At 41.4% G+C, this 144,179-nt stretch overlaps 1 protein-coding gene across 1 annotated transcript; it reads left to right on the forward strand.

Moving 5' to 3' along the window:
- The first annotated feature begins 25,704 nt into the window (after window positions 1-25,704).
- On the forward strand, window positions 25,705-92,573 carry ICE1 (interactor of little elongation complex ELL subunit 1). Its single transcript, XM_010376017.2, has 19 exons — window positions 25,705-26,025; window positions 38,347-38,405; window positions 39,013-39,047; window positions 41,826-41,844; window positions 43,048-43,159; window positions 45,076-45,152; window positions 46,198-46,235; window positions 49,341-49,423; window positions 49,635-49,674; window positions 49,755-49,811; window positions 56,408-56,494; window positions 59,053-59,462; window positions 62,164-66,954; window positions 68,391-68,559; window positions 71,171-71,331; window positions 75,930-76,120; window positions 78,339-78,445; window positions 89,074-89,172; window positions 91,507-92,573. Exons 1-19 carry the CDS (start codon window positions 25,942-25,944, stop codon window positions 91,686-91,688), a joined length of 6,801 nt encoding a protein of 2,266 aa, XP_010374319.2. The 5' UTR covers window positions 25,705-25,941; the 3' UTR covers window positions 91,689-92,573.
- The last annotated feature ends 51,606 nt before the right edge of the window (window positions 92,574-144,179 follow it).

Below are 144,179 nucleotides of genomic sequence, written 5' to 3' on the forward strand. Positions count from 1 at the left end.
ATCGTTAGGCACATCTTAAAAATCTGAAAATATAAATTAGGCTGTATTTAAGATGGACTTGCTGACTGTCTATAAGATATGTAACGGAAACTTGTGGTGAATTGTTTTGGAAATTCAATCTGGCCAGGCACGGTTGCTCATGCCTGCAATCCTGACTCTTTGGGAGACCGAGGCAGGAGGATGGCTTGAGGCCAGGAGTTCAAGGCCAGCCTGGGCAACATGGCAAGACCTTGTCTCTACCAAAAAAAAACCCCAAAAAATTATCTGGGTGTGGTGGTGTGCACCTGTAGTCTCAGCTAATCAGGAGGCTGAGGTGGGAGGATCTCCTGAGACCAGGATATCAAGGGTGCAGTGAGCCATGATTGCTCATTTGCACTTCAGCCTGAGCGACAGAGTAAGACTTTGTCTAAAAATAATGATAATAAATAAATAAATAAGAAAAGAAAATTCTCTCTGGCTTCCCCAAGTTTATGTCTTTCATTTTTTTATGGTGGCTTTTCATGGGGCCATCAGAAGAATGATGAATATAAAAACACCTGAGCTCCCTCTCAGGCATTTTGGAGCTTATGATGGTTAACTTTATGTGTCAACTTGGCTCGGCTATGGTGCCCAGTTGTTTAATCAAACCTAGTCTAAATGCTGCTGTGAAGCTATTTTAAAAATGTGATCATAAATTAATGTGGGTGGATCATCCAATCAGTTGAAGGCCTCAAAAGCCGAGACTGACATGTTCCAAAGAGGAAGCAATTCTGCCTCAAGACTGCAGCACAGAAACCCTGCCAAGGTGCCAACCTGCTGCCCTGTGGAACCTGGACTCAAGGCTGCAAGATCAACCCTTACCTGAATTTCCAGACTTCTCACCTGCCCTGCAAATTTAGGGCTCACTAGCCCCTCTGATCATATGAACAAATTTCAATCAATAAATAAGTAAATGAACAAACAAACAAATCTATCTGTCTCTGTATCCACCTATCTGTCTCCATAGGCTCTGTTTTTCTGGAGAACCCTGAATAACACAGGGCCTGCAGGTTGCTTCCTGTCTAAGGGTAGAGTATCTGAGTGCCTACACTGTTCCACTGTCTCTGCTAAGTGTTCATAGATGACTTTCCCTTCCTCACTTCCTTTGGCCCCTTCCACTCAGTACAAACCCAGGCTATTTCTTCCAACTTTGGGTTGCTTATCAAGGGAAAAATGAATTATGTAAGACTAAGACAAAATGAGGAAGATAATTCTACTGCCATTAACTCTACATAGTCTATTTCAAAGCCAAACAGAAATAACTTCGGGGCTTTGTACTGTTTAGAATCACCTCTTCGATTGCTTTCTTTCAATAACAAGGCATTTTAAGGGATGAGTATCTGGCATGGTAGAGAAAGCTGTGCATCATCCATTGACCTGACTGTCAGCAAATACTCATGGAAGCCCTGTGGGGTACTCAGCACTGTGCCAACCACTGCCTCCCAGACTTGGGACAGACAGACACCCTGCCCATATGCAGCCTCATAGACATAATATAATACTCAGTATTATAATATAATATAAGACCTATAATAACTATTATCAGTATTTATTGTCTGCTTATTATATCTTGGATACTGATACAAGTGCTTTGCATAAATTAACTCATTTAGCCTTCATACAAAACCTAGGAGATAGGTCCTGTGTCTATAATGCTCTTTAAAGTTGTAAAAAAAAAAAAAAAAAAAAGATAATTTGTTTCCAATTTCTGCTGTAACAAATCGGCACAAACCTGCTGGCTTGAAACAACACAACTGTATTGGGTGTGACCTGCAGTTCTGGAGGTCAGAAGCCGGAAGTCAGTCTCATTCCTGTGTCTGAAGGTGTGGGCTGGCTCCTTCTAGAGGCTTGAGAGGAGACACATTTCTTTGCCTTTTCAGCCTCTGTTGGCCAACTGCATTCCTTGGCTTGTGGCCCCTTCCTCCGTCTTCAAAGGGCATGAACTCCAGTCTCTGCTTCTATCTGCACATTGCCTTTACTCTCTCTGCCTTCTCTCATAAGGATACTTGTGATTACATTTAGGGTCCTTCTGGATAATCAAGAACAATCTCTCCACCCCAGGATCTCTAAGCCTAATTATATCTGCAAAGTCCCTTTTGCCATACAAGGTAGAAGGAGTTGGCAGTAACTCTGGAGCCATTATTCATTCAGCTCACCACTCACAGACACAGAGACAGGGCTTACCCCAGATGATGCTACTGCTCATTGTTGGCACCTAGATCCATGGCAAACACTTTTAACTACCTTGCACATGGCCTTGCACGGTCCTCAAAGGGACGTGCACTCAACAGTGAGCACAGGACACCAAAGCAACCACAATGACCTGGCCATGATGGCATTTCTGCTACCAAATGCTGCTCCCCAAAAGTCAAGAGTAGGCTGGTGATAAAGCAAAAATGAGCTTGCTGCTTACCACAGTCAGGGGAACACTACCTGGATTGTCTTAGGTTCATCTTGGAAAGGGTGGGACAAAGGAGGGACATTTATGAGGTTTTCATTGTCTAGCTTAAGGCAGGTTTTCAAAAAGGGAGGGTGATTAGGATTAATTAGTGTTCATGATACACTCATTGAGGAGGGGTGTGTACCTCTCCTAAGGTATAATAGAGAATGTCCACTGTTCTTTATTGTAAACTGAGTAGCTCAGTGTCAATTTAAGTTAATTTTGGAGAAGTCATTGAAATTAGCAAAAATGTTGTTTGATAAGTTTAATCTTCCTGGGCAAGAGTTAGCTGCAGTAGCAATGTCAGGTTGGTTAAGACAGTGGAAGAATAAATAGACGTTAGTGTAGACAGTAAACTAATGTGGGTGTACATGTTTTGATTCTCAACACTCAGCCCACCAAAAATGCCTGGGTGAATCGGAGAAAAGAAGATCGTGTCGCAGTGTGAGGCTGTTGCCTCTGGAAGGCCCCCACTTCATAGAAAACCCAGAAGTCACCCCAAGAAATTGAGAGAGCAGTGGTGACGTGGGAGGGGAGACCCTGGGTGACCTACAGAGAAGGCAGCTGTTGGACAGGACATTTTCTTCCCAAGACTTCCAACAGCCACACCCAGAATGACATCCACGGGTGTGTTCAAAAGGAAATAGAGAAGAATTCCTTAAGGGACAACTGTGTGTGCTGCAAGGAATTAGCCCACAGAATTCTGACCTGCACACCCACCAGCCATGCAGGAGTGCATTTCCACACTGGAAGAAACAGCGTGCCAGTTACTGCACGCTGGGGTTAATTTTCAAAGTGGGCATAATGTGAGCCTTTTAAAAAAAAAAAAATTTTTGAAAAAACAAGGAAGCCATTTTGTTAACCACGTGGATCTACTTCCAACGAAAGTTCAGTCTGCAGCAAAAGGGGAGACAGAAATGAACAAGTACTGAGATTTTGACCTCATATTTTAACTTCTGTCACTTACTAGGAACCAATTTGTCAGCCAGATACATTATATAGCCAATTACCTCAACACAGGGGAAAGTCTTACTGCCCTCATTTTACGACGTGTGAATAAAGACCCTCTTCAAAGGTTATTTGGCCACGGCCACACAGTAAGAGGTTGTGTTCTAAGAGTCTCCGTCTTTGCTTCACACCACGCAAATTTCTAGAAGGCAAGTATTTCTAGAAGGCAAGCCCCTTAGCTTCTGCTCCACTTACTGTTGCACAGTGCTGCATTTACACAGTATGTACATAGAAATCCACACACTGGCATAAATCATCCACTGTAGTCTGTGGGTTTTTATTTCTGTCTCATAGAAAAAAAGAAATCCATCCCTAGAAAGGTCTCCTCCTTGGAAGTCCAAATGGTTACACAAATCCCTTCCCTGCCCTTCCCTGACTTCCCACAACACTCAATATTCTTGCTGCCCAAATTCCTTTCCTGCAACTTAAAGACCCCCGAAACCCACTTTTACGTAATACTTCCTTATTACTCCCTAGACAACCTTCCTTGCAGCCATATGCTAATACACACCTCTCTTCACTAAGCCAGTATTTTTATGCCAGGTGCCCTTGCCAAAATTGTTCCCTCTCCCCTGGGAATGCGCTAACTCTAATGGCTCTGTTCTTGGCAAAGTCCTGTCTTAGCCTCCAGCTCGGAATTCAAGGCCCATCTCCTCTGCGAAGTATGCCTGGATGACCCGTGAAAAGTCTTGCCCTGGCCCTGCTACCCCTGGCTGCGCCTCTGTCATTACGCTCAGTGGAGAGCATCGTAATTCGCAAGGGGCTCACCTGGCCAGTATGTGAACACCCTGAGGACAGGGAGTACATCTTCGCCATCTCTGCTTCCCCAGAGCAGTGCCTGGCCTGGAGCAGATGTTTAGCTTGTTCAGTAAATTAGGATTGAATAGGAATGTGTTGATTTCTAACATGAACCCTTACTTTTCTGGGAAGATGTTTAGATGAGGAAATCATGTACTTTATTCCTATAACATATGGGAATTTCATCAACTTAGTGGGATATATGAGTTTCCCCTCAAAAACAATAACAACAAAAAAATAGCAAAACTTTGGATAAGTGAATTGAAAACATAAACTCTGGTAGAAACAAGGATTTTTTTCTTCTGTTCTAAATTAGTACCACTTGGTTCAAGGACAAGAGGTCACCTTCGTCAAGTTTAAAATTTATTGGATTTCTTTTGCTTCTCTCAAATTTTAGATCCGTGACTTAAACATACTTCATGAGGAAAGTGACACTGTTCTCTTCATGTTGCTGTATATCAGAGAATAGAGATGCTTTACAAACAACGCTGTACTTCACAGGACCCCTGATAAATGAGTCAATAGTCTTACCCCCATTTGGGGGGCAGGAAATCTCAGATACAAGTGAAAAAACATTTTATGCACAGAAGACATGCATAACTGAGCTGATATTAGAACACGCAGTATTTACCATCACCCTCCAGGGTTGATTGTGAGAGCTGTTTCCCCATCCATGATTCCCAAATGTCCATTTCAGTTGAATAATTACGGAGTAAGCCCTGCTTTATGAATCAGTTTGTAATATGCATTGTGGATGACACAGTGATAATCTGTGGTTCTCAGGATTTATGACCTACAAATTAAAGAATGTAGAACAGTTTGAGAGATAACAAACCAAAAACAAACAAAAAAACACATAAAAACAAACAAAAACATCCAAGAGATAGCACAAGGCAGTGTGAGATTGAGTGCCTGGCTCAGTTGTTCTCCAAATCCTGTAGGAGTTCATAGGACAGAGTAGTTATTCTGAGCTAGATAAATTAGGGGCAAATCATGGGAAATGTGGGCCTTGAACAGGAAGTCAAAGGTGGCAGGATTTGGGCAGATGAAGGAAGCCAGTCAGCACTCTCTGGGAGGGAGATGTTTGGAATGAGGGCAGAGCTAGGATGATCCACTGCATGACCAGGGGGCTGAGAGTTGGTGTAATGTACCAATCAGTAATAAGGCTTCAAAGATGTGTGGGAAGCAGAGGGGGAGGATGCTAACTCCATATTATGGTGTTGGGGGCTTTGTCTTGTAGGTTGCCTTAGTGACTGGGTTTTTTTAAACAAGAGAATAACATGCTTATTCTTGTTTTGTTGTTTTGCTTTGTCTCCAGGCAGGATCTCACTCTGTTGCCCAAGCAGGAGTAGAGTGGCACGAGCATAGCTCGCTGCAGCCTCAAACTTCTGGCTCAAGTCATCCTCCTGCCGCAGCTTCCCAAATAGCTGGGACTAGAGGTGTGCGCTACCGGGCCCAGTTGATTTTTTTTTTTTTTTTTTGTATTTTTTTGTAGAGATGGGGTCTCACCATGTTCTCCAGGCTGGCATCAAGCAATCTTCCTGCCTCAGCTTCCCAAAGCACTGGGATTACAGACGTGAGCCACTGTGTCCAGTCCTCTTTTTCTATTTTCTTTTTTTTTAAGAAAATGAATGTGACCGGGCGTGGTGGCTCACGCCTGTAATCCCAGCACTTTGGGAGGCCAAGACGGGTCGATCACAAGGTCAGGAGATCGAGACCATCCTGGCTAACACAGTGAAACCCCATCTCTACTAAAAATACAAAAAATTAGCCGGGCGTGGTAGCAGGCACCTGTGGTCCCAGCTACTCGGGAGGCTGAGGCAGGAGAATGGCGTGAACCCAGGAGGCGGAGCTTGCAGTGAGCCGAGATCGCACCACTGTACTCCAGCCTGGGTGACAGAGCGAGACTCTGTGTCAAAAAAAAAAAAAAAAGAAAAAAAAGAAAATGAATGTGTCAAAGCTCTAAAAGATGGTGGAATGAGATGAGTGAAGCCATACCATAGATGAGTAGGTGATGCTGGGTATACCTGTGTGATAATGGAGCCTGCCTGCACTAGGAGTGAGGCAGTGTGGATGAGAAGAAAGAGGAATTCAGAGAAGGCATGAAGAAAACAGTCAGCAGACAGCTGACAGGGAGAATGAGCTATCATTGATACAAAGGAGGAAGATAAACTGAGAAACCAGCTTGGGAAAAATCGAGAGTTCATATGTAGTTTTTGTGTCTTTTTCCAAAGCACTGGAAGAAAGTATCCAAGCCACACTCAGGCTAAGAAGCAAGAAGCAGGAATCACTAGCTATCTTAAACAGAAAGGGATTTAATGCAGAGAATCAGATGCTTCCAGCAGGGTCAAAAAGTTGGAGAAGTATTCTGTGCCCTCGGCTCCAGGCATAACTCTGGAAGGCCTTTCTGATAAGCTGTGCTTATGGGAGAGGTTAGAATGGAGTATCGATCCACCAAAAGTGTCACAGAAATCTGTTTAGGTAACTCAGCATCTACACACCATTCTATACTGAATCTGCTGCCATACTGAATGAAAACAAATGATCCTGCCCAACACAATGGATTTATTCTTCATACAAATGAAAAGCAGCCCCACCTTCTCTGCAAAAGAAGAGCTATCCAGGGTCTTGTCCATCAGCACCTTCATTACTGGAGACGTTCTTGCCGGTCACAATCATAATCTCTGGAAACAAAAGACTATACTAAGGTGTCAATCACTGCCAACACATCTATCAAATTAAAGAGAAAAGGAAAAAAGAAAAAAGGAACTTGGCTGATACATCTTTCACAGAATGAGCAAGAAATTGTAGTTAGTATAGTCCTCATTTCTACCAGTGATCACAAAGCCTCATTTCTATAAGTGATCATAATTATTTGCAATCGACTTATTTTTGTCCACTCAAAAAACACTTTGGCTATTCGCCTGGTAAATGAAATCTTCATTCTTCATGGGCTTGAGCCCTTTGTGTCCTGTTTATATTGGATTGTTGTAGTCTTCTGTTAACTTTTGCCACTGGTTTGGCACTACTGATGTCACTGATGATAACCTAGGATTCAGCATTTCTGATCTGGGAACTGATGCTTTTAATCAAGGAAAGCACAAAGTTAGAGGAACAGGAAGTCAACATTTGTGAGTGGGCTATTCAGTGTAACAACAAAAGGGATTGTGGATTCTCAATTCCAGGAATCTGGGGCCCGTATATTTTAGCCATTGGGAAAATAGCCTCACATCTTGGTCATCCTTTCAAAGTGCATACAACATACTATAGGACATCACCCAATCTCACACGATGCTACTGATGGACGTTATCTGTGTATGCAAGAGGTCACTCTCCCACCTGTTAAGACCAGTTGCACATGCGAGTTGAGATTAAGAGGAAGATTGCAGAATGCCATAGGAATGAGGCCATTTCTTCACTTCTCTTGCTAGAAAATGACTTATTAGGTCAGAAACAAGGTTTATGGGATACTGTAATCGTATTAATGGATTATTTTTGACGGTAGTACTGGCAGAAGCATTTCATACCCAAAATATCTATTCCATAGAGGACAGATAACTGTTTTTTTCACAATGAAAAGGATCTTATGTAAAAACCTTCCCCTGCGTGTCTGTGTGCCCCCAACAGAATGACTTCATATATGATACTTAAAGTTGTCTACTCTTTTTTCTTTTCTTTACTTTACTTTATTTATTTATTTGAGATGGAGTCTTGCTCTGTTGCCCAGGCTGGAGTGCAGTGGTGTGATCTTGGCTCACCACAACCTCTGCCTTCAGGGTTCAAGTGATTCTCCTTTCTCAGCTTTCCAAGTAGTTGGGACTACAGGCATGCACCACCATGCCCAGCTAATTTTTTGTATTTTTAGTAGAGACTGCATTTCACCATGTTAGCCAGGATGGTCTTGATCTCCTGACCTCATGATCCACCTGAGCCTCCCAAAGTGCTGGGATTACAGACTTCAGCCACCGCACCCAGCCCAACGTTGTCTACTCTTAATAGGAGGCGCACACAGCAGGGATGGGCCAACTCAACCATACTGAGGGGAAGTCCATGTTGTGGAACTCATCTTTAATCTTCATCCCTGATACCATGGCTGTCTTATTCCTGAGCTCACTGGGAAAACACAGATGGCATAAGAAAAAGCTGGCTGACCCTCACAGGCTGGTCATCTCCCCACTTAGTTCCTGAAACACTTATCTGAAATTGATGTCCTTTGGTTAAGAATCATAGAGAACACAAGTATCTTATACTCTGTGCTTATGCCTCTTCTACAGAACTCTTTGTCACCGATTCTCCAGGGTTATTTCTTTCAGCTTCTCAAGTATCCAACCTGCCATTGACTTCCTGTGAATCAGTTATGAGCTATACATCTGGACATGTATCCTTCCAAGAAAAAATGAGACATTTCATATTCTGCTCGATTTCCTCCCTTGGGAGAAGTTCCCTTTACTACTCTTCTATCGGAGCAAACCTAAGAAGAGCTGGAGAAACCTCTCATGAGCTGTTACCGGCACACCATGCAGAACTTCTGTAAACTAGTATCAACATTTGTTTTCCTCAGACAATCAAGGGAGGCTATAGTTGAGGGCTGGTTAAAAGAGAGACACGTGTGCGGCATTGGTGGGTGTGCTGAGAGATAAGTCTCTGGATCACACTTATGCTCAGCCTCACATATGCCACATTCATTCCACCCAGTGCTGTTATAAAAGTCAAACTGTGTGACTCACGATTTAGATCTTATGGTCACTTGATGTCCCATAGTTAGGCATCTGGTCTCTACCAGGACCCAGGAGCAACAAAGAGCCATTTTGGGGGGAAAAACATGTTGTAGTTATTTTCCAAAAAGGCATTACTAGGTGATATGGTTTGGATTTGTGTCCCCTGGCCAAATCTCATGTCAAATGGTAATCTCCAACGTTGGAGGAGGGGTCTGGTGCAAGGTGACTGGATCATGGGGCGGATCTCCCCATTGCTGTTCTCCTGATACTGAGTTCTCGCAAGATCTGCTAGTTTAAGAGTGTGCAGTGCCTTCTCCTTCTCTTTTTCCCTCCTGCTGTAGCCCATGTAAGATGAGCCTGCTTGCCTGCTGCCTTCTGTCTTGATTGTAAGTTTCCTGAGGCCTCCCCAGCCATGATTCCTATACAGCCTGTGGAACCATGAGCCAATTACACCTCTTTTCTTCATAAATTACCCAGTCTCAGGTAGTTCTTTATAGCAGTTTGAGAATGGACTAAGACACTAGGCTTGCAATAGTTTCCATGAAGCATCTGGTCCTTCCTATTGCATCAGCTGGGATACCAGATAGCAGATCTTATTGCCCTCTCTAGCTTCAAGCTCTCCTTAAAACCGTATTTTCAAGGTACTCAATAAGTGGGTTGGAGCAGCATACCCAAAGGAGGTATACTCTGGCTCCAAAATAAAAAAAAAAAAAAGCCTGACCAAATGAAAAAGGAGCATTGAGCTTCAGTTCAATATCAGATGGAATGAAAGTTTAATGCTTATTTCTTAGTTATAGGGCGTGAAATAACAATAATTGACACTCACTCCCCATCGCTGGGTTACATCTGGACTAGCAGAAACTCCAAAGTTGTGGTGGCCCTTGCAAATTTTCATTGGGATTATCTTCCCTACTCTATCTTACATGTGATTGACAGGATATTGCTGGCTTACCTAGTTCAATAAGTATGATATCATCAAGAAATTGAACCAATATACTGCCCTGTAGAATGGCAAGGTAGTCGAGTTCCCTAGAGTTAAATTGTGATAGAGAATAAGAATGCTGGTGTCTAGCAAAAGTAAGAGTCCAGAATATCTGATACATTTTGCCCAAACTAATGTTCCTTTTACCCCGGTTTAACAACTTTGTAATATATGACAAGACATATTATCCAGCTTCTTCTGTAATTCAATATGAATAAATGTAAATTAATGTAAATAAGTATAAACAAATTGTAACACATCATAATTACTTTGATGAGTAACTCCTTTCTTCCTGAGTCAGATTCTATACTATGCCTCTAGGGTATGCAGTGATCTGATTATAACTATAGGTGTAGAGGCAATTGGGGAGGTAGAAGTGGGTATGGGAAGAACTGTCCTTTCTTTCAAGGTAACTATATTAAGTGGTGGTAAGATTGGCCTCATCAAAGGAGGAGCCTCTGTTAGCAGGAGAAGCTCCGAAGTCCTCATTCCTTGTCTCCTATTCTTACTCCTAACCAAAAAAATCCTATATTTGCTAAAGAAGACCTCGTGAATGAAGTTCTGAATCAATTTACACTGTAATTCAGTCATGCGCATGACTGGCCTCCATTTGGGACTTTTGGCGACATCAGGCCAGCAGCTACAAGAGATAAGCAATCATTTAGGACTCAGAGGCTTGTCACCGGACATACCTTGAACTGAGAATGTAAACCCCCAAGCTGGCATTTTCTTTCTTTGAACCTTTCAGTTTGGTCATGAGCAGCCGGGCCCCCACCCTCCTTAGAGTCCTCACTCTCACTATGAAGATGCTGCAGTCACTGGGTCCTCCGTCTGCCTTCCACAGGCTTTGTATTCCCAGGGACCACAGGCGATAATTTAAGCAGCTGTTTCCCAGTGTGTCATACGTCCAAGTTCTCATTTACTAGTGGTAATTAGGTTCTTATTGCCTTCAAATCCAACCAAGGCTGAGAAGCTGTTCTACCGTCTTGTTCTTGAGGGACTGTTGCCTACAACTACTTTGTCTAGCAAATTCCGTATTAGTAAGCGTTAAATTGCAAGAAATAAAAACAGGCACAAAAAGACAAATACTGCACGATCTCACTTACATGCGGAATCTTAAGAAGTTGTTCTCGTAGAAACAGAGAGTAGAGAGGTAGTTACCAGAACGGGGGCTGAAGGGGTAGGGTAAGGGGAGATGTTGGGAGCTAAACAATGTGTACCCATGGACATAGAGAGCAGAATAATAGATATGGAGACTAGGAAGGGTGGGAATGTGGGAGAGGTGAGGGATAAGAAATTACTTAATGAGTATAATGTACACTACTCCAGTAATGGTTACACTAAAAGCCCAGCCCCTGTCATCACCACACAATATATCCATGTAACCAAAAATTGCACTTATACCCCTAAATTTGTACAAATGTTTTAAACAAGATACAAAATTTCAATTAGATTAGAGGAATAAGTTTTGGAGATCTACTGCACTGCATGATGACCACAGTTAATCATAATGTATTGCATATTTCAAGGCTGTCTAGACCCTCCAATCCACACACAAAACAGTAAGTTGGTGAGGGGATGGATATATTAATTTGCTTGATTTAATTTTTCTACAATGTATCTATGAATCAAAACAGTACATTGTACCCCATAATATACACACTTGTTAATTTAAAATATATAATTTTTTTACGCTAACCATTTTAAGTAGAGAGGAATTTAAAATGGAGTGTCCACAATATTGCTGTACACTGGGTTGGAAAACTGGTTCCAGCCTGGGCCTTCAGAAAGGACCCCAGAGCACTGCAGGCCAAAGTAGACCAAAGGCTGCTACCTCTGCTGAGTGAGGAAGGCACAAATTCAGGAGAGGAGGCACCTGGTGTCTGCAGGTCCTCCTTTCCTAGCGAAACAAGAAAGCTCCAGCCATCTCTGCTGCAAAGGGTCTTGATGCCTACAAGATGAGTGAGGACATCCTGGAACACTATGAGGATTGCAGGGCAAGCTCTCCTATACAGCCAGAGCAGCAGAAGTGGGTCTTTCCCTTGCTTCTTCCTTCCACAACTTTTGTGAGTGCATCTAATCGGCAGGCTCTAACTTACACCCAAAACTCTACTATGAACGTATAGGGTTGTTAGCTGTCCAGACCCTCCAATCCACAAAAGACCTACAAGAGGGAAGATTAAGAATGCCGGGCGAGGTGGCGGGCGCCTGTAGTCCCAGCTACTCGGGAGGCTGAGGCAGGAGAATGGCGTAAACCCAGGAGGCGGAGCTTGCAGTGAGCTGAGATCTGGCCACTGCACTCCAGTCCGGGCGACAGAGCGAGACTCCGCCTCAAAAAAAAAAAAAAAAAAAAAAAAAAAAGAATGCTGTTGCCGACCACCTCTATCTACCACATTAAGCCACGTTTAAGATGATATCTACCATAACTTAATGCAATCAGTTTCCTTGGCTGTGATTTATCATATGTGTCATTTGTTTGCAACCTCAGTACCACTGGAGAAGTTTGTTGTTTTCTAATTGTTTTTCTATAATTTGATTTCATTTCCACTACTTAAGTTTTAGGGTCCTGTGATAGCTACTTAATCTGAACAACTAATCTTCAGCTGGGGAGTTAACTAAATGAGTGCTGAGCAAGTATTTTTGCTCACTTCTTTAAAACAACTACTCTCATAGGGTCAAACGTTTTGCTTTTTATATGATATTCACAGAAAGGTTTTTTATCTTTTCGAGATGGAGTTTCACTCTTGTTGCCCAGGCTGAAGTGCAATGGCACAATCTTGGCTCACTGCACCCTTCACCTCCCAGGTGTGCTCAGAACCTCCACTTAGCAAGACGGTTTTGTGACTGAAGAAACAATGTTTAATATCAAATGTGTACATAATATTGCATATAATAGCTTTTTTTGAGACGAAATATTGCTGTCACCCAGACTGGAGTGCAGTGGCACGATCTTGTAACCTCCACCTCCTGGGTTCAAGACATTCTCCTGCCTCAGCCTCCCGAATAGCTAGGATTACAGGCATGCACCACCATGCTCAGCTAATTTTGTATTTTTAGTAGAGACAGGGTTTCTCCATGTTGGTCAGGCTGGTCTTGAACTCCTGGCCTCAGGTGATCCACCTGCCCTGGCCTCCCAAAGTGCTGGGATTATAGGCGTGAGCCACCGTGCCCAGTCCACAGAAAGCTCTTTAAATAAATATCCAGATACAAAACTATATATATATAACAGGGTTTTTCTCTGTTACCTAGGCAAGACCCTGTTCAGTGGTGCAATCACGGCTTCCTGCAGCCTCAACTTCCTGGTCCCAAGTGATCCTCTTGCCTCAGCCTCCTGAGTAGCTGGGACTGCAGATGCACATCACCACAGCCAGCTAATTACAGATGAGGTAATGTTGTGTTGTCCAGACTTAAAGCAATAATTTTTCCAGTTATATTTTATCATTAAGTTTCTTAAGGCTTCTTTTTCTTTCTTTTATGGCTTCAATGGCAGGCACACTTTGCTCCTAACTCTCAGTTATTAGACTCAGAAGAGTCTGAACCTTCGTGGCTTAGCTGTGGCTTAGTTGGGGCTCACTGCTACATCTCCACCAGTAGGCAAGTTCCTGGGGATGAGGCCCATTTAGTTTGTTCATCTCCACGTCCCAGCACATAAAACAGAGCCTGTGTGAAGCTAGGCCAGCAGCTCTATAAAACACGTTCAATGAACAGACAAATTAATGGAGTTTGCCTTCATAGTTACCTTCCCAAATCTGGTTTCCTACGATTTAAGTCTATAGTCAGTCATCTTATGAATAAAGGTAGGCAATGACCACCCAAAAGGCTATTTTTCACAAAGTGGGGCTGGAGAGTGGGTGGCAATATCACTGACAGAGTCTTCTGTAGTGGCCACTTGCATGAGGAATGGCCAGTAACCAGCGTCTTTCCATGGTAGTCATGCCTGATACCATGTGTAAGGAACATGGCTGTGCTGCAGCTAATCAGGCATAGGGCAGCAGGCATAGGCTGAGGTAAACACCCTGGATGACTCAGTGGGTTTGTGGCGCAGGTGCACAGTCCCATGACTTATATAATCATAGCCGTGTAGACATAACGTAGAGAAGTTCATCACCTGGCTCTCAGCCACTATTGTGTAATGTGTAAAAGTAACACTGACGCTGTGAGGGAGTTGCTGAATAAAGGCATGCCTCATCTACCTGATGTCTCTTGAGCGTTGAGTGTTCTTCTAGCTCCCTGCCCCACATCCACCTGCTCCCCTCAGCCCTCACCTGGGGCTGGAACCTGACCCTGAGCATGACCCCATGTAGGATCTGCCCTTGCCTGTTTGTGCAGCCCATGTGGGGTGGGGGGAGCTGACTTCACTGCAGTAAAGCAGGGCACAGGACCAAGACCCAGGCTTCTCTCAGCTGCAGAACTGGTGTGAGGTCCAGTATGAGGACCTGACCCAACTGAGCCAAACACAGTGAAACATGGGATTTTGTTTGCTAGTGGCTGGCACAGATGTTCTTTCCTAGTGGATGAGAACCCAGAGGGATGCAGACCAAGGAGTGGCTATAAGGGGGCTTGTCTGATCCTTGAAACAGAATCCAAAGGTCAGATCCACTGAACTCTGGATCTGACAAGTTACATGAGCCAATACATTTCCGTAATATAAAATGAAGTTGAACTTTCTGTTTCTTACAACTGAAGTATTTATAAGTGACAGAACTACCTGACTTTGGCAGAATCTCAAATAAATTTGCCTGATCAAAAGTCTCCATGATTGTTTATACTTCTGGTGGTAGGAAAAAGGAAACATCATCCGCACTTTTCCTTTCCTCTTCCTTTCCAACACCTTTGAGTTTCTTGGCCAGTTCTTGAAAGCAAGGATGAATCTGACAACCTGCAGTGTGCTTTTCAGAGTCTGACTAAGACATGACATGTCTTTGCAAAAGTCCTTCTCATATCTTATTTCTGAACTTTCAAAGGTCTCAACCTGTACTTCAACAGACATTTAAGTTTTCTTCTCAACACTCATAAAGTCCCTTACTAGATAGGAAATCTCTTCTTTTAATAGAAATGTATAATATAAATAAAGAGGATATATGCAAGAGATATTTGGGGTTTATATTATCCTTTTTTTTTTCTTTTGCTGTGAAGACTCTTTCTCACTATGGTATAAGTTGAATAATTGTCTAAAAGTCTTGAAACTTTCAGCACATATCTGGAATGTGTTGTTCAAGTGTAGCACTGTTTTTCTTTATGTCAGGCCTGGAAGATGAGGCCACAGGAAAATTTCTGGCCAAACATGTTGCTATCTATTAAATGTTTATTATCTCTGAAACCAATGTTGAAACTTAATTCCCAATATCACAGTACTAAGAGGTGAAGGGCCAGTGCAGTGGCTCACGTCTATAATCCCAGTACTTTGGGAGGCCGAGGTGGGTGGATCACTTGAGGTCAGGAGTTCAAGACCATCCTGGCCAACATGGTGAAGCCCTGTCTCTACTAAAAACAAAAATACAAAAATTAGCCGGGCACAGTGGTGTGTCTGTAATCCCACCTACTCATGAGGCTGAGGCAGGAGAATCACTTGAACCTGGGAGGCAGAGGTTGTAGTGAGCCCAGATTGCACCAATGCAATCCAGCCTGGGTGACAAGAGTGAAACTCCAACTCAAAAAAAAAAAAAAAGAGAGAAAAAGAGGTGGAGTCTTTAAGAGGTGAGTGGATTAATCTAGTCCTGGACTAATGGGCTATAGAGGGCATGGGTTGGTTATCAGAAGAGCAGGTCTATACTAAGAGCCAGTTTGGGCCATCTCTGATGAGTCCCTACCACATGATGTTCTGCACTGCCTTGGAACTCTACAGAGCGTCCCTACCAGCAAGAAGGCCCTCACCAGATGTAGCCCCTAGACCTTGAACTTCCAAGTCTCCACGTCTGTAAGATCTGTGTGATCTTTCTTTGTTAAATCTAGAAAGAAAGTAAACAATCTCCTTACAGTTACAGGTGTCTTTGAAGTAACACATCTCAATTTCCTGCTCAAAGCTGATTCTTCATTCCCAGTTCAGGAATGACAACCTCCCATCCTTTCTGTACTCTTACTTTCTAGTTGTTCAAGCTGGAATCTCAGGAGTTGCTCCTAATTATTTTCCTTAATTCTACATGTAATCCCCATGACCGCCTTGCCGGCAATAACTGCAGGAATCCTCACTCCTTCTTCTTCTTTTTTTCACTTCTTTTATTTGAAATTCCCTGTCATTAGCCTGCATTTACTTTCTATTTAACATCTTTGATTAAAGTATAATTGACATATAATAAATTGCACATATTTAAAGCGCACAGCTCGATCAGTTTTGATGTACGTATATGCCCATGAAATCAGCACCATAATTAAGATAATGAACATATCATCATCCCCAAAAGTTTCCTTGGGACTTTCTGTAACCCCTCTTTCTTGCTTCTCCCTACTATCCCCAGGCTACCACTCATATGCTTCCTGTCACCACATATTAGTTTGCATTTTTTAGAATTTTACATAAATGAAATCACATGGTATGTACTCTTTTTTATTGTCTTCTTTCACGCAGCATAAGATTCAATAATTTTGTAGCATATACCAATAATTCATTCATTTTTTTTATTGGGGAATTCTTTGCATACTATCAATAGAATGCAATACAATTCCACAATAAACAATGAATGTCACAGTTTGCTTAGCCATTCACCAGTTAACATTTGGCTTGATTTCAAGTTTTGGCTATTACAAATAAGGTTCCCATGAATATTTATATACCTTTTTTGTTTTGTTTTTTTTGTTTTTTTTGAGATGAAGTCTTGCTCTGTCACCCAGGCTGGAGTGCAGTGGTGCGATCTCAGCTCACTGTAGCTTCTGCCTCCTGGGTTCAAGCAGTTCTCCTGCCTCAGTCTCCAGAATAAATGGGACTACAGGTGCGTACCACCAAACCCCTCTAGTTTTTGTATTTTTAGTAGAGATGAGGTTTTCCCATGTTAGCCAGGCTGGCTTAAACTCCTGATCTCTGATGCTCCACCCACCTTGACCTCCCAAAGTGCTGGGATTACAGGCATGAGCCACCATGCCCAGCCAGTACAAGTCTTATATAGTCAAATGCCTTCATTTCTCCTGGGTCAATATGTAGAAGTGGGATGTTTGCATCATTTAATATGTGTATGCTGAACATTTACAAAACTCCCAAGTATTCTTATACACCAACAACAGACAAGCAGAGAGCAAAATCATGGATGAACTCCCATTCACAATTGCTACAAAGAGAACAAAATACCTAGGAATGCAGCTTACAAAGGACATGAAGGACCCCTTCAAAGAGAACTACAAATCGCTGCTCAAGGAAATAAGAGAAGACACACACAAGTGGAAAAACATTCCATCCTCATGAATAGGAAGAATCAATATAGTGAAAATGGCCATAATGCCCAAATTAATGTATAGATTCAATCCTATTCCATCAAGCTACCATTGACATTCTTCACAGAATTATAAAAAAAACTGCTTTAAATTTCATAAGGAACCCAAAAAGAGCCCAGATAGTGAAGACAATCCTAAGCAATTAGAACAAAGCTGGAGGCATCACGCTACCTGACTTCAAACTATACTACAAGACTACAGTAACCAAAACAGTAGCTACTGGTACCAAACAGACGTATAGATCAATAGAACAGAACAGAGACCTCAGAATTAACACCACACATCTACAACCACCTGATTGTCAACAAATCTGACAAAAACAAGCAATGGGGAAAGGATTCCCTATTTAATAAATGGTAAACTGGCTAGCTATATGCAGAAAACTGAAATTGGACCCCTTCCTTACACCTTATACAACTCAAGATAGATTAAAGACTTAAATGTAAAACCCAAAACCATAAAAACCCTAGAAGAAAATCTAGGCAATACTATTCTGGACATAGGCATGGACAAAGACTTTATGATGAAAACACCGAAAGCAATTGCAACAAAAGCCAAAATTGACAAATGGGATCTAATTAAACTAAAGAGCTTCTGCACAGCAAAAGAAATTAGCATCATAGTGAACAGGCAATCTACAGAAAGGAAGAAATTTTTTGCAATCTACCCATCTGACAAAGGTCTAATATCCAGAATCTACAAGGAACTTAAACAAATTTACAAGAAAAAACCCCATCAAAAAGTGGATGAAGGATATGAACAGACACTTCTCAAAAGAAGACATTCATGCGGCCAACAAACATATGGGAAAAAGCTCATCATTAGTGATCACTAGAGAAATGCAAATCAAAACCACTATGACATACCATCTCATGCCACTCGGAATGGTGATTATTAAATAGTCAAGAAACAATAGATGCTGGTGAGGCTGTGGAGAAATAGGAATGCTTTTACACTGTTGGTGGGAATGTAAATTAGTTCAACCATTGTGGACGACAGTGTGGTGATTTCTCGAGGATCTAGAACCACAAATACCATTTGACCCAGCAATCCCATTACTAGGTACATACCCAAAGGAATATAAATCATTCTACTATAAAGACACATGCACTCGTATGTTTATTGCAGCACTATTTACAATAGCAAAGGCATAGAACCAACCCAAATGCCCACCTACTAAATGTTGGCTTCTTTCCCTTAGTAATGTTCATTTAAGGTTTCCCCATGACTTTTCATGGCTTGAGAGTTCATTTATTTTTTTGGAACTGAATAATATTCTGTGGTCTGTGATATGGTTTGGATGTGTCCCCACCCAAACCTCATCTTGAATTGTAGCTCACATAATCCCCATGTGTTGTGGGAAGGACCCAGCGGGAGGTAATTGAATCATGGGGGCGATTACCCCCATGTTGCTGTTCTCATGATAGTGAGTTCACACAAGATCTGATGGTTTTATAAGGAGCTTTTCCCCTATTTGTTCCATACTTCTGTTTCCTACCACCATGTGAAGAAGGGCATGTTTGCTTCCCCCTTCCTCCATTGTTGTAAGTTTCCTGAGGCCTCCCCAGCCCTGTGGAACTGTGAGTCAATTAAACCTCTTTCCTTTATAAATTACCCAGTCTTGGGCAGTTCTTTACAGCAATGTGAGAATAGACTAATACAGTCTGTATGCATCACAGTTGATTTATCTATTCACCTACTAAAGGAATATCTTGCTTTCTTACGTTTTGACAATTCTGAAAAAAGCTGCTTAAATACTCATGTGCAGGATTGTATGTGATGTTAAGTTTCATCTCATCTGGGTAAAGACCAAGGAGCACGATTGCTGCAGCTCTTGGTTTTAACCTCACTGGGTTATACTTTTATCCAGATATCAGCTGTTTAACACATTAATTGATTAATTCACTCAGCTCACTGATTCAGCAATCATTTCTTGGTAACTGATGTGTAGGTGACACGGTCTGGGTGTTGGGGACATGACAGTAAGTAGAGTGGGTTCTGCCCACTGGGAAAGATGTCAGGGCACAAGGACTGGGGAGGATGACACACACAGTGAGAGGTGCTGGGAGTCGCACATGTGCTGACTATGTCTGGCTGACCCCATGACAGGGTGTGGGAGTGAAGAGGAGTCGGGCAGCCTCCCCCGTTTTCAGCCCTAGCAAGTGGGAGAACAGGGGCACATGCAGGCAGTGTGCTACAGGGAGATGCTCCTCACAGGACCCAGGAGAGAACCAACTGCCAGGGATGGCAGTGACCATGATGGCTGTGGTGGGACAGGCAGACAGCCATCTTACCAATGGAACTCATGCTGCTTACATGTAGGGAGGAGACAAAGGAAAAAAAAAGGGAAGGACCAAGAATGATACCAAAAAAACAAAAAAGTTTGATATTCAAAACACTCTCAAGGACATTTCCTAGAGAAACTGGACTTGAATTAACCTTGAAGAACTGGTTGGATTTACTGCCTGGGATGGCAAGGGGGTGCCACCTGCATGCCAAGCCCAATCTCGCAGAGGGGCTGCCTGGAGCTGTGCACTGTGAAGGATGAGAGCTGGGCACACACAACTACTGAGGAATTCACTGGGAGGTGGGTCAGAAGGAGGAGGAGGACAAAGAGGAGGAGGAGGAGGAGGGGGAGAGGGAAGAGGTGGTGAAGGAGGAGGAGTGAGGGGGATGCACATGCCTCAGGAAGGGCAGCACCAAGCAGAAGATGATCATAAAGTCACTTACTCCATGTCCTGCTTTTCAAATCATTGTTGTCTGTGGGATTTGTCCTCTGGGCTCTCTCTTACCCCAGGTGCAGTCTTGGGCATGCACCCTAGCCTTTTCAGTCACTCTGAAACAACACAAAGTCCAGAGTGATGTGCTGTCACTTATTTACTGTTTTCAACTTAGCTCCTCATACATGGAGCTGGTGGCCGTTCTTAGACACTAGCAAGATGGGTGTGGGTGGGTGGGAATGCAGCATGACAGGCTTTTCTTTGTCCAACATTTTCCTTCTTCACCAGCTTGTTTGTGACCCTCCAAGCCTGGGGTAGGAGAAGGGATCAGGAGAAAAAGATGCAGTCTTTGTAACCTGGCTTCCCAAAGTGCTTGAGTCATAGTCCAAGGTCAAAGAACAGGCTGGTGGGGTGAGCTTCTCTCCTGCAGAGAGCTCCTCGGGATGGAACAGCCTCTTCCACACATGGCTGAGGCAGGGTTCAGCCAGGAGACCCACATTACACCCAAATTATTTTAAGAGAGAAAGGGTAAAAACAAAACACTAAAATATCACAGAAGGACCCACTGTAAGAAGCAGGTGATACCTTGGGCTGGAGAGAACAAAGGAAAGAGGAAGGAGTGAGCAAAACTCAGAAATGTGGAGGAGCTGCCGCCCAGAGATCACACTCAGACATCTGAAGAGGGGACCTTCTGGGCTAGCACTGGGGTCTCTGCTCTTGGAGTCAGGGCTATGTGGAGCTGGGAACCCAACTTTGGTGGTATCTCTGAGGGGATGTTATGAGGCTGGCTCTGTGTGTGTCAGAGAAACTGCAGACCAAATTCATATGCTGTTGTGCTCATGAACTGCCACTGCCAGGGTGCAAAAGCAAAGATAGCAAGACACTGGAAGGACCAGGAGTCAGACAGGACAGAATGGGAGGCACAGGTCTCTCTCCCACCTCTTATCGTCTGGTTGCCTTGGGTGCATCTGTTGGCACAGCTGAACAGGACTCTGTCAGGAGAGGTGGCACGTGGCTCCCCAGTCCCCCCATCACAAGGCAGAGTATAAAAGGGAAGGTGTGGGGCTGAGAGACAGTAGCTTAACCACCAGCTCAGGTTCCTGGGATTCATCCCTCTTCCAGTCAGCAGGAAGTGACAAAGAGCATGGGAAGGCCCTAGGGGCCAGGACCCTTTTGCTGATGTTGGCTGGTAGAACTTAATCACACGTCAGGTGCAGGGAGGCTGGGGACCTCTTGGACGCTTAGACTAAATAGAAACAAGTTTTGGTGAGTGATTGTCATCTTCTGCCACTGGTGCTGTGTGGATACAGTTCAAAGGGAGGACTTTCCAGCTGTGGATACCTAGCTACAGTTCTTTGAATGGCGGATAGAACAGCAAAGTTTTATTTCTGGCTGCTCCCTTCACCTCAGCCTTGCTTTCCTCCCAGCTCCCACTGATATGCCCGCTGTACCCAGTATGACAACCCCTGCTCATCCCAGTGCTGGTGAGCATGCAGCTCAGTCACCTCCAACCCATCTCCTGGAGCTGTCCCACGGTTCCCTCGGAACCACTCTAGGGCATGTAGTGTCTGACTCTGAGTGCTCCACTTCGTGGGGGCACTGCTTAAAACAACAGCTCTGGAACACAGCATCATCCAAAGGCAACTGTTGATTTAATTTATTAGCATATATGTCCCCTGAAATGGCTACTAGGTGAGGTCTAGAAACCAAGGAGACTCCTCACCAGCCTCAGGTGAAGGGGAAACAAGCCCCTCCCTTTCCCATTCCTCGCAGAGGTAGGTGGGACATGCCCCTGTCCACTGCTCCATAGAGAATCCCCTCCTCAACACATGTGGTCACCTCTGAGCACCTGCCTCCTTCTTCCTCCAATCCCGGAAGCTACAGGAAGCTTCTCATGTGACCAACTGTTACAGCTGTCAGGTGTTCACAAATCTGAACTGTTACAGCTGCCAGGTGTTCACAAACCTGCAAGGCAGAGCAGGCTTGTTCTCCTTTACAGGGGGCGACTGCAGCGTGAAAGTTGTGAAAGTCCTTTCAAATGTTGCTTTACCTTTTTTTTTTTTTTTCTTTTCTCAATCAACTTTCTCAGGTTGAAGAAAATTTTGCTTTAATAATCGTATCAGTTTTGCATTCTATTTCAAACTAATTGTTTCAAAACTGATTTGTTTTTGTACGGTTTCTAAGTAAAATCAGTGTTTCAGGAAGAAGCAACATGTTTACCCTCTGGCTTCGAATCACTTTGAGGGTAAGCGCTGAAGCTGTGAGCAAATTGCTGATGTCTGGGGACAAGTGGAAACCCCACCACTATAACCTGGAGTATTGAGAAACACTGGAGCAAAGACAGCTTAGGACTACGCCTGGTGGAATGTGTGTGGGTGGATACTAAGGTGGTTCCTACAAGATGCCTTCCACCTCAGGATGCCCCAGACGATGGCCTTTCCCCTTAGCAAGAAGGTTTGGTTATGTCCTAATAGTATTGGAAATTCTATTTATGTGGAAAACACACAGGGAAAGACAGACATCTTGTGGGCATATGGTAGCATTACATCACAGGCCTGGAAACTAATACCTAATCATCAGATCATATCATTGAGTAACACACCGTCAGTCACAAACAATTCCATCAAACATCTCTCCAGCTTTTAAAAGAAAAAATGAACATACAGTTCATTTTTCTTATGGTTAAATGCATCAAATAAAAGCATAGCCTTGAACTTCCAAAGAACAGATAGCTTTCCATTTTGAGTTCTCCCTGGTTTCTAGACCATATCTACTAGCCATTTCAGCAGAGGTATACGTTAATAAACCAAATCAACAGTTACCTCTCAATGATGCTAATTCCAGAGCTTTTGTTTTAAGCAGATACCAAGTATCTGAGAGGTAATGAATGTGCAGGGTAAGAATTGAGACTTTTTGAGTTGGATCCTCTTAACAGCTGGCTGGATTCGACAGGCACAGGGAATCCCAAGACCAGAGTCTGGAATGCAGACATTCCTCTGGGTCTTAGGGTTTCTCTGGCAGAAAAACAACAAGTTTATCTTGGAAGTTGGACAGGAAAAATGCTTTTAAAGAAAAAGCAAATCATCTTTTTCCTATGAGTAAGCTGAAGATGTATTTATCTCTTTTTCAAAATGGATATCATCATCAATAAATTATTGATAACTACTCTTTGGTGAATCCTATAGAGTGGGTCCCATCCTTGTCACTTTCACTTAAATTACAGTTGGTTTTCTGTAAGGAAACACCAGCACAAATAGGTCATTTGCTTAAGAATTTAAAGACAGATGTGTGGTTCCGAAGCCATAGTTCACCACTTGCTGCAGTATAGACATTTGCTTGTTTCCATCATGATGAAAAAACAGGTGTGGCCCATCATGCAGGAAAGAGAAAAAATGTAATTCTGACCATTCCTCAATTAGCGGCCTACTAAATTTTCATTATGACCAATAATCACCCTGTTTTTGTACAACCTGCATGCTAAGAATGACTTTTACATTTTTAAGTTTCTTAAATAAACAGAAGATGACAAATAGGTGGCACAGACCTGGGTGACTTACAAAGCCTAAAATATTTACCATGTGGCTCTTCAGAGTCTGCCTATCCCTGCATTACACAAACAAGACTTGTTTTCATTAGATGTCTTGAGAACTGGCTTTGAGAAAGGCAGGAGAAAATACACTTTTATTAACATTTTTGAAGGGAAATATTTGTTACTTCTTACCTTCAATTATTTGCAGTAAATTTGATTCCTTCTGACATTCATTTGACATCTACTATGCAGCACTTTGCAGCATTTAAAGGGAAGACTCATCTCTTAAGACATAAAAATCACTATCATCCAACTCAAAATGTGGTGTTACTAAAAATTACTCCGTGCTAAAGGGCCAAAAAAGGTTGGAGATCCTTGGGGTTGTGGAGGTAAACCACGGAAACTGGAAGAGCAGGTAGGCTTTCCACACCTAGAGCTGGAAGGAAGTGTGTTCCAGGTGAGGGGAAAATACTCGCAAGGGTGCACAGACAGGGAGGCAGCAGTGAGAATTCCAAGGGCCCCTAATCATAAAAGTGCTTCATGGCTGTGGGTGGATGGTGTAGAGGGAGAGAGAGCTGGTGTCTTCTCCAGTAAGGTACTTTGGAAAAACACTCATTTAAGTAACTGTACATAAAAGCGAAGTAATGGTGAAGATAAATTTGTCTGGGATCAGACGCTAGCACCAGAACGATCATGATCCCTACAGGTCTCTAATACCTGCAGCCCCTTTCCTTCATGGGTCACATGGTCTGTCTTCCATTGTATAGCTGCGTCCCGCTGTGGATCTGCTCACTTCCCTCTTCTTTTTTAACCTTACCATTGTTTTCTGCCTACCTGTCTCTGAGAAAAGCTGAGACTTCTATCACGGGCAGGTCCTCAGTTAGGTACACGCCTTTCTTGCTTGGGTGTCAACGACAGGAAACCTAACTATCGCTGGATGTCTGCTTCCGCCACTCCACAGCAGGTGGTATCCAGAGTGTGTAAGCAAGGTCAGGGGTGCTAAATTTGGAGAGGAGAAAAATGCAAACTGCTTTTTTTGGAAGAGGTGTTTTCAGTTGCAATTTCCATACTGAAGAGATAGAAATTGGCTGGTAAGGTCTAGACATTAACTTAACTAAACATGCACTCCTCCTCTTGAATTTGGACTTTATAAGGAATTTGGATTTTATAACCACACGATGGAGGTTGCGAGAGGCTTCTCAACAAGGTACTGATAGCGACAAGCTGTGAATACTAAAAAGACAATTCTGAAAACCCTCGGTTCAAACGAGATCTGAATTTACCCACTAACTATGGCCACGAGGAGTTTATTCCTTTTTCTTTCCATTTTCCCTCTCTCCCGAGAGGTGTCAAAAACGGGATTTGGAGATGGCAGGATAATGGCCAAATGGGTGGACTGGGGGGCGAAGGATTCAACCTGGCTCTGGGCTTGGCGCATGGTGGGCGGTGGCGCCCACAACTGGGCCTGGGAACCCGCCGCTCGGGCATCGGGTCGCCGCGGCGACCGGCAAGGACACATAACCGAGGAGCGAGAGGTCGGAAGACAAGTGGACTATTACAGGAGGAGAGCCGCCACTGGCTGCCAAGGCCATGCAACTGGCGCCGAAGCGCACTGGGAGCGGCTAAAGAAAGCGCACGATCTTAACCCGCCCCGCGGCAAGTCGGGAACTGTAGTCCCTCACCCTCCTGCTCCCTGGCCCAGGACGGGCTCCGGGACAGCGCCTGTCCCTCTAGCTGTAAATCACGCACTTTCCTGTCCTGGACGCGGGGTCCTTCCACTTCTCAGGCGACTAGAGCTTACGTCACGGGCGGGTCACCGCCCACATAGCGGATGCCTTTAGGTGTCTACGGAAAGCCTGTCGTACAGCAAGCTGGCAATAAAGGGTCGACCCTTAACAGTGGAAGGAATGCACCTTCGATCCCTCCACTCCTCTTGGCTGCTCCTCTGCGGGGGTTTCCCCCGCCGCATCGCACAGCTCCTCTCCCGGTGTTGCTCAGGCAGCGCCTTAGGCAGTCCCGCTCCCTATGGAGGGGCGGGGCGAGCCAGGGCGGGGCGGGGCCCTGACTGGAGTGCGTCGCGCTCGGGGGCCGCGCCGGGTAGCGTTTCTTTTCAGTGCCTGAGGCAGCTCTGGCTCGGAGAGCCTTTCGCTAGCCCCACGGGGACCTCTGTGCACGGATGGACCCGCCCGGACCTGGCGGGAAGCGGCCTGGCAGGCGGCGGCCCCGGCGGCATCAGCAGAGACAGGACGGGGCCGACGCCGCGGGCCCCTGAGGCGTGCGTGCCCACCGGGCCCGGCGGCGGCACCATGATGCCGGGCGAGACCCATTCGGCGGCGCCCGGGACGGCGGCGGACCTGTCGCGATGTCAGGGCTGCGCCTCTCTGCAGCAGGTGCGGCACCCCCCGGGGCCGCGGGCGCGTGGGGCGACTGGGCCCGGCCGGCCGGGAGCGCGGGGATGTGGGGTCCGGCCGCGCGGGCTGTGCCTCAGTGCGCTGCTCTCCCTTCCCGACCGAAGCTCATGCTCGCTGGTCTCCCTGCTCCCTTTTTCCTGCATGAGTTTTGGAGACGGCTTCCATTGCTTTACTTAGGATTGAAACCCAGAGTTCATTGACTGGAATGCGCTGGTGTAACGGTGGGGGTGGAGTGAGCGAGTTCTGGAGGGCCCCCACCTTCCCTACCCGGCCTCAGCGCTCCCTAGGGCTGACTCCCTAGGTCGGTGAGGGACAGGTGAAATGCCGAGGGCAATCATCTCCCTGAGGATAACGCTTTGGTCTGCTGGCGCATCTTGAGTGTTTGTCGTTTGGAGGCAGAATCTTACGTGACATGTGGGTTGTCTGAGTCATTAGACTCGAAGAGTCCAGGGAGGCATTTCAGCTTATATCAGATGTGCCATCCCGAGGCTAGTATTTTAAAAAGCAAGCCAAGTAATTGGCCAAGTAGCTTGTCAGTTGTTTGATAAAAGTAGTTTATTAAAGGCATGCTGTGCCTGGAAGTTTCTAACAGCGGCGTGGGCTCTTCTTTATAGTGACATAAGGGAGAATTGCTGGAGTATGGCTCCAGATCTTATGGGGTGGCACTTGGGAAATAGTCCCCCTCATTTCCCACGACTCTCCTAGCTGCCTGATGTCGGGGGTCTCTTTTAACTTCCTACTATCGCGGTTTCAGTGATAAAACGGAACTCACCAGCACCTCATCACCTACTCTGCCTAGTGTTCTAGGAACTACAGACATTGTGGTGAACAAAATAGGACCTCTCATAAGTAATATGCGTGTGTGTGAATAAGGCCTTAGAAGATTTTAGGTGTTAGAAAATAAAGGAGGATGTTGGAATATTGATCTTGTCTCTTAGCTAGGGTAGTCAGGTAGGGTATTTTTGAGTCGGTAACTTTTAGATATTTGAATAATGAGAAGGATCAGGCTGTCAGAAGAGATGTGGGAAGAGCTTTCTGGATGGAGGGGTTAACAGGTGGAAAGGTTCCTGTGGTTAGAAAGAGCAGGGTGTCTTTGGTGAGCAGAACATGGTATGGTTGGCATGAGCACAGTGCTGACGGAAGATGGTTGATGTGACCAGAAGGGAGTGCAGGCTAGGTAGGCCATGCCGAGAAACTTGGTTTCCATTTTAAGTGCGGTATCTGTGAACTGATTGCAAACATTTTAAGTGTTGAAGGGAGGAAGGAAGGAAATGTGCTGCTTTTGTGAGTAGGAGGAGAACTAATAGTAAGATCATTGCCTTCACTGAGCTGCACTGTGTAGGTATCTTATAACGCGCCCTCCCCCCGACCCAGGAAACGTGATTGCAGTTCTCCCGAATCTTTAATACATTGTATTTATTATTTGAGCCAATTCACTCAACAAATATTTATTGATCACCTGCTGTATTTTAGACATTGCAATTATGGCATTGGGGGAGAAAAAGACAAAAATTCTTGATCTCTTGGAGCTTCCATTTTAGCAGGGTGGCAGGATAAATGAAACAAATGAGTTATGTTAGAGGGTAATGAAAACGTTGTTGATGAATTGAACGGAGATGGGGAGGGAATGAATGGGTGGGGACTAGGCTAGTGGCTGTTGGAATTTAAGTAGGGAGTCCTGGAACGTTTTTATTGGAGCAAAGCTGAGAGAATAAGCTCTGTTGAAATCTTGCAAGTAAAGTCTCCCATACAGTGGAAACATCAGATGTGAAGAACTGTAGCAGGAGCTGGCGTGGTGTGCTTGGGAAGAGCCAGAAAGCCAGTGAAGCTGGAGCGGAGTGAATGCTGGGAGTCAGGAAGGTAGGAGGAGGGCCTGATTGTTTGGGCTCCTGTAGACCATTGTTGGGGTTTGGGCTTCTCTGATGGAAATGGTGAGTCATTGGAGGCTTTTGTGCAGAAGAACTACTGATGTGAATTGTGCTTTTCGGTCGTGGATCTGTTCTGGTTAAATTTAGCAACTGTATCCTTCTGGTTGCTTAGGCCAGAAACTAGATGACATCCTTGGTGCAGCCCTTTTTTCTCACAACCTGTATCCAGTTTATCAGATTCTGTCTGCTCTACCTTCATAATTCACCCGCTTTTTGACATCTCCACTGCTTCCACCGTGGTGTGAACTACTCAAATGTATGGCCTCGAGATTGAATCTCCTTTCTTCCACCCTTGCCACATTCCCGCTGTGGGTTCTCAAAACATCAATAAGGATAATCCTAGATCCAGGGGTCTGCAGACTCTTTCTGTAAGGGGCAAGATCACAAGTGTTTGGGCTTTGGGGGCTTGTTCAGAGCTGCTCAGCTCTGCCATTTTCATGTGAAAGCAGCTGTCGACAATTCATAAAGAAATGAGTATGCCTGTGTTCCATGGAAACGTTGTGAACACCGGCGTAGGGCCTCAGTTTACAGAGCTCTTCTCTAGGTCAGAACACTATTGCATTTGGATTTCCTGTGGCCTGGAATTGGATCACCTTTTTAGGGGGAAGTTATGAGTAGAGTCTCTGGAGGAATTCTGTAGTTGTGCAAAGTGAGTCTCGAAAAATAGGTTCCTGGCAGTTTATAGAGAACCTTGAATGGTAACTATCATAAATTATCGTACTCATTTCTGTCAGTGTTACGGGATGGTGAAGGTTTTTGCATAGTTACATTAGGACAGTGCTTGTAGTAGAAGTAACAGTTAGTGGTATGCAGGATGGATTGGGGGGTTGCAACTAGGTATGGTTTTGGTGTTGTGACTTTGTTTTGAACTGTAATGTTAGGCTAACTTGCCTCTGTCTTGAATAGTGGTTTGCTTGCACTCAAAATCTTCCTTTCATTTCTTAATCCTCCCTGTCCTTTTTTCTTTAGTTGTTGAAGAAGTAACAGTACCTTTGCAGAGATCATTATTTGATTCAGAAGTGTACAGATAGACTGCGTTTTCTTTGTCTTTTGTTCGTACTCTCACAAATTACTTCATATCTGTTTTGTTACTCTCGTTAATTACAGTAGTTCATTGCTGATCCATAGCCCAATGCCCATGTGGGTTGCAGAACTTTGGCAGTCAGATATACCAATGTGGGTCCTCACTCTGGTCATATTATGTATTATGTATTATGTATGATTAAGTAAAGTCTTAGGTTGTGTGTTTTTAAGTCAAGCTAGTGAAACTGACATAGGCACTTTATTCTGGTGAAGGAGAGGCCCGTATTTGCTGACTTCACTGCAGTGCAAAACAGTCGGATTCTCCTGGAGATCCAGATGAGAGTTTGAAACATGATTATGTTGTTCATCTCATGTATATAGATTAGATTCAGTGAGTTTGGTGTATGGTTGTCCTTGGTACGGATTTGAACCTATCCATAAACTTGTGCTGGACTCCCATTGATAATTGCTAGTGATTTAAGTGTCGTTTGGAACTTGAAACATTTTATTCCAGACCTATTGATTTATAAATGGCCCTGTTACAAGGAATGCTCACAAAATTGTAATTCATTCATTTACCAAACACATTTATTGAGCGTCGATTTATATATGATGCTATGCTGTGTTTCAGAATATAATCATGAACAGAAGAGGCATGGAGCTCATTCTAGTTGAGGTTACAGTTAAGTAGAAAAGCAACCACAGTTTATGTATAACATAAATATTATGGTAAGGGACATATGAGGTACTCTGGGAGCATGTAGGAGGGATAGCTGTATAGGAATTGTGCCACCTCTCTGAAGGCTTCATAAAAGTGAATCTAAATTGAGGTCCGAAAGATGGTTTGCAGTTAACGAAGAGGGAAAAGATGGAGGGAGAGTGTTGTAGACAGAACAGGTTGTGCCAAGGCTTGGAGGGGAAAAAGTAGTTGATGATAGATGAAGCACAGAGTAGAGGTGGGGATAACTGAGGTGGGGCTAGAGAGACTGGGGTTTGCCTTCCTAGCACCCAGAAGCCACTCTGCTTGGGTTTGGTGGGTGGGTGTGGTTGGGGCACAGTTAGAGAGAGGTGGACATTCCTGCCTTGTCGCCCTGTTCCAGTCCACACTGTGCCAGAGGTGCTAACAGGTGAGAAGACACACTCATCTCTGCTAGAGATCAGTGTAGGCTTTGATTTTAAATAAGAGCAGTTAATAAACAGCAAGCACACAAGGAATAAGTGGTTTATCAGAGAGGAGTCATACTGAGCAGTTAGCCAGATCTCCCCCAGCAAAGCAGTAAGTGTGAGTAGTGTGATTTTTAAAAATAATTTATTTTGAAATAATTTCAGACTTAGAAGAAAGTTGCTAGAATAATACAAATCACCCTGATGTTCTCAAAATCACAAATTGTTAACATGTTACTGCATTTGCTTCATCATTATGTGCACGCATACACTTTGTCTCCCGTACATGCTCCAAGATATACTTCCTCCAAATATGAACATTTTCCGACATAAATACCCTACACCCCTTCAAATCAGGATAGTAACACTGATGCAGCTGTAGACCTATTCAGATTTTGCTTACTGGCCCAGGAGTGGCTTTTTGCTTTCTTATTCAAAGTCGTGTCAGGAATATGTGTTATATTTTATTGTCATGTCTCTTCAGCCTTCTTCATTTAGTCTTTGTCTTTCATATTTGTGAAAGTTTAAGCAGCAGAGCCTTGCGTTCCTCAGCGAACATTTTTACAACTTCTGAAGACATTTTTGGTTGTCAGTCTTGGAGTCCCTAAGACCACACTCAGGTTCAGTACTAATAGGACTTAGCATATAAATATACTCATGGCTGTGGTTTCTTATAGGGAAAGGATACAGAGTGAAATCAGTAAAGGAAAAAGGCATAGGGGGCAAAGTCTGGGGAAATCAGGCACAAGCTTCTGAGAGTGTTTCCCAGTGGAGTCACACAGGACATGCCTAAGTGCTCCAGTATCGTGTTATAACCGGACTTGTGAAGTGCTGTCTGCCAGGGAATCTCATTAGGGACCTAGTGCCCGAGTTTTTTATTGGGGTCTGGTCCTGTAGGCACCCTCTGCCTAGCAAGCACCAAGATTCCAGACTCCCACAAGGAAAGCAGGTGTTGAACATAAACCACATATAGTGAGCCACTTTCATCAGTTGGGGAATGATGGGAAGGAACCCTCCAGAAATCCGAGTCCCCAGGTGACAGCCAGTGGCCCGCCTTGCAAGCAGGTCTTGCTAAGGATCATGTTTTCAGGCCTGCTGTGTTAATTGTTTGCCACACACACACCTTGGGACTTGGGGAGTGCTACAGCCAGCTGGTAGAGGCCAGAGATTCTGCCGGACATGCTGTCTTCCTTTTAGCCCAAGATGTCAGTAGTGCTGAAGTTAAGAAACTGTCCTCTCTTACGTATTTACTGATGTGTTTGAGCAAACTACATATCCCGTTATCATCTGTATTTATTTGTTTGCTGTATTATCTATATATTTACTGCCTTAGCATAACGATTTTCCCGGCTGCATTGGCCATGTCTTCTGTCATGTCCTCGCAGCCAGTAGGCCTGCTAGCTTGCTCCTTGCCCTGAGTGCTCAGCCAGGCGTGACTGTACTTCCCCAAGAAAGGAAGGAAGCATGGGCATCAACATTCACAGTGACAGTTCAGGAGGATATTGTATGGATAAAGTTAAAATTGTCTGCTAGAGGGGAGAAGTAAATGGGGAACAGAAAGTCTTGAGTAAGGGAGTGGGCTGCTATGGGAATTGTGTTAGTGAGTAAGTATAGCTTAAGAAAATCACCCAGAAGGCAAAGAATAACAAAAGATGGTAGTTATGAGAGAAAAGAGGAGAGAATTGAAAATAAGCCTGAACTTTCCAATAGACTATGTAATAGAAGCTCTAGAAGGAGAGAGCAGGGCTGCTAGGAGAAAGCGATAATCAAGGAAACAACCCTTAGTGTCTCCTGGAGAGGAAGAACACCTTGCACCTCATTTCTTCCATAGTAGCTGGACCTGTGCAGGAATGAATGTGGATCAGAAGAGTCTGAGCGCCCTTCACCCAGGCATACCCTGCTCACTCTCACAATTGAGAGGTTCATTATTTAGAGGCCTTGGTTTCAGCCAACATAAATGACATTTGAATCTGACAGGAGGAAAAAAAATGTTTTATTAGAGTATTACAATATCTGACCACAGATAATACAGTATCTGACCAAATTTGAGCTGATATGCAGCAGGGCCTTGGGAAATAATGTTAGTCAGAGACTAGAATGTTATTGGATAACTGAGAAATCTTTTGTTTTCCCATTATAATGGTGTTTCGTGATTTTTTTTATCACAGTTAAATATAAAAAGGCAGCTAGATAGATATACAAGAGTTGTTAAGACAGTCAGCAGCCCCCAGTCCCACTCATCCCTGCTTTCCAAGAGAGAACCATTTTTAATTGCTTCCACTGTGTGTTTTACAATGAACTTGCCTGTCGTTAAATAGTGGACTCTCGTTGCTGACTTTGGGAGATGAGGATTCAGCTGTCTTACTGCCCCATACTCCACCATACCTAAGCATCTCGCTTCTCTCTCCATTTGTTCAGTATAGTTATGATTTCAATGAGATCAGTATTTGAAGTTGACATTTTTATGACTGTGTTGTTTGAAGCTAAGCTGTGGTGTTTTCTGCATGGTTTCTTGTTTTCCCTGGTATTGATTGTATCTTTAATTCAGTTTTTCATCCTGAAGATACTAGTGAGTGCTTACTACTATGCCAGGGACTGGGTTGAACACTTTATATGGTGCATCCTATTTAATCCTGATAGTATGCCAGTTGTTTAAACTCTTTGTGCTTCAGTTTCTCCACCTGAAACTGATGAAATAGTTTCGAGGCAAGGGAGAGGTTAAATAAATGTGCCCAAGGTCACTCAGCAGAAAGTGGTGGTGGAATAGGAATGTGAATCTGATGCTGTGACTCTGGAGCCTGAGGTTTCTTTGGCGTCTCTCCCTAAGTACTTGACAAGTCAAAGTGACATCTGGAAGCATCATGGGAAAGATGAGCTAGGATACCAAAGAACTCAAAAGAGAATGGGAGGAAAAAGAGGAAGAATCACTTTTATTTTAGAAAAAATAATAGTTTAAATGCATGTCCAAAAATAACTCCTTTCCCTTGCAAGTCTCTTCCAGTTTGGTATAAATACTTGGTTTTCAGTCTTTCATTTTCTTCTCCCTTCGAGCTTTGGGCCCTGCTCTCCTCTGGTACACAGCAGCATTCTGAGGGCTCTCTTCACCCTCATCTCCATTCTGAAGGACCATGTTCACATCTTTCAGTACCCCCTGAGAAAGGAAGTAAGTTTGTAGAGACATTGCAGATTTGAAAATATTTATTGTATAGAATTTTATCTTGGAATTACTTGCCCTTTGTCATTTCAAAGGCTTGCTTTCTAGGTCTGTAGTTTTTAGTGTTGCTATTGAAGTCTGAAGCCATTCTGGCTCCAGATTCTTTGTGTATCACCTGATTCATTTTATTTTGCTCTTGGGATTCTTGTAGGGTCTTTGCTTTGTCTCCAGTGGTCTGAATTTTTTTGTTCTTGTTTCATGGTTTGAATCCTGTCGGAGTCCACATTCCAGGCCATTTCAATTAGAAATTTCTAGGTTTGCTTCTGGGAACTTTTCTTGAATACTAGCATTTTTTTTTTTTTTTTTTTTTGATTAGGTCTCCATCTTCGCCTTATTCTTTATGTGGAACTCTTATTGTTGGGTATGTGGGACCTCTTCTGTTGATACCCTGTTTGTTTTTATTTATTTTCCTTCTTTCCTATGTCTGGGTTTTTATTTTATTTTCTGGGTCCTTTTTTTTTTGACTTTATGGTCAAATATTTTGAGTCTTTGTCATTTTTGTTGTCCTGGTTTTCATTTAGCTATAACAGCATTATTGAAATATAATTTACATATAAAATTCAACCTTTTATTGTATGCAATTCAGTGCGATTCACATCACCACTACGTAGTCCTAAAACATTTTCATTCTCCACCTTCCCCAAAGAAACCCTATACTAATTACTAGTAATTTCCTGTCTCTCCACTCTTCTTCCAGTCTCTGGCAACCACTGGATTACTTTTGGTTCTGTTACGGAAAATTCATATGAATAGATTCTAGAATATACATGGACTTTTGTAACTGGCTTTTTTCACTTAACATAATGTTTCAAGGTTGGTCCATGTTGTAGCGTGTATCGTTTGTTTGTTGTCATTGTCAAATAATTCCTGTTGTATGGATATATGACATTTTGTGAATCAATTCATCCTTTAATGGACATTTAGTTTATGTTCACTTTTTGGCTAGTGTGAATAGTGCTGCTATAAATATCAGTGTGTAAGTTTGCCATGGACTCTGTTTTCAGTTCTCTTGGGTGTATACCTAGGAATGGGACTGTTGGATCGTTGGGTAACTATTTAACATTTTGAGGAACCGCAAAACTAGTTTCCACAGCAGCTGCCCCATTTTATGTTCCCACCAGCAATGTATGAGGAATGTATTCAGTTTCTCCACATCATCAGCAACACTTGTTATTGTCTTTTAGTTTTAGTTATTCTAGAGTGTTCATTTTTAATTTTTAAGTTTTTTTTTTTTCAATTTTAAGAGCTCTGAATATTCCTTTCAAAAATAACTTGTTTCACAAATATATTATTTATCTCATCCTATTAATAAACATTTTTTAAGTTTTCTTTCCAGTTTTTGTTTACTTTCGGGTTGCTTTTGCTTGCTTTAACCTCTTTCACGTTGCAGGTCTGTCTCATCATGTTTGGAAATCCTTGCAAAGAGTAGCGGATACACCGAGGATGTGGGGCTTCTGCCTGAGTGTCAAGGCAGGCTAGTCTGGTTGGGCCATTTATTGATTGAAGAATATCCAGTGTCATTACCTTTAGATCTTATCTCTAAGAAGGTATTTCCATTCTTCTTCATGGAAGACAGAAGAACTACACTGTTTGGAAGCTGAATGGAGAGAGATAGGCAGCCAGTGCTTAGGTTTATTTAATCCTTGTTCTTTTGATGTAGTACACCTGCCCCAAGGGGCCGTGGTGTTACAGAGACCTTCAAAAAGCAAACCTCCTTCTGCTGGCTTAGGGAGAGCGATTTCTCTGAGGCATGGTGGATGGTTGGGGATTGGGATTAAATGCTTATGAGAAAGTTTGCAACTAGTGCTTGTTTTAGTTCCATCCCCGTTCACCTTCTTCTCAAAAGAACCCATGTTACTGATTCTCAAGCTTGTTGAAATTTTGCAGTGTAAATGGAGTTGGTTCTCACTTTTCCCCACTGCTGGCTTTCTTGGGTGCTAAATCAGCACTCTTGAGTCTGCTTTCTAGTTTCCGTTTGTCTTTTATCCTCTTGTCATCCTTGTTGGTTTTGCCTTTTGAAAAAAAAATTTTTTTGACTGTAGTTTTAGCTGGTTTTAGGGAGGGAAATAAAAGCAAATGCGTACATCCACTCTCTCTGACCACAAATCTGGATTAGGGCCCAGTCTAGTCCAGTATGACCTCATCTTAACCTGATCATATCTGTAAAGACCCTATTGCTAAATAAGGTCATTCTGAGATACTGCGAGTTAGGACTTCAGCATGTCTTTTGTGGTGCAGGTCATGATTTAACGCTTAACAGATGGTGACCCAACAATTCTGTACCTAGCAAAGTGTTATTCATGTATGAGAGGTGTTCCTAGTTTACTGCCTCCTTACAGTTTTTAGCAAGGGAAAGGCATCCTACTCATTTTAGTGCAAAAATGGTATAGGCATATCGCTTATGAACATAGATGGAAAAAAAAAGAACCTAAGTAGGATATTGGGGAATGGAATCCTCATTGTGTTTAAATAGTGTTAACATAGTATTCGATTACTTTTATCCCCAGGAATGTAAGGCTGCTTTATCATTAGAAAGGCTATTGTAGTTCACTGAAATTAATAAATAAAGGGAGAAAAATACATATTGAAACTAAATAGATGCAGAAATTTATTTGATGAAGTTTGATACCTATACATGAAAATCTTTTAGCAGACTGTGTGTAGAAGTTTCATAACATGCTTAAAGGATATCAACCAATAACCTGGAACAGAGCAAATTTAATTAACTAATTCCAACTTTTAAGACAAAGACACCTGTTATTACCCCTACTATTCAATATTGTGCTGAAGCCTTAGTCAGTTCAGGAAAGAGGGCAAACGAAGTATAAGCATGAGTAAAGGTAGGATAAAATTATCAGTGAATGTTGAAACTAGTCACATAACACATCCAAGAGAATCTGCAGCACTGCTGGATTTACTTTGCATATATCGTATTTAGATCTTTTGTGTATATGTTTATAAGTGACATTGCTATAAAATGAGCAGGTCTTACTGTAATCAACAAACAAAAATTAGTAATTACCCACAAGAACCAATTAGGAAATGTAATATAGCAAAAACAACAATATAAATGTAGTACTCATGCTAGTGGTAAAAACAAATTAACCTTGAGTGTAAAAGCTAACCAGGATGTAGAAAACATCCTTCAGGAATGCATAGAGGAAAAATAGAAAAAATTATCACTGTACGTGTTTTGAATTTTATCATATGCAGCCAAAATGCTCTTCGAATACTACCACCCATAGTGTGAATTTTATTTTCCTTAAATCCTTACCAATATGTTTATTTCAGTCTAGCCTAGTGGACGAAAAGTAAATTTTTGTTGTTTTAGTTAGCATTTCCTGATATGAAAAAGGTGGAATACCTTTTTAAAAAAATGTCTATTGTCTACTTCAGATTCTTAATCTGGGAATTGACAGTTTATATCCTTTACCTTTTTCAGTGTAAACCTCTGAAGTACGTAAGTCTGGTCGAGCAGTACCAACCAGTATTTGGACTTTATTCTCAGGAAAAATAGAACTGTTTGACAAAGGAGTGGGCAAGGAAATTCATGGCATGCTGTCTGTAAAGACTAGAAAATGACCTAAACCTCCCTCAACGGCAGTTTGATAGATGGAGTACATCCAAAAATATATTTTATATATGCGGTGGCAGTTCTGACAGTTGAAAATTAAAAACACACTACGTGATTTTTGACAGATGGTGAGATTACAAGATAAACTATACATTTGACTTTATTTTAATGTGTAGATGTTTTAACAGATACATAACACAACTGAGAAGAAAAGGCAGACATTATCATCAAGGGAAATATTACTGTAAATATAAAAATCATTTGGATTATCTAGAAAACTATTGGGATAATCAGTGAAAATTGAACATAGTTTGGATAATTTCAAATTATTACTTGGTGTAATTATTACTTGTGAAAGGCTGTTGTGGTTATGTTTAAAAGTAAGTCCTTATTTCTGAAGTATTTAGTGATGGAAAAAATAAGTCCTTATTTCTGAAGTATTTAGTGATGGAAAAAGGAGACATTAAAGGAAAGAAGCTAATGAAAAGAAAAAATTAGCTCATTTTAAAATCTTAGGTACATTTATTTCAACAGTGTAATGAGGGATGTTTTTCCTTTTGGGTTGATAGCAATAATTTAGAGCCAAATTTGTGGTTGCTCCCTAAAATGTAATATAGATACATATATATACACACACACATATATGTATTTTTTGAGACGGAATCTCACTCTGTCACTGGTGAGATCTGTAGTGCATGATCTCAGCTCATTGCAACCTCCGCCTCTCAGGATCAAGTGATTCTCCTGGCTCAGCCTCCTGAGTAGCTAGGATTACAGGTGCCCGCCACCACACCTGGCTAATTTTTGTGTTTTTAGTAGAGACTGGGTTTCACCATGTTGGCCAGGCTAGTCTTGAACTACTGACCTCAGATAATCCACCTGCCTCGGCCTCCCAAAGTGCTGGGATTACAGGCGTGAGCCACCGTATCCGGCCTAGATCCTTATATATTTTTTCACTTAATCTTAGTCCATTTTAATATTTCTATTCATCTCCCCTATGTTTTTTTTGTTGTTGTATTTTTTATAATTTATGTATCTTTTGGGGTAGCCTTAAGTCCTCTCAGAAACAATGCAGGGTAAAGATCGATAATTAATAGCAAACTAAAAATAGTTAATATTTATTGAGCTCTGTCACGAATTGTACAGAGTAAAAGCGTATTTACAACTAACTGCCTTGCTGTTAAAGGAGTACTGTCATTCGGATAAAGAAACATGTTTAGAGAGAGGCAGCATGGGCTCAGATAGTGCTCTACACAATATAAGTAATACAGTAATATTTCTGTATTTATGTAATTATTAAAATTATTACATTTGATAATGTTACAGACAATAATTACATTTAAAGTAGTTGCATGTGATAAAAACAAACAACTGACTGTGGCTTTTTTTTCTTTCAGAATTTGAATGAATATGTTGAAGCATTAATTACCTTGAAACAAAAAATTATCAATACAGAGTAAGTATATTTGCATGTTGTTTGACAGAACTTTGTAAACCTGACAAACTGGCTGAAGCAGGCGGTGCTTTTAGGCCCCCAGGGCTGGAATGAACACTAGAGTTTCTCCTTTGGAGACCTAGATGGTGCTGATTATAATAAAATTGCCCGTGAGCTTTGGGACTTGAACCTTTTGTTAGAGGTTCACAGGCCTTTAAAACAAAGCTCATGGGTTAGCAGGAAGTTATTTTTACCAAACTGGACTTTTTAAAAGATCTGTTTTCTATCTTCGAAACCTTCTTAGCTTTACTGCTGGGCCTCAAACCTCCTAACAGTATTTTATAGCCATGGTGTGAGATTTCCTATGTTTTTGTTTTCAGCTTTGTAATAGTCTCATGAATGTATGAGCCAAGATACTACGCAGATCAAAAGGATTTTAAATAAAAGGCTTATATATCAACGTGATGCTTTTGAGAAATTTAAGGTGATATAGTCATTAATTTAGGATACATTTGTTTCAGGAAATCTAGGAAGTCTAGAGGGTGCCTTGCATGGTTTGAAACATAATTTTAACATAGTATATTTTCTAAGTTAAAAAGTAACCTAATTTTTCTTTTCTTTGTTGCAGTAATTTGTTAACAGAATATCAGAAGAAATGTGATGATATCCTTTTACTGCCTTCCTTCGTTGAATTTTGGAACTAACTTATGTATAATTCCTGAAAAAGATGTGAGAATTGTTCATCATAGGCCTTTTGGAAGATAGTACTTAACAGGTTTCAGTAGGGAGCATGTCTCACAAGCACAGTAAACAGATAGTCCTTTTATTCTTAATCCACATTTAATGATGAGTTTTAAAAATGAGGAGATCATTTTTCTTCTTGATTCTGATTTTCTTAACGTCTCATAAGCTTTTTTGTGGGTGGGTTTCTCTTAATTTGTACTGAGGATGTAGCATGTTTTTTAGGTATACGAATAATGTGAAACTGAATGTGATACTTTCTGAATGTTACTTTTGAATCTGGAAGAAGTACAGTATGGGAAATTCAAAATGTTGGGCAATTGACTTGTGTTAATTTTGTGATTTACACGGAAATGTGTGTAAATATATATATCTCTCCAAAATCATTTAGAAATAGTGTTGCTGTATATTCACGAATGCTCTTGCGCAGTCAGAAGACAATTCTTGGCCTTATAGTCAACATTTGTTCAATAGCCATTTAATGAGCTCAGTTGTGGAGTTAGTGTCTGGTCAGCTGTTTGTTTAGCAGTGGGAAAAAGATGTGTGTAATTGATCCTTCCATGTCTTGCAGTGGTGACACCTTGATTTAAATCTTTCCTGTAAAAACATAAAGTTTCTTTCATAAAAGTTAGCATACGTATTCCTTTAGGGAGTCCCTGAAATTTAGCTTCATGTTTGATGTCAGGACAGATTCAGCTGTTCAGCTTTGGCAATAACTTGAGGCCTGCTTCAATATTATTTGTCATACCTGAACTTGCATGTCATCACCAGTTATTTATTTATTTGTGTTGGTACCATCTATACTAGTTGATTCTCATGCTGCTATAAAGGACTGCCCGAGACTGGGTAATGTGTAAAGGAAAGAGATTTAATTGACTCAGAGTTCTGCATGGCTAGGAGGCCTCAGGAAACTTACAATCATGGCAGAAGGGGAAGCAAACACATCCTTCTTCACATGGTGGCAGGAGAGAGAAGTGCAGAGCGAAGTGGGGAAAAGCCCCTTATAAAACCATCAGCTCTCATGAGAACTCACTCATTATCAGGAGAACAGCACGGTGGGGATTGCCCCCATGATCTAATCACCTCCCACAAAGTTCCACCCCAGCACCTGGGGATCACAACTCGGTTTACAATTCAAGATGAGATTTTGGTTGGGGACACAGCGAGACCATGTCATCATCATTTCTAATTTGTGTGAAAATCGTAAAATTAAGAGATATCCTTTAGATTTATTTTTAGTATCTGAATTTTTACATTAAAAAATAAAGGTCATTGGAAATCTCATGTGCCTTATTTGTTAAAACCATCAGTCCATTTAATTATACATGCATATTATGGCAGGAATAATATCTTCAATTGTTAGTGAAAGGTGTATGGAAACAATTATTACAACTTTTAGATAGCTAAATAGGGAAATTGATGGGCAGTTCCAGTATTAGGAGAGTATCTGTTCATTATATCATTCTTAGAAAAAATACGCACACTCTTTGAGGTAACTTATACATGAAACCTAGCAGAAAAATAATTGTTTTACCTTTCTAAAGTTTGGCCAGAAATATTTTTAAACAGAAATTATGAGAATTATTTTTTAATGGATAAAACTTTTAATTATTCCTGGATTTCAGAAGTTCATTCTGTGATATGATATTTGGCTTCATTGTCAGCTACAGATAGATACATAATTTCAAAAAAAGTTTCACATTTGCTCCATATGCATTTGTTGTACCTCACATATGCAGTTGTTTGCTCTGCAACTTGAAGTACCGATGTCACAGATTTAACATGGCTTTTAAAAATGTAATGTGGTTCCTTTTGTTACTAAAGTAGCAGTATATTTTCCCATTTTTTTCAAGGTAGGAAAGTTATTTCTTCAATAACTGCACTATGATAATTCAGTATTTCAGCTCTTTTTTGTGTAATTCTTACTACTTTATTATTACCTCTTTCTAAATGGCAAGAAATTTATTTCATCAGGTATTTTTTAAATTTTCTTGTTTTGAAAAGATTACTGTAATTTAGGATGAATAAAATATAGTTCTTGGCCTTCAGAAACCTTCAGAAGCTTACATTCTAATAGAGTAGGATGCAGACATGTTTTTATGGATATACATGTGCTATATTGTGATATAAATACAGGAATTCCTAGGAGATGAAACAGAAAGGAATTTCGTTTTTTGCTATCTTAGAATATTTTACTGGCTTTATGAGATGGTAAAATAAGGTTATCAAATATATAAATTGTAAAAAATGAGAGTTTATGTAGATTTTATTAAAAAGTATGGTTATGTATGGTTTTTGTAAGCACATAACTTTTTGCTGAAATTATTCTCTGCACTATTTGAAAAATGAAGGACAGGTTTGGGGATTCTGCTATATAGAGAAATCATGGTATTTTCTGTTAGTTGCATATTGGTTTGTCTTTATTCTTTTAATTCTAATCATACATTTATTCACAGAACTCTATTTAGAGAAACGTATTTTTACTTTTGATACATGTTATTATGGTAAATGGAAGTAATTCAGTAAAACGACTTACCACTGTGTTATATAGATTGCATTTTGAATATGGTTTTCTAGTATTTATGATCTTGCCTGTATATATGTTGAACACAAATTATTAAAAATAATTGTAAAATGAGTTTTATCTCCAGACAAGAATCAGAAGATAAAATTCTCAGAGTTTTCTTTAATAAGTTTTACAGCTGCAGTTTGCAAGAAGGTGAGCCAACCTGTTTTCATAGTTTGATACCACCTATTTGAGTAGTTGATCTGAGATAGACATTTATTAGAGCAGATTTTTAAGCACCTTTGAGCAAAATGTACATCGGATTGACTGATAATATAGAATGCTGCTTTGATGCTCACAATAAAAGAAGACTTGAGTTTTCCTACTATTAAATTTTTCAAATGAATTTGTTACTAAGGTCTTAAATTACAACTTGGTACTTCACTTTTCAGTAACTTTTACTGACTGCATTGCCATTGAAGTGAAGCTTATTGCTGTCAAATTAACTGTTGTTTACCTGGTTCGCACTATTTAATGTGGTTGTTTATCTTCTGTTACTTTAAACAATTGAAAATAGGCCTACACAAAATTTTGGTAATGTTTCATTCTCTGGTTGGATTCATCACCCAGTAGAAGACGAAACGTGGTTATAAACTAAGCCATAAAATTGCCTGTCACTTAAGTTGAATATATGGGTATTAACTCAAGACTCAAGATTGGAATAGCCAGACTCTCAGCCAGGTTGTTTGGGTGATTTTACTGTAAAGTATTCTTAAGCAAATTAAGAATCTACTTTACTTGTTTCTCACAGGGCTTTTTGGTAGACTTTTATCAAAAATAGATTACTAGGCTGGACGCAGTAGCTCATGCCCATAATCCCACCACTTTGGGAGGCCAGATTATAATAACAGTAATAGTACTATTTAATAGTAAAATTTTTATACTATTAATTTTTTTAATTAGCCAGATGTGGTGGCCCTCAAATAGTAAATAGTACTAATTTACTTAAGGGTAAAAGTTTTTTACTATTAAAAAAAATTTTTTTTTAATTAGCCAGGTGTGGTGGCACATACCTGTAGTCCCAGCTACTTGAGAGGCTGAGGCAGGAATATCATTTAAGCCTGGGAGGTCGAGGCTGCAGTGAGCCATGGTGGTACCACTATACTCCAGCCATTATTTTCCAGCCCAGGCAACAGAGTGAGACCCTAACAAAAAGAAAAGAAAAGAAAAAAAAAAATACTATGCCTAAGAAATAAAGGCAATGTGAAGATCATGTTGGTGTAGAGAGGAATGCATTTAAAAAGATTTTTTCATCCTTTTTTTTGTTCCAAGTTAGAAATCTGAAATTATAAGCACATATATTTAATAATTCATTATAGATACTTTTCTGTAATAATGTTAATTCATTGTCTTCAGAGAGAATAGTACTCTGCATCACCAAGTGGAAGAGATGCTTCAAAAAATTTCTCCCCTGCAGAAATGTCAGGAAGAGCTGGGATCTTTAAAAGCAGAGCTAGAAGAGAAAAAGGTACCAACAATAATTTTCTGTAAAGATTTATGGTCAATGAATTAGGCTCGGCTTATTCAGTGTAATTGGGACAAGGGGACCTTGATGTGTTCAAGGAGATAAAGGATAGTTACGACTCTCAGTGTATTACCAGCTTTAGGGAACACTGAACTAACTGCTTAGTAGCTTAGCCTTACAGTGATGATTAGCTCTGCAATACTGTGTTAGTTGCTTATGCTTTTTGAGAGGGTCAGCAGAGGACACTTCTAGCTGTGAATTTGTGTGGTTTTATGTGTTCTGCATTAATTGATTTGTATACCTTCATTTTTTGCTTAAATGTAAAATAACATGCAAAAATTCAAACTTGAAATGTAGAGGAATTGTACATAAGAGAGAGGGAGCCCGAGATAATTTTATTTCTTCAGTGGCTCTGGCCTAGCTCTGGAGAGCCCAGTGGTGAATGAAGTGTGTAGGGCTTCTGCTGTGGTATGAGTTAAGGTGTCCTTTAAAGAACCTACTCTCATAATTCATAAACTAGTCAGTATTTTAAGCAATGTCTGTATACTTCTGTAACTTTAACAGCTTTGTTTGGTCCTTTTTAAAAAAATCTCATTTCTTTTTTTGACAATCATGTGTAGTCTCTTGTGGTTTGTCATTGTGAGAGGTACACAAAAATGAGTCTTTCAATAATGCTTTTATAAGTAAGCTTCAGGGTAGGGGTTACTTCTTTGAGGGTGTGTTTGATTTTTTTGGGTGATACTTATTAAGCTGAGATGGAGCGTTGGGAGAAGATGCCCACTTCAGAAACGAAAATCTGATACATATGTCCTTTCATGGACGCTCTTCTTCTTTTCAAAGTCAGGTTGCAGTAAAACAGTTTGTTAAAAATGCTATGAACTCGCTTTTCTATGTAAATTGTTGTTTACTCCCTACACAAATCTTAGAATTCATAGGTTTTACAGATAAAAACATTAAAGTCCATAGATTTGAGTGGTTTGCGTGAGCCAAGTAGCAGCCACCTGGAATGATTGTCACTTCTTAACCTCGTCTCTCTAGGTACTTCTTACGGTGGTGTTTGTACCTCTAGAGAGTGTTCCTCAAATTGTGCTATTTTAGTGGTGACATGTAGCTGTCTGAGGTCTTACGTGCTTTAATAGTACATACTTATTTTTCTCTTTATATAGAAATTGCTGTCAAAGTTAAACAGAAACAGTCACAGTGTTCAATGATCTCTATTCTGGTTTTATAATCTTTTCAGCCTTACTTGAAAAGAAGCATGAACATTGGAGTCAGACCTTAATAATAACCCTCATTAGTCGTTCAGTCACTGTCTTTGGAAGAATAAGTCAGCCTGTCAAACCCTCAGATTCCTCATTTGTAAAAAAGGAATAATGAAGCTGTTGAGATTAAAGAAATCTCTCAGAGCTGTTGAGATTGAAGAAATGTATATGTATCATATCCCACTAGAACTCTCAATAACAGTGTCTTTACCATTTTATAGTAGCTGTCAGGGTGTATATATCAGTATTCACACATTTTCCCCAGTTATCTTTCAGTATAATTATTTGTTTTATATTTTTCTGTAGCAATACCATTAGCTAAATTTATTATGCTCTAATATTTCTTCAGGATAATATTGAATTTTAATTAGTTGAGGCAAAAATATTAGCTGTTTGATATTTAAACCAATTATGAAGATTTAGAATTGCAATAAAATTAGTATATTGTTTTTAAGTGTTATACCTTTTGATTGTATTGTTAGTCATATTTCATCTATTAAGAATCTGGTTACCTCTATTAAAATATTCAGTGAATTGTACTTTGGTTTTCTGCCTGATATCTGTTTATTTGGTTAATAGCTTATCAGAGTCAAAGCAAGTTATGACCAGTGGTCAGTGACTTTCATTTTGACAATATCTGTTTTTTTTTTTTTTAAGAGTTCTTTAAAGTTGTATCAGGATACTCATCAGGAATATGCTCGTGTAAAGGAAGAATGCTTGAAGAGTGATGCTCAGTAAGTAGTTATTAAATTACTGTAGAAATAGGGTTTCATTTTTGAAAATACATAATTCTTAAGTCGATAGTGTTTTTTTTTTCTTTTTTTTACGGTCTTTGGATTTCTTGGCCATAATTAGCTGCATGGTCTTGAACTAGTTAGTCTCTAAACCTTGGTTTCCACATCTGTAAACAGGAAGTTATATCTACTTTGAAGGGTCATAAGGAACATTAAATAAATTGTCATATGTTAAAGGGCTGCACAAAGAAAGAACTCCATAAAGGTGTTTGTCTCTGTATGTGTATGCATTATAGATGCATGCACATGTGTCTGTGTGTGTCTAAAGGTGTTTATGTATATAATGCATCGTATACGCATTCACAACATGTCTGTGTGTCAGAACATAGTGACCCACCCCTTGCTTTGCACCAGTGCCTTAACCGATAGCATGTGGAATGGGTGTCTTTGTTCATAAAAAGGGCTGTGCAAAAGCATCCCATTGATTGTTGAGGTTCATACTGTAGTCAGGTTTATTCACAACAAATGTGAGCTATACATAAGGCAATTGAATGTAGATGTAATGAAGCGGTGACTCAGAGAGTTACCCACCTTCTCAGACTCTCAGAAATCCATCTTAAAAGAAGTACAGCTCTCCAGCCACTGCTTCCCGTACAGTGGTGCTGTGACCACTCTTAACACCCTGCATGCTCCTGAAGAGTAACCTTAACTCATTAGACTCTGGACTGACTCTTAGAGAACACTTAGACACTTCAGCTGGGCTCATGAATGTTTCACTGCAGTTCAGGAAAGGTCCCAGATGTACTCATGGCAGAAACTCGACAGGCCCATGGCATGTGTTTCAGGTGGAAAGGACAGAAGTTTTTAATCCACTGTAAAGATATTTCACACTAAATAGTATATTCTCTCTTAGGATACTAGTTCAGACTGAAAATTTGTTGTACAAATATTAGTGATTTAAAAAATATGTGCCACAAATTATAAGAGCGTATTTTTTCCTATTCCACTGTTTCTTGGCATTTAACTTATACAATTGCATTATTAGGAAGAAGAAACTAGAAGCTAAGGTGAAGAAGCTGCAAGGTAAGTGGCACTATTGTTACCTGAAGTTTTCGATCAGTATAAAAAATCATTGGTAACTGTATGAGAAGGTACTTCTTGATCAAATAGTTGAATTGTTGTGGTTTTGGATGGTACATCCATGGATGACTGCATCAAGGGGTCTGTTAGAGAGAAGTGTGAATACTGCACTCCTCTCAATTACCATATGGTAACATAGAGATGGAATGTGGCAAACCTCTGAAATGTTACTGCACTCAAAATAATAGCAGGCCATACTTTTGCTATAAAAAGCAGTAATTAATGAAAATTTAATTTGGAAAGTTGAATCTCATAGGGCTTTTTCATTTTTTCTTAATGAAATAAGTGGTTGGTAGAAAGGGTGGCTCCTTTTAGTACCAAGAAACTGATGTGTTTAGATAGTTATAACACACATACAGAGATTTCCATGACATTTTGTACATTAGAGATTGTCTGGTTTGTACCTGATCCTCTCCCATGCCCTACCCTCTTGTTGGGGGTTCTAGCCTACAGCGAGTAGGTACGAATGCAGAGGGACTATGTGAGAATCTATGTGCTGACATTTCAGCTAATAACCTTTCAGGAATTGGTAGGAATTGAACTCAAGATCTTTTTATTTGCTTTTTCCTCCCTTTATTGTGTGGTTGGGACACAGACCTAATACCAAGTAGCGACAAAGGGGCTTTGCCAGATCCATCCTGCACAGGATCTTCCTGTCATTCCAGCCTGGACTGCAGGGGGCATCTTAGCTGCTGTGGGTTTCTGACCCATTGTCTTGCTAGTGTTCTACTTCAGAGATGGTTTATTTTCATTTAGAGTGTGAAGTAAGAATTTGAATTTAGTTGCATCAGGGCGCATATAATAATAGTTGCTGAAAGTATTTCTAGTCACTAATTTATCTTGATTGAACCAAATTTTTTGGACTTAAACTCTATGGATATTTTGGTAACAATTTTTCCTCTGATTTGATTATTGCACTAACACTGACAATTTGGCAGTATGAATGATATTTTGTGTTCTAAGTGTTGACATCTCTTGTAAGAATGTAGAGATAAGTGTCTGTTGTATTTAAACAAATTTTGTTTTTAATTTTTAAACTTTTTAAATTTTTATTTATTTTATTTTATTTTTTGAGATAGGGTCTCACTCTGTCGCCCAGGCTGGACAGGTGGTGCGATCGTCCAGGTGGTGCGATCTTGGCTGACTGCAACCCCTGCCTTCCGGGTTTAAGAGTTTCTCCCACCTCAGCCTCCTGAGCATCTGGGATTACAGGCCAAACCTAGCTAATTTTTGTATTTTTTGGTACAGACGGGCTTTCACCATGTTGGCCAGACTGGTCTTGAACTGCTGACTTCAAGGCATCTGCCCGCCTCAGCTTCCCAAAGTGCTGGGATTACATGTGTGAGCCACTGCACCCAGCCACATTTTTTATTTAAAAAGGAAATTTTTTGTTTTTTTTTTTTTTTTTGAGACGAAATCTCGCTCTGTCTCCTAGACTGGAGTGCAGTGGGGTGATTTCGGCTCTCTATAACCTCTGCCTCCTGGGTTCAAGCGATTCTCCTGCCTCAGCCTCCTGAGTAGCTGGGCCTATGGGGCATGTGCCACCACATCCAGCTAATTTTTTTATATTTGTAGCAGAGATGGTATTTCACTATGTTGAGCCAACGCCCCTGGTCCCACTTCTTGTATTTTTTAGAGACAGGTCTCACTGTTGCCTAGACTGGAGTGCAGTGGCAAAATCATAGCTCACTGTAACTCTGCCTTGAAGCGATCCTCCAGCGTCAGCCTCCAGAGTGATGGGACTGTAAGTGTGTGCTACCACACCGGGCTAATTTTTAAATTTTTTGTAGAGATAGGGTTGCCCAGGCTGGTCTTGAACTCTTTGGCTTGAGTGATTCTCCTGCCTCAGCCTCCCAAAGCGCTGATATTACAGGCGTGAGCCACTGTGCCCAGCCAAGGAAATTATTATTATTTTTCTGATACAGGATCTTACTCTGTCACCTAAGCCGGAGTACATTGGCACAGTCATGGCTTACTGCAGTCTCAGCCTCCCAGACTCAGGTGATTATTCCACCTCCTGAGTAGCTGGGAACTGCAGGTGTGCACCACCACACCCGACTAATTTTTTGGAGAGACAGAGTTTCACTGTGTTGCCGAGGCTGGTCTTGAACCTTGGGCTCCAGAGACCTGCTCAGCCTCCCAAAGAGCTGGTATAGTCGTGAGCCACTGCAAGGAAATGTTTTTAAAGAAATCTGAAGTGCCAGTGAGACTATATATGCAGGTTTTAGAACAGACTTTCTGTGAAGCAAAATGTCGCCTTTATTTTTCATGTATAAAAAATATTTTTTCTAGTAAAAATTATCAATGTGACGTAATAAAGATTACTGAGTAAAAAATACCCGTACTTGTTAGAGGAGTCAGGAGAGGATTGTTAGTGAGGTTTTTCATGGGATTTTAGTTAGTAATTGTATATGAGCGTATTTATGTAAAGTCAATACTGGTCAGATTCTTAATAGTATGTCTGGACCATTTGAGGCTTCAGAACCAGAAATCAGAATGAAGGATTACCTAAAATAGATCTCTAATAAAGAGATCTGTTACCTAAAAATGGATATCTAATAAAGGTCCTAGGGATTATCTTTAGCTAACTTGTTGAAGGGAATTCCGGGGAAGAATAAACATATCTGTAATAAGCATTGAGAAGATCACCTCTCCCCTCCCTAATAAAGACACTATATTCTGAGATAAAATCGCATTTCTAAAATTTCGAAGACTTCAAGGTTGCCAGTGATTGAAATGGGAGGGCAACTCCCTTTTATGCTTTGAATTCTTCCCTAACTGGGGGTTGGGATTGCTGTGCCTGGTTTGGAAAGGATTCTTAAGGCCCATGCTAGTTCTCTGCTTTAAATGACAGTTAAAGAAAAAAGTGTATTGCATTCAGCCCTGATGATAAAATATGGAAGGAGCAATGGCTTTTTACAAAATTTATTTCAAAGTTTTAAGAAATGAGAAAAACTTGTAATAGATAAAATTTTGAGTATTTCATTAACCACAGTAGTAAAGTTAGTAATTTGTCTCTCCCTGTTGCTTCACTGGACTTAAATAAAGAGGCTGCTGTCAAGCAAACTCAAGACTTCAAGCAACTGAGAAATGAAAAGAAAATACTTGAAAAGGAATTTAAGAAGACACAGGTACTAGATGAAAGCAGCATACACACACCTTAAATATGTGGCTCCAGGGCCTCTGTAGTGTCTCTGTGTTGTAACACACGTAGGAGTCAGACACGAGGCCCCCTGGCAAAAACAGTCCCAGCTGCTGTTAAGTTGCACCTGTTTTACATTTGGTCTAGAATGGCCGCACTTCTTGTTCAGCATAAACACTATTAATGTTTTGTTTTCACAGGAAAGGCTTGACGAATTTTCTAAACAGAAAAATGAAAAGGGTGAGTATTCAGTTAATGCTTACATAAATTTCTTTTTGATATGTAGTATTTTATTAACCATTTTTTCTCCATGTTTTTAGAGTTGAGACATATCGGAACACAAATTTCAAGTGATTCATATGGAAGCATAGATAAAAGTGAGTATATTGCAACTTTTGTTTTAGTGTTGTGTATTACTCTTAGTGGGTTGTGAGGCTGTGTTTTGCTCCTACATATAATTGTGAAAGTGCCAGGGCTTAGTAGATGTTTCATTTTAGTAGAAGTCCTGTGTTATTGTGTCTTCATTAGATCCAGATATAATCAGCTTATTGTCTTATAAAATAATACAGTGAATAAAAGAGTCAAAAATCAATATTGGTTGGGATAGGAAAACTAGTTGGAGATATAATATCTGCTCTTTTCAATTAATGAATACAGATTTTCTCTGTGATTATAATTTATCAAATTAATTTATTAAATTTCCTAGGTATCAATTATATAAGAAAATGTTAAAGTCAGGCAGGAAAACTGTAGAGTTCAAGCCTTATAGTGTATTATATAGTAAAGCCCTATAGTATAAACAGAAAAGTTTAGGGAAGGCCCACAATTGCAAAGAAAAGTGGTGGTCATGGAACAAGGGAATGTAATACAAATGTGGACACACTGCATTACTTAGCGCCACGTCTCATAGGTGAGAAGCATAACTCTAGAGGTGAGAAATGAGAATTTTCACTTCAGTCCTTCCATTTGTTGTGTGACTCTGCCATTTACTTTCCATTTTTGTATTTTCATTTTCCTTTTAAAAATGGAAATATGAATTTGAATTTCTGCTCTACCTCAGAGGTTTTTTGTGGGGATGCATTTAAAATGTTTAATTAGTAAATAATGGTATTTCATCTCACTAATGTGTAATTTTTTTCTCCAAGTGGAAATGATTAAAAACATTTAAATTGTGTGCAGGTATGTGGTGTCTCTTAGAAGTCACCTTTACCTTTTTTTCTTTAATATTTTAAAAAAATCAGAGTACAAGTTCATGTTTTCCTTGGTGTAAGGCTTTAACAGTTCCCGCCTTTCAGCTGCCTGGGCATTGATTGCTCACCTACCACTATCCCTAGATATGATTCCATGAGCTTTTGACTAGATTCTTGTTCTCTTGTGTATGGAAAATGAGACTTTAAGTAATAGTTATTGCTGAAAGAAATAGAAGACTTGACAACATTCACTTTCCCATTCAGTAGTCAGCGGTTGAATGGAATTATCTTCGTTTTTGGACTGACAGATTTGTTTTACAATTCAGCTATTCCCAAGCCTTCCTATTCAAAGCAGAACCCTTCTGTCCTCTTTCTGTAGTTGCTCTCTATCCCTACATTCTGTTGTATTTGTTTCAAATAACTTATTACTATCTCAAGTAAAATTGTCTTATTTTGTTTCTATCTACCCTCTTAGTCAGGGCAGGGATAGTGTCTGTTGTATATTTTACTTTTCCCAAATATATAAAGTTTTTGGGAATCTGCTGGTTATTTAGCCGTGGACCTTGATGGGTTTATCCTTACTTCTTAAGTGTATTGTTAACACTAATACTTGACTTATGGAAAAGATTTGCAAAGTAAGCACCAGAGTATTAGATTGACTTCACTTTATAAGAAAAGGCTGAGTGCCACTTTGCCTTGCTTTTCTTTCAAATTCCAACAAAAACTTTCGACCAGAAAAAAAAAAAAACAGAAACAGCAGCAGCTCCTGGATAGTTACAAAGATTACCATCAGTAGAAGAAATGAGGAAGATGCACAGCAGATAGTATCAATTGGTGATGAAACCCGCAATTGCAGAGAAAATAGCAGCTCTCACAAAGTAAGTTTTCATTGCAGAAGCTGCGAGTTTTCCCAAATCAGAGGTGGCAGGGAGTGGGAGAAGGAGCAGGACATTAGCATTTTGCCAGGTAATTGATTAAAGGGTGAAAAGAATGCCACCCTTCTGGTTTTCAAAAATTGTTTCTGGCCTTTGCTCATCAACTGTGGCCCCAGTTTAGTTTTCTAAAGTTTTAGCTATGACATTGGAGCTCCTCAGAGAGGGTGTGGATATCAGAAAATAGGGTAATTATGACGGCTTTGAGGGCTAGCTCCTCCTATTCCCAGAAAATAAGATGTTTATATACTCCATGTAAACCCTCACAACTGCATCCACTTTCCACTGCTTCCTCTGCAAGGCAGGGTCCCACAGATTTATGAAATGAGAATCTACACTTACTGCTAAAGGAATAGCACTAAAAATGTAGGCTGAAGAAATATACTTTGTCTGCCAAAGATGTTCTGCCTAAACTCTTATCTAAAACTTAGAGAAAAAGCAGTGAGAAAAAAGAGAAAAGCAACAGATGCGAGAAGACTGAGAGAAACTCTTTAATTATGAATGAGAAGGAAATGCTGAAAACTGATTGCATTTCCTTTAGAGAAAGTGTAAGAACATGTCCATAGGCTGCTGCTATGAAATTGAACCAGCTGTGGATCTTGAAAATTAAAAATCCAATCGCATAAATAAAATAAACCCAGTAGAAAGGTGGAAATACTGGATGGACAAATAAAATATCAATTAAGTTGATCCTAGAGACTGAATCCTAGGCGGTTGAGAACATCGTACAAAGGGACAAACAAATGAAAGATACTAGAAAAAATAACAAGATTTGAAGGACAAAGCCAGATGTCTCAATATGCATCTCCTAGGACTTCTCAGAGGGGAGAACAGTACCATAAGGAGAGAAGGTGATCAAGACATGACAGAAGGAAACTTTCCTGAGCAGAAAACAAGTGGAATATTCATATTCATAGGGGCCACCAAGTATTGAGCATGATTTTTGCGTGCAGTCTCCGTCTCTGACACCTTCATAAGAAATACCTAAAATTAGATGAAACTGACTGAATATTAGAGGGATGGATAAAAATATTCCAAGCAATGCTGACATTAAAGCAGTCATATAAGGCAAAAAAATAATAAAAGCTTAGAAATGAATTTACATGATTGAAATGTTGATTAAAAGTATAGTTTGCCAAGAAGATACCGCTAGTATGTACCTAAGAGTATGCAACGATGTCAAGCAATACTCTTGGAAATCTAGGGGGACTGGCCACATCTATTTTTGTCATGAGAGACTTCAATATGTTTTTTAGAAAGAGAGAGCAAAAGCAGACAAGGGATGGAATTGGAATCACAGTTCCAAATGGATAATTTATATACAACGCTTTGTAAACCACACACCTGGAGTTCGTTAAAATACTTTCCAAACGTATAAAAGTTGACTAGTAAGTAAACAACAAAAAGTACCGACAATTTAATATGAGCTTTTAATAAAAATCCCCCTCCCCCTGCAAAAACAAAACCTGCAAAACTTACCTAGTAACTCAACTCACATAAACACACACAAAAAAACCTCTCTTGGATAACAGAGAAGACAAGAACTGAAATACTAAACTGTTTTGAAAGTAAACAGTAGGGCAGTCCTTCACTGTTCAAAGGAATCTGTTATGGCCTTACGTGATACATTGTCACTTTAGAAAATAAATACAGAGAATGAACTGTTTAAATGAAGGAAAAAAAATGATGAAAATGCAAATGTAATGAAATAGGAAACAAAGCAATTGATTTAGTACAATTACATCTGATAGCTGGTTCTTTGTAATGCTAATGAAACCAACATCTCTTTCGTAAACTTTGATTAAACAAACGAAAAAATAGCAGCACCAAGATCGAGAAAGCATTAAAACTACAGTAGAGAAATTTCTTAATTCACAAGTTCATATTCAGATGTGAAAATGTAAGTAGAATGGTCCATTTTCTAGGAAAACATGCTCAAATTGATTCAGAACAATTGCTGCAAACTTAAAATAACCAGGAAGAAAATTTTAAGAATAGTTAAAGATCTAACAGCATAATAAATCCAGATAGTTTATAGGTGAGCTTTGTAAACATTCAGTGAAAAACTAGTGTCTCTATTATTAATTTTTTTGTTTCAGAACTTAGAAAATAAGGAATGTTTCCATTTTATTCTGTTAGGCTAGCATAATGCTGTACCAAAATCAAATAGCATGCACACATATTCTCAAGACTCAGGACTCTTCTGTTGTTAATATAGCTGCAAAAATACTAAATAAAATTTTAAGAAATTAAATCTACACATAATTTAGAATACAGACAAATTATGCTTGAAGATTTATCTCAGGAATACTACATCTGGGTCAGAGGATGTTAGGATCATCTCAATTCAGCACCTAGTCCCAATTTCAAAAAATTGATGAGGTACTAGAAAAAAAAATTTAACTTGAGAAAGGTGGAACATTCAAAGTATGGTTATTACTGTCAAAAACAAGGCAAGCATGCTTTTTGTTAGTTCCCTTTTTTTTTTTTTTTTTTTTTTGTGTGTGTGCTGGAGGCCTGAACCAGTGCAACAGAATAAATGCAGAAGAGTGAGAGCTGTGAATACTAATAAAGGAAAGTTGAAATTGTCATTATTTCAGATGATATTACTAATGTAGAGAATTCAAAAGACTCAACTGCAGTTGGAATTAGAAGTAATAGAGCTTGGTAAAGTACTGGCATATACAATGAACATATACATTGTTCCATTGTTAACCTGTTAGAAAAGGAATGGAATAATAACAACCCATTCTCAAGTGGTACCTGAACCAGCAGATGTCTAAGAAAAGACCTGAAATCATTATACAGTGTTTCTAAGGAAAACTGAAACATTCCTTAAAAGCATTAGGGAAGACCTGAGTACATAAACATTATGTTCCTGGATGAGAAAGATACAAAGTATAAAGATGTAAAATTTCCCCAAATATATTTATAAATATACAGAAACATTCAAAGTCCCATAGAGGTTTTCTGTGGAAGAGGACAAGCAGATGGTTTATAGGGAAGAGTGTATGTTCAGAAGAATACAGTTTTTCAAAAGGAAAAAACAGAATAAGAACTACGCTGTAACGGATATTCAGTAGCCTACCCTGATTAAAGAAGTGTGGTATGGATACAGAAGATGACAAAGCAACGAAGTAGGAAAGAAATTTCATAAATGAATATGTAAATCCTTAAATATTCATACATGCCTTAGAGTTTGATAAAGGAAGAATTTTAAAGGATTAGGGGAAGTCGTGCAATTCACTAAGTATGAAGTTAACGCTGAAGATTTTTTTCTGCTTTGTTTAGGAGTAGAGTGCTTTTATGTATTTTTTTTGGGTCAGATTAGCAGTTGGAATGCTCAGTTAGAAAAGGCATAGCTCTGGATGATAGCCTCCATAAGAATGGAAAAGTAACTTTTTTTCTTTTTTTTTAAGGTTCCTTGTTTGCTGCTTTGGGTATACGTAATAAGCAGGGATCCTGGTCAGGTCATTTAAGCAAAGGGGATTACAGTGTTTGGAAGCAGGCTTTTGGGTAGGTTATATCACAATGTAGATAAGCTATTCGATCACAGAATTTTGGAACTGAAAAATGGATGTAGCTCACACACAGTGGCAATCAGAAGGTTGTTTTGGCTCAGGAGAGTTGGCCGTGTCCAGCCTTTCACACTTACTTGAGCTGTCCTCCACAGTTATCCTGTCCCCTTTCTGTGGACTTCATTTTTTGGAGCAAGCAGTCTGCCAGCTTAAGTAGAGCTAATCTCTTACAAAATCTGTGATTCCCTGAGACATTTTGGTTTTTGAAGGTTGGTCTTTAAGCTTCTCTTGAACTGGATTAAATATTTCACTAATTTCAGTAAATGCTTAAGGTTAATTAAAAAACTTAAGTTCAAGGAAACTCTAATAGAACTTTTAAGGTGGCCTGAGAGTTACATACACTTAAGCTACTTTTAGATGAATTTTAATTAGTATGGGTTGTCTTTTTTATGCACATTTCACCACAAGCTATTCATAATTATATTTTCATAAACGCTTTTTGCTTTAGAGGGTTTTGAAATTTCTATTAATGTAGAAAAGCTTTAAAACCAGAGTATAATATTCTTAATGTTACATGTATCGCATTAGGGCTGTCTTAGTTACAGCATCCCTTGGCCTTTCAATGTGAATTACTGGTTCTTAACTATTTTAGGAATTTACATCTCTTTGAAAATGTATAAAAATTCCAAAGGTTTTACTTTCCTTATAAAAGTATGTGCTTCTCTGTCTGCTTGTGTGTGTGATGATTGGTTTCTATCCATATGTTCATACACACACATTTCCCATACCGTCTCCCCTCAAGCCCATTGATGGATTATCTGTAATCCTTGAACTCCCCAGGTTAATTACAGCATGGTCAAGTCTAATGACTTTTCTGATAACCTCTTATAACTGAGGGATGCTTCTCTACTCCTTATAGAATACATAGAGCCCAGATCCCTTATCAGTTATTAACTGTGTTTCCATCCCCCATCTCCAAGCAGTCTCTGGTGAAAATATGTGGGCCAAAGATTCATTTGTCCCATGCATACATAAAGAGGTAATAAAACCCTTTAACAACAAGTACACATGGTCTTTTGAATCCCTTGCCTCTGCCACCAAATTTGTTTAAAAATAAGCAAACAAATGTACCTTCAGCCTTCAATTTTTAGCTAAAGTATTGCAGACCTTTTTATCAATAACTGCATTGTGTACAGTAGTTGAGTTTGGGGAAGATGTTTAAGTTACCTAATTTCCTAAGTCCCTAATAAACCCTGTTTTCACAGAAGTATGATTTGGCCTTGTGTACGGTGAGCCAAATGACGTGACTTTAATGCTTTACTGTGTTTCACAGGAAAAGTAAAACTGCTTCTGAAGGAACTCTGGCTCTGTGTAAACACAACACACAGACTACCTGGTGAAGGCGGCAGATGTATCCCAGGTGAGAGAGAAGCTTACAGAAATGGATTTCATATGTGAAAGTAGAGAGGTTTACCATAGGCATTGCAGCTGTTAGTTTTTACTAGCTCCTGATTCTAACATTGAAAGAATGAAATAAACATGAATGAGTACTTGTAATTATACAAAACTCGTTTCCCTTCAGCGTGAATTTTAATCCCAGTGAATACATTTAGCTTTCATCAGAGAACCTTCAAAAACACTAGAAGGTCGAGTAGCAGAGGCGTACTGTCAGGTGGAGAGGGGAGACTTGAAGGATGCAGTTTCTTCAGAATCATTTCGTGAATTTGATCAATCCGTGAGCACTTTAGCTTCGCTTATTTTTAATGTAGTTTATCAGTTCCTTTAGTTGAACATCTTGATTTTCAGAGTATCAAGGAGGCATTCTAGCATATTCACAGTTATAGTGGATTTAGCTATCCTGAGTGGAAGGGGAGAAGATAGCTGTCTTGTATAAGACAAAAGTGCTACTTATTTAGCTTTTTGTCGTTTTACTAATTTCTTATGATTAGCTGCTGTAAATTCATGGGTCATTGAGGTTCTTAGTCTATGGAAACCTGCACCGTATTTTCCTCTCAGGCTTCTAAAGACAGTTTCCTTGGAAAAAAACTTTAAGGGACAAGTTACTGATTCTTACTTATGGTGGGCTTAGAACTTGTCGAGTGTACAGAGGCATATTTGATGGGATTTCGTTAAGTAGATGTTTCCCTCAGTTCACCTACTAGGTACCCACTGGTATTAACCACATGGTGCCCACAACTCCTAAATTAGTTCCCTCAGTTTATAATTTATCAGTTCATCTGTTTAGGCAGAAGCAACCGGGGGATGCTTTTTGGCCTTCTGTATCAATTAGCGTTCTATTTTAAGCATTTGATTTTATGTTGTCAAGCTGTTATTAAAAGAGCTGTTCTTCATTTCATAATCTAATGTTTGTATTTAAAAATATGCTTTTGAGGGATAAATATATTACGTTAATTTTTCCAAAGTAGAAGGGAAAACATGGCATCTTTGGAATCTTCTTATACCATAAGACATATTCTTTTGTTTTAGCTTTTCATTTTCATATGAGGGTGGTTACAAAAATAGTTTAGAGAATCCCCATGGATCCCTTAGCAGATTGCAGGATTTTTAACATTTTCAGTTACCAGTGATCAAAACCAGGACATTTGGTACAACCCTATTAACTAAACTGTGAATTTCACAGTTTTCCCCAGGGATCCTCCTTTCCTTCCAGGATGCCGTACAGGAAGCCTTTAGTAGTCATCTTGCTTTCACCTCCTCCAGTCCAAAAGTTCCTGTTTTTTGTTTTTTGTTTTTTAATTTCTTTTGTTTTTTACACTTTGGGAGAATATTATTTTGTAGAAAGCCCATTGCTTTGGCTTATCTGATGTTTTCTCATGTTATATTGAGGTTGTGTAAATAATTTAAGGCAAGAGCGTCACAGTGGTGATGTTTCTCTTTGCTCAGGGAGTTGTTCTAGGGATAGGTGATGTGGATATGTATTATCACTGGGCTCTAACCTTGATCACTTGGTTAAGGTGGTATCTGCAGGTTTTTATGTTGTAAAGTTACTCTTTTTTTCCTAATGAATCAACTTGAGAAAGATTCTTTAACATTGTGCAAATATTCTGTTTCTTTCTAATTGTCACCTGCTGATTTTAGCCTCCAGCAGTGGATCTTGCCTGCTATAATTGCTGCTTTATTCAGTGCTATCCTTTTAGCTTTGGTGGGAGCTTCTTTAGATTGGCTCCTGGGCCCTTCATAAATACTCCATTTTTTTTTTTTTTAAGTTGTTTACTTCTGGTACCGCAAGGTATTTCAATCTCTACTTGGATTTTCCCTCCCCAGCCCTATAATCAGCCGCTTATCCAAGGAGCCCTGGATCCTCTAGAAAACTTATTTTTAAAGCTTGCAAATATAATAAATGGTTATGGAATCAAATGTTTTTGTTAATAATTAGTACCACTGAAGTTTACCAAAATCAAGACCCTGAAAGGATTAGGTTTTTATAGGAACTTTGCTGTTGCATTATCATACTGAGTATTCATAGACCTCATCAGATCTCTTAGTTAGAGAGCATTGTACAGATATGGCCATGGGTAGGCTTGATATTATTTGATTTCAAATCACTTTTTGGACAGAAAATAGTGTTCTTTATCAACCTATGGGCACAAAGTTGTTTCTCTGCCACATTCTGCTGTTTGTATGGGAAGATTCATCCAGAGACCGAGTGAGCCAGCAAGGCCCGTTTTCATGAACGTGGATGTCTTTCCAGCTGTGTCATCCATCCACCTACCAGTCCGTCTCACCTGTCTGTCTCACTTTTCTTACTTCAAGACTAGCATACTTGTATGAAATGTATTGATTTTCTAGGATAATGTTTAGAAAGCAACTGGTTGCCTTTTAAAAAATGTTTCTGCTTACTTGGAATTAATATTTCAAGCATTTTGAACTGTTGTAATAAGGTTTGCTTTTTTGTTTTGTTTTTAAGTTTTCTTGATATTGTAAATACCTGATACCTATTTTTGTTCCCCGACACAGAAAAACCTGCCAAAGCAATCACCAGCTCCAGAGTGCCTGGGGAAGATGGTACGCTACCTCTAACACAAGGCAGCCCTCTCAGGACCTCAAATGTGCAGACATGCCTCACAAAACTGTCCATGGAGATAAAGGAGGACTTTTTATGTCAAAATGTGGAAAAACAGAGTTCCAGTGGAACAAATTGTAGTTCTGACCATGTTTTTAATGAGAATGGAAATCTTGAGGTTTTAGTACAAAGTCATCATGACAGTGGCAGCACTGAATTTGTTGACCATGATCATTTTTTTGATGACGATCTTCAAGCTGCAATTGACTTCTTCAGACTTCCCCCTCCTCTTCTGTCGCCAGTGCCGTCACCCCCTCCGATGGCATCACCACGCCCGGGTTCCTTACCTTCTTCATTTGTACCTGTGAGTTTTGCTCTCTGAGTTTGAATTACCAAGTGGGTACATTGTCTATCCTAATATGTTGTTGATGCTCAAAGGATTTAGTGATATTCTTGCAAAGACTATTCATTGTAGCCAATTTTGTTAGGGGGTAACATGAGGATTTTAAAAAGCATGCCACTACCCTTTGGATCAACATATATAATATGAATTTTTTCACTTTGTATTAGGGTTGCATTTTTGTTAGTCTTTCTCCACAACAAAATTACAAGTTTTCTATAGGAAGACTGTGTCTTCATTGTTTTTATCTGTTGATGTGGAATAACTGAATTAAAGACATTTGTATATATGGAGTTATATAGTGATAGGAAAATCCATGTATACAGCATCCATGCCCCTTAACCTAGTGTAGCTGAGTTCTCTACCTTTATTTGATGAATTCATCATGTTTTTGTGTGTTTGCTGAATGGTTTATAGTAGTTTCTTAGGAAGTTAGTCTTTATGAAGCAGATATATATATTTTTGGCTTAAGGAGCAGATACATGTTTTGCTCCTCGAATCAATTTCTTTCTTTACGAAAACACCATGTGTACCTGTTATGTTCCAGGGACCAGGCTAGACACTGGGTGTGCAGAGGTGACGAAAGATGCCATTGCCTTTTAGTAGGATTCATTGTGTGGAGGTGGGAGCAGTAAAGGAGCAAACAGATGCATTGCTGTGTAGAGCCCTGCAGTGGTGGAAAACACGCTCCTCAGGAGGATAAAGAAAAGCAGCTCAGTCCTGAATGGAAGCCGGGGCAGGTCGGGGGGCAGGCAGGATTCTTCTGAAGATTCGGTCCCCACACTGAGTTTTAAGGAGTGAGTGGGGGTGCTTCAGGTGGAGGAGCTGTTCTCACAAGAGTGCAGAAGCAAGGGTGAGCTCTGTGTGTGGCAGATTCATGCAGGTGAGACTGGGAAAGGCCATGTGCATCCTCCCAAGGAGTTCCCACTTTATCCTGAAGGGGGAAATCTTTGATGAATCCAAAGACGTAAACTGAAAGATAGATTGTTATTTGAAAGTTTCATTTCAGTATGAATGAGTAGGGAGTGGGGTGATAGTCAGAAAATAGACAAGACCACAGGTAAGGTAGCGGCTTAATAAGCAGCTCAAGTAAATTTTTTTTTTTTTTTTGAGACAGAGTCTCACTGTGTTGCCCAGACTGGAGCACAGTGGCGTGATCTTGGCTCACTGCAAGCTCCGCCTCCCAGGTTCACACCGTTCTCCTGCCTCAGCCTCCCAAGTAGCTGGGACTACAGGTGCCTGACACCATGCCCAGCTAATTTTTTTGTATTTTCGGTAGAGATGTGGTTTCATGGTGTTAGCCAGGATGGTCTCGATCTCCTGACCTTGTGATCCGCCTACCTCAGCCTCCCATAGTGCTGGGAGTACAGGCGTGAGCCACTGCGCCTAGCCGCAGCTCACTTAATTCTTGATACCTGAACCTAAGTTGTGGCATTGGTGTTAAAGAGGTGGGAACTGGTTTGAAAAATGTTATGAGGTCAGATGAGCAGCATTTGGTGACATTTTAAATGTGGCAGTTAGGGTAGATGGAGGAGTCCAAGATGTTGAAAAACAGCAAATATAAGAAGAGACCCTGTTTGGGAGAATAACGTATAGAATGTTAGATATGAGGCATGCATATACACAGGCAAGGTACTGGAGGGAGGCTGTGGTGGTGCACAGACGTTCAGGACCTGCCAGCGTTTGAGTGCGGTGGAAGTCATGCAGCTCTGATATCATCCAGTAAGAGTGTGGAGGAGGAGAAGATGGAGTCCCAGTTAGGACCCTGGGGAGCCGTCCCTATGTAAGTGACAAGTAGAAGAAGTTCGAGGAAAGGAGATTGAAAACAAGGGCAGAATAGACAAAATCCAGGAGATGGTGGTACTCTGGAGTTCAAAAGAGGAAAGAATTCTTTCAGTAGGAGCAAGTTGATGTCAGCAGCTGTTAATCTTCACCAGTCCACTGTTCTCTAACAGAATAGAGACAAGGTGGTTGATGGTGTCAGCGCAAGCCAAGTGGGCCACATGCTCTAGGCAGTTAACTCAGGAGGGGACGAGTTGGGGGTCAGGAAAAGGTTCTGGAGCAGAGGTGGCCGGAGAACGGGCTGGGAGGGAGAGAGCGTTGTAAGGGTAGCACAGGTGTGGTTGATGACATCAGTCAGGCTGCAGCACTCTGTGAGGACATGTTGGGGAGGAGGTATGTGGTGGGAGATACCCACAAGACAACACCCCTCCCCCCCTGCACAAGGCTGTACCGGGTACAAGTCAGATACACCAGAGGGAGAAGAAATAGAGAGCTATGAAGCCAGAGACCAGCAACCTGGGTCAGAGCCTTTGTTACTAGATGATGGGGAAGTAACAGTGTGCAAGTAGGAATGTTTGAAAGTTAAGAGAACAAACATAACCCTGTGTAGAGTGGAGTGTGGCACTTGGAAGCATGTCTGTTATTGGGGGAGGTGTCTCTCTGGGTTGCTGGGCACCCTTAAGGAGAGAGCAGAACAGTGTTGGACCAAAGCTGGAGAACTCCCCACTCACCACAGAGATTCCAGGCTCTAGCCTGCCCCTGCTCAAATGTGATTATAAAGATTCTTCAGGAAACATGTACTTTTAAAAAATAATGCATGTAATTGATAGTCATGTTAATCTGTTGAATTAGTGTTTGACAAGTATAATTCATATTTTTTAAGGAAACCTTCTTTGGAGAGTATGCAGATTCCAGCGACAATGACTCAGTCCAACTTAGAAATTCTGCTGAGTCCGTTTCAGAAGATGATACAGCTGAATCACAGAATTATTTTGGCTCATTGAGAAAAAGTAAAGGAAGTGGTACATGGGAGGAAAAGCTCAAATCACATGAAGCTATCCAAGCTCTGAATACATGGGAAGTAAATAAAGTGACAACTGCTGGACTTGAGACTTTCACAGCAACACTGAGAGAATCTTCTGCCACACACTCCTTAGTTGGTGAAAAACACTGGACCACAGCATCTCGATCCATGAGTGATAGAAAAAGAGACATTTTACATGAGACAAAGACACAAATGGAGGTTAGGGAAATGGATAAGTCAGTGCAAACTGAGAAGACCGTTCGTAAACTCACTCGAGGTCTGTGCATTGAGAGATTGTCTGCCAGCCCTGCACAAGAGAAGGAAGCTGCCCCTAGGAAGTCCGAGTTGTGTTCTTCTCACCTTGGCAAAAGGCCATTAAATGAACTCATGGAATCTGAAGGAAAAATCCCATTGTCCAAAATGATAGGATCACCCAAATCAGAGTTTACTAAGTGGACACGAATTAATGAAATCACTTCTGAACCAGACTGTATCACAGTTTCTGGCCATTTTCACGGACTATCTAGAGAATTGGAAAAGGAAAAAGAAGATACACAAGGGTTCTGTTTAGGAGAATCACCTGAATCAGAAGATGACGACTCAGGTGATGCAATGGATGTAGCAGGGCTTGACTTTGAAACCAGTTTTTCCTCGTCTTCTACCTTGGTAGCATTGTCTGTTGGCAGTAATCCCCAGTCTTCTTCTAGGTTAGACTGTGGTAATGATCCAGATGTTACTACTAAAGTTTTCTCTACTGAACCGCCTCATTCAGAACATAAATTACACACTAAAACTTTAAACACATTACATCTGCAGTCTGAGCCACCAGAGTGTTCTATAGGAAGAAACACCTTGGAGAATAGCCTGCGTGCCTTGAGCCCTGAATTGGGAGCATCTAGTTTTAATGATCAGAAGAGCAGTGGTATAGAATATGCAAAAGTAGTAAAAGACTTAACCAAAATACATTCACTTCCTCGGTCAGTATTTATGAAAGCTACAAAAGATGGGCAATGTGAAAGTCAAGATCCAAGAATTGAGCTCACACTAAATAAGCCAGATTTCACATCATTAATAGGTTCTCAGGCTGCCTTGATCAAGAGTGGTTTGGGTTTTGTTAAAAGTACTTCATGGCACCATAGTGATTTATTAAGGAAAGGTGGCGAAGAAAGTCTGAAAGCTAAATCAGAACATGAACAAAAGACTAGCCAGTTACAAAAGGCAATGCCATCCCTACAAAATAGAGGACCAACACCCAAGCCTAATCTTCTTAAAGAAAATAACAGTCCTGTAGAATTCAAGACCACTGCATCAGTGTTGCCTAATCAAGTATCAGTTATCACAAAACAGACAAGAACTGAGAAGGTTCAGAGTGCCAAATTGGAATACTTGAGGCCACACAGGAACGAGCCTACCTTAGTAACAGAAAATAATGGCAACAAAACTGGTATGTCAACTATAGCAAAATGTGCTGGGGAAAGAGATGATACAACACAAAACGTCAGGGAGGTGGCTGCTGTGCAAAGCATTTCACCAGAAGTTTCTGCCTCTAGGAGAAAATTAGATTTCAATTGTGCAGGTGGTTCTTCACCAGTAGAAAATTCTGATTGTTCCACAAATAGCAGAGTATCTTTCTCTTCTGAAAACATCCTTGTCCAAAACCAAGACATTGTGAGAGAAGCTGCAGTGCAGGGAGATGGGCAAAAGCAAAGGCAGCCTCAGGCCACAGATCTGGACTCCAGTGGGACAGATGGCAGTGAGGTGCTTCCAGCCACAGAAGTGACCATGTCAGGAGGCTTTTCTGTTGAAAAAACCAGCTGTGGAGACACAGGGAGATCTGGTGGTGAGGCCCTGGCTGTTGCAAATGATTCTACTAGCACATCACAAAATGCTAATGGACTTTGGAAGTTGAAATCTACGACTCCCGGTGGTGCTTTGCCTGAATGTTTTGGCACTGCAGACACTACTTTTTCTTCAGCATTTTGCCGAAAAGGAGAGACACAGGATACCTCCCAAAGTAGCCTGCCTGGTACCTTACATTGTTACACAGGCATTCGAGAAAGGGGAGACGACACTGAGGTGGAGGAGAGTGAGGCATTTAGCTGCAGTGAGGGGAGCGAACAGCAAGATGCTCCTGATGACTCGCAGAAAAATTCAGGAGATACAGATGCCGGTGTAGCTGAGGTGAGACCTTCCTTAGAGGTAGGTTATTTGACGTCAGCTCTGCAAGATTTTAACATAAGTACTTTTTCTGAGCTAGATAGACTTTCCACATCAGAGGTTGTGATGTTTCTTGAGAGCTGTCAATTAGGGGATTATAGTTCAGGGGACTCTGTTTCTGAATGTTCTAGTAAAGGAACTCTAAATAAAGAAATGAACAAAGAATTAAAGCCAAGTGAAATAGCAGGAGAAAAATACAGAAAGCAACCCTGTGAGGAGGAAACACTTGGAACCTGTGAAGAGTGGATTGAATCAGAGGAAGATGATTATTTGTTAAAAAATACAAGTCAGCTCACTCAGTGTTCTTTGGAAACTCTGTCTGAGGTTCTGACCAAGATTAGGCAAGAACTTCAGACAAATGCTGAAGATTGCAATGGTAAAGACACTGGCAGTTTATTGCTCTTAAATATAAATAACAACTTGACCACTGAGAATTTAAAAGAGAAAAGTCCATTTCGGGAGACAACTGGCTCCTCATCACATGCTTCAGAACCAGCCCCACAAACAGCTGCCTTGGACACTGAGGGCAGCTCTCCCATCGGCGGTAGGCCTCAGAATGAAAACACTGAGAGCAGACCAGAGGCCAGTTCAGATGCAGGCAAGCAAACCAATGGTGGGAAAGAAGTCCTGCCAGAACCTGTGGAGCCATCAGCCTTGTGCTCTGACTCTGTAACACAGCCATCGACAGAGCAAAGTTCTAATTGCGAGGCCGAAACAACATTTCAGTGTCAGATAGCAACAGTGACCTCAGAAGTTATAAATGTACTTATAAATAAGGATCAGAATCTAGTCATTGAAAAGGGGGACAACTGGACAATTATCAGCGGCGTAGCTGTCCTGCCACATGTGGACCAGGTCACACTGTGTGACTTTCCTGGAGACATCCCTATTTCTCAGGCTCAAGGAGAGTTGGAAGCCGGTTGCATCCCAGTGACTTCTGCTGAGAAGTCCCCAGAAGCCAGTCACACTGGCCCCGCATTTCAGGAGGTTCCATGTGGCAATAATCTTTCATGTCCCCAAGAAGATGTTTCAAGCACTGGTCAGAGCACCAACTTTGATAAAAGTCGTTTGCGAAATAGACCCGTTAAGCCTAGTATATGGATTAGTTCTCAAATATATGATCAGAACTTCGAGACTCAGATTGTTGCATCTGATCACACATATTATAACTCAAAACTAGAGCCATCTGGCAAAAATAAGAATCGATCAAAGGTTTCAAACAAAGATCAGTCAAACAAGCCAGTAAAAACTTCAGCATCGAGCAGAGTTGAAACTCATCAGAATGAAGTTGCTCAGTCATTTTCAGGGGAAAAAGCTAATACAAAAACTCAAAGAAGCCAAACTCAGACCATTTTAGCAAATGCTGATACATCCACTCCTACAGATTGCTCTCCTGACACTCTGAGTAAAATACGACAAGAGGTGGGGCCTCCTTTGCCACCTCTGCTTGCTCCTCTGATAGCTACACCTCCAAGGACTTCACAGCCACTCTCTCCACTGATATCGAGTTCTAGTCCTTCCTCACCAACCTCTCCCGTCGGCCAGATTTCTCCCTTATGTGAAACCCCAGTGCCTCCTGTCATGTCTCCATGGCCAGAGGACCCCAGACATGCCTCTCCTTTAGATCCTTCTCCATCTCCATCTGCTGTGTCAGCCAGTGAGAGGGTAGTGTCATCTCCTCTGCAGTTCTGTGCGGCCACACCGAAGCACGCACTTCCTGTGCCTGGCCGACTCCCACCCTGTGCATCTGGCCATGCTTCTGTGGGAGGGCCTCAGGAGAATTCTGTGAAAATCCTTGACACCATGTACCCAGAGTTATCTGCCAGGGCCCGGACCCTCAACATCCTCAAAGGGAATATTCAACTCACACGAGGCCCATCTGCTGACTGTAAGAATTTACCAGGACCTGCCAGTGCTATGATAGGATTCAAAACTATCACTTCAGCAGCAACTGCTTTTGTCAAAACTGGGAGCAGCTCTGGTGGTGACTGTAACCAAGACAAGTCAAGAGATTTGGGGACTCAGCAGGATTCAGGTGGGAAAAGAACATTGTCAGCGTCTACACTGAGAAGTGCTAAAAGACTGCGCCTGGACACTGGGTCCCCAGAACCAGAAACCAGGGGAGTCACTGCAGAAGGAATCCACAAGAACCTCTCAGGGAACCTCCCTCCAGCTAAAATTGCAACAACAGATGCAGAAAGAAGTTGTTCTAGTCCAGCCATCAGTGCAGTTTCACAGTTGCCTTTAAGCCCGAAAGAAACTGTGGAGTCCCATGATAAAGCCATAGCTAATGCCCTGAAGAAAATTGCAGAGTTTTCTTTTGATCTGTTACCTGTCATTCGTAGTCATGTATATGTGGGAAATATCTCCAAAAAGCCTGTAATGAGAGATCAAGAGAAAGAAGTTGTTTATGAATTTAGCACAACAAAAAAGGTATGTGGCTGCTCTTTTCTGAGTGCATTATGGATTACATGTCCTCAAAGACAGATGCTGTTTACTGTCAGCAAAATGTGTAGATGACCATGGACAAAGGTTTTACTGCAAGGATGAGAGTTATCCATGTAAACATTATGCCTACTTTATTTCTTTTTTTTTTTTTTTTGAGACAGAGTCTCGCTCTGTCTCCCAGGCTGGAGTGCAGTGGCCGGATCTCAGCTCACTGCAAGCTCCACCTCCCAGGTTCACGCCATTCTCCTGGCTCAGCCTCCCGAGTAGCTGGGACTACAGGTGCCCGCCACCTCGCCCGGCTAGTTTTTTGTATTTTTTTTTTTTTTAGTAGAGACGGGGTTTCACCGTTTTCGCCAGGATGGTCTCGATCTCCTGACCTCGTGATCCACCCGTCTCGGCCTCCTAAAGTGCTGGGATTACAGGCTTGAGCCACCGCGCCCGGCTGACTACTTTATTTCTAGCCAGCATTTTACAAATTTAAAATACGATAAGAGACTGGAGATTTGGTCATTTCTATTCATCAAATTACTTACTTTTTTTTAAAGTATCTGTCAGGACTAAAATTGCATATATCCACTTGATCCTGGCATGTTTAGAGGCTTAAAATTATTTTCTTCAAAGCTTCAACTTATCACATAATTTTTCTTTTCCTTGAGTGTTTGTTACAAATCAAACAGGAACAAATGCTTAGTGTCAAGAGAGGGAAAAAAGGGGTGGTTTAAATTTAAATATGTAGTTTATTAGGACTTTTATAGTTCTATATTTTCTAAATATCCGCTGGAACCTTGCATGGATGACTTCTAGTGCTAGATGGATCACACTTGGTGCTTATCTGCATTTACTTGGAGTTATTTTGGCATAAATATTTATTTTTTTAGATTGCTTACTTGCAGAAAGCATAAGGAGCTCTGTAAGTCACTTTGAAAGGAAATGAATGCATATATCAAATTATTTAATGCTCCTCTTAGGACAAAAAATGTTACTTAGTATTTTAAATTTAAACAGTATGTAGAGTAAATAAGAGTTTAGAAAACAAGAATGAGAGTAAAATTATATACTGTATTTCATACAGTCACATACACAGATTACATAAGGCAAAACCCAAGAAATTATGATTTATTTGACTAGAGGTAGTGACAGTGTGCAGCTAGGTCTTTTGAGACTTGCATTCTGGCATCTGCAGCATTACCAACCATAGGAAACAGACAGGTGTGGGGATCTCTTCAATGTCCCTGACCTCGATTCTCGTGACTTACATGCTAGGTAAGTTCTTACCAGTTACTACTGTGCTCTACCTTCTGATGTAGGACAAGTTTTATTTTTTCAATAGATACTTAAGTTTTGTAACTTTTAGATAATCTTTGGTAGGCTAAAGATAAATATGAGTGTACATTGCCATTTTAATTTTTTTTTCAATCCAGCATTTAGCAGAGTGCTTGCTTCACTCTATTCTCTCAGAACTAAAAATTCAGAAGATATCTATGGACCACAATTACATTCATGCCCTCTGCAGGGTGTATGTGGGTATTTGTCGGCAACTTGGAGACTTGGAAAGAGCTCGCTTGTTTTGCTACAGCCTGCTTAAAGAAGGTATGCTTAGATTGTGACAATTTTGTATTGAAAATACATGATTGCCTTTTTCCCTTATTCTGGAGTCTATATTTTCAGCTCTGTGATTACTGTGTATCTTTTAAAATAATGTTATGTTTTGTCCTTGAATAGCTTTAGCTATACCCAGCTGCACCTGGTCTTTACTAGGGCTTACTTATATCAGCACATATATTTCCGCTTGTAAATAAATGAGTATTTCTCATTACTGTGTCTATTTGTTCTGTGCCCTGGGCAGCTGCTTTAGAATTAGATATAGTTGCTGTAAAATATGAGAGGGATACTTTAAGTGACAAGCCAAACTGCTGTACTGCTAGATGGAAAGGGTAGTTACTTTAAGATAAAATTGTAAGCTGATGAAAAGAAGTAGATAACAGAAAGCTGAAAGGAGATGGTGACGTGAGGGTTGTCCTGTGATTCTCTTTTCTCTTTACTATTTCTTCCATCCCTACTAGTGGATCAGATTGGGAATCATTCTTTGCTATATCACATCATCAGTGTTTTTAAATCAGATGATGTACATACAAAACCTAATGTCATACCAGTCTTATCTCAGTGTTAAACATTTTACAGTCTCTGACTACCATGTTTATGGGGCTTATACATCAGGATAATTGAGTATATCCATCACTTTTACTGTTGTGAACGAAGCTGCTAAGTGTTTCATTTACCCACTTCATTTATTTGTTTACTCTTTCAGTCATTTATTCAACAAATCATTATGGAGTGAATGTTAGGATTTCTGTGGTGATTAAATTCATATGGAGGTACAGTTGTCCAGGGGGACTGACAGGCCATTGTCACATCACAAAAACACACATGAAGTTCAGCAGTTGGCGGGTGGTGGGACGGAACAGGATGTGGGCTCGGCCAAGACCATGATGGATTTCTTGTTCTTCCTCAACCACAACAGGCCCATTCGTAGCTCTAGCTTTTGTGCTGACAGCTTTCTTGCTCTGTTTCCCTCAACTCTTGCGTTTCACTCCGTTTTCACATACCTTCCTAGTCATCCTGGATCCCTTATTTTTCTTTATTTGCCTTCATGGCACTTACCACTTCTTAAAGATTAAATATTTTGTTTGCTGTCTCTCTGCTCCTCTAGCTTGTATACTCTGTAAGGAGATAATTTATTTGTCTTGTTTCTACTCTGAAGTGTCACCAGATAAACATAGGATTCAGAAATTAACAGATCAAGTTTAGTGCAGTGAGATTATACTTTGAGCTACCTATTCTTAGGTGTGTCAATGATAGATAAAGCAGAACAAAGAAAACTAAAAAGATGTGATTGTACAGCAAACAGGATAAAAATCTTTACTTTGGAAGGCTCTTGACAACTTCTTATGAAATTAAAACATTCATTTATCCTGTGGCCCAGAAATTCTACTCATAGGCACTTATGCAGCAGAAACACAGAGTTAGATCGTTACATCATTCCATAAACTAGCACACGGATGTAACATCTTGACTCATAGGAGCTCCTAACTGGAAACAAATGTCCATCAGCCAGTGAATGGAAAACATTTTGATATATCAAGCAAGCACTTAAATACTACTTGGGTATACAAAGGAATAGACTACCAGTGTATGCAACAACATGGATGAATGTCGAGACCAACCTGCTGAGTAGGGTAGCTGGACAGAAGAGAGTGCATACTACACAAATCCATTAATAAATATTTGAGAAAAGGCAAACTAATGTAGAGTGACAATAGATCAGGACTTCTCTGTATCTGGGGTGAGGTGATTCACTGCAGAACACAAGAACGAGAGAATTTTTGGGATGATGGTATTGACTGTTGTGGTGGTTTCATGGATTTAATCATTTGTCAAAATTCATTGAACTTTAAAAGAGTGTATTTTACTGTCTGTAGACTACAATTAATTTTTAAAAAAGAGACAAAGTCAGAATGTAGGAGAAAGTATTTACAACAAAAGAATTGTCACCTAGAATTTATTAAAAAAATTTTTCAAATCAGAAGCTTTATGTGTTCAATGAGTAAATGTAATGCATAAAAGCCTATGTAATGTAATGAAAAATCTATGTAATGCATAAAAATTGCCTATAATGACACATACCAAATGGAATAATTCTGAGAACAAGGAAGTTGGAGAATGGATTTTTCTTTTTTTTTTTTTTGAGACGGAGTATCGCTCTGTCGCCCAGGCTGGAGTGCAGTGGCGCAATCTCAGCTCACTGCAAGCTCCGCCTCCCGGGTTCCCGCCATTCTCCTGCCTCAGCCTCCTGAGTAGCTGGGACTACAGGCGCCCGCCACCACACCCGGCTAATTTTTTGTATTTTTAGTAGAGACGGGGTTTCACCGTGTTAGCCAGGATGGTCTTGATCTCTTGTCCTCCTGCTCTGCCCTCCTCACCTCCCAAAGTGTTGGGATTATAGCCGTGAGCCACCGCGCCCAGCCGAGAACGGATTTTTGAAATGACTATGACTGGAGCCTCATCTGGGCTCCCCATTTACAGCTTCCTCCATTGCAGGATGCCTTGCAAGGCACCAGTGAAATTAATACAATTTATTCTTAATTTGCAATTTATTCACTTGATCATACATAAAAGGTTTATTGTATTTTATTTCTCATAGATTTTCCAGAGTCTGAAAAATTAACTTTGTTTATTGCAAACATGTGGCATGATGTATTTCTCTCTCAATCGGTGATTAATAAAGCAATGCAGTTAGTTGCCAGGCAACGTGCTAAAGGAGAGGTTCTGAACTGCTTGAGAGCTTTTCTTAATTGGGAAAAGGTGAGCTTTATTTCTATTTCTTACAGTACCTTACTTTTAGATATTAAATAGATATTATTTTGTTGTGTATTTAGTTTTATATTAGTTCATAGGCATTTTCTTCTTTCTAAATCTTTTAAAATTTAATCAGTTTAACCTAAGCTTATTCATTTTGTTCATTAAGTATGCATGGGACATTCGAGGAAGAATTGTAGACCAAAGGATTGTGTTAATTAATAATTTGTTTTGTACACTAGTTTGTGACTGATGAAACCCACACATAGGTATATATGTTTAAAAGTCTCAGAGAAGCTACAGAATGATTCAGTTCTTCAATAGATACTTAGGTAAAAAAAAAATAATGTATTTCAGTTTTTTCCTATTAGGACTTTTAAAAATCTAATATGCTTTATTTTTCTTTCTAGTTGGTGGAATTTGTTTTTGTGCTAACTACTTTGTTCCCGTGTTATCTTTTATTATTTTTAGTTATTGGTATGTTAAAGTAAGTGTGTCTAGATGGGTGTTCTTTCCTCATTTTATTTCATTTGTTCATTTTATCTAATGAGAATCTAACTACCAGTAGCAGACTTCAAGAAGAGGTACTGAAGCCAGTGATATTGATTTTTAAATTTTATTTTGTTTTTAATGAGCATGTATTTCCTCTTCTAAAAACTCCCCTTGGTTTATGTGTGGAGCAGAATTTTATATACTGTTTTGCCTTTTTTTATTATTACTTTTGATGTTAGTATTTGTTAGGCTTTTATTTTTTATAAAACATAAAGGAAAGAGCTTTTGGTGGTCAAAAGTTAGGTAAATATTAAAAAGCAAGTTTGTAATGATCTCTTCATCAATCTGTCTAGACACAACAGAGTACATTCATGTGAGCTATTGTGATAAATTCTAGTCTGTCACTTTGTGTCAGGAGAGACATCCCGACTCCTACCGATGGATACCAGCAACCACATATATATCTGCTCCAGAGGGTTACTAGCCTCCGGAGGGTTACCTGCTTCTGGAAGGTTACCTGCCTCCAGAGAGTTACCTGCTTTGAGGGTTACTGCCTTCAGAGGGTTACCTGTTCCCAGAGAGTTACCTGCCTCCAGAGTTACCTGTTCCCAGAGGGTTACCTGCCTCCAGAGCATTACCTGCCTCAAGAGAGTTAACTGTTCCCAGAGGGTTACCTGTTCCCAGAGAGTTACCTGCCTCCAGAGTTACCTGTTCCCAGAGGGTTACCTGCCCCCAGGGGGTTTCCTGTTCCTAGAGAGTTACCTGTGTCTGGAGAGTTACTTGCCTCTAGAGGGTTACCTGCCCCCAGGGGGTTTCCTGTTCCTAGAGAGTTACCTGTGTCTGGAGAGTTACTTGCCTCTAGAGGGTTACCTGCCTTCAGAATGTTATCTGCCCAGGCTGTTCCTGCTCTCACTTGGTCTTTCTGCTTGCACACTAGAGCCCATCTCCTTTCACCTGTTCAGAAATAAGCAGGATATGGTTAAAAAGACATTACTTATGAAGAACATACCATTTTAGTAAATGTATTTGCTAAGTATTGTGTCAAATAAAAATACATAGTCAAAGCTTTAAGAAAGGGAGAAATACTTGGGGAATAAAACCCCATTATATTAGAGGATTTCCAAATGCTTGCTTACAGAATTAAAAATCTAGTAAACAAAAATGAGGACATAGTACAATTCATTAATTTAAAAAGTAAATGTGTATGAAGAATATTTTTTATTTATGACACATTTACACAAATGATGAATTGACCACATGAAAACATTAGTTTTAAAGTAAAGATTTCACACTCAAAATTCCCTGGTAATAATTCAGTAAAATTTAACAGAAAAAAAATTCAAAATATTTACATTTACTTTGAAATTGAGACATCCATTCGTAGACAATCTGGGAACAAATAAAATATGAAAAGTAAAATCACAGTCTTAAAAGTCAATGAAAAAGTAAACTCAGAATCAAAGTTCTGTAGCTTTTTTGGAAAACATGTACTCATTAAAGTATCTTAAATGTCTTAGTTGTTTAGCAGAAAATAAATGAAGTTAACTGCTACTCATCTTCAACATTAGAAATATAACAAGGGAACCAGAGAAAAAGAATAAATTTTAGGAGATAGTAGTAATGAAGTGGAAAAGAAACAGAAACACATAGAAGATGTGCTTTTAAAAAATGCTGACAACATAGATAGCTGATGCAGATCAGCAAAAACAAAAGAGCAAAAATAGTGAAGATGTGAAATGGGAAAGTAGACATATAGGACACAGAATGAGAAGACGACTATCTGCAGTAGATTTGGAAACGGTGATTTCCTGGCAAAATGCAAATGATCAAAATTGGCTTTGGGGTAGAAAACTTGAAAAGACTGGTTGAAAAGATAATTAAAACTTTTCTGTACAAAGACATGTATAGATTCCACCTGAGTTTTAATCTAATCTTTAAAGAACCAAGTAACTAATCTATTTTAAGCATGAGGAAAAACTGAAAGCCTTCTGTTCATTTCTAATAATAAAACCCAATTAAAAATGCTATAAGAAGGGAAAAGCCAGTTTTTAGTGAGTCACTTAGATGTAAGAAGTGTCACTAAACAGGAGATTTCAGTAATGTATTCAAACAATAATACTGTATAACTAAATAGAGTTTATCCTGATAAAACAAGGAGAATTCAGAATCAGAAAATCAATACATTACTGAATTAAAGAAGAAACCCCCATGGGATTATTCCTAGACTAGGAAATAGGAGGCAACTTATTAAATATAATACTGCTAGTTAACAAGAAATCAGTAGTAGTATCTTCAGTGTAAATTTTGAAATTATTTCAGTTTTTAAAATCATGAGTTAGCGATTCCTGCTGTAACCATGGTGGGAAGTATTTCCCTGTGTTGGGTTCTTCAAGGTGGTTCCTCCTGCAAGTTTTTCTGGTGGAGCTGATAAAATCTTTAAGGATGCTCTATATGTAGAAGTGACGTCTTGGTTTAAATTACTGCTGAATTTTAAAGTTGTAAATTTATAAACCTTTTTAAAAAGCCTTTAAACTCATGAGTCTTGTTTCATTTATAAATCAATTAATTGTTAACAAAGTAAGAATGTGTTCACTTTGGCCATTGATTAATGTTAGTTAACTCATGTATTTAACAGATTAACATTTCCTAAATAATCTTATTTACAAATTTCAGTACGTTAATTATCTTAAAACTTTAAACATATTCATAAACTTAAGATATATTCTTCAAAAACAAAGTAGGCCTTCAAGTCTAATAAGCATAATCTTCCTAAGCACTTACGCAACTCTTGAGTATAAAAAGTCAAATTGAGAATGTAGAATATGAGTTGTAATAAATATTCAAACAATGTTTACAAACTTAATTACATTCTGTTAAACACGTCTAATTAAAATTATGATTCTAATACCAAATACTTCCAATTACAGCCACACGTGAAACACAGGAGATTCTCAGCACTTTTATGGAGCATGTATTGTATACATGCCGATTATCCCATGTTCACAATTGCTACAAAATGTAAAATAGATACTCAAAAAAGTGAATATATGGATTTGATTTCTTTCATATCAAAGTTTATTTTTGCATCTCCTCAGGTTGCAAAGTCACTGATTTTTCTGAGTGGGAAATATTTGCCATTCTGGCTGAGTTTTGGTTATCAGGTGTATTACTTTGAACCATGATTTGGCTGTGGAGTATCGCATAGAAACCTTAAGACTTAGAACCTTTCAGTAGACAGGTTCTGAAAGGTTCGCTTACTGAGCCCTTCTAGTAATAAAGCAAATTTCCAAGCCCAAGCCTTTTCTTGTATTACGTATATTGAGTATTGTATCTGTATTATTTTTATAATAAAACTCTCAAGCAGTGCTGGTGGAAACGGGAAAAGGCATGACTACTTTGCAAAGTTGTTGGGCACCTTCTTATAAAGTTAAACCAGTTCTTGGCCAAAGGCCCAGGAAGGAGTTCCACTCTCAGGTATTTTCAAGAGAAGTGAAATTTACATCCTCACAAAGGCTTGTACATGAATACTCATAGCAACATTAACAGTAGTCAAAAGTGAATTGATAAACAGTAATATATCCTTATAATTGGTTACTATTCAGCAGTAAAAAGTGTTCAAACTACTCTTTCATGCAACACTGGATAAATATCACAACACATTATACACAGGTGTGAAAAAAGCCAGAAGTAAGAATTCATTACTCTCTGATTCAGTTTTATGAATTTCTTGAAAAGGCAGACTGATACTCAATGTCAGAAAAATAATATAATTTAAATAATTTTCAGAGGTTTGTTTTTGTAATTATAACTAGCTTTCTAACTTTAATTCTCTTGAGTTGATGAAACTGTGCTTTCCTATCTGGATTACAGGTAAGCTGTTTTCTGCCTGATTGAATCCTGCATCCTGCCTATATAGCTTTTTAATCTGGCTCATCCAAGTACTGTTGTGTCATCATTCTATAACTAAGATAAACATGGTCAAACTGTTTTGAAAAGCTATTTCTGATTAAATGATTAGTCATCGAATGCTTATTGTAGTCTTTTAGATAACTAAGGTAAGATGCATTATATGTGAAACTCCAGATTTTATTTTATTTCTTTTCATTTGCTAGAATGCCCCGGTAGATGTTGGCTTCATGGTTTCTAAGCTGCTTTTGACCATACAGTTATGTCCAAAAACAGAATTTCAATCTAGTGAAAAATTTGGTGAAGACCTAAGTGATAACACTTGGGAATACATATTTGCCATTGATCTGCTCTGCTGCCATCAGAAGTGGATCTGGACACATGATAACATCATAAGGTTAGTTATTTTACTAACTTAAATAAAGATGTGTTATTGTAAGGTTGAGTTGTTGAATGCTGAATTGTGGTTTGAATAATTTTTGTTGTTTAAGCATGTAAGGCAGATGAAACATTTACAAATGACACTGCTTTTATTTTGTAAGAGTTAATAAAACTACCCTTAAGATACCTTCATCATGGCCGGGCATGGTGGCTCACGCCTGTAATCCCAGCATTTTGGGAGGCCGAGGTGGGTGGATCACGAGGTCAGGAGATCGAGACCATCCTGGCTAACACAGTGAAACCCCATCTCTACTAAAAATACCAAAAATTAGCCGGGCGTGGTGGCGGGCGTCTGTAGTCCCAGCTACTCGGGAGGCTGAGGCAGGAGAATGGTGTGAACCCTGGAGGTGGAGCTTGCAGTGAACCGAGATCGCGTCACTGCACTCCAACCTGGGCGACAGAGCAAGACTCCGTCTCAAAAAAAAAAAAAAAAAAAAAAGCTACCTTCATCACTATGACATTTTCTTGCTTTATTTTCCTTTAATACCTGTCACTAGTTTTTGTTCAATTCTGCTATTATCAGCTCTCCCCAATAGAAATGACTCTGGAGGGGCAGAGGGTGGCCTTGTTTGGATCGTGGCATATCCCCAGCATGTGGAACAGTGCCCACACAAGGGGAGCACCTGGCCAATGTATGTTGAATGAAATTATCATTATCGTAATATACAGATACTCACAAAACCTAAAGGGAAGAGAAATATTCAGAATTATAAATTAGCAGCTCCTCCCACCTGGGAGAAAATTAAGCTCCCAGGCATTCATTATATGTAGTAAATTAACTTTTCTCTCTGTGTTTATAATTCTGGCAATAGCTTTATACCATCTCTGGGAGAATGGAGAAAATTGTCACTCAAATAACTTTTCTGTAGGTATTAATTTTCTTGTGGAACCCTGGCTGAGAAAGGCTGGTTTAAGGGAGTTGGTGACATTAAAAAGGATGCATCAAAGGTTTGATAATCCATACCCTTGAGATACTTGAAGCTGTGGGAATTACCTTGTCCAAGGATCTGTGTGTGTCCAAGGATGCGTGTTACTCTTGTTCATCATCTTGACACTAAGGAAAGATTAGACATCTGAATGTCAGACAGTAAGGAATCAAATCATGGCACTCCTCTATGAGATGATAGCTATATTAAAACACGTAGCTATGAATGGATTACTATGTATTGACATAGAAAAGTATTTCCCAGTCTGTTACTAAATAAGAAAATGACAGAACAGTCTATCCAGTGCCAGTCTGTATAATGATGTGTCAGGACCTACTGTGGGCCTCAGCTTTCTGAATCCTCATGGGAACCCACGAGGCAGGGGCCCTGTTGGCCCCAGTTATGCTTGAAGAGGCCAGGGCTGGTGCCCGTCAGAGATGCTTTGTCCACAGTCCCTGCACTCATGGTGAAGATGTCAGCAAACATGAGGATCTCCACCTGAGCAACTGCAGATCCTGCTCCCTTCCTCAGCGCTGGTGGCTCTCTACAGGTTGTTTACATCCATAGAGAGTGGGGGAGTATCTAGAAGAAAAGACAGAATTAGAAGAGTAATAATGATCTGAGACTGAGTTTGGAGTGCTTTTAATTTTCATTTTTCTTTTGTCTACATTAAACTTTTCTAGTGATACTTGATGAATGCCATGAAAGAAGTAGATACATTTTTGAAAAAATAGAAGACAAAGAGGAATTGGCACTGTTTTCAGTCAGTGGAAAGTTTCTTTTATCCATCTAAAGTGTTACTTGATTACTGAAGTTACAGTTTTCCTCTGGCTTAGCTCTTTTTACATGCACAGCTTTATTTGTCTGTGATCCTACTAGGTAACTTGGCTTCTAAAACACAGGGGCTGCTTTTGCACCCGGAGAGTCCAAGTGAAAACTCAGGCTCTACCACTTCCTAGTTCTGGGACACTGGGGTTGCTGTTCAGTTTCTCTGTCCAAAGCCTTGTTCAGAAGAGTTAGAACAAGATGCAAGCACTGAATTTCCAGCCACGTTAAAGCTAGCGTGGGCACAGCCATGCCGTTGGAGAAGATGTGAGCATCCAGTATCTATTCTCACTTGAACTTACAGTGTTAGATCCTCAGCAATTACCCTCTTTCACTAATTGCTTAAGGATCATTTATAAGATAAGTTATTAATATTATTTGAGTGATGATGAGCATACATCTTTTCTTGTTGCTGTTTTATAGTAAGGAGCTGTGGCCTGTAATGGATAAGTGGATAAAATACAGAAAAGGACATGCGAACATTGCGTATACTCCTGATATTATTATAGCCTCAATACTGAGGCTGATTGGTAAGTTATCTGTTTTTTTATTATTTTTTCTTGTTATTGATGATATCTTGGTGCAAGGGTAGGGGGTAACTGTATAATAATATATGTTGACTTTGAAAATGTTCCGTAACGACTGATTTTACAACCATCAGAGTAGATACTTTTGTGCTTTCAAGTCAGTCTTCTTTCTCTTTTCTTATAAATTAGTGTTTTATTCATCTTTTTCAGAGGTTTTTTCATGTTAGTACATTTTAGTTATAACTGAGCTCTTTTTAGATGCTAATACTAATACACATAAACACTAGGATATATAAGTTACTATAAATTATATTGTAGTTTCATTTGGTTTCTAAAATAAGGATTGTATTAAGCCATTCTTGCATTGCTATAAAATACTACCTGAGATGGGATAATTTATAAAGAGGTTTCATTGGCTCACAGTTCTGCAGGCTTTATAGGAAGTAGAGTGCTGGCACCTGCTTGGCTTCTGGGGAATTCTTAGGGAGCTTTCAATCATGGTTGAAGGTGATGAGGGAACAGACACATCACATATGTAAAGCAGGAGCAAATGAGGAGTAGTGGGGAGGTGTCACATACTTTTAAATGACCAGATCTCCTGTGAACTCAGAGCAAGAGCTTGCTCACCACAGGCATGGCCCAAGGCATTCATGAGGGATCCACTCCCATGATCCAGACACCTCCCACCAGGCCCCACCTCCAGCACTGGGGATTATAGTTCAATGTGAGATTTGGGTGGGGACAGATAACACAAACTATATCCAGGATATCTTCACACCACCTGCCCCAGTGTTTTCATACTTGTCTGTTAAGGGTCACTTAAATGAATTACAGAAGTTAAATGATTGTTTAAAAATAATTTAAATGAGACATGGATCCTTCTTAATCTCATATTTAAAGAGGACCTCAGTGGCCATTTGGTTCTCCTTCCTTATTTCCTGATAATTGTTAGTTTTTGTTTTTACTTAACTCCTATGAATCTTTATTTTTATTTTTACTTATTTTTTTGTTCTGTCTCGTCTTCAACAAGCTGCTGTTGAGGCCCTGCAGAATTATCAATGATAAGATCTATTATTTAGAAAGATGTCTTAGATACAAAAAACCCTTCAGAAAAATCAGTGAATCCAGGAGCTGGGTTTTTGAAAAGATTAACAAAATACACCACTAGCCAGACTAATAAAGAAGAAAAGGGACAAGAATCAAATAGACACAATAAAAAATGATAAAGGGGATATCACCACTGATTCCACAGAAATATAAACTGCCATCAGAGAATACTGTAAACACCTTTATGCAAATAAACTAGAAAATCTAGAAGAAATGGATAAATTCCTGGACACATGCACCCTACCAAGACTAAACCAGAAAGAAGTAGAATCCCTGAATAGACCGATAACAAGTTCTGAAATTGAGGCAGTGATTAATAGCCTACAAACCAAAAAAGCCCAGGACCAGACGGATTCACAGCCAAATTTTACCAGAGGTGCAAAGAGGAGCTGGTACCATTCCTTCTGAAACTATTCCAAACAATAGAGAAAGAAAGAATCCTCCTTAACTTATTTTAGGAGGCCAGCATCATCCTGGTACCAAAACCTGGCAGAAACAAAACAGAAAAAGAAAATTTCAGACCAGTGTCTCTATTGAACATCGATGTGAAAATCCTCAATAAAGTACTAGCAAACCAAATCCAGCAGCACATCAAAAAGCTTATCCACCACAATCAAGTCAGCTTTATCCCTGGGATGCAAGGCTGGTTCAGCATATGCAAATCAATAAACGTAATCCATCCCATAAACAGAACCAATGACAAAAACCACATGATTATCTCAATAGATGCCAAAAAAGGCCTTCAATAAAATTTCAACATCCCTTCATGCTAAAAACTCTCAAACTAGATATTGATGGAACATAACATAATTAGAGCTATTTATGACAAATCCACAGCTAGTATCATATTGAATGGGCAAAAGCTGGAAGCATTCCCTTTGAAAACCGGCACAAGGCAAGGATGCCCTCACTCACCACTCCTATTCAACATAGTATTGGAAGTTCTGGCCAGGCCAGTCGGGCAAGAGAAAGAAATAAAGGGTATTTACATAGGAAGTCAAATTGTCTGTTTGTAGATGACATGATTGTATATTTAGAAAACCCCATTGTCTCAGCCCAAAAACTCTTTAAGCAGATAAGCAACTTCAGCAGAGTCTCAGGATACAAAATCAGTGTGCAAAAATCAGTCATTCCTATATTCCAATAATAGACAAGCATAGAGCCAAATCATGAGTGAAATCCCATTCACAGTTGCTACAAAGAGAATGAAATATCTAGGAATACAGCTTACAAGGGATGTGAAGGAACTCTTCAAGGAGAACTACAAACCACTACTCGAGTAAAAAGGACACAAATGGAAAAACATTGCATGCTCATGGATAGGAAGAATCAATACCATGAAAATGGCCATACTGCCCAGAGTAATTTATAGATTCAATGCTATTTCCATCAAACTACCACTGACTTTCTATGCGGAATTAGAAAAAAAACTACTTTAAATTTCATATGGAACTGAAAAAAAGCTCATATAGCCAAGACAGTCATAAGCAAAAAGAACAAAGCTGGAAGTGTCACACTAGACTTCAAACTATACTAAAAGGCTACAGTAACCAAAACAGCATGCTACTGGCACCAAAACAGACATATAGACCAATGGAACAGAACAGAGACCTCAGAAATAACACCACACATCTACAACCATCTGATCTTTGACAAACCTGATAAAAACAAGCAATGAGGAAAGGATTCCCTATTTAATAAATGGTGCTGGGAAAACTGGCTAGCCATATGCACAAAACTGAAATTGGAACCTTTCCTTACACCTTATACAAAAATTAAATCAAGATGGATTGAAGACTTAATGTAAAACTCAAAACCATAAAAACCCTAAAAGAAAACCTAGGCAGTACCATTCAGGACATAGGCATGGGCAAAGACTTCTTGACTAAAACGCCAAAAACAATTGCAACAAAAGCCAAAATTGACAAGTGGGATCTAATTAAACTAAAGAGTTTCTTCACAGCAAAAGAAACTACCATCAGAATGAACAGGCAACCTACAGAATGGGAGAAATTTTTTGCAATGTGTCCATCTGAAAAAGGTCCAATATCCAGAATCTACAAGGAATGTAAACAAATTTACAAGAGAAAAACAACCCTATCAAAAAGTGGGCAAAGGATATGAACAGACACTTCTCTAAAGAAGACATTTATGCAGCCAACAAACATGAAAAAAAGCTCATCGTTCATTGGTTGTTAGAGAAGCGCAAATCAAAACCACTATGAGGTACCATCTCATGTCAGTTAGGATGGTGATCATTAAAAAGTCAGGAAACAACAGATGCTGGTGAGGCTGTGGGGACATAGGAACACTTTATAACACTGTTGGTGGGAGTGTGAATTAGTTCAAACATTGTGGAAGACAGTGTGGTGATTTCTCAAGGATCTAGAACCAGAAATAACATTTGACCCAGCAATCTCACTAGTGGGTATGTATCCAAAGGATTATAAATCATTCTACTATAAAGACACATGCACATGTATCTTTATTGCAGCATTGTTTACAATAGCAAAGACTTGGAACCAACCCAAATGTCCATCAGTGATAGACTGGATAAAGAAAATGTGGCACATAATATACCATGGAATACTATGTAGCCATAAAAATGAGTGTATGCCCTTTGCAGGGACATGAATGAAGCCGGAAGCCATCATTCTCAGCAAACTAACACAGGAACAGAAAACCAAACACTTCATGTTCTCACTCATAAGTGGGAGTTGAACAGTGAGAACACATGGACATGGGAACATCACACACTGGGGCCTGTCAGGGCGTCGGGGGTAAGGGGAGGGAGAGCATTAGGACAAATACCTGTGGGACTTAAAACCTAGCTAATGGGTTGATGGGTGCAGCAAACCGTCATGGCACATGTGTACCTATGTAACAAACCTGTACGTTCTGCACGTGTATCCTAGAACTTCAAAAAGAAAGCTCTCTTAATTTTGACCTGATTTCTGTATCTGCAGCATGTATTCTTTGCCCCTGGGGAATATGAAATAAGCTTCATCCAATTTCTGCATTATAGCCCTTAGATACTTTGAAGACAGTTATGACTTTTAAATATCTTTGGATTTTTCTTAATTAAAACTCAAAGATAGCATCATTTGCAATAAGGTTAGTGTTTGAGAATACGTTATATAAGTGAGTCTAAAAATAGATCACAGTAGGCAATACCCTGTGAATTTTGTTACTGTATCGGCAAATTTGCATTCCTCCTCTGTGTGTACTTTGCATGCAAATATAGCAACATTGCCCTAAGTAAATAAAATGATTCTAGACAAAAACTTGGTTACAAAGTAGACACCAAATTTCACTGGAAATAACCAATAATACACTTGGAGATAAGTTACCAAACAAGAGGATAGGAGAACCAAATGATTGCCAAAGACTAGGAATTCAGAAGAGATGTATCAGAAGATAAACAGAGGCACAGAAGTGGAAATGAAGAAACTAGGCCACGTGGTGCACAGGTTCAAAACTGTTTTGCTGAATTCCTCAGTTCAAGATAACCCTCAACAGCAATTTCCATTCTAGCTGTGGAGCACTAGGGAACACAGGAAGGTCAGTGACGGCGTTCCCAGCAGTTAGGTGACATCCGTGTATCTGGAAATGCTGATTTCAGCAGCAGCTTCTCTTACGAATTCAGGAAAAAATGCTCATGCTTTTGACTCATTCTAAATTGTGAAATCTTTTTGAGAGTTAAAAAAAGTCAGAAGAGATGTTTTAAGGTGTAAATAAATATGTTATCCTAGATAATCTGTGGAATTTTCAAAACAATAGGGTATTTTTTTAGTCACACTTTAAAATATGGTGATTTTTTTTGGTTCTTGTTTTAGTGGTTGTGTTTCTGTATTGGTTAATCTTGAGAAGAAATGAATGAAGATTGTGTTTTTTGTGCTCAGCAGCCTCATATAACAGCGGAAGCAGCCTCTTTGCATTTTAGAGGGGGTCAGCTGGACATGTGATTTATCTTGGTGTCTTCTCCAGTGTCTCTTCTAATTAGTGTTTATCTTCTGGGGTTACCAAATTTGGCTGGCCATCCAAATTGCCTGAGAAGCTTTTTAAAAAACACAGATTCTCAGGCTCCATCTTCCGAGGTTCTGATAGTGTTAGGGTTGTGTCTGCAAAGCTCTGTAGGCATGCTCATGAAATAATGGGTTTGGAAAAGAGAATGATTGCCATAAATAAAACAGTATACACAGTCATTGACCGCATAACAATGTTTTCATCAGCAGTGGGGCACATACCAGAAGGTGATCTCAGAAGATGATAATACCTTGTTTTCCTGTACTCTTTCTATGTTTAGATACACAGATGCTTACCAAAGTGTTACAGTTGCCTCCAGTATTCGGTACAGGAACATGCTGTACAGATTTGTATGGCCTAGGTGTGTAGTGGGCTGCTCCGTCTGCGTTTGTGGAAGTGTACTGTAGGATAATGTTTGTCCAAGGACACAATCTCCTAAAAGATGAATTTCTTAAAATGTGATCTCCTGGCTAAGCAACCTGTAACTGTACTTTACCTTTCATTTAGATGTCACAAAACTCTTTTAAAGAAAACTATTTAAGATTATATACTTTCAAATATGTACCTTAAAATATGTGAATTAAGAATATGTTAATAGTTTATTTAAAAAGAAGGGTGTGTAATTGTAGGGAGAAAATATGGCTTGTAATTTTATTCAAATCAAGTCTAGTTTATTCTTTCAATCTTTAAAATTCTGGCTGTTGAGAGCCAAATAATTTATGACTTTAATAATATGTATTATTTAGAGTAATAAATGCATACTTATACAATTAAGAGTGATATACAATACAATTATATGTTATAGAGAATAAGAATAATGTGTAATTAACATAATATATATAATTGACAATACCATGTACTAAAATGCTTATAAACATATAAAAGCAGTTCAGAGGATGGATAATTAGCATAAGGTCGAAATAAGAGCAAAGTCAGGAAGAATAAGCCCTTCCCAGGTCTGCTGATGAAGTCGTGTGCATGAGCAAGATGAATGTGGGGAGGCTGGAGAACAACCTAGCGGGCCGCCATGTGTGCACAGGTGTGCCAGCACAGGAGAGGAGCAGCAGAGCCTGGTCCTGCCTGTCCTTTTGGTGCCGTGGCACTATACGCAGGAGATGAGACTCAGAACCAGGCAGCTGCTGGGTGACAAGGATAGTGGTGTGGGCTGAGGGCAAGGGGTGAAAGTGAGTGAGGCCTGCTGTTTAGGCCTGGCAGATTTCTCAGAAATGACATTAATACCCTCACTCCCCAACACACACACATACACACAAAAACACACTCATCTGGATTGGGAGTTTTAATTGTTCCTAAGGAGAAACTGTTAGTGAACTTCCTTGCCATTTCTGAATCTGACCTTGACTGAAAAATTGAGTAAAAGTGATATAATGATATTAACTTAAGTCACACGCTAATCTTCATAAAATAAAGGAATTGTCTTTATTCTTTTTTGTTGTTTTTTTGAGACGGAGTTTCACTCTTGTTGCCCAGGCTGGAGTGCAATGGCGCCGTCTCGGCTCACCACAACCTCCGCCTCCCAGGTTCAAGCAATTCTCTTGCCTCTCAGCCTCCTGAGTAGCTGGGATTACAGGCATGCGCCAGCACGCCCGGCTAATTTTTTGTAGTTTTTTTTTAGTGGAGACAGAGTTTCTCCATGTTGGTCAGGCTGATCTCGAACTCCCAGCCTCGGGTGATCCACCTGCCTTGGCCTCCCAAAGTGCTGGGATTACAAGTGTGAGCCACCGTACCCGGCCTCTGTCTATTCTTAATTCAAAATCTGCACATCCTATTAATGAGATTTTTACTCCATGGACAATAAAAGAGTTTTATGTCAGTGAGACTTGCGTTTTCTAATGTTGGATTCAGGTGTGAGCGTTGCTAACAGCAAATGGCCACAGGATTAGTACATGGGGTTTAACTCCAACCTACCTTAATGATAAACTGTTAAAAAGCATTTTGTGGAATGTTCAAATTGCTCTAGAGTCACAGAAATGTGGTGGAGAATAGAAACTCATCTCACTGCAGTGCTCAGTTCTTGGCAGAGCAGAGGCCTGGAAAGATTAAGCCCTTGTCTGAGGCCATACAGTGGAAAGGTAGCAAAATTGGGACAGAAATTTGCCTACCACTGGATTCAGTGGTTGTAGAATACCATCTTTCTGCCCCAGAGAGCTTTTACAATCCTGAATAATTTGCCCCTCCTAGTATTAACTGGAACCTAGAGCTAGAAAAAGACTGTGTCACATGTCAGGTTTCTGCAGGTCAGACTGAATTAGCCATTATTCGGTGATTTCTATCCATTCTCTTGGCAGATCTGTTAGCTTTCCTTCGAAATTGTGTCAGCTCACCATTTCTTTGCAAACTTGCATCCAAAAATTTAAATGAAAACCCTGCTGTCTTTATCTTCTAATTAGTGTTTATTGGAAGGGTCTGTCCTGTAGACTTACTTCGTGTGCAAGCCTCAGCTCTCCTCCAGCTCCCTTGACCGTGCTGGGGATTGCATTGTCATGGATGTTGAGATTAGCTCTACATTTCTTATTTGTATTCTAATACAGCTGGATGGCCCTGGGCATCCTCACATACCTTCTGTGGGGAGCTCTTCCTCCATCATAGCCAATCTGTCATCTCTGTCGTGTCATTGTATATTGAGTCTTTTTCCCCAAATCATCTACTAGACTCATGATTTCCTCTTATTTTACTCCTTAGCTCCATTAATTTAAATCACTTATAAAACTGAATTTCATTAAGCGCTTTTAATTGAAAGAAAGAGATCCATTATAACATGATTATGTATTTCCTGGGAACGCATGCACATCCCATGATTGAATAAGGCCATAGCTGTGTTGGATGCACATCCCTTTCTCTGCTGTTAGTCATACATTTAATATCCGTGGTAGATTGTTTCAGAGGACAGATCCAGTGGTATGCTGTTAGCAGTTTAATCTAATTGCAAAGAGATATTTGAAAGTGGTCAGTAACCTGAAATTTCTGATTTCTGAAGTAAATTACTTTTCAATTTCCTAGGCTTCCTAAAAATTATTCAGATATTTACAGTGTCATCTTAAATTGGGAGTTATCCTAATATTCTTTGATCAGTAATTATTTACTGAGCATCTGTTGTGTATCACAATATTCAGGCTGCACATACCTAACACTAAGCTAGTTCCTGTAGAGGTTACAAAGTAATACAAATTACTTAAGTGCCCCATGCCTCAGTTTCTCCACATTTAAAATAGAGATGAAACTCTCATACTGGATTCACATACAGACCTGTGGGACGTTTGTAGTATTGAGAGATAACGTGAACACAGAACACTGAGCATACAATATGATATTGTTGTAAAAGCACATCCAAGATATGTTCCGCAATGCTCCTACTGAAGAGTCAAAAGAAGATGAGGACTTGCCTGGATGGAGGGAACGGGATTCCACTTTGAATCAAGTTCTCATCCATACGAGAGCTCCTGGAGTAAGAGAAGGCTCCAAGTGTAGAGGAATTGGGGGGAATGATGCCATTCTGCTTGCTTTAGCCTTTAATGAATTTGGTTGCCCTGTGATCTCAATCTTTGGATCTTTGGTTCTCATACCTGTTAGTTATCGTTGAGAACCCTGAAAGAACTTTCGTTACTCCAGGTTATATCTATCTGTATTCACTGTGTTAGTAATTAAAAACTGAGAAATTGTTTATTTAGTTATTCATTTATAATGAACAGTAATGAACCCATAAATGACATTTTTAATGAAAGGTAACTATATTTCCAAAACAAAAAATAATGGGAATCGCATTGCCTTGCTGCAGACCTTTGTACTGTCTGGTTTGATAGAAGATGGCTGATTTTTCATTATCTGTTCTGCATTCAGTCCCATTTGTTTTTCATATTCGTAAGACTGAATGTATGAAGAAAACTCATTCTCATACAAGTATGTAGTTGATGGCAGAATCTTTTATTAGCCTTTTCAAATATGGATATTCTTTTTTGATACTACAATAAAACTCAACAAGTAGTAGTTTCTTAAAGGTTACTTGAAGTGTGAAATCTGAAATGCTGCAGTGAACTTTTTGTACCTTGTTTTTTTTGTTGTTGTTGTTTTGTTTGTTTGTTTGTTTGTTTGAGACGGAGTCTCACTCTGTGGCCCAGGCTGGAGTGCAGTGGCCGGATCTCAGCTCACTACAAGCTCCGCCTACCGAGTTTACGCCATTCTCCTGCCTCAGCCTCCCGAGTAGCTGGGACTACAGGCGCCCGCCACATCGCCCGGCTAGTTTTTTGTATTTTTTTAGTAGAGACGGGGTTTCACCATGTTCGCCAGGATGGTCTCAATCTCCTGACCTCGTGATCCGCCCGTCTTGGCCTCCCAAAGTGCTGGGATTACAGGCTTGAGCCACCGCGCCCGGCCTGTACCTTGTTATACTAGAATCCACTGAGCTAGCTTAAATGTCGAAGGGATCCTTTTGCCCAGTTATGATTTTGTAACCTGCATTATTCACTTGGAAAATAATTGATTGACATAGATATTCCAAATGCCAACAATACCCAAAAAACACGTTTAATGTCACCAGTCTCGTCACAGAAAAGTCTTAAATATTGTAAAGGTGTCAAGCTCAGGGTAACTGATGAAAATTGTTCCAAACTTAATTTTGCTTAAAAGCTCAAATGTTGTTGACCACGAGGATAAAGTTCCTTTAAGTTACAGGTTCACTTTGTTTATTGTTGAAAAAAATCTGCCTTGTTCCAGTTAGCCATAGTTTGTCAGTTCTTTCAATCAAAAGTGGTGCCCTATGAGAAAAAAGGCGCCTGATTTCATTCACAACACAAACAATTGGATAAGTGCATTTCTTCACAACAGCCAGTGCACTCAGTGTACGGGGGAGTGCTTCCTGTGCCGTCTACAGCATGGTACAGAGTTCTGTGTTTAGGGGTCCAGGTTTAGTGAGAGTAGTTGCAACTAAGTGAACTTGGCTTTTTGACTGTGAGCACCTGGCAATGGGGAATAACTCCCATTTAGCGAGGTGCCACTGTTTGGACTTGCACTCAGAGTCCAGTAGTTTCATCTGCTGTGGCTTTTGCACCATCAGACCACATGTCAGCACTGGGAGGAAGGCACAGAACTTCTTAGCATTGTTGTGAAGTAGTTTGACTTAGAGGACTCTAAGGTTTCTGCAGACTACATTTGAGAATTACTGCTCTGTGGTATAATAGCAGTTGCCAAAAGTGAGACCAGAAATACATATTTTTGGTGGTACCATAGTCTTATCTTGGATCTGTTAACTTAATAGAAGTCAGGCGTTTCACATTGGTCCTAGTGAAACCATTCTTTCTTCTAACTTCTGTTTATTCCATTGTAACTTGGAAAGCAGCACATTGTATATCATCTGCATAGGTGAATGCAAGAAGAAATGATGAGGCATTTGATCACTTCCTGTAAGAGAAATGGACCTTTAAATTCTGAGGAGAAGTTAATCAACATTTAACTGGACTGTTTCCATTTTGTTTTGTTTCCCCTAGGTCGTTTAGGCCAGTTGGGTTTGAAAGAAGGATTTCCATCTGCTGTGAAAAACATTAGTTCGGTTATCGGTATGTTTATACAGCATGCTCACGATGAAGGTAAAACTTACATCTAGTAAAATTACTTTCAAGTAACTTGTGTTTCTCATAGTTAAACCTTTTTTGGGGTCCTTACTGTGTGCTGTGCTCTGTGCTTCGTTTGCTGCCTCATAGATGAGGGAATATTTGCAAAACATTCCGGCATTAATATTGGAATGTGTGTGTGGATTTTGTGGTGGTGTTTGTTTACTTAAATGAAAGTCATTTGCCCTGTTGGGCACTGCTTCCCTAAGGTGGAAGAAACTCTCTTTTCCTGCGGCTAACATTCTGCCTCTAAAACTCTGTACTGTGTGATCCCTGACAAGTGACTTAACCTGGGCTCTCTGCGAGGCCTCCTGGGTGGAGCTGTGTCTTGATGGAATGAAATCAGTGATGCACAGGTATCACAGAGTACTTAGCATCATCAGGAGAGAGCTTGGAAACCTGGAAACCTTGTGAGCAAGGCTTCCTAGTGGGGATTTCTGTTATCATTTACATATTGCATAGCATGTGATTTTATGTCTTTTGTGGGAGAAGCTTAAAGTCACTCTTATAAGGGATGAATCTAGTTTTTATTTTGAATATTGTAGAATCAAGGAATAATACAGTTAAGCAGCATCACATCAGAAATGCACAAAGTGACATTTTCAATACTGTATAACACCCAAGATGATCTTAACATGGTAGGTTCTTTGTCTTCAGCTTTCAGTGGAAGACTGGATATTGAACTTCATGAGAACAGCGTTTCTCATTAAGCTGCTTTCTCTGAAATACCTTCTTTCACTTTAGGATAGCTGCTGAAGTGGTGCACATTTCTTCCATATGACAGTGTTCTCTTTTACAATTGAGGTTGTATATTGACATAAGAGAAAGTAGCCAGAATAATGGCTGATGGGTTGTCTAGCCAACAGATGCAGATTAACTTTGCTACTAGGGTGGGTGTAACCTCGAAGCTGTGGTAATCCTCGTCCCCATGAGGGAGGAGGAGGAGCTGATGTTGGGACCTGCTATAGATTAGACCCTGTGCATGGCACTGCCCCACAGCCTAATCCCCAAGACAGCCATCTGCATGGATGGCCTTGTCCTTCTTATATACGGGAGGAAACCAAAGCTCAGAGAGAAGAGTGATTTGCTGAAGGTGAGGCTAGGAAGTGCCGTCCCTGCTGTTTGCCCAGGTCTGTCCCTCTCCAGAGCTAGCTCTTTAAATAGTGCCACATGTTCTTATTTATTAAAATTCTTTTTAACCTCTTGTGTTTCTCTTACTGTTAAACTTTTTTATTTGTTTGAGTCATGGCCTTACAATGTACCCCATGCTCTATGCTTTCTCATTGCTTGTCGTCTATGGCGGAGGAAGTAATTTTCAGAGCTGCAGTTCTGCCTGCATTTTCAGCATTAATGTTTGAATGTGTGGGCTTTTGTATTGTTTGAAATGGTCTAGTTTGCCCTGTTGGAGAAGACTGAGATACACATTGATTATATCTTATTTGAAATGCTTGGGACCAGAAGTGTTTTAGACTTCAGATTTTCTTAGATTTTGGAGTATTTCCTTTATATTTACGAGTTGAACATCCCTAATCAGAATGCTTCCTTTGTGGGTCATGTTGGTGCTCCAAAAGTTTCAGCTTTGGAGCATTTTGGATTTCAGATTTTTGGAGTAGGAACACATGACCTATATATAGTTAATAAACTTTAACTCCTAAATTGTTTAACCTAAATTATTTAAATACATTAAATTTTAACTAAATTAAATTTTAATAACTCTAAAATAAACTTACCTTAAAAGAGAACTGTGATAATATACTGTAATGTATAACCTAGCTATAATTTAGAATCACACTATACTGTAGTTTTTGAAAGTATGGTATGGTTAAAAAAAAAAAAAAAGCTTTTCATTATAGCTCATTTTATTATGCTTTTTCATTTCCAAAGTCCATTTATAAATACTTCCTGTGGATATCTCATAGAGTCATGTGTTTAATGAATGTTTTAGGATCACATTTTATTAAAACTTAAATATGAGAGTGTGATCCTTCCAGAACTGTTTTGGGAAGCTTAGTGGTGGCCATGGGTGACTGGGATCTTTGAGGCCCTCTCCCTTTTACAAACACACCAGCAGTCCTCAGGACACTGCTGGGGCCAGGAAACCACAGACAGCTACTGTCAGGCTTTTTTAATTTTTTATTTGTGGACGGGTCTTAAATGAATTTTTTTATTGTGGGTTTTTAAAAATATTTAATTTTCATTGCTGGCAGAAAGCATTCTGTTATTTGAATAGTATTCCAGTAGTTTACATCACTAAAATTTTGGATAACAGATACTTTCTTGTCTTATGACTGATTTGAAATTTCTTTTCAGATATACCATGGGGTATACAGTTAGCAGCTGTGTATGCTCTTTGTGACTTGAGTCCCAGCAATCCAGCAGAAATTTCGAAGATCCTGGAAGCTTGGCGGAGAGAGGCCTCCAAAAGCGTTCCGTCTGCGATTGTCAGCTGCTTAGAGGAAGTCAGTGCCCTGAGCACGGAGGAGCTTGGCTGACCCGGGATGCCACTGAGGCTTGAGAAGTGCCTTGACACATTTTGAACACAAATAGTTTGATCAGCTTTGAGAACACAAAGGGAGGTTTAAAAACGAAAGACATAAAATAGAACAGATCAGAGGCTCTCCTTATTGTTTGGCAAGGAGACAGGAGAAACAAGCAGTCGCATAGTCGTTTTTCCCTAAATCTCATACATTTCACTTAAGGCTGTCGTGATCTGTGACATATGGGTTATATTATTGTGTCTTTGTCAAACAACAAAAACTTGAACTTAGCCCTTTTTTTGCTGCAGAAAGTGTCCTTTTAGTGGCTTTTTAAAATTGAGTGGCATTTTATAATAAACTTACCAATATAAAAACATGATTTGGTTCCTTAGCTATTGTTGGACTTGTGCTCCAATGAGTGACTAGGAAAAAATAAATTGGCAAAAAGTTAGAGTTTTCTGCTATCTTAGCTGGAAATGAGCTGCAAAAGTTTTTCTCAAGATGTAGTGCGTAATTGATCAGAGCAAAACATGGAGAGCCCTTTGCAGAAACCCACTTTAATGCATTTTCTTCATATCCCTAAAGTTCCTTAAAAATACGTGACAATGTATCAGGAAGAGGAGAACTGAAGAGTAGAAGTTCCCTTGCAGATTTTTTTATCAGTGACATGTAAATGAGCAACTCACAGATGAGCGCAGGCAGAGCTCTGTGTGCCGTGTACATATGGACCGTGCTATGATGTGTCTCACATTTGATGATATTCCACTTTCGGAATTTTAGTATTTGTATATAGAAAATGGGTTTAATAACTCACCATGGTTTTGATTTGTCTTATATTCGTTATTTCTTAAAACTCTTGTATGTGTTTTTATAATAAAAAATAAAAGTAAGCCATGGATATTACTGTTCTGATTATTAGAATGAAACTGGGTGTTACTTCTGTTCTACCAAGGGTGAAGAAGGCACCTAATCGAAGAAGAAAATGGTCATTCCTAAGGAGACTTGCCTTCTGGGGATATAAACATTGCATTGCCGGTACTTGCCTGGCTTTGAGTATTTACGGAGATGCTCTTTAGTGATACCAGATGCCAGATAATTAAGTGCTTGCAGGCCCTCATGATTGGATTTTTTTTTTTTCATTACAATTGCTGCCCTTTAACAATTGCATTTGGCAACAGTTTTGTTACTCCTTCCTTAAGTAACTATAACAGGCATAACTGAAATTTTTAAATCACTTGGTTGCCCTTTTGGAAGCTTTGTGTTGATACGAGTCATTCTTCCTACCAGTATGTTGAGCATATTCTCTCTGCCAGGTGCCTTGCTGGGAGGAGCTAGTCACATGGCATTTGGGTAAAGGAAAATCCTACACGAGTGATCACCCAGTATATACAACAATCATAAACAGGGGAAATAGCAGTAAAGAAAACCTGGAGCTTTGCATATAGAGTAGCAGGGTAAACGCCTCTTTCCATGTGGTGGACAAAGAGGGTCTCTGAGGAGGTAACATTACAAGGACCTGGATGGAGGGACCCAGCCTTGAAAGCAGGCAGGAGAAATGTCCCTGCCGGATTGGAGGATTGGATGACGGGGATCGGGGGTGGGGAGGGCAACCCTGAAAGGCAACAATCCCGTGAGTGCCAGAAGCAGTCTGCTGGAGCCAAAACTCCTGTCGCATGCCCATGAGATCAGGTTAGATAAGAAACTGCCAGTCACTCAAGACAGCTGGGAGCACTTCCATGCGGAGTGGTAGCCGAGGCTCCAGGGAGACTGAGCAGACATGACACATGCAACAGTTCACCGGGGCTGTTCTGAGGAAAAGGGATGTGAGAACGACAAGAGGTGAAGTGGAGAGACCTGTTAGGAGGCGACTGCAACAGGTGGAGCTGGGAGCTGACGGTGAGGGTGCAGACGGTAAAGGGCAGATGGACTTCACATCTGTCAGGGTAGAACTGATGCTGTGTTCATGAAGTCCCGGGGAAGAATCAGGGAAGACTCCCAGGTTACTGAGTTGAGAACGTGGAATCGGGGATAGATGGCCAGGTTTAGGAATTACAGGTGGTAGGAATCATGACTCTCGAGCTTTCCATTTGGGACATGGGAACCATAAGACCTCCAAGTGGAGGTGGCAGGGAGCCTTTACGGGAAAAACTCTATAGAAGGGATGTGGCAGTTTTGGAAGCTGATAGCATATGGAGACTACTTAAAGCTCTGTATTTCTGCGTTCACCCAGGGAGACAAATAACTTCCCCCCAGTCCCTCCTATAATTTGAAGTGCCACGGGAGAGGGAGAAGACAAAAGACAGGGCAGGAGGTGGTGTAGGAGGAACCTGGTCAATCATTCACTGTCCAGACACTTGGCTTCCTACGTGGCTAGAAGCTGCAAGGTCGGGTGAGGTGAGTGACCTTGGTGAGCATCTCCCACAGAGTGAAGGGCTTGGAATGGGTGGCACAGTGAGTGGGAAGCATGGAAGAGAGAAGAGCAGGGCGTGGTCAACTGAGCTTGTGGAAATTGTGCTTCGTGAGTGAATTTGTCAGGTGGTTCAAGCATGCTAAACCTCAGCAGTCATAGGTGTTTGTAACGAGTGGAGAAGAGGTGCAGTCGTTAATTAGCACCGGTGCCATACTTGTTCCTTGAGTTTACTTGGCAGCATCCACTCCATATGAACTGATGATAATAAATAGGCTTGAAGTTGCCCATGGTACTGTGTTACCCCCAGAGAGTGGCAAGGTTTTAAGCTGTTATTAATTTCTAGTACCCAAGCAGAACATTGTTGTAAGGTTTTATTACTTGAACCAAAAAAACAAACAAAACAAAAACAAAACTGTAAACACAAAAATAAAGGAACACTTTTCAGCCTGGAGTTGGGTGAGGCTTTCAACCACACTGGTGCTTGGCGGCTCAAGCTGGTTCCCCTGCAGCTTGGTAAGCCTTTCAGTGCAGAGCTAAGCAGGAGACACTGAAGCAGGCTACGCCGGACAACGGCAGAGATTCTCCAAGCGTCCGCACAGGATGGTAATTGCGCGGGAAGACAGGGCAGCAGTGAAGAGAGTGAGGGTGGTCAACAGAGTGTGGACAGAGCGCAAGATGATTACACACTTCAGAGTGTCATTTTCCACAGAGAAAGTGCTCTGTTACACTGTTTAATTCGTTTTTTTTAAAATGGGATGTAGCAGTATAATTCAGCAAGTTCAATATTTAAGGAACATGAAATAGAAATAAATTCATACCTGGGCATGGAAAGAACCGCACTGTAGCCACTAGAGGGCACTGTAGACTCATCCATGAACAAAGCATCCGGAAGAGAAAGGGAACCTTAACTGGAGAGGTCCGTCTGGGTGAAGAATTGTGTGCACTGAGAGCCTTTCTATCAGGGAAACATTTCCATTTATGTTTGGGGTGTTCCTTGTACTTCCTAGGGCTATCAAGTAAGTAAATGGGGATAACGTTTGGATAGAATAACATGTAAAATTCATGTTTAAGAGCATATTTCAAAAAAGAAAAAAGCAAGTATTTAAGTGCTTTGATCAAAAAAAAAAAAACGGAAAGGAAAGAAGGAAGAAAGAAGAAGAAAAGGAAGGGAGGGAGGGAGGGAGGGAGGGAGGAAGGGGGGGGGAGAGAGAGAGAGAGAGAGAGAAGCAAGTGGCCAGGTGAGTAGTTGGTGGTGGCAGTGAAGTGAATGGGCAGGTTGTGTCACTCTCCTCTGATGAACTGACAGGCAAAGAAACCAGTCAATTACATTCAACATTACTTTTTTTTTTTTTTTTTTTTTGAGACAGAGTTTCGCTCTGGTTGCCCAGACTGGAATGTAATGGCTCGATCACAGCTCACCACAACCTCCGCCTCCCAGGTTCAAGCGATTCTTCTGCCTCAGCCTCCCAAATAGCTGGGATTACAGGCATGGGTCACCATGCCCGGCTAATTTTGTATTTTTAGTAGAGACAGGGTTTCTCCATGTTGGTTAGGCTGGTCTTGAACGCCCGACCTCAAGTGATCTGCCACCTCAGCCTCCCAAAGTGTTGGAATTACAGGCGTGAGCCACCGTGCCCAGCCTACTTTTTTCAAACATCCCTGACACATTATCTTGCATAGAACCATATTACAAAGAATTTGTAGTGCAAATGGAGCTCATACCTGTAAATCTAATCAACCGCCCTCATTAAGATTTAGGATGTAACAATGTTGCCATGAGGGGTGTTTTAAAAATTTAGGAGAAAATTGAAAAAGTCACATCTATAACCTTGTAAATGTTTTCCTCTCTTGCTTACTTCCATCTATCTGACACTTTCTCAAAGAAATTCAGAGTGCGTAATTTCTTGCCCCTCTAAGGGTTATTTCGAGGAATTAAAGAGCCCTCACTGTATTGCAGTCAGTTTGTTTTGCACAATTAAATAGGTTCTGATGATAGAGGCAAAAACAGAAGTGTGAGTGAAGAGCCATAAAACTGATGGAATTGTTTTTTATGAAAACGAATGCTTTTCCTTCCTTTCATGAAGAACTTCGTGTTTTTGTGAAGGACGTTAGTACCTTGGAATGCTTTGGCTCAGGCCACCTTGCTTTCCAAAAGCGCACACAAGATGTGTCTCATCAGGGTGTCAAGGTGCCAGCGTTCACACTGGAGCCCAGCCCTCACCGGCCATCCTTTAATTGCACCTTCCACGGGGCCTGGCGGCAGTGGGGAGCCTAAATCACACCTGGCTTCTTAGGACTGGAGATTCTAGAGCTTCACCCAAAACCCCCGAGTTTGAAACTCCGGGGTTGCCTCCAGGTGACATGGATGCCCCCAGCAGTTGTGTAGACACTGTCCAGCAAGTGCCCTGAGCATTGCGACCTACTCTGTTCTGCTCCTGAGGTCTGCCCACCCTCCCCCTGCCTGAGCGGCCTCTGCCTTCTCAGCTGCTTTCTCTCTTCAGAGGGTCACAGCTCCAGTCTCTACATGGCTTTCCCCACCGTCCCACCTCTTGATCCATTTCCATGGAAAGTTGGAAAGAGGAGAAGGTAAGCTGTTCACTGCCTTCCACCACCTTGAACTGAATCCAGGCCCTAACTGGTTTTGTTTGTAATTTCTCCCATCGTCTTTAAGAATATTACTTTTTCCTTAACAGTCATCAATTGCTGCTCTGAGGTCACCTCACCCTAAATTAGGAGTACACAATTGAAGCACAAACTCAAAAGGCAAGGCGAGGAGCTAAGAACGTAAACCCTGAACTACCAGACGTTCCACAGCCATAAACGGAGCCGCCTAGGTATTGCTTTTCTGTGTGAATTATTGTTATACTATATCCATTTTAATAGTTTCACTTGTAATGCAATATGCACTATTCTTGAATAGTCTCCTGCTACCTGTGTATTATTGTATGCATATAGCAAATTAAACATTGAAACGGGTCGACCCTGGAATGTCCTCTCCCTGTCGCCCAGGCCCTGTTTTCCCCGGGTTGCACTGACTGGCGGGTCTTTGGCTGCCCTCGCAGAGGTGCCTGGGCAGGTGAAGGTCTCAGGACTGGGGACCCCGCCTTCGTAGCCCCGCCCCGCGGCCCCGCAGCGCCGTCTCTGCAGCCCCGCCCCCGCCCCGCAGCCCCGCCTCCACCGCCCCGTCCCCTCAGCCCCGCCTCGGCCGCCCCGTCCCCTCGTCCCCGCCTCCGTCGCCCCGCCCCCTCGTCCCCGCCTCCGCCGCCCCGCCTCTCAGCCCCGCCTCCGCCGCCCCGTCCCCGCAGCCCCGCCTCTGTCTCTGCAGCCCCGCCCCGCAGCCCTGCCCACTGGTGCCTCACCTGCAGCCCCGTGCAGCACAGTGACCTCGCTGTGCTGCACTCCTTGCGCGTTGGTCACTTCCAGTCGTCGCAGAGGTGGATAAAACTTGAGGTGCCTCCTCCTGCCCTCTCAGCTACTTCTTCCTGCCAGTGCATACTCGGGCCTGGGTCCTGTGCCCTGGGGCGGAAAGGTAGAGTCCTCCGTGGGCTTCAGGTTACTTGGAGAAGCTCGTGACCCTTGGAAGCGAAGCTGCTGGGAGGGCCGCGGGAAGGCTCCCTGGTGCGGGACTTGAGATTTGGGATGCAGGAGCTAGGGGCGCGCCTCCTCGCTCGCCGCCAATGACTGGGCGCTGTCCGGCCTGAGGCCCGTGTACCCCAGCTCCCCCACGGCGGCTGTGCTGGAAACCCACACTTGCTGGACGTGTGTGCCGGGATCCCCAAGTCCAAGCCAATACCAGCGAGATTCTTAAAACTATCCTTGATAAAAATGTAGCGAAACCTCACATAAAGTAAACGTTTTGATTTTTGAATCATAGTCAAATTTAGAATGTTGCAACAGTTTTGTAAGAAAATAACAACTAGAAATGTTTCAGCAGTTGGAGTTCAGAGGCAAAAGCATGTTTGTGATGAGGTGACCTGAGTATCTGTGTCTTCGCATCCTGCTGTGTCCCACCGTGTATTGACGGAGGGTTGCAGAGTCACTGACCCTGTGGGATGGCCAAACTGCACATGCCCAGCGCTCTGCCCACCTCAGGGCACCTCTCCCAGCTGCCAAGGAACCTGCTCCCACTCCGACCACTCGCAGATAATCTAAGATTCACTATATCTTCATGGAAAACCACAGTCACATTTGCAAATGTTTGGACAACCCAGATCTGACCTCTAGAAAGGAGAGCCCCGCGCAACCCTGCGCAGGAAGGCTTGGCTGTGCATGTGAAAGTGTGCAGCTGTGAGGCGAAAGCCCTTCCTGGCCTGTTCCCCTGTGTTTTTCAGACCACTACTTTTCCTTTGTTGAAAAAAAAAAAAAAAAAAAGTCTCTGGAGGAAGATTATAGAGTCCTTTATTAGAAGGCATTTAGCCTGCAGGAATGTCTTCTGCTAAATGAGGTTCTCTGTCAACCCTACAGCTGCCTCAGACATAAAAAAAAGGTGGATGGGGAAGGCTCCAGGGTCCTGAGCCTATCGAGCACGTGATCCTGAGCCACCGCTGACATTCCAGGACGCTCCCATTAGTTACCCAGAGGCTGTTCATGAGCTTCTGCTTTCAAATCACCCCTGGTGTCCTGGGAAGAAGGGGAAATGGTCTAGAAGACGGGAAGAACCTACAAATTGTAGGATGTTTACTTAATCCACGGCCTTGTTAGTGTGGAAACACATCTATAAATGCAGAATAGAGCTCACAATGCCCTGGCAGCAGTGATGCTCTTTAGAGCTGTGTCACTGTGTTCCAGGAGACGTGTGTTCGCCAAAGAGGAGAAAACCAGACAGGACCCTGTCCCTACCTTAAAATGCAAAAGTGCTTTATGAAACATAATGAGCTTCTCTTGCAGCTTATTCTTCCGAAAGCCAATTATATACTTATTCTTCCTGCTTGAGAAACGGGAAAGGTATTCCGTTGTCCAGGAGAGCCATCTGCATTGTGGTTGCTGCGCCTTCATGGAAGGAGGAAAACTGTTACTTACAGTCTAAGCAGAGGGTTCCAACAACTTTTGTTCTGAATTTCTGTAACTGAGGGCCGTTCTTTATTTGCATATTGAAAATGTGTTTGTTAAGTCTGCAGTGGAGCAGAAAATAGAATTTTTAAACAATCTCTCCTGACCTTTTCTATTTCATGTTTTTAAGAGACAGGAACTCAACCCCTATCACACTGGCAGTCATCGGAATAATATTTTAAATGCATCTTTGTGTTTGTAAAACTTGCTTAGTGATGAGAAAGTAAGTTTCCTGGATTTTGATGCAGTTTTGAAGTGCAGCATGTTAATTTCTAAATAGAAGCACTGGCATTGGAGAAACTAAAGTAACAATATACTTCTAGGAACTATAAGCTTACTGTAAGCTTACTTTGCTTTTTTTTCTGGCTTTCTTGGGCTCTACGTACCCATTTTTTAATGCACTTAAGAAAAAAGCGATGCAATTGTGAAAGTTTTTTTGTTGTTGTTCTTGTTCACAAATTGAGCTTTATTTTGTCTTTCACCTGACAATTCTTTTCATTTAAATTCCACAATATGCCTGAGTGAACAGAGAGAAAGGAGTCAGGGAGACCGAAATCTTAAAACTAAAACAAACAAACATGCTATGCCTGGCTCCCCACGTTGATTTTTTGGTTACTATTATTACCAACCGCATACAAGTGTTTTTAGTGGGAAATAATGTTGATTCAGTTCCCCGGCTCTGGTCCACACGCGAGGCCTGCAGCCGCCTGTCCTCCCCAGCAGGGAGAGCTCTGCATTTTGCTCATGAACCCTGGCTCTCAAAACAGCTCTTTCATATGGAAGCCCTCCTTTTGCAAACCAAGCACAGGCTTAGGAAAGAAAAGAAACAAAAGGTGTATTTCAAATCCGCCCAATGCCATCCTTTTTCAAACATGTTCCTCATATATATTTTAAAGGGGCCGTTTCCACAGAAGCAAAGGCTGCATGAGCCAGTAGCGGCAATGCTTCTAAAGTGCTTGGGAGGGGACTTTCAATAAAGACAGCATTGAGAAATTAGACACTTCCGTTAAAAAATCACAATATAACTTGCCTGTTGTTGAAAAGGGCCAGGAATACTTGCATGTCTCTCAGATTGAGGTGGAAAGGGGAGCACCTATATTTTCTCCTGGCTCCTTGGGGTTCCTTGCACTCCTGGCACTTGGCTTTTGTCTTGGTGTAGCAATGATGAAACAAGACAAGTGCATCATAAGTCGTATTTTTATAAGAGTCATCCCCAAATTTTTGGTAGAGCTTAAAACTTTTTTTCTATAGAAAATACAGCACCCCCAAGAAATGCCCATTCAGATAATGAGAATTTGACCTCACAAGACATTTCCACTCAAAAGACATTTCTTGGACTGGGTACGGTGGCTCACACCCATAATCCCAGCGCTTTGGGAGGCTGCGGCACCTGAGGTCAGGAGTTTGAGACCAGCCTGACGGACCTGGTGAAACCCATCTCTACTAAAAATACGAAAAATTAGCCAGGTGTGGTGGTGCATGCCTGTAATCTCAGCTACTCAGGGGGCTGAAGCAGGAGAATTGCTTGAACCTGGGAGGTGGAGTTTGCAGTGAGCCAAGATCACGCCACTGCACTCCAGCCTGGGTGACAGAGCAAGACTCTGTCTCAAAAACAGAAACAAAAACAAAACAAAATCAAACAAACCAAAAAACCACACACACACAGAGAAACGACATTTCTCTTCATTAACAAAACCACACTGCATTTTGTTATTCTGGCAAGGTCCTGGCGGTTTGTTAGTTTATAGAATTAGCAGTCTTTCACTATTGAGATGAAATAATTTTGATTGCTTTCTTTTGCCTTTATCTTTTATTGTCGTTTTGTTTTACAGGGGATGGAATGGGCAGGAATTTACATGAAATTTTCAAGTTTAAACATAGATATTACACTATTATTTGTTAATTATTGAAGTAATGCCATGCCACTAATTTTAACTAATTGGGCATTAAAAAATCTTTGCTTGATAAAGAGTTTTTCAGAACTAACTTGGTTTTTCTTTTAAACCAAGGAATATTCAATCTCTATCTTCCTCAGAACATGCTTGAAAATCAGATATTATTATCATTATATCTGCTTCTAAAACTGAGGCACAGGCAAGCTAAGTGACCTTAACATCAATGAAAATATGGACTTGTGAAAAGCACTGAGTAGATTCTCTAAACCTGCCTGCTGATTCCAGTCTCCTCATGAAAGATCCAATGGCCTAAGATAAAATGTGTTTCTTGTCTCCCAGACCCTGTGTTTTCACCATTTTAAGCTGGGGAAAGAAATGACAAAAGGTGGCAGAAAGACCAGACTTGGTTTACAGCCACTTCCATCATCTCTAGGAAGAAGAAAGATGCTGGTTGCATTGGGCCTGTAGAGTGGGACCCAGGAATTGAGCACATGAGGCAGATTTGTGCAGGGAAATCAAAAGCACTGTGTTTTTGGCTGCCTGGGGACCTGAGCACCAGGCACAGTGCTCAGAGCAGCCATTCCAAGGCAGATTGCACCGTGCGCAGTCTATGGCATAAGAGCCATGCTGCAAGAACTGGTGAGTGGCAGACAGAAGTTGCAAACTAGGTCTCTCTGCCTGTTCTCTGGAGCCTGCCTTTTTCCTGGCCGTATTGGACCTCCTCACTGCCATATTGTATGCATCCACATGTAACCTTCTTCTTTTTCTGCAAGAAAAAAGAACAAAACATATTAAGAATTTCAAGATTCTATCCATCTTATTAAATAGATTTTACCCCAGATAAATTCACAACCTTTTTATATAATTCCAGATTTGATTAAACTTTCCTTCTCAGTTCTGAAACTTGCATGGATTTAGTCAACCAAAATATTTTCTCACAAAAACCTCACACACACAGAAATTGTGTTCACACACACAGTTTCTAGTGGTCATGTTAAAATATATATACATATATATATATAATATATATATTTCAACCTATTGATTCCTTTAAGATTAGAAATAATTGCTAAACATTTTAAGAAAATTATTAGGATCAGTTTGAAATTTAAATTGGGTAGAAGTCAGTTTGCAGGAATGATACATTTACTTTTAAATTTAGTCATATCCATATTCAGGTCAACATTTACAGTGTCCAGAATAAAATCATTTTAACAGAATATTTTTAAAGCAGAATATTTTTACAGTTACAATGGACCAGGGTCCTGAGGAAGGACCAGGCTTTCCCTGTTGACGCTCTGCAAGGTGGACCTCCAGAGGACTGCCTGGCTCCCTTGTCTAAGAAGGGCAAACATCTTCGCCTAGCTTAGATGAAGCCTGGAATGTGCTTTAAATCTATAATCCCTGGGTGCTCCTGGAAACCACAAACCTGCCCACTCATTGTCAGTAGAGCCCAGTAAAAGTCAAAAATAAAGAGGGTGTTTCTGCAGAATTGTAGACTAATAACACAATTAAGATGCTGACTAAAAATATATATATATTTTAACTTTTATTTTTTGAGATGAAGTCTTACTCTGTCACCCAGGCTGGAGTGCAGTGCTGCGATCTCAGCTCACTGCAACCTCCGCCTCCTGGGTTCAAGTGATTCCCCTGCCTCGGTCTTCCGAGTAGCTGGGACAACAGGTGCCTGCCACCATGCCTAGCTAATTTTTGTATTTTTTAGTAGAAACGGGGTTTCACCATATTGGCCAGGCTGGTCTTGAACTCCAGACCTTGTGATCTGCACCCCCCTTGGCCTCTCAAAGTGCTGGGATTTTAGGCATGTACTAAAATATTTTTAATGCACAGTTGAGCTAGCAATAAGTCAGGGAATCTCTTCAAAATGAGAAAAGACAAGAAAGCCTAACTCCACAGGAGAAAGCACTGAAGCCATTTGCCCTAGATTTGAACAGGGTAGGGTGTAGACAGTCTCGGCTGGGATGCAGATGGAAGGTTACAGGCCACATGGGAGGGCAGTGGAGACAAGGTCTGCGGCCAGAATTAGGGGATGTCATATGAGTGACAAACCCCACCCCCCAACACCACAAAAAGGCAAGTCACACAGAGGGAGATATCTTGGGGCTAAGCCAAAAATAAAAAAAAAAAAAAGAAGCCCCAAAGAAGAAAGAGGGGATGCTAACCTACCTTCAACCTACCTGGGTGGATCAGAGAAAAAAGCACACACAAACAACAGTATCTCCCAGAAGAATTTCTACCCAAAGGCCTGTACTCATGAATTTGGAACAGGAATATACACCACTTGTGGGCTCAGTTCCCCCAAAACATGTTTTCAGTGATGCCAGGTTAGAAGTACCATCGAGGACCTGCAAAGGCAGTTGCAAGTCCTCACTAGAGGAAAGTTATTTTGATTCCAGTCCTTAAAAGGTCCCCACACATGAAGTTCCAAGGATCATGAATTCATACTCATACCTACAAAATCCTAAGCAGATGAGAAATAAAAGAACAAATAAAACCTCATGAGAGAATTTCCAGGAACAACAAACTGTGCTCAGAGTCAGACTTACAGAATTTGTGTATATTTTATTTATCACATTTAGAATGTCTAAAATATGTGTGTTTAATATGTTTAAGAAAGAAGAGAGGAATGTAAAAGGATGACAAAAGGATAAGAGATTACAAACATTTACTAAATTTGAACAAGAATAAAATGGAGTTTTTAACAACAAGAATATACACACACACATACATATTTCAAAGTGTAAAGCCAGGAAACAAGGATAAAAGCAGATTAGTTGCAAATGATGAGATAACTTATGTAAGATTTCTCTGAAAACACCCAGAAAACAGCACAGGAAGATACAGTGATAGACAACAGAAAGTAAGAGGCTTGGAAAATTTCTCTTATGTTTAGAAAGTAGAAAATAACAAGAGTCTATTATTTTAATGTAATAACCCAAGCAAGATGTAAGAAGCCACAAAATCATAGTCTTTCTAAACTAACCAGAGAGCTGAAGATTAAAAAAAAAACAACAACAACAAAAAAAACCCATACATGAATTAAATTCTGGAAAATAGCAGAGAATACAGAGAGATTTTATCTCTGTCTTCCTTAGAGCATGCTTGAAAATCAGATATTATTATCACTATATCTGCTTCTAAAACTGAGGCACAGGCAGGCTAAGTGACCTTAATATCAGTGAAAATATGGACTTGTGAAAAGCACTGAGTAGATTCTCTAAACCTGCCTGCTGATTCTAGTGTCTTCATGAAGTATCCAACGGTGTAAATTAAAATCTCTTCTTTTTCTGAAAAGAGAAGAGATTCTCATTCTTGATGTAAACACAAGAGAAAAAGAAATCTGCCATAGATGGGGGTAAGGATGAATTAGGATGAACTTTAGTAAACATGCAAAGGCATATATGGCTGACAGATCAGAATTCTGAGGCTCCTCGATAATACAGTATGCCTCCCCGACAGGCTTTCCTCAAATACTGGGGAACAGTATGTGTGATGGTTAATGTTAGGTGTCATCTTGACTGGATTGAAGGATACCTAGATGGCTGGTAAAGTGTTGTATCTGGGTGTGTCTGTGAGAGTGTTGCCAGAGGAGACTGACATTTGTGGGCACCATCCAATTGGCTGCCAGCATGGCTGGAACCAAGCAGGAGGAGGAAGGTGGGATGGGTTGGCTTGCTGGGTGTTCTGGTTTCCTTCTTTTTCCTGTGCTGGATGCTTCCTTCTGCTCCTCCTGCCCTTGGACCTCAGACTCCAGGTTCTTCAGCCTTTGGACTCTGGGACTTGCACCAGTGGCTTGGCAGGGACCCTCAGACCCTTACGCACGGACTGAAGGCTGTGCTGTTGGCTTTCCTGGTTTTGAGGCTTTAGGACTTGGACTGAGCCACTACCAGCTTCTCTCTTCCCCAGCTTGCAGATGGCCTATTGTGGGACTTTGCCCTGTGATAGTGTGAGCCAATTCTCGCCCCCACCCCAAAAAAAAACACTCCCTTTTATATGTACGTATCCTATTGTCTTGTCCCTCTGGAGAACCCTGACTAATACAATATACCAGAGCCTGCAATGGAGACCAGATAGAGACCTGGAGATTCCCTTGCAGTCCAAGGCACCTTCTCCCAGACCAAGGCAATACCTACTAAAGGAGGAGAGAAGCAGAGCATGAGATCTGTGATAAACCAACCCAAGGCACCCTCCATTTTCAGTTCCCAAGAGCCTGGCATAACAGGAGACCTGAGAGAATCCTCCTCTCTTAAAAAACAAAAACAAAAAACCTCAGACTTTCAACTGACAATAGCTACAGGTGGGGCAGAAAAATGGAAGAAACTCCTGGAAGGCATTCCAAACAGAGCAAGATCTCCATGTGGATCCAAAAGCCTGGGCTGGACTGGAGAGCAAAGAAGATTCTCCAACAACGTATAAACCATCATTTGAGTTGTAAACAGAGAGTGATCTCTCATGATTTGAAAAACTGGTGATTTGGGTGACATGAAAAAAATTAGGGAATTTTGCTAGTGCTCAGAAACCCACACACTGCAGAATGGAAAATTCTGAGCCTACTTTCAAAATATTTGAACCTAGTAGTAAACCTTAGCAAGCTTAATGTGCCCAATAGCTCAGACACAGCTTAACTGCAAAATACATCTATTCAGTAACATGAAGCCAGTGTCTGCCACACGAAGGGAAATCGTGTGCACTTTGGGCTCTCCTGTTCTGATGTCTTACAATAGAGAATGGAACAGTTAATAGCTAGACATACAGATGGGCCAGATGTTGAAATTATTTGATAGGGGCTTTAACTAAAAGTGTGCTAAATAATATTTTGGAAAAAGTGTACAGCATGTAGGAAGCGATGCTAAATATCACCAGAGATAAGGAAGCTATGAAAGATAATGCAACAGAAGTGCTACACATGAGAAATACAATATCAGAAATAAGTGCGTTATTGGATTTAATAATAGAGCGACTTAGCAGAGGAAATAATCAGTGAACTTGAGGACAAGTGATTAGAAAGTATCCAAGCTGAAATACAATGTTAAAAAATGACAAATAAAAAATAAACATAAAAAGACTGAAAAAAAAAAAAAAAAACACACAACACCCAGAACAGATGATGATGTCTTTCTTTGTGAGACAACATCAAATGACCCAACATACACATCATCGGGATCCAAGAAGGAGAAGAGAAAATGAAGAAGAATAAATATTTAATAAGACATTTGGTGAGAATGGTCTAAAATTGATAAAAGACATAAACTCACCAGTTTAAAACAATGAGAAAACACCAATCAGGAGAAATTCAAAGTACCTAAGCACATCATAGCTAACTGGTGAGCACCAAAACTAAAGAGCAGACTTTTAAAATGAGCCAGATGAAAGATGCACATTATGTACAGGAGAACGAAGATAAACGCAGTCACTGACTTCTCACCAGACTTAACAGTGGCCAGAAACAACAGACAGATACCCTCAAAGTGCTGAAAGGATACATGACAGCATGCATGCACACACATGTGTACAAATAACTACCAACCTAGAGTTCCACATCTTGCAGAAATGGCCTTCAAAAATGAAGATAAGCCAATCTCAAAATCTCAAATACTGTATAATTTCATTGTTGAAATGAGAAAATTATAGAAAGAGAAGACAGATTCATGGTTACCAGGGGTCATGAATGGATGTAGGGAGGAGACAGTTAAGTGTTTCTAAAGAAAGGGCAACATGAGAGATCCTTGAGGTGATGCAACTGTTCTATATCTTGCCTGTATCAATGTCTATACCTGATTATGACATTACACTATAATTTTGTAAGATGTCATTATTGGAGGAGACTCAGTAAAAAATATATGGGATCTCTCTGCATTTCTTATCATTGTATGTGAATTTACTATTATCTCACAAAGGAGACTAATTTTAAAACGAAGGGAAAAGAAATACATTTTCAAGAGATAAAAGCTAAGAGAATTTCTCTCCATCAGACCTTCTCTTTAAGAAATACTACAATTGGCTGCGTGCAGTGGCTCATGCCTGTAATCTCAGCACTCTGGGAGGCTGAGGCAGGCAGATCACTTGAGGTCAGGAGTTCAAGATCAGCCTGGCCAACATAGTGAAACCATGTCTCCACAAAAAAATACAAAAATTAGCTGGGCATGGTGGTGTGTAGCTGTAGTCCCAGCTACTCGGGAGGCTGAGGCATGAGAATCATTTGAACCCAGGAGGCAGAGGTTGCAGTGAGTCACGATCATGCCACTGCATTCCAGCCTGAGTGACAGAGGGAGACCCTGTCTCAAAAGAAAAAAAAAAAAAGAAATACTATGATAATTGTCTCAGGCTGAAGAAAAATTATAACAGATTTAACCCTGAACCTGTAAGAAGCAATGAAAAGCACCAGAAAAAGGGTACATATTTGTATAAATATAAAAAAATCTTATAAATTTGTGTATGAGGGAGAAAAAGAGAGTATGTTTATTCTTTGAACTGTGCATATATATCCATGAATGGTAAATTTCATAATTTAAAAAAAGGAAAGAGAGAAAAATATCAAGGGAGGCAATACCATCTGGAGAATGTCTGTCACATGTGCTGTGCTACACACAGGGGGGATGAAAATAAACTTCTATTTTGACAGCAAGGAAACCGACAGTGATAAATAAATGTGGTTAGTAAGTCAAAGTAGTCCCATGTAGAGGAAGTGGAAAAGCAAGAGGAGGCGGTGAATTACATGAGTTTCTCTAACTCTCTCAGGTATACTAAAGCCAGTTTTCAAAACCCATGTTAATAGCCAAATGGAAGCAAGTGTGTATTGCCACTCTATTACAGTTGAGCCCTGAACAATATGGGTTTGAACCCCGCAGACCTTCTTTTGCCTCTGCCACCCGTGAGGCAACGAGAACAACTTATCTTCTCCCTCCTCCTCCTCAGCATACTCAACAAAAGACAACCAGGATGAAGACCTTTGTGAAGATCTCCTTCCACTTAATGAATAGTAAATGCATTTTCTCCTCCTTATGATTTTCTGAGTAACATTTTCTGTTTTCTAGGTTACTTTATTGTAACAATACAGTATATAATACACACAATACAGAAAATGTGCATTAATTAACTCTGTTATTTGTAAGTCTTTCAGTCAGCAGGCTATTAGGAACTAAATTTGGAGGGAGTCAAAAAATTTTGGACTGTGTAGAGGGTTGGTGCCCTTAACCCCACATTGTTCAATGTTCAAGAGTCAACTGTAATCAATATTTTGTAATTCATATTTTAAAATGTGCCTTATGTGAGATCCATTTAAAAAAAGAACTTGGCCGGGCGCGGTGGCTCACGCCTGTAATCCCAGCACTTTGGGAGGCCGAGGCGGGCGGATCACGAGATCAGGAGATCGAGACTATCCTGGCTAACACGGTGAAACCCCATCTCTACTAAAAATACCAAAAATTAGCCAGGCGCGGTGGCAGGTGCCTGTAGTCCCAGCTACTCAGGAAGCTGAGGCAGGAGAATGGCGTGAACCCGGGAGGCGGAGCTTGCAGTGAGCCAAGATCCGCCACTGCACTCCAGCCTGGGCCACAGAGTGAGACTCTGTCTCAAAAGAAAAAAAAAAGAAAAAAAGAACTTGATCATGAATATACAGCATACAAAATCAATTTGAGATGAATTATGGACCCAAATGTAAAAGCTAAAACAATCAGAAAACTTCTAGAAGAAAACATGGAAGACTATATCTGTGATCTTAGGGCATGCAAAGGTTTTTTAGGAGACAAAAAACATACTGATAAAATTTAAAAAAGATTAATTATACTTCAAGATAAAACAATCTGGCCAGGCGCAGTGGCTCATGCCTGTAATCTTAGCACTTGGGGAGTTCGGGGTGGGTGGATCGCTTGAGCTCAAAAAATACAAAAATTAGCCAGGCATGTGGATCGCTCCTGTACTCTCAACTGCTTGCGGAATTGAGGGGGAGGATCGCTTGAGCCCAGAAAGCAGAGGTTGCAGTAAGCCAAGATCATACCACTGCACTCCAGCATGGGTGCCAGAATGAGACCCTGTCTCAAAAAAAATAAAATCTTCATCACAAAACAATATCAACAGAATAAACAGGTAAGTCACAGACTGTGAGAATGTATTCATAAGAAAGAGGATTGTATCCAAATTACATGAAGAACTTCTGAAACTCAATGATAATAAGACAGAACACAATTAAAAAGAGAAAAAGACAAAGAGGCTGTTCACAAAAGAAGATGTGAAAATAGCAAATAAGCACATGAAAACCTGCTCAACTTAATCAACCATCAAGAAAATGCACATCAGATACCCAAAGAGCTCCTACCGCATGCTGCCCTTGAAGACCCACAATGCACGAGGCCGACTGCAACAGGTGCTGGGAGGAATGCGGAGCCCTGGCACGCTTGTTTGCTGGTGGCAGGGATGGAAAATGGTACAGCTACTTTGGCAAACTGTCTGTCCTCTCCTAAAATAATGTACTTCTATCCTATGACCTAGTGATTTCATTCCCAGGTATTTATCAAAAATAAATGCAATATATCCATTAAAGTTCCTTTACAAAAAAGACCTTTATAATAGTCAAACCTGTATTGCTTAATCAACACGTGGGTAAAGTATGCTTTGCTTATGCACTTGGAGAGCACTCAGCAGTGAAAAGGAATGAAACGCCCCTACACAATATGCATGAGTATCAAGAGTAACAGGCTGAGAGGAGTACAGCAAACACAGAAGTGTACACCCCAGGTGGTCGAATCCATACAAACGTGTAGAAATAAGCAAGAGAGACTGAGGTCGACAGAAATCTGATCAGTACAGGCTTTTGCAGTGGAGGACTCAGGGGAAGGAGAATTAGGTGCCTTTCTGGGACACAGAAGATGTTCTGTGTCTTGACAGGAAATGTAAGGTACACTTGAGATCTGAGCACTTCCATGTATAAATTGCACTAAAATTAAAGTTTCCCTTGGGTGCATTTGCATAATTATGTCACCCCCGAGGCTAAGAGAGCATGGCAGAAACTACCGTGGTCCTTGGAGATTCCTCAACAAAACCATCTAGGAGGAAAAAGGGCAGAATCTGAGAGCAGCGCAAGAACCACCAGGGCTGTCTGTCCCTCCCTCTTCCGACTGCAGTTCCCTGTGCTGGGAGCTCTTGTGGTTCCAGGACAGCAGCTGATGGACCCCGAGGACTGGCTGCTTTCTGGGGAAAGATCACTGTTCTTGCCTTGTGGAAGTTCTAGAAAGAAGGCAATCTATGCCAGCTGGGATGATTAATTTTATGTATCAACTTGCCTGGCCTTTGGTGTATGGTAGTTCAGTCCAACACCAGTTTACATGTTGCTCTGAAGGTCTTGTCCAGATGTGATTAACATCTGTAATCAGTTCACTGTAACTGAGATGACCCTCAATGATGTGGGTGAGCCCCATCCAGTCAGTGGAAGGCCGGAAGCTCAAAGATGGAAGTTTCTCAAAGAAGAAGAAATTCTGCCTGAAGACTGCAATATGGAAACTTGATTTGAGTTGCTGGCCTGCTGCCCTGTGGAATTTGAACTCAAGACGGCAATATCAACTTTTCCCTAAATTTCCAGATTCTGATGCCTGCCCTATGGATTTCAGACTTGCCAACCTCCACAAACATGTAAGACAGTTCCATAACATTTCTCTCTCTTATCTCTTTCTCTCTGTCTCTGTCTGTCTGTCTATCTATCCATCCATCCATACATCCATCATCTGTATTGTATTAATCAGGGTTCTCCAGAGACACAGACCCACCGAACCCATATGGGGATCCATCCTCCTGGCTCTGTGTCTCTGGAGAACCATGACTAGCACACGCTAGCTCTGTTTTCCTCCGCACCCATGCAGCATCCCGATTTGGAGGAAGCAGGTGGCCCAGTGTGAAAGGTCATTTATCTGAAAAGAAATATTCCTGAAGTGATTAATGAGTGTGCCTTTCAGCTGGCACATTTGGGGACAGGGGCATTCATATTTCTGAGTCCAGATGCCCTAAAATGGGATGCTGTATTGCTCATCATATAACTCTTTTGATGTACCTGTTCATTATTTTCTCGATGAAAAATAGTGGTTGGCTGCAAAATTGTGAAACTGCAATCTCTCTCCATCTCAGGGTTTGTGGGCTTTTTAATCACACGGGCCCTCTTTCTTTTCAAGGGCAATTATGTTGTTGATTACTCCAGTGTGAGCTCAGCAGTGAGGGAAGGTCAAGTTCCCAAAGTCATATTCGGATTAATTCCTTGGTTGTGACTGGAAGCCCAGAGTGAACTGTGATAGGAGGGCTTAGTCAATCGCAACACAAACCCAAGCTCATGGCCCCACTCACACTCAGGGCTGCTCCTCCCCTCCCCTCCCCTCTCCCCAGGATTTATTAAGCCCTTGTTTCTGTGTCCCCAAATCAGAAATTCCTCTCAGTAGTCCTACCATGGCCTCTTCTAAGGTCCCTGTCCTCCTTTTTTTAAGGAAAGTGTGGGACTGGTTGCAGAACCCCACGTGGCTCCAGCTGCAGCCGGCCACCCTCAGTGTGTCAGACCATGGGGCTGAATGAAGAGAATTGCATCCAAACTGGGACGGGCCATAGCTCCTGGAACAGAAGGGACATCAGAGTGGGGCTTGAGGGGAAAGTGGGCGGGAGAAGCAGCTCTCTCATTCTTCTCAGGGACGTTTCATTGTCCTGCTGTGAACTGTGATGAACTCACCTTCCTCTGTCCTCCATCACTTTGTCCCCTGCTTTTTCCACTCCCCTTGTCTCTTTTTCCCTCCTTTTCAAAGTCACAGAGAGATGAGGGGTCCGGGTGGGGCCAGGAAGGCTCATCCATCTCCTAACGCCCCTCACTCTCAACTCTGACACCACAAAAGCCTGCAGCCTCATGCTAGCTGCGAATCCATGTCCTCTGCTGATCTGATCGGGTGTGCGTTTATGTCACTGTCTCTACAAAGCGAATGACCACCTGGATTTTACCCATTGTTCTGGGTTGCCTGTTTGGCAGGGCCCTTGGGGAAGACATCTCCCACTCTCCAACTCTGCCTGTGGATACCCCCACTGGGTGCGGGCCTCTGGGCACACCCTTGCTGTTCCACCCCCAAGACTTTGCAGACATTCCAGAGCCAGCGATTCCCTTCTCCTCTTTCTCTTGGATAAGCACTGAGCTTTCCCCACACAGTCTAGGGCCTGCCCCTCTTTTCAGCTTTCCTCTCGCCCGTTCTTGGGAGGCTTGATGTCTGCCTTCCACCTCTACCCAGGCAGGTGCTGTGCCCCTCAGTTCTGCGTGAAGAGCCTACACACTTCCTTCATTGACTTCTGCTCCTTCCGGCGGGCTATCACCTGGACCCTTCTGGGCCGGGCTTTTGCCTAAGAACTTTCCAAATACCACACAAAATAGTGAACGGAAGTTTCTCCAATAACAATTCCAAATTATCTGAAAATTGCAAACCATGGCTAACTTCTTATGAACAAGAATACTCTTCTCTGTGGCTGAAAGGGAAGTGCCAAGCATAGATGTGTGAGAGGCCACAGATGCATGGCCCTGAGCTGAGGGGGAAATAAAGAAAGACTCGGGGCTGATGTGCGGCTCAGTTCAGTCAGCATGGACGGTAATTGCTATCTGTTTTCCTGAGATCAGGAAGTTGCTTGCAATACGGGTAGGTAAAAAAAAAAAAATCAAATATAATAAAACGGAAGAACTTTTCAGTGCTAGAATAAAATCAATACTTTGCAAGTAATTTCAGAAGCAACAGCAGCTTTCAGAAATAACTTTATTAGGATGGGCACTTACGCATGTTTAGGGATCTTGTGGAATAATTTAGTGGCGTTAGGCCTACGGTTCATTCATTTTGCTGTTCCTGAGCCTCCATTCCACACGTGGCAAAGTGCTCGCAGGTGCTGGCATGGAAAGATTCCCTCCGCAGCTATAAACATACATTAAGGGATGATCACGTGTTACAAAATTATGTTTACATTTAAAACGCCAATATTGTATCAGGATTGTAAACACAGATGGAGAGCAAGGGAAGCCACCGTCTATTAACCACTTGCCTGTGCTAGCTCTGTTCTCGTGACCTGATGGATAGTGCAGGGTCGTAGTTAGGAAAGGAAGGTTGTCCTGGGGCCAGGTCCCTGAGTATGAAACCTCTGCAGCCCCTTAGGGGCTCACCCATAATTTGACCTTGAAGAGAAACCTCTTCAAGTCTCTGTCCCCCTCTCCTCTTCTGTGAAACAAGGAGGCCAACAGAACCACCCTCACAGGTGGATGAAGAATTGGAGATATTGAAGGTAAAAGTGCGCCGCACAATATCAAGGATACAGGAAATGGGCAATAAATGCTGGTTTCTCTATGCTTCATTCTCACAACAAGCCCCTGAGATAGACCTGAGTGCTTGCAACCCATCCCGCACTCCCCAGAGAGCAAAGCCTGGGCAAGGCTGCCCAGCTCCAAGTGGGGGCCCTGGAATGAAACCCCAACTTTGCTGCTCTGTCCTCTGCTTGAACTGCCCCCTTCCTGACCTAATCACACGTCCCATTCTTAAGGGCAAACATCTGCCGAGCTGCAGAATGGGACCTACTACTTAGGTCCCTTGTGGGGTCAGCCCAGGACCCCTGCACCAGGCAGACACCTTCCAGCCAAATGGTATTAAAAGACACCATGGTGTTTTCAGCTGTTTTCGAAGGCCCTCAACAGAAACCAGGGCTTTCCAGATGGAGAGTGTTTGCCTCTGTAGAAGGAAAGCCTGTTGGAAAACACCAGCAATCTTTTCAAAGGGCACCTGGACATGAGAGGTCACTTTCTGTTCCTTTGCGGTCTCTATGTAAACAAGAGAATTCTTCAGAAAATGATGTGGAAGGTTGTCCCCAGATCCCCCGAGATCTTACAAATGTTATATTTTTCACGTGACTGAGTTAGATTTACCGTGAGAACTGAAGGTGGAATGATTCACACAGGGACACATGATAGTTGTAAGGAAGCGATGGTCCCGGGCGGCAGGCCCATAGCTGGCACTCCAGCTGCCTTCAGCTCTGCATGGAATCCTGGAGAGCAGGGACACAGGAGGTGAGGCAGGGCATGGACCCCGTGGGCTGAGGGCCAGCGGCTGTGGGAGAACACTGGTTTGAAACAGCATCTTGTGGCATTTGTGTGACTTCTGTCCGCATCAGGCTACCCTCGTGAGTGGCTGGATTTAACCAGGGCCAGTGTTTGCAAAGTGGAGAGATGAATCACTTGTTATCATATTGTTGTGCTAATGAAGTAGAATAACACATAGGAAATCACCATGCATATGGTAGATCAGTAGACAGATAGAAGTAAGTCTGGGTAATGGACAAACCACACCTGAAGTATCTATCGATGTTGATTATTCTATAAACTTAGAATACTCAATGTGTTCATTTCCTGGCCAAGCAGAACATACAATTGTGAGATTTAAGTACCAAGTACTTGAATGTGAGATGGGGGCAAATTGAATTTCTTTCTGCAAGTCCAGTAACTTCAAGAACCCTGAATGACAGAGGTTCTCAATGCCAGTGCAGAAGACAGCCTGAATGAAATGAACTATTTTATCATCTGTTATTCTCTGGTCCTCTTGTTTAGAAGACTTAATTGGTGGTTTATCTTGCATTGTTCTTGGAAAAACCAAGTAGCTGATGATGTCAGTTTCAACCGTGTAATGCATTTTTAATCAGATATTTACTTACATTAATGTGCTCCTGCCAAAACCAAGGCTCACATAAACCAGATGTTTTTATCACGAGCCTTTGGTATCTGGGGAAAAAAAGGACAGTACAGCTTGCTGGCCATTAAACAGAGGGAATTTCAAGGAAAACGATCTTTATAATGTTGTTTTGAATATTGCCATAAATTTCTTAGTTTTAGGAGCTACATTTGCCTAAAAAAGTGGAAATGTTAGTTATTTTGGAAAGTAATGGTAAGGATATTTGAGTTTGTTTGGCCAAATTCATTCTTATTCCAGATTTTTTAATAATTTTTTTTCTAATGCTATTGATCTAAAGCTTGTGTTCTAACCTCCAGCCATCCTCTGAGGGAAACATGGGTGATAAACAAGTTGGAATTCCATCATGTTGATGCCACTGGTAGACTGTTTTTCTCACTTTCTTTTTTAAAAAATTTTCTTTTCTTAGCGGGTGGGAGCAGAGTCTCACTCTGTTGCCCAGGCTGGAGTGCAGTGGATCACTGCAACCTCTGCCTCCTGGGTTCAAGCAGTTGTCCTGTCTCAGCCTCCTGAGTGGCTGGGACTACAGGTGCACACCACCACACACGGCTAATTTTTGTACTTTCAGTACTGACGGGGTTTCACCGTGTTGGCCAGGCTGGTCATGAGCTCTTGACCTCAGGTGATCCAGCCACCTTGGCCTCCCAAAGTCCTGTGATTACAAGTGTGAACCGCCATGCCTGGCCTGTTTTTTCTCTTTCTTAATGACTCTTGTCTGGTCTTTCCAATACCCTGGTCTAATTCTGAGATCCGTGCATTTGCTTGGAGTTTCTCCTCTGCTTTTGGCTCTCCTCCCTGCCTTCACGCATGTGAGCCTCACCACTGGCTCTGCGTCTCCCACTCCCGGCACTGCTCCATCTCTCTTTTGCGCCGCCTCACTCTTTCCCTCCCCAAGGCTTGATGACCATTCCTTTGCATTTCTTTCTTCTTCTAAAGAATAATTTATCTGTTTTTGTGTCTGGTGCTATGATGAACCTATTATTCCAGCCATCCTTCTTGTCAGTCCACATCTACCTGAGTTTGTGAGATAAATAAAGCTATGAGGTTTATACTTCAAGGCAATATTTTTCTTAATTACTGATTAAGTTTAGCTGGAGAGAGTACAGTGATACAAGCAGGCTCATATATTATTGGTGGTCACCATGAGTTGTTATAACTTTTTAAAAAGAGCTTTGGCAATATGCCTCAAGGGCCTTAAGTCATTAATCCTCTTTAATCCCGGAATTGAACTTCTGAAAATCTATCGTATAAAACAAATCTCCAACTCCAGCATAAAATCACACACAAAGATATTGATAATAGCATTATTCATAATTGTCCCAAATGGAAAATAATCTGAACATCCCATAATAGTAGTATGTCCTGTAATAGTGAAATAATCTTTAAAATGGCAGTAAATATACTAAAATAGTATAATGAGAAAAACATTTGTGTCAAATTGAATGAATGGTAAAATGGAAGACTTGTGTAAGGACTTACTTGGGATTGAGGGGTCTGTCTGGAAATGGATGGAGAAGTGGGGCTCTGGACAAGTTTGAGGGACGTGGCTGGCCGTGGTGTAGAGAGTTGTGGTTACCAAGTGCTGCGGAAGTGGCCTGAGCCTGAGTGGTGCATGGCAGTAGGAGTCTTATTATGCTCCCAAACCATGTGGGCCAGGAAATTATACAGAACACAGCAGGAGCACAGGGGCCTCATTCCAAAAGACAAATGGCTGGAGTGACCTGAGACTGGGCCCTGGAACCATCTGGAAGCTTTTTCACTCAGTTGTGTGGTGCCTGGGCTGCAATGGCTCGGTACCAGCCTCCACTCCCATGGCTAAGCAAGTGTGAGCACATGGCATCTCCAAGTGACCTGGGCTGGGTCTCGAGAAGGAGCGATTCAAAAGCCAGCACTGCTGGAGGCCACATGGAGACCGCGTGGCTGTGTATGGCCTCACTTCAGGAGCCCTGGGGCATCATCACCTCCACCCACCGCATTGCTTGATTGATTTAAGGTGAGGGGACACTGACCCAGTCCCTTGAAGGGACGAGTGTTAAAGAAGTTGTGACTTTTTTATTTGAAGCCCCACATTGGGAAAGAGGTAACATTCAGTTTGGCTTTTATTTACGAAGACCTAAACACCAAGGCCCAGGTGGATGGAGGAGACGTCACTGATGAGAGTGCCCATGGTTTAGGAAACTTTAGAAATTCGTCATGGAGCTAAAGTCTCTTCTCCTCTGCCCAGTGCCCATGTGTTCAGTCAGAGGAGAGCTCACGACACAAAGGGGCTTTAATGTCAAATGCTTGATGCAATGCACTCTCAGATCTGCATTCCCTTTCTCCCCAACCTCACCAGCATCTACTATTGTTTAGTGAAAAGGGAACACTTATACACTCTTGGTGGGAGTGTAAATTAGTTCAGCCACCATGGAAAGTAGTGTGGCGATTTCTCAAAGAACTTAAAACAGAATTACCATTCGACCCAGCAGTCTCATTACTAGCTGTACACCCCAAGGAATATACATTTTTCTACCACAGAGACACATGCACACATGTGTTCATTGCAGTACTATTTACAATAACAAATATATGGAATCAAGCAGAATGCCTAGCAACAGTAGACTGAATAAAGAAAATATGTTACATATACACCATGGAATACTATGCAGGTGTAAAACAAAACAAGATCATGTCCTTTTTGCAGCAACATGGATGGAGCTGGAGACCATAATCCTAGGTAGATGCAGGAACAGAAAACCAAATACCACATATTCTCACTTACAAATAGGAGCTAAACACTGAGTCCACATTGACACAAAGAAGTGAGCAACAGACACTGGGTCCTCCTGGAGGGTGCAGGGTGAGAGGAGGAAGAGGATTGAAAAACTACCTTTGGGTACTAGGCTGAGTACCTGGGTGATGAAATAATCTGTACACCAAACCCTCGTGATACACAATTTACCTGTATAACAAACCAGTACATGTACCCCTGAACCTAAGTAAAGGTTACAACATAGAAAATAAATAAACAATGAAAAGAAACATTTTAATTTTGGGAAAAACAAGACCTTGATTCCAGGACAGCTATTGAGTAAAACAGTCCATCATGGATAGTCTGAAAATATTTCCATTTAAAGTTGGATGAATTTGCATCAGATTCTTGGTTTCTATGATTCATTCATAGAAGTCATTTTTCTCTTTTCTTAGTCGTTGAAGATTTATAACCAGAAATTAAAATCCATGCCACAATTCCTGAGATGAACTGTTTTTACCATTGACTGCTCATTATATACAATCCCAGAAAGGGTCCAAAAATGGACCTGCATATATTATACACATTGTTGGTATCTATCTGAGGATTCCAGGAAAAACATAATATAAAGGATCAGTCAATACATGAAATTTTGAAAGAATTATTTCTCTCTTTTTGCCTTTTTAAATTTGAGAGCAAATTATAAGTATTTTAGAAATGAAATCCATGCTCATTCAGTAATCATTCAGAATGTTTATTTCTAAACCTCTTGATTCCATGTTCTCCCATGATATTGTTAACTGCCCAGTGGGTTCACCTTGCCTGCTGCCTAGACAGAGCTGATTTATCAAGAGAGGGGGCCATAATCCTAAGCAGATGCAAGGACAGAAAACCAATAGAGAAAGAGTAATTCATACAGAGCCAGCTGTTTGGGAGATGGAAGTTTTATTATTACTCAATCAGTCTCTCAAAGCTCCTAGCTTAGGGGATTTTCAAAGGCAGTTTGGAAGAATAGGTTGGAGTGGCCAGGTAACAGGTGCTTGCTGCTGATTGGTTGGGACAGAGATGAAATCATAGAGAATGGAAGCTGTCCTCCTGCAGGCTGAATTGCTTCTGGGTGGGGCCACAGGAGTGGGGTTGGTGGGTCCAGGTGGAGCCATAGGTGTCAGACATGCAAAAAACCTGAAAAGATATCTCAAAAGGCCAATCTTAGGTTCTAGGATACTGACATTACTTGCAGGAGCAGGTAGGTCAGTTGTATGTGGCTGACAATCGTTTCTGTCTGCACCTTAGCAGGGTTCAGGTTCCTCTGCTCCTTCTAGCCTGGCAGTGTCTCATTAGCTCTGCAAAGACGGTTGAGTTTGGTGGGGAGGGCTATTATCATTTAAACTATGAACTAAAAGTCTCCCAAAGCGAGCCCAGGAATAATCAAAGGCAGCTGGGTGGGTGAGGAGACTAAAGCTAGGAGCGGGGTTGAGCTAGATCAGATCTCGCCCATTGTCACAAGCTTCTTGCCAATTATAATTTTGGAAAGGCAGTTTCAATATTTTCTTTGAGTCTTCCCAATAGCATGTTATCATATCCTGTCTTGGATTATTGTTTTTGTCCACTTATCTAACTCATTATATGCTAGCTCAAATATGCTTCTATGATATTCTGCACACTTAGGATAGGGCTCAAGTCAATGTTTGTTTAACTGAATTAAACTTCCTTTCACCTGCCTTCTTTTTCGACAGGCGCAATGATTAGCAGCTAAAGTTTTCAATCGTGAAGGCATCTTTTATTTCCTCATATGCTTGCAACATTACTTATGTTAAGTCCACTTCTAATATTAATCTATACTCATAGTCATTCATAACTTTATCTTTTACTTATGTTTTATAATATATTTGGAATGACATTTTTAATTTTTTTATCATGAGTGGACAGGATCATTTCTGTTGGGAGCCTTCATTGTGTTTTTTGAGAGCAATGCTATAAATATTTTTGTGTAGTTCATTTGTTTAACATGATTCTCTGATTACTGGGCACCGACTTGTCCTTCTTCCAACAGTTGGAAAGTTGAGTAGGAATCACAGCAGCGGTTGTCATAGGTGTTAGCACAAGAGTGACTTCGTTTTGAGTGAGGGCTAGGAAAATGAAACTGAAACTCCATTTTGTGTGACGAGTAGGAAAATGAAACTGAGACTCCATTTTGAATGAGGGCTGGAAAATGAAACTGAGACTCCATTTAGAGTGAGGGCTGCAAAATGAAACTGGCCTCTATTTTGAGTGAGTGCTGGAAAATGAAACTGAGACTTGCTGGGCTGCATTCTCAGAAAGTTAGGCATTCCAAGGCTCTATATGTTTCAGGTTAAGGGGACAAATTAATAATGTTTACTAAATGTTGTCTGATATCTGGACAACAAAGGCATTCCTAATTTTGCTTGCAAAATATAGTAGTTAAGAAAATTAATCCTTTATCACAAACCCTTGTAGCAGAGCACATCTCCCCATAGATACAAGCATTGTACCTAGGGTGAACGCGCTCCTCCTCTTACTTTCAGGAACAGCCTACTCTCTCTATGGAGTAGCTGTCCTTTCACCACTTTACTTTCCTAATAAACCTGCTTTGACTTTGCACTGTGGACTCCCTGAATTCTTTCTTGCATGAGATCCAAGAACCCTCTCTTGGTCTGGATTGGAAACCCTTTCCTGTAACATGGTCACTGAGGACCTGTGGATGATGTGGACAAATCCTGTTACATTCCCTGCTGCCACTTTCTCACCTGTAAAATGGGATTTATATGTCTTATCGACATCATGAAGTTGTTTTGGGAAAAAGTGAAAAAGTAACGATGTACTTTGACATGCCCTAGCACATTCTGGAATGATTATGATTACGCGCTTCCTCTCAGGAGAGAAGTGGCAAACACACAAGCCCTGTTTTGTGGCTGTGGCTGACCCCCCTCCTCACAGTGACCTTCTCCTGGACCTTGATTCAGCCTCAGCTTTCTCAACACAGTGCCAAGAGATTAAATTTGGCACAGGAGGTAAAGTTACTTTAGAGAGCATATTTTAGGCCACCCAAGAGATGTACAATATGATTGAGCTGAAATACTCTATGCAGAGGGCTCCCTGGCTTTTTCCCTGCCCTTGCTCACACACATCTACGAGCACATCTCTGTTCACTCACACAGAGGCCAGTCCCTCAACCTCACTATTTGATTTTTACAAAAAGCTTCCCCTTCTTGCCCTTTCTCCCTGCCCTGAGACCCAATCTTCCCTCTCAGGCTTACTGATGGAGTCCAGAGCACAGACACAGCCTGGGGTCAGAGGGAGCATGCACAGGTGGCTTCTGAACAAGGTTTCATCTCCTATTCATGCTTCTAGCTGAATCTCCAGAGGAAATGGGTTATAAATACGTCTCCGTAAGATTGACTTGCTTGATTATATTTTTCTAATCTGTCATTTTGTTTTTTAAATTAAAGTTCTTTTCTTCCCCCTGAAAACACATTATTACATTTGTGGTTAGGTTGTACATCTTGAAACCCTTTATTCTGCCCCAACCACTACTTGAAAACTTATAATTAAGTAACCTGGCATGCTTTCATGAGAAATGGAAATTTTGTAAGAACAAAATGTGTTGGTGGATGTATCCTGAGAGAGATTTCCTAGTTAAAAAAAAAAAAAAAAATTAACTCTATAGGCCCTCTCTGACAGAAAGAGGTAGAAATTACTTTTTTTGAGATGGAGTTTCTCTCTTGTTGCCCAGGCTGGAGTGCAATGGCACAATCCTGGCTCACCGCAACCTCCGCCTCCTGGGTTCAAGCGATTCTCCTGCCTCAGCCTCCCGAGTAGCTGGGATTACAAGCATGCGCCACCACATCCAGCTACTTTTGTGTTTTTAGTAAAGACGGAATTTCTCCATGTTGGCCAAACTGGTCTTGAACTCCTGACCGCAGGTGATCCACCCACCTCGGCCTCCCAAAGTGCTGGGATTACAGACATGAGCCACCATGTCTGGCCAGAAAGAGGTAGTAATTTCAAAACCAAAGAAAAGTTTGTTAAGGAGATTAATGCAAGAGTAACATTCTTGAGAGAACATACTAACACATTGCACTAAGTCATTTGCCATTAGCCCAGTAAAATGAGTCTTTCTCCTATGTCTTTTCAGGTGTCTGCCACAGACTGCAGGGCTTTGGAAGCAAATAAGAGAATCTCTGCAAAATTGTTGTAAGCAATTAAGAAGAGACTTCTAATTCTGTTAATGGGAGACTAGATAGTGAAGACCAGTCTTCCTACCAAGAGCAATTAGAAAAACTGAACACAACATTTAAAAAAAAAAAAAAAAAAAAAAGCTTATCTATCTGTTTAAAACTTTGGAGAACTTCCAAGACAGCAAGAACTCGAAGGCCGACTGATATGGTTTGGTGCTGTGTCCCCACCCAAATCTCACCTTGAATTGTAGCTCTCATAATACCCATGTGTCATGGGAAGGACCCAGTGGGAGGTAATTTAATCATGGGGGCAGTTACCCTCATACATTCTCATGATATTGAGTGAATTCTCATGAAATCTGATGGTTTTATAAGGAGCTTCTCCTCCTTTTGCTTGGCATTTCTTGCTGCCACCATGTGAAGAAGGATGTGTTTGTTTCCACTTCCACCAAGGTTGTAAGTTTCCTGAGGCTTCCCCAGCTCTGCCGAAATGGAGTCCATTAAACCTCTTTCCTTTATAACTTGCCTAGTCTCAGATATTTCTTCTTAGCTGTGTGAGAACATACTAATACAGTAAATTGATACTGAGGTGGTGGGGTGCTGCTGTAAAGATAGCCAAAAATGAGGAAGCAACTTTGGAACTGGGTAACAGGCAGAGGTTGGAACAATTTGGAGGGTTCAGAAGAAAACAGGAACAATTTGGAGGGCTCAGAAGAAAAGTCTGAAGCTTCCTAGAGATTTGTTGAATGGCTTTGACCAAAATACTGACAGTGATTTCAGCAGTAAAGCCCATTTGAGGTGGTCTCAGATGGAGATGAGGAACTTGTTGGGAACTGGAATAAAGGCAACTCTTGCTATATGTTAGCAAAGAGACTGGCAGCATTTTGCCCCTGCCCTAGAGATCTGTGAAACTTTGAACTTGAGAAAGATGATCTAGGGTATCTGGCAGAAGAAATTTCTAAGCAGCAAAGCATTTTAGAGGAAGCAAAGCTTAGAAGTTTTGAAAATTTGCAGCCTGATGATGTGATAGAAAAGAAAAACCAATTTTTCTGGAGAGAAATTCAAGCCAACTGTAGAAATTTGCATAAGTAATGAGGAATCAAATGTTAATCACTGAGACATTGGAGAAAATGTCTTCAGGGCATGTCAGAGATCTTTGCGGCAGATCCTCCCATCACAAGCCTGGAGGCCTATGAGGAAAAAATGGTTTTGTGGGCTGGACCCAGGGGCCCCTCTGCTGTGTGCCGCCTAGGGACTTAGTGCCCTGCATCCCAGCAGCTCCAGCCATGGCTAACAGGTGACCAAGGTATAGCTCAGGCCATGGTTTCAGAGGGTGCAAACCCCAAGCCTTGGCAGCTTCCATGTGTTGTTGAGCCTGTGGGTGCGTGGAAGTCAAGAATTGAGCCTGGATTTCAGAGGATGTATGGCAATGCCTGGATATCTAGGCAGAAGTTTGCTGCAGGGACAGAGCCCTCATGGAAAACCTCTGTTAGCACAGTGCAGAAGGGAAATGTGGGGTTGGAGCCCCCACTCAGAGTCCTCACTGAAGCACTGCCTAGTGGAGCTGTGAGAAGAGGGCCACTTCTTTCAGAACTCAGAATGGTAGATCCACCAAAAGCTTGCACCGTGCACCTGGAAAAACTGTAAGCACTCAACACCAACCTGAGGAGGCAGCCAGGAGTGGGGGTGTACCCTGCAAAGCAACAGGGCTGGAGCTACTCAAGGTTATGGGAGCCCACTACTTGCATCAGCATGGTCTGGATGTGACAAGGAATCAAAGGAGATGATTTTGGAGCTTTAAGATTTGGCTGCCCCACTGTATTTCAGACTTGATGGGTTCTGTAGCCTCTTTGTTTTGGCCAATTTCTCCCATTTGGAATGGGTGTATTTACCAAATGTCTGTACCCCCATTGCATCTAGGAAGTAACGAACTTGCTTTTGATTCTACATGCTCATAGGCAGAAGGGATTTGCCTTGTCTCAGATGAGAATTTGGACTTGGACTTTTGGGTTAATGCTGGAATGAGTTAAGACTTTGGGGGACTTTTGGAAAGGAATGATTGTGCTTTGAAATGTGAGAACATGAGATTTGGGTGGGGCCAGGGTGGAATGATATGGTTTAGCTCTGTGTCCCCACCCAAATCTCACCTTGAATTGTAGTTCCCATAATCCCTGTGTGTCACGGGAGTGACCCAGTGGGAGGTAATTTAATCATGGGGGCAATTACTCTCATGTTGTTCTCATGATAGCGAGTGAGTTTTCATGAGATCTGATGGTTTTATAAGGGGCTTTCTCCCCTTTCACTTGTCTCTTCTTGCTGCTGCCAAGAACGTGTTTGCTTTTCCTTCCACCATGATTGTAAGTTTCCTGAGGCCTCCCCAACTCTGCAGAACTGGAGTCAATTGAACCTCTTTCCTTTATAAATTGCCCAGTCTTGGGTATTTCTTCACAGAAATGTGAGAATGGACTAATACACCAAGTTTCTGGGAAGGCGATTGCAATGAAGAAACCCAGACATTAGGTGCCACTTTTTCCTTCAGGGCATTTGTAGTAACCAAATTTTGAGAATCTGAACAGAGCTCTCAGCAGGCTCCCAGACCTGGAAAAACAAATATCTGATATTAGAGACCACTGTGAAAAAGAGGTTCTGGGAAATACCCATGCTTTCAATTGGAAATCTTGCAGAATAACGTGTAAGACTAAGGATTAACCATAAATGGATCAGGCCCCAGAGAGACTGAAGCCCAGCTGAGAATCAGCTCAGTCCTCTTTTGGATTAAGGTCATCTTGCCCTACCCTGACTCCCCTTCGAAAGCAAAAATAAGTGTTCCCTAGGGAATGATAGCATAGATCAGTCCCTCACATGGTTTCTAACTTTCCATACATAATGTCCTAAATAAAGTTAAAAATAACAGATAAAAACAGATAAGAATAGACCAAAATCAAAGAGAAAATACTAGACATCAGGAACAGAAGCACAGGAAATCCAGATATCAAAATTATCAGAAACAGACTTTAAAGTAACTATGATTTAATATGCTCAAGAATTAAAAGTCAAGTTGGAGAATTTCACCAGAGAACCAGAGAATAGGTAAAAGAAAATAAAAAGAACGGATCATAGAAAAATATAAACGATGAAAAATGTGGCAAAGAATAAAGAGAAATATTGACAAAAATGAAAGTTCTAACATTCATAGAACTGAGTCCCCAAAGGTGAGAAAACAGAGTCAATGGCAGTCTTAAAAGAGATAATGGCTGAAGATTTTCTTTTTTAAAAAATATTCACCCACATGTTTATTTTATTGTATTTTATTTCATTTTAAAAACTTTTATTTTAGGTTCAGGGGCACATGTGCAGTTTTGTTATATAGGTGAACTCATTTCATGGGGGTTTGTTGTACAGGTTCTTTCATTACCAAGGAACTAAGCCTAGTACCCAAGAATTATTTTTTCTGAGCCTCTCCCTCTTCCCACCCTTCACTCTTAGGTAAGCCCCAGTGTGTGTTGCTCCCTTATTTGTGTCCATGTGTTCTCATCATTTATCTCCCATTTATAAGTGAGAACATGCAATATTTGTTTTTTCTGTTCCTGAATTAGTTTGCTAAGGATAATGGCCTCCAGCTCCAACTATGTTCCTGCAAAGGACATGATCTTGTTCTTTTTCATGCTGCATAGTATTCCATGGTGTATATATACCACCTTTTCTTTATCCAATCTGCCATTGATGGGCATTTTGGTTGCTTTCATGTCTTTGCTATGTAGAATAGTGCTGTGATGAATATATGCGTGCATGTGTCTTTATGAGAACTATTTGTATTCCTCTGAGTATATACCCAGTAATAGGATTGCTGGGTCAAATAACAGTTCTGTTTTTAACTCTTTGAGGAATTGCCATACTGCTTTTCACAACAGTTGAAATAATTTGCACTCTTACCAACAGTGTATAAGCATTCCCTTTTCTCCCCACAACCTCACTAGCGTTTGTTATTTTTTGACTTTTTAAATTATTTTTTATTTTTTTGCTTTTTATTCTTTTGAGATGGAGTCTAGCTCTGTCGCCCAGGCTGGAGTGCAGTGGCGCAATATTGGCTTACTGCAAGCTCCGCCTCCCAGGTTCATGACATTCTCCTGCCTCAGTCTCCCAAGTAGCTGGGACTACAGGCGCCCGCCACCACACCCAGCTAATTTTTTGTATTTTTCGTAGAGACGGGGTTTCACTGTGTTAGCCAGGATGGTCTCAATCTCCTGACCTCGTGATCTGCTCACCTCAGTCTCCCAAAGTGCTGGGATTACAGGCGTGAGCCACTGCCCCCAGCCTTGACTTTTTAATAATAACCATTCTGCCTGGTATGAGATAATTATCTCATTGTGGTTTTGATTTGCATTTCTCTAATGATCAGTGATGTTGAGTTTATATATATATATATATATATATATATATATATATGCTTGTTAATTGCACATATGTCTTCTTTTGAAAAGTATCCGTTCGTGTTCTTTGCCCAGTTTTTAATGCGGTCTTTTTTTTTCATGTAAATTTGTTTTAAGTTCCTTATAGGTGCTAGATATTAGACTTTTGTCAGATGCATAGTTTGCAAATATTTCCTCCCATCCTGTAGGTGGTCTGTTTAATTTTTTAATAGCTGTTTTTGCTGTGCAAGAAGTTCTTAAGTTTAATTAGATCCCATTTGTCAGTTTTTGCTTTTGTTGCGATTGCTTTTGGTGCCTTCATCATGAAATCTTTGCCAATTCCTGTACCCAGAATGGTATTGCCTAGGTTGTCTTCCAGGGCTTTTATGGTTTTAGATTTTACACTTAAGTCTTTAATCCATCTTGAGTTAATTTTTGTATATCGTGTAAGGAAGGGGTCTAGTTTCAATCTTCTGCATATGGCTAACCAGTTTTTCCAGCACCATTTATTGAATAGGGAGTCCTTTCTCCATTGCTTGTTGATGCCACCTTTGTTGAAGATCAGATGGTTGCAGATGTGGGACCTTATTTCTGGGCCCTCTATTCTGTTCCATTGGTCTATGTTTCTTTTTTTGTACCAGTACCATGCTGTCTTGGTTACTGAAAAATGGCTGAGAATTTTCTAAAACCAGTGCAAGACATCAATTCCCAGACACAAGAAGCTCCTTAGCAATGATCACTTTGTGATATTTATCAAGCTGTATACCCCTCAACTCTGATTTTCCTATATATAGGTCATGCCATAATAAATTATTAAAAATTAACAACTGCAAGTCACTGGAAAAAGAAAGAACTAATGGTGAATAGTAAAAACAAAGTGATTCAAAGTGGTATGCATGATACAATGGCATAGAAACTCTAGGGCAGTTGTAAGATATAATGGCTATATGTCAAATCCATTTTTTTTGTTTTGTTTTTGAGACAGGGTCTTGCTCCATCATCCAGGATGTAGTGCAGTGGTACAATCATGGCTCACTGCAGCCTCAAATTCCTGGGCTTAAGCAATCCTCTGCCTCAGCCTCCAGAGCAGCTGGGACTACAGGCAGGCATGTGCCACCATGTCTGGCTAATTTTTTTTTTTTTTTTTTTTTTTTTTTTTTTTTTTTGTAGAGATGAGGTTCTTGCTGTTGTTGAGCAGTCTTGTTTTGAACTCCTGGCCTCAAGTAATCTCCCAGCTTTTGCCTCCCAAATTGCTGGGATTACAGGCATGAGCTACAGTGCTGAGCCTAAAATGCAATTCCCTATCAAGTAGTGGAAAGATTAATGGCTTTCAAGTCAGCTAGATTGAGATTTAAATCTCAAGTAGGTATCTCACTAGCTCTGTGACTTTGGGCAAGTAACTTAACTCATTTTCTTGTCTTAAAGAAAGAATACTACTTCTCAATCAATAAACCGAACTGCGTTTTTCCTCTCTGTCTGCATCTCACTTCCTTGGCAAGGCCCCAGTCCTCTGGCCATGCTGCCCCTTCCCCTGTGCAGTGGGAGGCTGGACAGAAGAACACCATTGCGCTGACTCTGCTCTTGTTAAATTTACGGCCACTGATCTCAAGTGGGCCCTGAGAGCTGCCTGGTCTTCACGTTGCATGTAGTATAGATCACTGTCTCACACCTTCTCCTCTCTCGAAACCTGCGTCAACTCTTCCTTCATCCTTATGTCAGCCGATTTGTTTGCTTCTTTAGTTTCATGGAGGAAATCAGAGGGATCAGAAAAGAATTGTCGCCAGCTCCCTCCCCGTCATCCACCCACCTCCCCCAGCTGTGTCGGCTCCTCCGTTTCCTCTCCTGTTACTAAGGATAAATCCTACCCCCTTTCAGCTGCTCAAGGACATCACTCGGGTAATTCTCTCCTCTCTCCTTCGTGATCAATTTCCCCTCCCTTGGGTCATTTCCATCAGGAAATGAACATGCCATTATTTCCTTCCATGTTACAAAATGACCTTCCTTTCTTTCCACTTTTCCTTGGAGCAGCTGCCCTCGTTTTGCTCTCAAAGTAACTCAAATTAGGCCTTTGTTCCTACCGCTCCTGGGATCTCTGGTCAAGGTCACAGGTGATAGGCCCAAGGTTATATCCAGAGGTTAATTCTAAGTGTTCCTCCTTCCCCCAGCAGCACTGCCCACAGCTGGTCCTGCTTTCTTGTGAAGCGTCCTCTTTACTTGGCTTCCAGAACACCCAACTGGCTTTTCTCCCACCTCCCTGGATTCCCCTTTGGTCTCCTTTGCAGGGTTCCTTCTCTGTTTGGTTCTATGCTTGAATGTCTTCCTTTCTCTATCCATGCTTAAAGCCTCTTGGTTTTAAATATCCTAGGTTTGCTGTTGCTTCTCAATTTACATATCTAGCCATGATCAGCATCCTGAATTCCAGACTACTGTATCTAACTTCCCATACAGCATCTTCACTTATAAGCCTAACAGGTGTCTGAAATTTGCTATGTTCGATCTAAAATTTGCTATGTCTGGAACATAACTCCTGATCATCCTTTTGCAACCTGTTCACCTTGCTCTTGTTATCACAGTAAATGGCAGCTCCATCCTTCCAGGAGCCCAGGGTCAAGACCATGGAGATTGCTCAGTGCTTTCTCTTGCCCTCTCTATCCTGGTTCTCAGTATATCCTGAGAGCTCTACCCCTAACCTGTATCCCAAATCCAGCCACACCTCCCCAGGCCCACCTCTACAGCCCTGGGCTGAGCAAGCATTTCTGTCACTTAGGCTTGTGCAGTGCCTGCCTGGTTTTCCTACTGCCCCCTGTTCCTCACCCATTTCATCCCAGCAGCCAGGAGAGCGTTAAAACATAAACCAGGTCATGCCCGCCCTTGGCTGTTGAACCTCTGCATTTCCTGTCTCACTTGGAATTAACACAGACTTTCTAAAGTTGGACCAGGATGCTCTGCAGTACCTATGCCTTCCCTGACCTCATCCTCTGTGACCCTTCCCTGCCTGACTCTGCTCCAGCTTCTCCGGCCCTGCGTCTCCCTGCTGGTCCTCAGCCCTTCCAGCTCTGCTTGTGCCTTCAGACCTGGGCTCCACTCTCCCATCTGCCCCGGATGCCTCCTCAGACAGCATCACGGCCGCTTCCACCCGCTTCTCCTTCCGTCTCCACTTGGCCTCCCCTCCCAGTGATACTTCCCTGCCTACTCATTCTCTTTCTCTGCTTTACTTTTCTCCTGCCCATCTTCACCATGTAACACATGATGGAGGTTTAAATTTACGTTGTTTATCATCTCCCCTCTCCCGCTAGAACAAGAAATTCATCAGGGTGGGCATTTCCTCTGGTTGGCTGCAGGCTGGAATTCCAGGGAGAGGGCAGCATACAGCAGCTGCTTGGGAAGTGTGTGTTGAGGGATGAAGGGTGGCTGCAAAGTCCTGGCTGTAGAAGCCACCTATGGGTTCCCTCTCCGCTCTCCATTCCTCCTCACAGCACATCCATGGGAGCTGAGTATGCTGGGCTACAGTGACTGATAGTCCTGACTCTTAGCGCTTCTTCTATCCCTACCCCAGCAGGAAGTGTGATGAGCACCAGTGTCCACCCTATGTCATGGCAGCAGTGGCTCTGTGGGGAGGTCGATGGCACAGTGTCAGCAGACACTCAGTGGCCCAGCCGGGACTCTAATGGCCAAATTGGCAAACTGAGAAATGAAATGTGTTTCCCTCGGGCTGTTGAGCAGGGGCTCCTCACTGCCAGCACTGTTCTGCTCACCCAAGGTGGTGACCTTGGCTGTGACGTCGAGGGCTTACCTCGAGAAACATCAGAGTGGTTGGGGCCATGGAACCCGCCTGATGTGAGCCTTGGGCATGGGCCGGTGCCCTCTGCAGGAGAAAATCCTTCCTCCACTCTATGCCCAGGATTACAGTTGACCCCTTGACCCCTGCGCACTGTGGGCCTTTGTCCACATTGGAAGCAAAGCCTGCTTTGGTCTACATAGACGTTTTCTAGTTAAAAATTTAATAGAACCTCAAGGTCCCACAATTAAACACAGTCTAGTCTTTTCATTTCACATTGCAGGAAACTGAGGCCTAGAGGGGTGACAAGGTCCCCAGGGCTAGGAGGACCCATAGAGCTTGGTTTCAGTGCCTGAGCAACTGACTGCCTTTGCCGTGTCCTTAGGGTGCTGCTGGCTGTCTCCCTGATCTTTCCAGAAAGCAGGTGCATGCAGTGTGGGTGGTGTGAGATGCAGCTAGCTCCTCGGGAAGCCAATGGCAACTCCAGCACCACTGCACCTGCCACAGGAGCAGCCTCCCCACCCCACCTGAACTGGCAGGTGTTTGAGGCTCAGCATGCTGAGACCACACAGTCACCGGCACCTGGGGCAGCAACCAGTGGGCAGCCCAGAGATTCAGGAGCTCCAGCTGTGGTCCTGAGCCCCCACCTGCAGCTCCAGGGCAGGCTGGATCCAAATCCCACCATCAGCGCCGGCTTCTGCAGCAGCCTTTCCTGCCTTAGAGAGCCCTTGGCCAGCACGTGTGCTCCATGTGTGGGGAGAGGAGAGGGGTTTGCAGCTGAAATGGCAGCTCTGTTAGTAACTGGATATTGTGACTGTTAGAAACAATGCTGATGGGAAGTGCCCAAAGCTGGCCATGTTTAGGGGATTCAGGTGTAGAAGGCACTGCGTGAACATTGCAAGATGAAACAGTTGGCTGCAGACCTCAGCTCTGCCCTTGACTTCCTCATCGTGCACCTGAGGGTGTCACTCCACCTTGCTCAGTCACAGTTTTCTCATTTGCAACAGGGGATGACAGGCCCACCTCCGGGCTGTCGTGAGGTTTCACTAGTCTGACCAAGGTGTGTGCTCAGGTCTTTGTGATGTTGTGACATTACCCTGCAGTCATGAACACTTAATGACTGGAAGCTGATTTTAGTATCTATTGTTGCACATTGGCAAAGACTCTCTGCTTGACCAAACTTTAGACAGGTGCCTCTGAGCATTCTTTCCCACCAACCCTGTCTTCAGGCTGCCTCGCCAGTCTTAACAAAGGACTCTGCTAAGCCAGCCTCCACGGTGATACCTGATCCCTCCCACATGCCCCTGCATTCAGCAAGGATCCAGGTAAGCTGGCTTAGCAGGTAATCCCTGCTCTGATGTCTCCTCTAATTTCCATGGACCAACTGAGCCCCTGGCACTGCCCCTTGGCCACAGAGCCCCACCTCGTTTTGTATTTGGAGCGGAGCTCAGCTCCATACTGAAGTCTCCTTTCCCCAGTTGCAGCAGCACTGAATAGAATCTGTTCTTAGCCTAGAAGCACAAACTGGGGGAAAAGAGAAAAAAGAGAGGTGGGCGGCCTTCCCGATTCACAAAGGAGCAAACAGGGTTTGTCCTGGATGACTGTTCATGTTGTATGATCATCTGAACACTGTACAAAATTTGGGCTGTGCACAGGGGCAGCCTTGGGGGCAGCCTTCTGTCTGAGCCTGGAGACTCCTTCTTCAGGAGGATGGGAGACGGGGATGGTGGGAGGCAGGGAGGCTGGGGGCTGCGGAAGCTGATGGAGAACGCCATCCCTTAAGTAGAGTGCATGAAGGAGTCACCCATGGCTTCACTCAGACTAAAGCTGTTCATCCCAGGCCAAGTCTACTTCCTTTGTGAAGATCTCTGAGGGGCCAGGGGCCTCCCTCCCCTGTCTGCACTCACTCGAGGCGGAGGCTGTGGTGGGCACTGACTGGGGGAGGTGGGGCAGGCATGGCCAGGACATAGCCTGCATTGGCACAGCTCCCACTGAGGGAGGTCCTGCATCTTAAATGACTATTTGGTTTTGAAATATAGATTTGTTCCTCCCAGAAGTCTAAAGCCAGGGGCTGTTTAGCCTGTGGCAGAATCTCCTTTAGCCGCTCTGTGGCACCTCAGTCTGAGGGCTCCGGGGAACCCTGACCTGAGAACTCAGAAGCTGCAGGTGCAGAGGGGCACCTCCATCTTCTGAGGGGAAAGGAGCTGAGAGTATGTGGCGAGGACTGGCTGGGGTTTCTTGACTGTTCTGGATAGTCAGTCTTCTCACTTGGAAAAACAAAATGTACCATCAGAAAAAGTAGACACTTTTCTCTGAGAATCTCAGCCTGGAAACGTAGAAACATTGCCTCCTTTGTGAAATTGTTTGGTCATTGACCTTTGTGATGATGTGTGAGCGGGGAGGGTCAGGGAGGGGACGAGATGCTGCCATTCACACACTTTTGTGCTCTGTGCATGGTCAGTGTGAGGGTCTTGTTAGCAACTAGGAGGGCCAAGATGTGGCAGAAGCTCTGCAGGTGCCGATAGCCGCGGGGAGAAGCAGACGGACAGACATTTCCACCTGGCTGTGCCATGGGCTGTGATGAAAGGTGCCCTGGTTCTGGGAACTCCGGGGCAGCCACACGGCCCAGCCTGGATCAGGGCAGGAGCAACGAGAGGCTTCCTGCAATCAGCCCTGCATGTGGTCTGATGACAGTGAACCAAGAGTAAAAGCAAGAGCATCCTAACCCTCACTCTCAAAATAAAGACAGAGGATCAAAAGTGTACCAAATGAAACACGCTGCCCTAGGCTTGGGTCTCCATGTTTCCCGGGTCATTAGTGTAATTTTGGATGTTGTTCCAGATAAGCCGAGAGGTGGTAGGCAGGGCCTGCCTTAGGAGAACGGTGAGAATCAGGCTCAGAGGTTCCGACTCTCCAGCTGCAGCATGAGCCTTGGCTCCTGAGCAGGTGAGGGAGGTGAGTGAGTCTCTGCTTTGAGAGGTCCCTCCAGCTGCATTGCATAGGACAGACAATGGACAGCAAAGAAGGAAGGCTGAGGAGCCTATCAGGACCTCAGCCAAGGCCAGGCTGTATGACAGGGGGAGAAGGTGGAGAAATAGGTGTGATACTCACCAGACCACTGTGGGGGGATGGGCATAGAACTGGGGCGGTGTCCGTGGAGGACAAGGAGGCCAACTCAAGCTGCTTCCACAGGTGGGTGCTGTCAGTGGAACTGGGTCTCCCAGGAAGATCTATTGAAGTCCTAACTCCCAGTACCTGGAATGCAACCTTGTTTGGAAATAGATCTTCGCAGATGGGATCGAGTTAAAAACGAGGTCATACTGGATTAGGGTGGGCCTTATTCCAGGAACTGGTGTCCTCATAAGGAGAGACGCAAAGGGAACAGGAGGCACAGGGACAATGCCAAGAGATGGGGGGCAGCAATCTGCATGATGCAGCCGCGAGCCAAGGAAGGCCAGGATGGCTCGGAGCACCAGAAGCCCAGAGCCAAGGACTCTTTCCCAGAGTCTTTGGGGACCCTGACAGTACCTGGATTGCAGAGTTCTGGCCTCCAGAGCTGCAAGAAGATAAGTTTCTGCAATTTTAGCCTCTCCATTTGTGAAACTTAGTTCCAGCAGCAGCAGGGAACTAATACATTTACCTCGGAATGGCAAAGAAAAGGCATGAAAGGAGGAAGGTGTGGGGGTTCTGGGAAGCCTCACCCACAGGGAAATCCAGCAGGGCTGTGTTCAAGGCTGAGTGGAGAGGGCTGCGGGTGAGAGAAGCTGTGGGGAGAGGAGGGAGACATATGGAAGTGATAACGGAGGCAGCGGTGGCCTGAGATATGAGGTGAAAATTCCAGAATCTCCACTAAATGCCATTTACCATCAGTGAAGGATATCCCTGGCCTTTGAAAATCCAGGCTTGAGGATGAAAGACATGAGGCTTTCCGGGAGTCATTTTGAGAATAAAAGGAAGGCATCCATGCCAAGGTTGACAGAATGCATGTGGCTGCACGGCAGGAGTCAGTGTCTGTCAGTTCCGATGCCCCAGTGACCTCCCTTGAGGATGTATTGTTTAATCCGCGGCCACAGCTTCTTCCATTCACAGATTCAGAGGGTACTCAGATGCTCTGTGATTGTGAGTTCCTGGAAGGGAGCTGAGTCTGTGGAATCCATTCTCTAGATGACTAAGGGGCTTTGAATTAGTTTCCTAGGACTGATAAAAAAAAAAAGTGCCACAAACTTTATGGTTTAAAACCATGGAAATGGGATTCTCTCACAGTTCTGGAGGTTGGAAGTCCAAATTAAGGTGTGGGCAGGGCCATACTATCTCTGAGGGCTCCAAGGGGGGGCTTCTTGCCTCCTCCTGTTTTGGGGGGTCACTGGTGGCTCATGACATTCCTTGGCTTGTAGACACATCACTCCAATCTCTGTCTCTGTCCACACGTGGCATTCTTCTCTGTGTGTCTCTGTGTCTGTTTTCCCTTTTTATTAGGACACCAGTCTTTGGGTTAGGACCCAGCCTAATGCAACATGATCCCATCTTAACTAATTACATCTGCAAAGACCCTGTTTTAAAACAAGATTATATTCTGAGGTTCATGGTGGACAAGAATTTCAGGGAGACACTCTTCAGCCTGGAAGAGACCTCGTAAGTATTTAACTTCTCAAGTTCACATCCTGAGTCCTGACACCCCTCTGCTCTGCTCACCTTGCTGGTCTCATTTGCTCATTTTGCAATTAAGACTTTCTTCAGTGTCTGCTCTAGTATAGGACTTGTAAAAGGGGTCTCTTCTGTGCTATCCAGTTCCATGTCCACCTTTCCTACCAAGGACAAAAGCCGAATTAAAAATTGCATTTCACTCATAAAAAAAAAAGAAAGAATACTTCCTTAGCTTTGCTTTGGTGGTAAGAGTCATTTGAGAATGGTAAAATATGAGTATATACCTAGAAGAGGAAAAAAAAGAGAGTATGGCAAAACAGCTAAAGAGATGGCAAAGTTATGTGTGCACCCACACAAACCAGTTTTGAAAAAATAAAATTGTTCATGAGCAATCAGTAACTTGGAAATATGTTTTTTGGGGGTGTCTAATTGGGTATAGAAATCACATTAGAAACCCAGTGACAATATATGTTTTCTGTATATTATCTGTCTTTTATAGAGTCATGAAACCTTATCTGTCACAGGAGTAGAGAAAAAAAAGTCATGAAACCTAAATATTTTAGGAACTTGAATGATTTTTCTTAGCAATCTCATTGAACACATAACCTCTCTCCCCTGCTCGGTATGAAAGATGTGCTGGGTGTGCTCTGCTTCTGCCTGGAATGGAGTTTCTCCGTGGGCATTTGTCTTTCAGGTTTCTCCCTGAGAGCACTCACAGAGGCTGGCATGTTCCTTATTGTTTCTTAAGCACTATTATCCATTTGCCTTTAACATCCATTGCTGTTGTGTTGGATCTACTAGGTGCCGGCCACTTAAGCCTCTATGTGTGGCTAGAACGTCTTCTCTGACAGAAGAAAAACTTACCATATCACCTCCGCAGATGTTGTGTTTTACTCTTCTATTCATCCTGCTGTGTTTTCACGTTTTAGTAATTGTTTTGTTTATATTTCGCCTACAGACATGTTCTTGTGTTTATAATGTAGAACCAAATCTTTTCTTGGCAGCCTTAGGGCTTGGTAGTCTTGCATTCAGCATGCCCCAGCATTGCCTTCCAGGGGCTGTGTGACAGTGGCAGTTCTTGCATCCCAGCAGGCTTGGTCCTTGCCTTTCTTTTCTGTACTGATTCAAAAAAACCCAGAACGATTCAAGTATTTTATTGTGAAATTAGGAACATATAGCTTGCTTTTCAAGGATGTTCTCTTTTCAAAGGAATGTAATATTAAGGTACACACATCTGCAGTCTGTAAAAGGCCTTGAGGATACATCTTTTCAGTAAAAAGATTGTCTTTTTATTTGCTTTGATTAAAAACAGCAGCATTCCCTGCTGCCAAATCATTCACCTGGGTTTCATCTCACTCATCACTATCAATGAGCGGCACAGGCATGCATCACAATGAGCTTCATTCAAAACATCAAGGCAAAAGAGTCTCAAAAGGCTCCCTGTGGGGTGCGAGTGGGTTGCATGCTCAAGATCACAGGCAGCCAGTTTCTTCACATCTTTTTTCTCAGCCATCTGGTCGGATGGCCTCGTGGGGCGAGGGGGCCCTCCTGCTCTGTATCCCTGGAGCATATAGCCACGCATGCAGGTTTGTCCATGGTGGGTCTGGATCACGCAGCGCTCAGTTGCTGTTGACACGCATCCCTGCCATTTCGTGTGGTCAGAGAGAGAGAACATGCCGCTTTACCAGAACCTCTATGATGGGCACGGTCAGGTGCATTCTGTTCCAAAGGTCTCAGGTGGAATACTCAAGGGTGTGGGAGTTAAAATTTTTTTAAAAAGAAGACAGAAGCAACTTTCCCATTCCAGAACGATGTTGTTAATGGTGGTGGTGATGATAATGTTGGTGTTGCTGGTGATGACAGTATTGGCAGTGGTGGTGGAGAGGAGGATGATGATGATGGTGGAGGTGATGATGATTACGGTAGTGACAACAGTGATGGTGATGATCATGGTGATGATAATGATGATGATGACGGTGATGATGATGAAGAGAATGATGGTGACGGTAATACAATGATGGTAATGAAGATGGTGATGATAGTGATGATGATGGTGATGATAGTGTTGATGATGACGTTGATGATGGTAATGGTGACGGCTATAACTATCATTTATAGAGTTTACTCTGTTTTGGATGCCTCCCTCTTATTTAATGTAATGTAACCCTGAAGTCCTGGGATGCACTTACTATTATTAGCATGATTTGAAGACCTGGGAATTCTCCTTGGTGGAGTCTCACTCTTCTTGTTTGGGACAGTTCTTTTGGTAAAGCCATTATATGGCCTCTTGGAAGTGCCTGCCATGTTCCTATCCTTGCATGTGTAGTGGTGAACTCAGGACTCTATCCAAGTCATGTGATCCCACGAGGTACAGAAGTAGAAAGCGAAGACAAAAATGTTTAGGAGTGGGTGAGAGTAGATATTTTCAAAAAAAGAGCTTACTGTCCCAGTCTTTGCCAGAAGCATGACAGTGCCTTATGTAACCAAAGTAAATGGGCATTCTCAGAGTTACTGGTGAAGACTGATGCAAGAATATTACTGATCATAATTGTACTGTTTTCTGAACTGGGCAGAGCTTCTACTGATAGGCCAAAAAGAAAGAAAGAAGCACATGCTTAGGTCAGTGATTCTCCAGAAGACCTCAGCAGACCCAGTGCTACATATTTGCTCTCAGCCTAGAGCCATGAGATGCATTCTGTCTCCTTATGTCACTTCTCTGAAGACATCCTCAGTTACTCAAGATCTCAGAAATGCCGAATGTTGGATATCTTCTAAGAAAGTGTGTGAACCACCTGATTTCTCATCAGATACCTGTTTTTCTGTGGTTCTTCCACTTCCATTCCCAATGGGAGTTCTGCACATACAACCACCTACATTTTATTTAAAATTTATGTAAATAAAACTCTATAACTCTAATATTTTATGCTTTTAAGAATGATAAAATAGTCTATATTTTATCTTCCAGATTAAAATGTCTGCTAAAACAACATAGTTTAATGGTTGACCTGGGTCTAAACTATAGATATTTTGACTTCAAATTCCATGTTATTTTTTCTACTTCTTGGGAACTTCCTTTATGTATACTTCAACATAACCCTTCTCTGGCAGAGGTCAAGAGTCCACCTTTTTAGGTACCCGGGATTCTCTTATCAGGTGCTGGTTTCTGGGCCAAAAGACATACCTGGTCTATGATTAATATGTGGTGGGCCCTTAGTGAATAACTTCAAGAAGGGCCTCTTTCTTTACAGTTGGCCTGCCCTTACACCCATAGAATAGCAGTATTCTTTTTTATGCTCAAAGTTCCATTTATTTATTCCATACACCTTTGTATCTTTTAGAACACCAAGCACAGGTACCATAAACAGAATCTATTTTAACCAAGCATATCAAAATCTGGCCCAGAAGCTAAGTTCGAGGTTCTCAGGAAACTTATTTCCAACTTCAGCTACCAAATTTTACAGTTCTTATGCTTTCAAGTTTGACATTTAAAAGTACACTATTTTTCCTTTTCGGGGTGAAATATAATACAGGTACACAAAATGCACAAATCACTAGTTATAGCCAATCAACTGCTGGCACTTGAATATCCTCATTAGCACTACTTAGACCAAGGTACAGAACATTGTCAGGACCCCAGAGTGTGACTCAGGCTGCCCCCAGTCATTGTGACCCACCATGTGACTTCCAACATCTTAGATCAACTTTGCTCGTTTTGAATTTTGCATAGGTGGAATCATGTAGTATAATTCCCTCATGACTGGCTTTTTTCATTCAACTCCACTTGTGAGATTCAGCCATGTCATAATCCATAGTTATGGTCTGTTCATTTTCATTGCTTCATGATAGTTGTGTTAGTTTTCTACTATTTATTTCCCATTCCGCTATGGATGAACATTATAATTGTTTTCAGCTGTTGGCTATTTTGAATAATGCTGCCACAAATATTCTCATCCATGTCTCTTGGTGCATTTGTGCATGCATTTCCTTTGGGTATAGACCAAAGAGTTTACTTTTTGGGTCACAAGGTAGGCATTCATTCAAAATCAGTAGATAATATCAAACAATTTTCAAAGCAGTTGTGCTATTGCTTGTTACCATCAATCTTTCAATTTATCCATTTTGGATGGTGTGTCATGGTATTCTATTGTGGTCTTAATAAAATATTTCCCTGGATGCCTAAAAAAAATTAAACACATTTTATGTGTTCATTAACCATTTATTTAAATGTGCTCTTTTGTGAAATACCTCTTCAAGCTGTAGGGGAAGAATAAATCCCATAGGTGCTTAGTTGGAATGGACCCTGTAACAAAAGGCAGATTCAAAAGAGAAAAACAAACAAAAGTGCATTTCACGTGTACCTGGGAAGTACCCAGGGAATCAGTAGTTCTCAAAGATGTGACTTTGAATTCCAGCTTACGTGGCATCTGCAATAAAGGACAGTAAATTTTTAGAGCAGTGACAAGACAAAGAAACAGTCCATCGGTCTCCAGAGACAGCAACTTAGAGGATGGCAGATAACTGTCAGATAAAGGCGAGCTGGTGAGGCTTGCTCATGAGATTCCTCTGGGGCCATCTCCAGGCAGATAAGGGCCTACTTGTTGTCAGTGGATAACTTTGTTTCTTCCTGGTAGAAGGGGTGGGCAGGATCCCTTTTGTCTTTGTAAATCTGTGTCCGGCTTTTAGGCAAATACAGCGCAGAGAACTTCTCTGTTTCTGCTTCTTCTTAATCACCTTCAGCTCCACAACTCTTCATATATTGGGGTCCATATTCTGTTCTCCCACCAAGTCTCTTGCCTGCTTTTCTCTACAGGGTTGTCTTTTTCTTGTTGATTTCTAGAGTTTCTGGATGCTAGTCCTTTGAGGTTGTCTGTGATGTGAAGATCTTTTGTTACTCTGAGGCTTGCCTTGTCACTCCCTTATTAGTGTCTTTTTTGATGAACATACTTTCTTAAATTTAACACAGCTCTGTTAGTCTTTTCATTTATGTCCTTTCCAAGGTCATGAAGATACTCTATGTCATTCTCTAGAACTCTTTTTGCTTTATGTTTCACAGGTAGGTCTTTAATCCACCTGGAATGGATTTTATGTCCTGTGATCCATTTACTTCCCTGTGGGTGTCGGCACCATTTACTGGAGAGACCATTATATCCTCATTGTGTTTCAGGACCACCTTTGTGATGCAGCAAATGACTGTATGTAGTTCCTAATGCCAGTTTTCCAGAGAAGTTATTCCATTTTTATAAGATTGTTTGTCCTTATGTCAGTATCAGAGTGTCTTAATTACGGTCTAGTAAGTCTTGATGTTGGGAAGAGATGTTCTTCTTCCTTGTTTTTCTCCTTAACATTGCCCTTTTTATTGAATTGGTTGAGTATTTTTTTATAATAATTATTTCATTTCCTCTTCCTCCTCTTCTTCTTCTCCTTCTTCTCCTTCTCCTTCTTCTTCTTCTTCCTCTTCCTCTTCTTCTTCTTCTTTTTTTTTAGACAATCTCTCACTGTCACCTGGGCTGGAGTGCAATGGCACTATCTTGACTCACTGCAACCTCCACCTCCTGGGTTCAAACAATTCTCCTGCCTCAGCCTCCCCAGTAGCTGGGATTATAGGTACCCGCCATCGCACCCTGCTAATTTTTTGTATTTTTAGTAGAGACGGGATTTCACTATGTTGGCCAGGCTGGTCTCGAACTCCTGACCCCATGATCTGCCCTCCTCGGCCTCCCAAAGTGCTGGGATTACAGGTGTGAGCCACTGCACCTGGCCTGATTGTCAAATTTCTTAGTCTTAGTTGGTTCAGGCTGCTGTAGCAAGCCTACCATTGACTGGCTGGCTTAAATAGCAAACATTTAATTCTCACGGTTCTGGGGCCTGGAGGTCTGAGATCAGGCTGCTGGCATGATTGGGTTTGGGGTGAGGGTCTTCTTCCCGGTTCACAGGTGGCTACTTTCTTGCAGTGCCCTCACATGGCACTGCCCTCACAGACGGAGAGACTGGGGGGCCGGGGAAGAGAGACGTGCTCCTTCTTATAAGAACATTTATCGTGAGAACTCCACCCTCCTGATCTAACCACCTCTCAGAGGGCCCACCTCCTAGTACCATCTCATTGGAGATCAGTGGGGGTGCAGGTTTCAACATAGACATTTTTCAGACATAGACATTCAGTCCATTACTCAGTCGTTACACACTCTTCTAAAACCAGCCATCCTGCTAAGAAAACATGACAGGTGTCCCTGACCTACCAAGTCAAATATACACAAACTCCTTTGCACTCAGTGCAGGAAATTCAGGCTGCCCTAACTCCATTTAGCTTCCTCCCACCTTGTGTATTATTATTGCCATTTATTTTAATTCTGTATTATTGTTGTTTTAATCAACAATTCTGTTTAGATTTATTCACATATTTTAAGCTTCACCTCTCTTCCTTCTTTAGATTTTAGTGGGAGTCATTTTCCCTGCAGATGAATACATTTCCTGGAGCATTTTCTTCAGTCTGGTTCCAATGCTGACACATTCTGTCAATTTTGTTTGTCCCAATGTGTCTTAATTTTACTTTCGTCTTTGAAATATATTTTTATTGAGCTTAAATAAATTTAAAATCTTTTTTTTTTTAATTTGAAGATACCTTTTTATTCTCTTCTGGTTTTTATATCATTTCTAGTGAGACGTTCGTTTTAAGTCTTATGGAGACCATTTTGAAAGTAATTTGCTTTTGTTTCTCTGCTTGCTTTTTCTTTTGTTTGTTTGTTTGTTTTTTTTTTCTTTTTCTTTTCTTTTGTTTTTAGGGATTTTGTCTAGGTGTGGTGTTTTGCATTTATATTGTTTGGGGTTTGTAGAACTTCTTGAATATGTGACTTGAGAGCTTCCATCAATTTTGGAAAATTATCATTATTTTTTGCCTCTGTATTTTTCTCTTGTTTTTCTGGAAATTCAGTTACAAGTAATGTAGACCTTCTTACCACATCTCTGCATCTCTTCTGTGCTTTCTGTAACTCTCATTACATTGTCTGAATAATTCTTTCTCAGTTTAATAATTTCATCTTTAGTTTTTTATAATTTTCTCTTAAATCCATTCACATGCTGTTATTGCAGTTCTAGAACACCCACTTGGATTTAAAAAAACAGTTTCTGGTTCTCTACAGGAATTCTCAGTGTAGCCTTTATTTCCTTAAATGTATTAAGCCTTGCTATTTTAAAGTCTGTATCTGATAATGCCATTATCTGACTCACTTATGGGTGTACTATTTCTCTTTATTTTAAATAACTTTTTCTTATCTCCTTATGCGTAATAATTTTAGACTGGGCATGGGCATTGTATTTGAAAACTTGTAGAGCTAATTTGAGTCTCTGGATGATGCCATCTTTCTACACAGAGGGTCTCAGTTGACTTCCAGAGGGTAGCTAGGCTAGGGGAGTTCGAAGGCCAGGATTACTTTGACTCCTCAGGGATCGGCATGGCTCAAAGCTTGGATACTGATTTTGTCTGAGAGTCAGTGTGTTTCTGGTTACTCTTAATTCTATAATATAACTCTTTGATGTCCCAACCTAAATCATAGGTGCTTACCAGAGCCACCGTCTGCACCTGAAAGTGCCTTAAATTCCAGTTTCTGTCTCTGTCCCTGGGAATCTGTCAAGGGCTCTGTTCATCTTCACCTGTTCTGCAGCTTATTTGAGAATAAAGAGAAGCTTTTAGGGGTAAAATTGGCCCACATGCCAGAAACACCTGTCTATGTTTTATTTTTCTCTCAAACCTTGACTGGGTAAATTTTTTTATTACTGTATTCACTTTCTGATACCTTTAAATACATTTAAACAATTTTTTCTCAGATTTTCTTCTTGTTCACATCAAGGAGGATTCATCTGATATTAGCAGAGGTGGGTCTCATCTGTATAGCAATATCTTTTTTTCTTTTTATTATTATTATTATTATTATTATACTTTAAGTTCTAGGGTACATGGGCACACCGTGCAGGTTTGTTACATGTGCCATGTTGGTGTGCTGTACCCATTAACTCGTCATTTACATTAGGGATATCTCCTAATGCTATCCCTCCCCACTCCCCCCTCCCCACAATAGGCCCCGGTGTGTGATGTTCCCCTTCCTGTGTCCAAGTGATCTCATGGTTCAGTTCCCACCTATGAGTGAGAACATGTGGTGTTTGATTGTCTGTTCTTGCTATAGTTTGCTGAGAATGATGGTTTCCAGCTGCATCCATGTCCCTACAAAGGACACAAACTCATCCTTTTTTATGGCTGCATAGTATTCCATGGTATATATGTACCACATTTTCTTAATCCAGTCTGTCACTGATGGACATTTGGGTTAATTCCAAGTCTTTGCTATTGTGAATAGTGCTGCAATAAACATACATGTGCATGTGTCTTTATAGCAGCATGATTTATAATCCTTTGGGTATATCCCCAGTAATGGGATGGCTGGGTCAAATGCTATTTCTAGTTCTAGATCCTTGAGGAATTGCCACACTGTCTTCCACAATGGTTGAACTAGTTTACAGTCCCACCAACAGTGTACAGCAATATCTTAACTGCATGTTAGATAAATCTACTTCACAAGAATGCTGTACATATGCACGGGAAAGGAATAGGACCTACCCATGTAGCTAAGGTCCCGAGACCCTGCCCCTCTCCCATCAGCCCTCTCCTCCATGGCTGTGATCATGCTAAAAAAGATAGTGCTCATATAACAATGCCATCCTTTTGCTCTGAAATGTTCACAACATTGGGATATCTGTCCACTTTGTTGTTTTTCTGTTATTAACTGCCTATGAGATCAGCATAGAGACTGTCATGCCTTAGACACTGCGTGGACCACCTGGATGTTCCACCTGTGTCCCCTCTTGCCCTAGAACCTGTAGTCCTGGCCACCACCACCCCTTCCTCCTTGAAGATGGCTTTCGTGCTCAGGTGTCATCACAGCCCTCATCCAAGTGTGCCTTGGTTGCAGTTCACATGGCAGCTGATGATTGGAAACCACGCTGGTTCACTGTTACAGCTGTCATTTGTTGGGCCATTACTGTGTGCCTGACACTGCCATTAAGTGCTTTCCTTATAGGTCTCGATTACTTCTCACATCATTCAGCAATTTCATTTTTCTATGTCCACTTTACAGATTAGGAAATAGCCCCAGGAGATTAATTTGATTGCCCAAGATTATACAGGAAGACTGTGCAGGAGCCCTGGAGTGGACTCAGGTTGGGATGACTCCAAAACCTGTGCTTCTGAGTCTTGCGCCTTACTGCTTTGTGTAAGCATTTCGTGCAAAGAGAATCACCTCAGTTTCTAGAAAAGACAATTTAGAGACAGAGAGGGACTCATCCCCACATATGAACAATGTCCAACACTATCTACTTTGATTTTATTTAATAGCACTTTAGTCACGGAAACCCAAACATGTTATCACCTGCAGGTAGACAAGCAGTACATTTTGTAGACTTTCTTTACTGCTTTTTGTTTGTTTGTTTACTGGTTTTTTGGGTTCCTTTTTGCTTGAAGATGGATAATTTCAAACTACCTGGATAAATTTTACCTCTGTATATGTGTGTGTAGTCGTGTACCATAGAATGACATTTCAGTCAACAACAAACCACATACAAGAGGATGAGCTCATAAGATTGTAACACCATATTTTTACTG

Source organism: Rhinopithecus roxellana, chromosome 3 (assembly GCF_007565055.1).
Source record: "Rhinopithecus roxellana isolate Shanxi Qingling chromosome 3, ASM756505v1, whole genome shotgun sequence".
Taxonomy (NCBI): Eukaryota; Metazoa; Chordata; class Mammalia; order Primates; family Cercopithecidae; genus Rhinopithecus; species Rhinopithecus roxellana.

Bases quoted from the DNA above. Each gene is read 5' to 3' on its own strand.
- ICE1 (XM_010376017.2), top strand. From the start codon at position 25,942: ATGATGCCGGGCGAGACCCATTCGGCGGCGCCCGGGACGGCGGCGGAC. The intron at 56,495-59,052 runs GTGAGAGAGAAG...TCCCCGACACAG, and splicing joins AGGCGGCAGATGTATCCCAG to AAAAACCTGCCAAAGCAATC. The intron at 76,121-78,338 runs GTTAGTTATTTT...GCTGTTTTATAG, and splicing joins ACACATGATAACATCATAAG to TAAGGAGCTGTGGCCTGTAA.